This window comes from Gymnodraco acuticeps, unplaced genomic scaffold, assembly GCF_902827175.1.
Source record: "Gymnodraco acuticeps unplaced genomic scaffold, fGymAcu1.1, whole genome shotgun sequence".
NCBI lineage: Eukaryota > Metazoa > Chordata > Actinopteri > Perciformes > Bathydraconidae > Gymnodraco > Gymnodraco acuticeps.
In genome coordinates this window covers 876,747-1,020,925 of record NW_022991340.1, presented here as the reverse complement: position 1 = coordinate 1,020,925, position 144,179 = coordinate 876,747, and the positions used below count along the sequence as shown (strand labels likewise).

Sequence of the window (144,179 nt, the reverse complement as noted above, 5' to 3'; positions counted from 1 at the left end):
TCCTCTCTGTGGGACGAATAAAGGTATTCTGATTCTGATTTCAATTCAGGCTTTTTAATTGGAATAAAGTATGTTCACAGTATGGTATTTACACTTTTACTAAAGTAAGGGATCTAAATACTTCCTCCATCCACTTGCCTTCTATCTAAACAAGTGCACAGGTAAATATCACGCTAATGCAAAAACTATTGATACCCTAGCTTTCCTTTCATATTTCAGAACATGCATTTACTTTCTGTTTCTAAAATAACCAGATCCTCAAGAATAATTGTGCATATACACAATGTGATAATGGCGTCACCTGATGAGTGCATGAACTCACAGTGCTGCACTCTCTGTTCTCCAATTAGACAATAGGTTGGTGGGGAAATGCATCAATTGCACAATTGTGAATGTAGTCAGAAGATCACAGTCATTCTGGTAAACTGGAAATGAACCTCCAGCCACAACTCCCCTCGGGCTCATCATGTGACGCATTTCAAGTAAAAGAGCCCGTATTGAAGTTATAGTTTAGCTATGTTGAATGAGGTCAAACAATAACTAAAACAGGACCAATATCTGAGCCTCGCTCACCCTCTCTCTTATCCACACAAATGAACTAAATGGCTTTATCATCAGAATCTGACATCGCCAATTTGGACAGTGTGGCACGTAAAAAAAATGAAATGTTTTACCGCTGAATAATTGTTATTAAAAGCTCGGTCTAGCCAGTCACTTTTCACAGTATTATTACATGTCACTTGTTAGACGCTTTTATCCAAAGCGACTTACTCAATACTGAGGACAATCCCCACAGGAGCAATTTGGGGTGAAGTGTCTTCAGGGACACAACGACATGCTGACTGCAGTGGGGTTTGAACCTGTGCTCCCCTGATCCAAACACCAGTGCACTAATCCACTGCGCCACAGCCGCATGGTTTCTAATCTGCTTTTAGTTTTATAAAGTCATCAGATTCTCGGTGTGAAGTAAACAAACGTTAGTACGTCTGAAAGGAATCATTTATGTGTTGAAGCTGTCTTTAATGTCTCCTCTTCATCGTCTAGTAATGCGTCATGGGAGAGACTATACTCCAGCTGATACTTGTTTATCCTGTTCTATATTACACTAGAACACTCAAAACAAACACGTGTTCACGGTACAAGTGGGCATTTTTAAATTGATTAAAAACCTGGTTGTTTGGAAAGTAAAAAAACAGCAATATCAGGAAATCTTCATAATTCAAAATAAGGTTAGGAGTTATTTAACGGGAGTTAAAACAGAACAATATGTGTTATTAAAGCTACAGTAAACTTATCATAATGTATTATTAAAGCCTTGGCACTTTGTGGAGTATTGTGCATGTTATGAAGAAAGCACAAAATATGTAAATATTTACGGTTGAATTTGTTTATTTCATGTTAAATGTGATTCACTCACAATACCAAAGATATTTTCAAACTGTGAGGAAACGAACTGTATTCATCATGTAACCTGTCTTCACTTTGGCTATACGCTTATTTAATTTAGGAACACTGGTGTACACTTTTGCTGACCTGGAGAGGGTCAAATTAAAATATGTACAGGATGTATTTGTATTTGTCCAGCCCATAAAGAGTGGACATCCTCTATACTCTAACTTTAATGACCTGATACTTTAAGGAATTTGACGGTACTTTTTGGAGGCCTGAAAAAACTGAGAAATGCTGAAAAATGGATTGAAGTTACATAAATAAAAATTATACAAATGAAATGTTTTAGAAACTAAATATTATTAATAACAATAAAAGCAAGTTTTTAAAAACCCATACTGTAACAGCATAATGATGTATTTATATGTAAAGTTTGAATAGTTGTAAAACAAAAACAGACTTTTTTGCAGTAAGTACATTTACCACCACGTACATATAAAATACACATATACTGTAGGTAGTTTAAAGTTCGTGAATTTTGACAATTTGTTACTCAAAGTGCATTTCTTAAGGAGTCGTTTGGCAATAACTTCTTCCTCCATCAACTCTTACTGTACTTCATGAGCATTATTTTGGTTTTATTGTGTATTTGTATTGCACTGTATATCTATTCTTTAAAAAAAAGTGCATTAGCAGATAAGCTAAATCTACAGTGAAATGCTCAATGGCGTTATCTATTCATTAACAATTAATTTGTTATGTATCTGACCCTTTCAAAATAAACAAACACAACGCATAAAGGTTTAAAATATATTAAATAGTATTGTAAAGTACATTCAGGTAACCTTAATCATGGACAATTGTTAAACAAGTATGTTTTATGTCATCAATAACTAATAAAAATGTACTAAAAAATGTACATGTTTTGCTATTTCTATTAATTAAACGAAGAAAGTGTCTTTTTTTACAAGTAAGACACTTGATATGTTATAATTGTAAGGCTTGGTTTGTAAAATATCCCAGCACACACATTGTATAAGCACTCAACACTCCTCAAAACGTTGCCTTGTTTTAACAATTTCACAGTAAAATCTGAACGCTCCGTTTCACCCTGACATCATACATTGTGTTTCCCTTTGACTCTGCTGCTGTGTGTGTTGGCACAATCCCTTCATTTCCTCAAACTGTGGCCACATGTTGTGCTTTCTCCAGAAGCTACTCTCGTGTGTCCAGTGCATGCTATACACCAGAGGACTTTCATTGCTACAAAAGAGCCCTAGTGTTTGACACAGAGCCAACTGTACATGAGGTCTAACGCGTTTCTCTCTGAGTCCCTATGCAGGTTGTCATAGTTTGACAGTACTTATTTGTTTTCATCTTGGAGTGTAAAAATGTAACCTTTGCTTCTTCTCTTCCACACCAAGAAAAGAGCTCCTGGTTTTCCTTTAACCTCATTAAATGCAGAGCTTAATGAGTTACCCATTGTCCAGCTTCCTTGTCCCTTGTGTTATCTGAGCTGCTGGCGCTGGTACATTTTGCGCAGTTCGTCCCAGAAGAACAAGGACAAAATGGTGTGTGGGCCGATCCTGAAATAAGAGGCTCCCAAGCCTTTATAGAGTCCCATCAGGCCCTCCTTCTTCAGCGTCCTGGAGAAGCAGTCCGTGAAGCCTTTATAAAGCTGCCCCTGAAATATGACAAAGAAAAGTCGTCAGAGTGTGATCAGTGTTTGAGATCTAAAAATCCATGCAGCAGAACCAGAGATCTGTCAAAATATGGCAGGTATATATTACCCACAATGCAAGCGACAGTTTAGTTGGAGTTGGTTTTTCTCCTTTTCCGAACCACTATTCCTTGACCTCCGTGTGAAACGTCACAGGGTTAAGGAATAGTGGATAGGAGAATTCAAAAGGACTTAGGAAAAGACGACGGTCTTCAAGAGAATCCGACTGCACTGACACTATCCGACATGTTTATGACCCGCCAGCGGATGTTTTTAATGTGTGTCTGCTGTGGGGAAACAGTTTTCTGTTGTGTCATGGTAAATGTTGCGGCTGCAAGGCATTGTGGGACAGCATTTTTCCTTTCCTTTCAAGGTTCAAGGTTCTTTATTGTCAAACTAACATAGCTACAGAGTAATTATGTCGTTGAAAATCTTAGGTCACAGGCTTCTCCAACAATGCAACACAATAATACAGATAAGCAGACTATATTAAAACAATATTAAAGTATATTATATTAAAAGTAATACAAAAAGAAAAATAGTTTTTAAAAAAGTGAGAAAAAAATAAAGTGGAATAGTGCAATACGAGTCTATATACAAGTTATTGGAATGATATATTAGATAATAGATACATAATTACTAAGTAGCAGATGAATGTTATGAAATTGTTTCAGCAAAGGAAGGTCCAGTGTTTTCTAAAATAAAGGAGATTATAAAAGGAGTTTCTCAGCGGCCACTGAGGTACATCCGGGTCATTTCACTTCATTAGGAACCTTCCTAAGCTAAACTGACAAATCAAACGCATCCTCTGGTTAGGAGTGGCTAATGTAGCTTGAGCCGTTAGCCTCAGCGCTACAGAGAGCGGGTAAGCTTTTTTCTAAAGCCAACACCCATATTTCAAACTTGAAGTTTTAAGACTCAACCAAAGCTGACTCGACTGACATCACTTGAGGCAAAAGACTTCACTTGAACCCCTCTAGAGCCACAAATACCTTTTTATACAACTCTTTTTTACACCTGCATTAGTTCTCTTGTAAATAGACTTTATATTGACTTAACTTCATTAAAAATGAAATGTTATGGCATAAGTTGAAAGATGCTTTATAAGCAGGGGTGCACATAACTTTTTTGCCCTGGTTCTCAAAGGAGCACCTGGAGATGTTGCTTGGTGCTCATCCTTAAAATGAAATAAATAAACCGGTCTTTATTTGCCAGACACACGGCACAGAACACACAGAGGTGAACACAGAACACACATGCAGAGGCGAACACAGAACACACATGCAGAGGCGAACACAGAACACACATGCAGAGGCGAACACAGAACACACATGCAGAGGCGAACACAGAACACACATGCAGAGGCGAACACTGAACACACATGCAGAGGTGAACACAGAACACACATGCAGAGGTGACACAGAACACACATGCAGAGGCGAACACAGAACACACATGCAGAGGCGAACACAGAACACACATGCAGAGGCGAACACAGAACACACATGCAGAGGCGAACACAGAACACACATGCAGAGGCGAACACAGAACACACATGCAGAGGCGAACACAGAACACACATGCAGAGGCGAACACAGAACACACATGCAGAGGCGAACACAAGACAACATTAGCACGACCAGTAATCCTACAAGCTGTCATCACTACCCTCCTGACTGTTCCCCTCACTGTCTTCCTCACTGTCAGACATGGTAGCTGATGATGTAGGCCTACTTCTTTCTCTCTGGTTGAGTCTGCGATTAGCTGCTTGCATCCACAAGTCAACAGCTGGTTTTGGGTCGAAAGTCCAGTTTTAAAAGGATATGTTTGGTTACTGTCCTATAGTATACATTGGAATGATTTCAAACCTGTTTATCCCAATAATTATAAAGGAGTGCCTTGAAAATATGTGTTTACATAAATTGTGACCAAACCGTTTGAACTTAGACTATGAACTATCTAAACACTCAGAGTCCTTACCTCACTGAGCTGCAGTTATCAGTCTCTCGGTCTGACTGGAGAGGACTCTCCCTCCACATCATTGTAGAAACATCTTCTTCTTATATCCGCAGCTAGCACCAGATTCTAATAACAACAGCGCCGGTACCGGTGTACCCTCCCTCTCTCCCTCGCTCACTCGCACTTTGGCTGTGAGCTGCGGGCGCCAGATAAGCCAACATCCCCCATTTTCATCACTTACAGCGGCCATCGTACAGGGCAAATGAAACGTGTAACCGGGGTGAAAAGGGTGTTACATTTACTTAATTATGAATGTTGTTACATCAAGGCCGAAAATTAGGATGAGCACCAACGGTCAAAAATGTTTTTTTCCCTCCCAGAATACCAGCGCAGCGCCTCCACAGATCTGGCGCCCTAGGCGAAAATCAACGCCAGTGCGACGGGCCGGCCCTGAGTTCATATGCAACTCACAAATATCTTTCTCTCTCTTCTCTCTTCTCTCTCCTCTCTTCTCTCTTTTCTCTTCTCCCTTCCTCTCTGTCTCAATGTTGGTACGCAAATGCGCCTTTTTTCAAATGACCCGGTGCTCTTTTTTTGGCCGAGGTGCGCATGCGCACCTGCGCACCAGTTATGTGCAGCCCTGTTTATAAGCACTGTTAACTTACAATATCTTTCCTATCGCAAAAAGGATGGTCCAGTGTATCCTAAGCTAAAGGGTATATAATAAAGGAAAACTGAAGCTCCTTTCCTATCATCTAGACCAGGGGTTCCCAAACTTTTCGGCCCGCGACCCCCAAGATAACAGTGACTGGCGACCCCTGTCAACGTGGCGTGCTAGTGAATACATTTATTTATTTAAGTTTTTCGCACTCTCGCGGGAATATCTGCAATAACCGCAATGGAGCGAGCTTAAGTTTGACTTTCGATTGCATGATATATCCCAGCGCAAAACCTTCATCACACATGTTGCCACTTTGAATCTGTTCTAGAAAAACTATGTGTTTTTTAGGATTTCAAGAAGCATATAAAACAAACAATGGATGTATCTTATGGACATTTATCCATGCTGAAAGTGGATTTAGATGTTAGGAGTGAGATAGAGATGATCTAATATATGCATCCAATGAAGCATTGCATGAAGTCTGTTGAAGATCAGAGGCTGTTGTTGGGGCTGCAAAAACGTTTTTTTATTTTAGTTTTGTAGGCAGACCTCAGAGAGTTAAACTTGGGCCTGCGACCATAGTTTTACCATTTTGTTTTGAAAATCCACAGCGGAGGTTTGTGTCGTACTACATGCGGTGTATTTTGCATATCTCTCTTAGTAGCCAACGTTATGTGAGTCTGTTGGCTCGGACATAAACTCCGTAATAAATGTAGTCTACATTTCATAAGAGGTGTAAAACCTGTGAGCATTTTAAATCGCATTTGAACTAAATGCTTATATAATCTGTAGTTGTATTTGTATTGTTGATTTATTGTGTGAACGAGGTGATATAGAGAAGGTTAAGCTGTCATTATTAGGCTGTTATATACTGTTGGAGTGGTAAGCAGGCCTATTGTTTTTGGATATTTGTGTGAATGCAATGTAATGAGTCAGGTGGTCTGTGAGTGTTTTTTTATTGGTTAAGTGGTCCTTGGTATGAACAAGTTTGAGGAACACTGCGCTAGTGGATTGTCAACGGGGGGAGCCTCACTGCAGGGAAATTATACAGATGGCCAGTCCGCACCTGAAAAATGTCTATGCACATGTTATAATTAATAATATTTACACAGGGTCACTTTGGGAACCCCTGATCTAGAGATTCCAAACAAATCTTATCATGGCTGTGTAATAGAAACATATTATATACTCACTTACTTACTTTAATAATATCATTATGTGATTCGTATTTATCTATATTTACTACTTCTCACACATCTTAGGAAAATTCCTTATTAAGAAGAAGTGCTGCAATGTTGTTAGTTCCACTCCATGTGCACCGACAGTATGACCTTCAACTCAGTGAACTGAGAACTTCCTGATACGGCCTCCCTAGCTTCCAGAATGCTCCTTTCATTATCACCAAGCTTCACCCCTCCCTTTCTCCTCTCTCTGTATTTCAATATGCAACCCAAACTCTATTCTTCGTCTTTCACTCTGCAGACAGTATGCTCTCTGTATGACTGACTGAACTTTCTTGCAATAAATAAAATACGACAAAAACAGCTGAATGGTTTGATTCTCTATCCACATTTGATAAATACATTCCCACCACAGCTGCCACGCAGGTACTTTCGGGTCAGTTCCCTCAGTTAGAAACTTTCCTCAGCAAAAGGGTGACAATTGGACCGCAACCATGGTAGAAAAGGTGGGGTTCTACGTGATAAAAACAGAGCTAAAGGAGTGTAACTTTCTCATATCCTCACCTTGCCCAAATGATCCACAGGCTGGTTGTAGAGCCGCGTGCTCACGACATCAAAAGGCGTCATAGCTATCACCACCACCACGCTGCTGATCATTCCGGCAGTGAGGGCCACGAACCAGCTGTCCTTAGGGAACACCTTGGGAAGAAGGGAACAACACAATGTGAGGCTCAGTAATGTAGACGTGAGAAGTGACAGAATGTAGCACACCTCTTGCACCTGTGCATCGATGCTAGACCAGTTTATCACCACCACTTCTAATTTCAACTGGTGATCTCATACATGCAGAGAAACAGAGGAATGACTATTATTAGTGCCACACACACACACACACACACACACACACACACACACACACACACACACACACACACACACACACACACCACACACACACCACACACCACACACACACACACACACACACACACAACACACACACACACACACACACACACACACACACACACACACACACACACACACACACACACACACACACACACACACACACTCCTATAGTTACTGTCAACTACTACTACTACTACGTACAGGACAGTACATCGCTTCATACGACAATAAAACAGACAACACAGCAGCAGCTCAACAGTCGTTACCACTTACAAACAAACACACAACGGCTCAAAGTCTGGTAGTAATAGAAAACCAGGATGTCGGAATTGTTTTCTGAACATTTGGAAAGATGTAAGGCTTTTTACTATGGGTGTAACTTACACCCAGTAAACTGGTGCCCTGGTTATATAAGCTACATTTTTTCGGAGTGAGGGGGGGCAATGAAAGGTATCGAATTTCTATTCCAGAAGAGAGCAATGCTTTGTCGGGACACAATGACTGCTTTTGTAATCTGTACGCGGCTACTGACTACAAATGATCTCGTCCAAATCATGTGACTACTGATTTTTTAATAATCAAAAGTTAAATGTCCAATCATATAAGTCTTAGAAAAGCAGCACGTTTTTAACAACAAAACAAGCTATTGTATGATTGATATTCAGAGTGATTTCCAGTCCCTAAACTAATCAGAACAGCTCAATGTGAGTTGTGCAATAATATCCCCGACAACAGACTGAACAGTGTGGAAAGCTGAGGAACCAACATCCCCCTGGTCAGCCTTTAACCCATGCTGAGATGAAACCTCAGCGGAGAAGTAGTAAACTATTCCAACCTGTAAGTCAAGCACTAGTTCCTTGGCGGAGGAGAAAGTGGAGAGTTGAGCAGCTGACCCCACGCTGACCCTCGGGATAGCAGCACTGGAGCCCCTCCACAGTCCCAGAATGCCATGCTGCCTGTAGATGGCTGCCAGAGCGTGGATCATCCCCTGACAGGAAGAGGAAGAACACGTGAGGAGACAGAATCAGAATACCTGAGGGGAAATGTACATGTTACAGCAGAAAAGAGCCAAAGACAGCTTAATGTTAACTAAGAAGCATGCATAACATTAATATTACACAATTTACAAAATACACATCCTGTAACAGTTCTGAAGATGTAGCAGCCAGGTATATATTGCACAGTTATTAACTGCATATATATATATATATATTGCACATAGTTGGTATTTAACAAAAAGGGGTGTTATAGTCTATGTTGTTGTGTGTGTGGGTTTACTAGGGGTAAATTGTTGACAGCTGTCATTCATATGAAACACCATCAGTGTGTGTTACCTGGTGTTTGTGCTGATGTCCAACTGCAATAGAGGAGGTAGACTGACTCTGCAGGTGAGTCTTTACCTGTCAAAGGAGACAATGTGTGTCCACAGTTACAAAAGGGACAGCTCACCTTGAAATGTCACACACCTGCAATAAAAGGGAAATAAAGCCAGATACAGACCAGGTACACGGGGCTTCCCATCACGGCTCCCACCACTCCGGCCACAGCCCCTGCTAGCGTGGTTTTAACCGCACTGACCCTGCCCTCTGTGTGGATGTGGCCCGAGGACTCAATGATGGCGAACGAGCCGAGTCTGACTCCATTCATTAAAAACTGATACACGAGCCCCGGCGCGAGACCTTTCTGCAGGCCGGCAAGTCCGTCCACTTTACCGATAGTGTAAAAAGCGTGAAACACATTGCGGTAGTAAACCTGGTAGGAGCCCCGGGTCTTGAGCTCTCCTTGGAGTTGCATCCGAGTTTTGACCACCTCCAGCGGGTTGGTGAACAGGCAGGCTCCGCACGCGGCCGCCCCGCTCAGCATGAAGTCCATCGCGGCTGTCCGGCGGTCACAGGCCTACTAGTGAACCGTCCTTCATGACACAGGAGTTGTGCTCAGGGGGCTTTTCCCCCTCCCACATAACTACTCACACACACACACACCTCACAGTGGTATCAGCGCGCAGCCATTAGAGCACTTCAAGAGCGCCTCGTAAAGTCGATAATCCAAAACGAAGAAGAGGCTACTTGTTGTTGAGTCAAAATATTTAAAGGTAGGCTACATGACATGAGACAGTAATCGTTTTTTCCCGTATGTGAACACGTGTTTACAAGTTAATTTAATAAAGAAATATTGGTATATTGGTATAACGCTAACCCAGGATAAATGTTTGTTTTGTGTGGAGGAGCCAGCTACCCGCTATTCAAAATTGGCGACAAATAACCCACCGACATATTTAGCTATTTTTATATAATGTTTTATTAAATTCCCTATTTTGTAGCGATGTACTGTGTATACAAAAAGGAAAGGAAACAACATACGGACGGTAGGACTATATTCACACTCTAATTTAATCAATAACACTTGGTATCACCATTTCAACATATTTTATTCCAAATCTGTTTTGGACAAGAGAAAAACAATTACATAATTACACACAATCACACAATCTTGTGTGATTTAAAAAAAGCGAGTTATTTCACAAAGAGGATAACAAACAATGCATGTCACATACAATTAAAACAAATATTTATAATAATTTACAGGGGGAATCTGGAGACATGTGTATTGAACCTACACTCCTTTCGCCCCCTGAACGTCTCATCTTGGAGACTGGAATCACAGTTTACATAGATCTCATGCTTCTTGACATGAGAGCAGTTTCCCAGCGGAGTGAAGAAAATACATGAACCTCACGGGACTCACTCCTCAGTTTATACAGTGTTTTGTTTCAATTCATGTATCATTTAGTTACAAATATGTGATATATCTGAACAACAAAGTGGTCAAAAATAATTTTCTTCATTTATTGGAAACATTTTCATGATCGCTTTTTTCGTTTTATATTTTAAGAATGACGTTTATCTTTTTTGAGAATGAGTTCTTATTTTATTTTATTTATTGGAGTCTACAACAGATGATACAAATGTTTGTGTCAGTAAATGTGTACTAACAGAGGCGGGGGTGTGTGTGGAAATAACGGGGACAGAACTGGCTGCTGTCAGACGATCAGCTGTGCAGCGTCATCACAAACGGACGTCGCTTCACGTGACGCTCCGGAGGAAAGGACGTCCCATTGCTCTTAAAACTCATTTCCCTGCTTCTCGTGGTTTCCTTGCGTCCCTCCATGCTTCCCTGGTGGGAGGGACTAAACGCAGGGAAACGACGCAAGTGAGGGAAGCAAGGATTTCATTTAATCGACCTGAGAAGCAGCCCTTGCCTCTCTCCATGCTTCCCTGGTGGGAGGGACTAGTCACAGGGAAACGACACAAGTGAGGGACGCAAGGAATCCATTTAACCGAAGTGAGATGCAGCCATAGCTCGTCTTCTTAGCCAATCAGAAGCCCCTTACGGCCCAGGATGACTGACTGAGGTGGTTTATAAAAGGCCCTCAGGCCCAGTGACCTATTTCTCTGTCGGATTATCATTGCACACACATTGTTGGGACCAGTTCATGCATCTTCATGTCACTTTTATTTTTAAAAACAGCGACAAACTCAAGTGATCACATTTCAACACTTTAAATAATTGTAAAATATTTAATAAAATAAATATTTGAGCATTAAATAACAAAGACAGTGTAATGAAGTGATCTCAGGTAAATACTGGGTCACTAGGGCAGCACACTCACTCTTAATCAGAGATAACCGTCTGAGGGAGAACGGTGTCGTAAGGATTGGATTTGAACAACATTTATTTTTAATCAGCTAACACACACTGACAGTTAAGCTGCCGACGGATCACAGGCATTTGGACAACTCCCAATGCGTGTGCAAATGTTATGGGTGTTTTGTTTTGAACTGAATGAATTAGATGATGTTTGATATTGAAGACACTCTCTGTGCTCCCACCTGTGACTTCATGGTCTTCCCCCCACTGAACTCCATGTCTGGACGGGTGGGTTTGTTTCCCGTCACTGAGCTGGATTAGGCGTGAAAGTAAAATCTGTTTCACCCCTAACCCTAATGCACCGGAAGAAGCGTGGTCCAGTTAGGATGTATGTTTTGAGGTCAAAGGTTTCTACTAAAAGTAATAAGTAATTACTTTTGAAATAGTGACAAAATAAATATATACTGACTAAAAAGGTGTAGATTAAAGTCTCAGTTTATTACACTTGCCTTTGTTACATTAATTAAGTTGTACAATTCTAAATAAAACATGTAAACACGTGCTGCTATTTAAGGGGGTTTTATGATTGCTTTGCCTACGTGCCAAACTCTAATTGCAAAGGTACAGAGTGACCAGCCAATTCTCCCCGTTATGTTGCAGTGCAGATTGTGGGATTTGCTGTTTGTGCTTTGCAAATTGAACCGGAGGCTTCTCATTATGTGTTCTCTGCCTCTGAAAGCACAGTGTGACAGAGCAGGGGCTAACCAGCAGGAAAATACAAGTCAAGTACATTTACTCGAGTACAGTACTTAAGTAAACATTTAAAGGGGCCCTATGCTGCTCATTTTCAGGTTCAGGTAGTTGTGCATCTACTGTGACTTATTACATTTACATGCATTTCAGGCAGGGGGGGGGGGGGGGGGGGGGGGTGGGGTGTAAGAGTTTAACTTTGAGATTTAAACCTCTGCAGACCATTTACAGTACATGCACTAAAACCTACATAGCTAACCGAGGTGTAAAGTAACTGAGTATATTTACTCAAGTACTGTACTTAAGTACAATTTTGAGTTTGATGTTACTTTACTTGAGTATTTCCATTGTATGCTACTTTGTACTTCTACTCCACTACAATTCAGAGGTAAATAGTGTACTTTTACTCCACTACTTTTATTTAATACCTTTAGTTACTTCACAGATGTGGATGAATGATGTGAAATATAATCAAGTGTTGAATCAGACTTTAGTTCCACCTGGAGTAAATTCACAAGCTACCCTGCAGTATACAAAGTCATTCAAACTAGCTGCACCTTTACCAGCTTTGAGAACACTTTAATGATCAATCATTATAAAACATATCATATATTATTCTGAAATGGACCAATCTGCACAATGAATACTTTTACTTTTTTTTCTTTACTATATTTTGTTGCTAATACTTTTCTGTTTTTACTTGAGTAACATTTTGAATGCAGGTCTTTTGTAACTAAGTATTTGTATGCCGTAGTATTGCTACTTTTCCTTCAGTAAAATATGTGAGTACTTATTCCAGCAGTTTGTGTTTGTGATTATGAGGAATGTTTTCATCTTAAACAGCAGCTCAGCCGCAGTTGATCCGCTGTCTGACGTTGTTTCTGTCCTCTTCATTAGCAGTTGATCCAAATCCCTTCTGTTTCCTCAGCCAAACTCTAAATCTTCTCACCTGAAACCTACACATATAATGTTTTTCTCACCTGCTAGACACATGCAGGAAAGCCTTTCTAAGCCTTTTGATTCACGTGCAGGATCTGCAGTGAATTTAAAAAGTGTTTTCTTATACAGCGATGCTCATACACACAGGTTTGGGGAGAAACCGATTACATGTAATGGTATAACGTTATCCAACACATAGTAGCTGTTTCCCTTGCATTTAAAAAGACATGATCAGATTACTGTTACATTTCTAAATATTGGGTTTACTAGCAGGGTTACAATGTTACTAAATAACAAAAAAGAGCACATTGTGTTTGTTTTAAAAGGAGAAGATTGAATTTCTTCTCTGTTAACTGTACTGTTCTGTGGGCTAATACTTTAAGTGTGAATCTAAACGCCGACTCCCTGAATCTGCTTCATGGTTTTCTTTTTCTTTGGTTCATTTGTTCTGTTTTTAATTCAGCAGGTGAACCCCTGTTCATAAAATAGTGTGTGTGAGCTTAACTGTGTGTATTCAAATAAAACGGAGCATTTTCTGTTCCTGCTTTTTTAAATGTAGTAGGCCTATACTGTGTTTCATTGTTGGTGTAGGCTACTCCCTGAATATGCTCATCAATACATCTCAATGTTCGAATAACAAATCAAAACTCACCTTTTCAGAACTGCTTTCAGTCTGTAATTAATGTTGTGTTTTTTACCTTTTAAAGGTGGGGTAGGTAATTTTGGAGAAACCGGCTCGAGTGCACTAGAATTTGAAAATACACAGCCGGAAGAAATCTGCCACTTCCTTACAGAGCCCCTCCTCCAACACACACGACATAAGATCCACATGACCAATGAGGGCACGAGATAAGTTTGTGCACAGATGGAAGGCTGACAGGCAGGTAGGCCATCCAGTTATTTTAGCCGGGCCGGCTAAAATGATTGGTCGTGCTTTTTACAGCGCCATGGTTTCCACAGATGACATTTGTTTATGTATTTTTTGTCAAAGCATTTAATATATTCATTGCTATCAGGATGTTAAGAGCATTCCATGGAATATAACAAAAAGTGTATCTGGAGCCGGTTTCTCAAACATCACTGCACAATGTATAACCAACTGAAATGGCCTTCATTAAATGTAAGAAGACACGCATTGGCTTCAGCTGATATTTAAATGAATTTATCTTAACTATCCCCCTTATTTAAAGCAGTATTTTGTACCCTACTCACCAATTCATCAAGTTAGACATTCTGTTCAGATTTATTTCTCTGTCCCCTCTGCAAAAAAATTGATTGGCAGAAGAGCGTTCATGTTCAAAGCCCCAACTGACTGGAATACTTTACCTGCTGCTATTAGATCTCTTGCATCATTGGGTTTATTTAAACATGCATTGTTATCTCACTTTCAACTGGTCTGTACTTGTTATTAAATGAAAGCTTTAGCGCAAGTTCAATAAGGAAGACCTAACTCGAGTCACTCACACGTCACTCTATGGCTCCCTTCCCCCCTCATTAAATATGAGGGCGTCATGCCTCAGCAGCCAATCGCTGCACATGCTAAATGCCTTAAATACCTGCTCTTCCTCCCTGTCAGTTGTCATTGCAGATGATCACACGCAATGGTAGTTGCAATACAATACTGCTTCTCGTGAGAAAAACCGTAAGAAACAACTAGCTCAAGATGTCCAACTCGGACAATTCGGAACACGAACCTTCTCTGGAAGTCTCCGATCCCGGTTCGGCTCCCCACAGCGGCTTATCAACAGAGGAAGACTTCCTCATCGCCCGGCTCCTGCAGCAGGGCTTTCCCACAGCCCCAGGCCTCACTCTCTCTCAGCGGCGATAGCTCTCGGACCAGGTCTCCAGCGTAGCTCCCCAGTCCGGGGCAGCAGCTCCAGCCAGCTTCCCAGAGAGCAGGACGAGGCCGCAGCCGCGGAGGTAAAAAAAGGGCAGGAAGTCGAGCCCTCCAGGATCCCGTCCCCCTCCAAAAAAAATCCACCCCTTCTCAGGCTCGCCAGTCCGGGAGCGTCACACACCCCTATGGAGAGTAGCGCGGCCGGCTCCCTGCAATCCCTGGCTAGCTCCATGATAGCTATCGATGCTCGCCTCCAGGCTCTGGAAGACTCCGCCACAGGAGCTTCAACTTCCGTTGCACTCAGGTACTAGTTTTTAACGAAAACGTTTGCACTCGACCCTTACACAGGGTTGGGTCGTAACGGAATACATGTAACGGTGTTACGTAATCGGAAGAAAAAGAAAGAAAAAAAAAAAAATCAGTACATTCAGCTGGCGTTACATTTGAAAAAACGAGTAAACTGAGTGCAGTTACTTTCGTAAACCTGAAGTGAATACTTATTGGAATTATTGGTGGAAAGTTTCCTCACAATGTAATATTCATTACCGGCAGAACCGTGTGCACAGCGATGCAGCGTATCTGCGAGCGAGAGATGTAGCGTGTCCGTGAGGCCCCGCCCCGCACGCAGATGAGAGAGAGAGAGAGAGTTCTCTTTCAAAACATATTGGAAGGTAGAAACGGAGATGTTTAGATAAAACGTGGAAGATAACGTTTATGTAGCATTTATGTATTGTCGAAATTATGACATTCATAACGGGATCAAATCTAACTGAATGGCCTGCTGCTGCCGAATGCATGGGGCAAGTAACTGGGAAAAGTTTTAAAAAGTGATTACATCGTTTCAGATAATAAATAACGATAATGTATTCTATTTAGGGGCGCCTTTCAAAGCACCCAAGGACACCTTACAATGCATACACTTTTCCAAGGAAAGGTTTTAAGACAGTACAAAGAATGCAGTCTGGGTGAGTTTTTCTTTTTATGTACGGTGCAGATGAGAGAGCTGTCAAGAATGACACTAAAATGTCGTGTTCGTGCTCTTCATAAGCCATTAAAACAGTAAAATACGTGTCTCCCGTTCACCAAAACATACCCATCTGTTATGGAAAAGAAAGTATTCTAAAGAGAAAGAAGAAAGGAAAAGATAGAAAGAAGAGGAAAAGGAGAAAAGATAAAAAGAAGAGGAGGAAAGAAGAAAAAGAAGAGGAAAGGAAGTATTCTAAAAGTAATCTGCCACCGGTACCGGCGGGATCGTGGTTAGTTTCCGATGCGCAGAAGAAAATCTGGCCCACCCTATATTTTTACAGGCTCACCCTAAAGTAAATTTCTGCCTACGCTACGGTCCGCACAGCAGCAACAACCAATCACATGAATCTCTTGCCCCCGACACACAAAGCAATAGCAATGTTAAAACTAAGTAAACTGGAAAGGAAAAAAAAATCCCCAACAGGCGAAAACCTACCAGTTTCACCCACTGTCCCTGCCTCCTCCCTCCATGCCTCGCTCCTCTGGTTTGTATCCCGGTAGATGAACAGAGACTGATCATACAGCACCGGGTGATTCACTACCGCTATAATGAATTTTCCCTCACATTTTTGGAATATGAGGAATTACCTGCGTAGTCTCTCCCAACATACACGCGGTCTGATTGGCTAGCGCTTGTACCGGCAGATTTGCATAAACGGGACTTCATTGGCTGACGCTTCTGCCGAGGCGCCAAAAGTTGAACATTGCTCAACTTTTTGAAGCGAGCAACGCCAGCAAACGCTCCACGTCGCTTCCCAAAATACAGTTCTACTAAAAGTGACGTCACCCCATTCAAAGTGAATGGGCAGAAGCGTCGGAATCTGTAACGCACGCCACCGTGTGGACGGGCCGTCACAGTGGCTCTGCGCCAGAAACATAAAAAAAAAAAAAAAAAAAAAAAACATTCTGGAATATCACCCCTCCACTCCCATTAACATCCCTCAGCTAGCAGCTGCGCTATCTACAGATTCCGTGTTCGTTGACTATCTCCCGTCAGGGCTCTCCCAAGGCTTCAGGGTAGGAGCCCTCCCATCTCCCACAGTGACTTTCGTAGCAAGAAACTTACAGCCGCTAAAGAACCCAACATAGTTTCCCAGCTCATCGACAAAGAACTTCTCAAAGGATATATAATCGGTCCTTTTAGCTCCTCCCCCTTCTCAGTGTTCCGTTCAAATCCCATCGGAATAGCCACACGTAAATAAAAGGCTGATTTTCGATCTGTCCGCTCCCTGCTCCGGCCCATTCTGCAGCGTCAATAGCATCATCCCTCCAGATCAGTTCTCCCTTCACCATGCCTCAGTGGATAATGCAATAAAGATGATCAAGTTCACAGGGCACGGAGCTCGGCTCTCCAAAGCGGACATTACCGATGCCTTCAAATCATCCCCATTCATCCGTCTCAGTGGAACTTGTTCGGTATTAAGTGGGAGTCCAAACTCTATCTTCGCGTTCGCACGACCTTCGGGTGCAGAAGCAGCCCCTGCATCTTCAATTCCTTCTCGGAAGCGCTCCATTGGATCCTGCTGAACATCGTCAGAATCCCCTCCGTCCTTCACCTACCGGACGACTTCCTCCCCATAAACCCGCCACAGGACAGCTCAGGGATCTCACTGGCCAAGCTTAAACACTGCTTCAGGAGTGAGGTGTCCCTCTCTCCAAAGAGAAAACGTTAGGTCCCGTCACACGCTTAGAGTTCTTAGGCATCATCCTCGACTCCATAGACATGAAGGCGTCTCTCCCCCTCCGACAAATCGCAGCGCATCCAGGACATCACCAAGTCATACTGCGAGCAACAAGTTATCACAAAACAACAGTTGCTCTCCCTTCTCGGACACCTCAACTTCGCCATGCACGTCATCCCCCAGGGGCGCTCGTTCATCTCCCGCCTCCTGGACGCAGCATCAGCGGTCGACAACCTCCATGACTGCGTTTTCTTAGACGAAGGCTGCCGTTCAGACCTTCGGTTCTGGTCCCTCCTGCTCGCCCACTGGAACGGAATTACTTTATTTACGATGGCCTCGTGCGTTCCTCTGACTCAATGAGGTCTTCACGGATGCCGCCCATCCATGGGTTTTGGGGGGTTTCTTCCAGGGAGAGTGGTTCGCAGGGTCATGGCCCCGTCAATTTCTACCCAAGCAAGTTCTCACTAAATCCAGCCTATCACCCATATCATACCCGGGCATTCCTTCAGGATAGGTGCAGCCACCTCTGCTGCTAATCAAGGTCTCTCTACCTCATCCCTACAACAACTAGGACGGTGGTCCTCCTCCGCCTTCACAACCTTCATTCGTCCGGACATCAGCGCCGTACGGGCTTCCCAAAGATCTCTCAGACCCTAACAACTATGGTAGTTATACATATAACTGGTGGTGGCTCAAACACATTCACAAGTATACATGTCTCACTAAGGTTCCCGATATTCAAAACTGCATTCCTGTCCTAATTCCGCGGGCCCCGCCCACAGGGAATAATGTCTCGTCTCACGCCGCAACTACAGGTAATGGGCTTCATCTCCGGCACACAGGTATTTCATTCCCAGGCCTTGCTCAAACGCATCAGTGTAAAATGTATTTCCTGCAGTCCGCGTGGACTCGGGCCACCGTACACTCTGGTGTCAGTTACAAAACAAAGGAAATAAAGAAAGAGTAAAGATATATATATATATATATATATATATAGCCTGCGAAGTCAGGCGTGGCGGAAGGCCACCGTACACTTCGGTGCCAGTTACAAAACAAAGGAAAAGAAATGAAGAGTAAAGAAAAAATATATATATAGCCTGCGAAGTCAGGCGTGGCGGAAGGCCACCGTACACTTCGGTGTCGTAGCGGAAGGCTACCGTACACTTCGGTGTCAGTTACAAAACAAAGAGTAAAGAAAAAAAGATACATATATATATATATATATATATATATATATATATAACCTGCGAAGTCAGGCGTGGCGGAAGGCCACCGTACACTTCGGTGTCAGTTACAAAACAAAGGAAAAAGAAATAAAGAAAAATATATATATATATATAGCCTGCGAAGTCAGGCGTGGCGGAAGGCCACCGTACACTTCGGTGTCGTAGCGGAAGGCTACCGTACACTTCGGTGTCAGTTACAAAACAAAGGAAAAAGAATAAAGAGAAATATATATATATATATAGCCTGCGAAGTCAGGCGTGGCGGAAGGCCACCGTACACTTCGGTGTCAGTTACAAAACAAAGGAAAAAGAATAAAGAGAAATATATATATATATATATATATATATATATATATATATATATATATAGCCTGCGAAGTCAGGCGTGGCGGAAGGCCACCGTACACTTCGGTGTCGTAGCGGAAGGCTACCGTACACTTCGGTGTCGTGGACGTTGGGCCACCGTTACAAAACGAAACCGCTCGCTCCTCGGCGTAGTCAAGCCCTGCTGGCCAGGCATGCGACCCGCAGGTCGTTTTCAGATAAGACCGGCACTGATTTCGGCAGTCAGAGTCTCAGCATGACCAGTAAGCTCCGGCAGTGATTCCGGCACAGTGTCGCTCATATACGTGTTAATCTATTATCTCTCCTCCCCAGATCACCAGTCACCCCACAAGGTAAGCAACTCAGTTCATCTCAGTATTCATACTTCACTGGTTTTGGGGATTTCATCGGAGCGGTGCTTTCCCTCCTGAATGATTATCCTGCAAACCGGGGGCCTAATCGCCAAACACCATTACATTCTCCTGTTGTACTATCATGGCAATCATTTCATTCATATGACGTGTAAACAATAAATATGTAATTCTTACATCACGTCTCTCCGGGTTGAAATGAAAGCTTTAGCGCAAGTTCAATAAGGAAGACCTAACTCGAGTCACTCACACGTCACTCTATGGCTCCCTTCCCCCCTCATTAAATATGAGGGCGTCATGCCTCAGCAGCCAATCGCTGCACATGCTAAATGCCTTAAATACCTGCTCTTCCTCCCTGTCAGTTGTCATTGCAGATGATCACACGCAACCCGCCTCCACCCCTCTCGCCTCCCGTCTCCTTCAGGACAAAGCTAAACCTTCCTCCTTCAGACTGGTCTCACCTACTCATCACCACCACCAGTGTCTAGACCCCGGGGATTTCATCGGAGCGGTGCTTTCCCTCCTGAATGATTATCCTGCAAACCGGGGGCCTAATCGCCAAACACCATTACATTCTCCTGTTGTACTATCATGGCAATCATTTCATTCATATGACGTGTAAACAATAAATATGTAATTCTTACATCACGTCTCTCCGGGTTGAACTGATATTGATGAAACTGATTTGCTTGACTGTCTCAAAGTCAAATTGTAATGATTGTGTGCATTGCTTGCATTTTATTTAACAGACTGTACGTGGTTTGTCTTGTGTGTCATGTTTTGCATTTTGTCATTTTGTTTATGTATGTCTGTACGTTGTTGCTATTGTCGGGACCCCCTTGAAAACGAGATGGTGCATCTCAAGGGGTTTATCCCAATGAATAAAAAAAAAATTCTATATAAACTTAATACCCCACCTTTAAGTGTGTTGTTTTAACTTTGTTTTTATGAATTTTTACTCTTTAAAGTGTCTTTGAGTTTCAAGAAAAGCGATAATGTATTATTATTATTATTATTATTATTATCATGGGCAGGTTTTCATATAAATAAAATCTCTGAGTGGAGGACACATTTTTGATACTCAGATTAGGTTACTGATTACTTCTTTTTTTTAACAGTAACTAGCAATTGTAACGGATAACATTGTAATATAACCCTCCCAACCTTGCATAGAGACACAGAATAGTTCTGAGCTTTTTGTAAAAGCTTGCAGCCGTGATGTTCTCTCACACCTACAGAAGACAATCCACATCTATCTGCAGTCTGTCTGAGCTGGACTATCCCTCTGCAGACTGCATCGCAAAAAAAGAGTCAGCTTTGTGGTGATTTTACTTTACAATGTAAAACCAAGCATGAAATGTGTGTTGAGTTGCCCATCATCTGTAATCACTCCTGCTGCTGGGTTACTCTAATCGTTGTGCCGAGTTTCTCCCGCTAATAATGTCAGGGTGTAATCCTTACTAGCTAATGAACAACCAAGTAGGATTTCAGATGTGAGTACACCTCGACTTGATCCCTCAACCTTTTCAACTCATTGGAGAAACTACGGACAAGGTGGCAAGAGTCGGGGAAGAAAGGATATAAAGGATTTTTGTCAGGACTTCAACAAGATGATTTAAATTACTTTAAGTTAATGGAAGAAATATAAGAAAGTAAAATATATGTTGGATTCGCCCCAGTTGGATTTCATTTATAAACCTCAATACCTCATTTGACGCCCGGCTTCAACAAGAGTACGGTGAGTGCTGCTTTATCAATGTTAATTGTTGTCAAATGCTGCTTACCTTAATAAAACAACAATGTATTAATATGGCATGATTATTGTTTTTTGCTGTAGAATATAACACATAAAAGATGTTGTCATTTGTTTGTTTTGTCTTGATTAATTTAGCTTCATAACCTAATTCAAACTTAAAAATCTATATCCAGACACCAGTTTTATTTTGGAAGAAAAATGTGTTTTCTAGATTCTGATTCTGATTCTGTTTGGAGAAAATAGTCCTACTTCTTAAGATAAATAAAGTCTTTACTCCCCTGACTCAGCTTGAAAATGCATCGGAAAACCTGAATCTTTGTTCTGTGCTCTTCTTTATAATATATAAAGAAGTACAAACTAGCACAAACTTAAATATCTAAAGCAGTAAAAAGTGAACAAACACTTAAAGGTTAATATGGATGCTCAAGAGGACTTTTCTACACAATGTGTAGGCTACATTTAACTTTTGATACTTTAACTAAAGTTTGCTTATACTGCTGACATACTTTTACCGACAGCAGTTTTTGATCTGTAATAAGAGCCTCTCTGACCCTGTTTTAAACACATTTAGAAAGTCTTAAAATGAAGTTAATTAACAATGAGGTCAATTATCTGTATTGTTAATCCCTGGTATCAACAATCAGTGTAAATTGGATTATGTGGAGTCAGGAAAATGCTTCGTCAGCCAACTGTATCACTTTTGGCAACAAGACTACTGGGCCAGGTGGAGACAAAACAGCTTACATGAAATATACCCACATAGAGACTGATAAAGGTGGTATTAGCAGAGATAAAACGTGATTCAAATGCAACACATCCATCGTTATCAAGCAAAAACTCCTTGCTTGCCTTTTTGCAACAATGTTCAATGGGGCGAAGCCTGCGAGCTAGTTCAGGCAGTCAACTCGAGCACCAATGATACATTAACACGTGACGCACCTCGTCCCTCTTACAACCAACCAAACACATTCTCCTAAACATGCCGCTCTATTTAAGCTGCCAGGTCTTCCTTCCTCTGCCTCGCTAATGCTGCTGCCAGGGGCGGACTGGGACTAAAATTCAGCCCTGGAAACTGACCCAGTCCGGCCACATGAAATGTTAGAAATCCGCTGTTTATTATTTAAAGTTTTACGTCCGATTCGCTCATTTTTTCCTCTCTGTACACAGCTCGTTTGGGCATTGGCCTGTCATCAGATTTCATTTTTAGTTCCTGCTGTAGCGGAAGTTTAGTAATATTATTTTTGATGAAATACTCCAAATCTCCACCCTCCATAATTGCACTTGCTTCAGTTGCTTGCTACTTTTTAAGGGCGGTGATGACAGTTACAGTACGAACTGAAGTTGATGCGATTTGATTGGATTGTGAGGCATGACGTGAGCCTCATCTGATTGGTCAATTCCTCCATTTTTTTCACCAAGGGAAGCCAATTTCTGCTGGCCTCCTCTCGCAACAGAGAGTGCAATCTACTGTTTCACCATAACATCTAGAGGGGCGCTGTTTCACTCTTTGTAAAATACTCAATGAGAATGGGGGAGAGACGGGCCGGCAGAATAATTACCGAAACTAAACGAAGGGTTTTTATTTATTAAAATTATATAACTACAATCCATAAAAAACAGGGGAAGCCTGGCTTCCCTTGGCCTCCAGGAGAAAACGCCACTGAGTTAAAGGGATAATTCTCTTGCCCTGCACGTGTGCCAGTTGAGCTGGTTCTTCCAGCAGCTCAACTCTGTCCCTCATCATGAACGCAGGAGGCTGGCTGCATATCTGAACTCGCGCCCTCATCATTCTCTTCATCATCTTGAACTTGTTCTAAGCTGCTGCTGATAGTGCTCGTAGCAGCGCTGCTGCCAAAAAGGTCTGTCAATTTGCGACATTTATATGCTCCACCTGCGAGTGACTTCACCTTTTTTTCTCTTGCCTTCTCGGCACCACTTTTTTCTTTTCGTTTTCTTAGATTTGTATCCATGTTTTTTCATTCTCCCTGTCTGCCGCGGCGTCTAATCCCTTCTCTTCGTGTGGCCGGTCTTTTTTCTTCTTCGTGTGTGATTATTTGACATAAGAACCACACAACTGCATTAGCGGCCGCAGTCGCCCTCTGTCGGCCGTCAGCGCAACTTAAATGATGACGTTAAACTATTATTTTTTTTAAAGGGCCGGCCGTCAACGGCCCTTGACGACAGGCCGTTCTGTGGTTCTCCAGATTCTACAGATGGCCAGTCCGCCCCTGGCTGCTGCTGCCACTGCTGTGTTCACGTGCTATTGCTGCGTTCATGTTCCTGCTGCTGTGTTTCATGTTGCTGCTGCTCGCTTGATTTGGTACACAGTGTATTTCAGCATGGGATATGCTCGTTTTAGTTCAAATTAAATCATTAGGAGGGTAATCTGCATAATGTGCTCGCAGCCTGAGCTGATGCTCTGCTTCCCTAGCCGCTCCGTAAATCCCTGGCGTGATTGTGTTCACAAGCAAGTAGGTTAATTTCACTGCCCTTTGAAACTGAAATAAAGACCTCTTCAGTGCCGTTTGTCTTATGAACAGCAGGGAGCAGCACGTCACAACAAAATCCATCTGTGGGAAAGATTCTCATAACTTTACTATTCTGTATATGAGGCAGACCCCTGACTCAATGTCGATGTCATATATTCAAATGTCAGTATAATGTTATATTCAACTGTAAAAAGGAAATAACTCTGCATCTTTACTTATATATCATTTTGTCCAAATGTGTGTTTTAGTGAATAATTAAAAATATGAACAAGATGGAAACATTGTGCTGTTGCTATGGTTGAATTTATACTATACATATGAATGTAATGAGGAGGAAAAAGCGTTTAACTGTAAAACCCAGATCAATGAAAAGCAGAGTAGAAATATCAAGAATAGAATGTAAATATGCAGATCGTTTTATCAACATTAACCATCATTTTTTTTACATTATAAATGTCAGGCCTGTGCTAGGTACCCGGAGTCATAATGGTTGAGAAGGCCTATTATGCTTTTGGATTTTCTGTAGTGTTTTATATAGGGTTTTTGTCCAGTTCCCCCCCTCCCCTGCCTGAAAAGCCTCAATTGGACTCCTTTGTTTACCTCCGTAACATAGTGACACCATTATGTCACACTCGTGTTTTTATTGGCTAGTGCTCCAATATATTGTATGTGTTAGGGTAAGGGGCGGGACATCTCTAACCAATCAGAGCAGACTGGGATCCCGTTTAAGACAGAGGCTAAAAAGCGTAATTGAGCCCCTTTGAATAGACATTTTTCTCTCATTAACTTCCCTTCTTGTTTTGTGTCGGCCAAAGGTGCAGCTATGGACCTCGGTGACTTGGAGACGGTTGTGGCAAACTCTGCCTACGTTTCAGCGCGTGGCAGTATTGATGGAGCGACAGCAGCATCCATGCGTGACAAGAAGATGCGTGCCAAGCTGAAGCTCCCACACATCAGAGATTGTGAACACATGAAAACATCTGTAGACACAGCTTTTGACAGCATGTGTGTCAATCAGCCCATTGGCAAGCGCCTGTTCCTGCAGTTTCTGGAGAGTGAGGCGACCCATACAAATGCTGGAGAGCTGTGGAAGGACATCGAAGACTACACCGTATGCCAAGAAGCAGACAGAGCGCAGAAGGCCCAGAAAATGGTCAATAAATACTATAAGTCAGCTTCAAAGATGTTTTGCAGCTTCCTGGAGGAGAAGGCCGTTGCTCGGGTCGTTGAAGACTTTAAGAACGCCCGCGGGGACCTTTTCAAAGAGAGTGAGCAGCAGATGCTCAAACACCTGGAGAAGATGGTTGCTGGTTTCAAGGACAGCATGTACTTCCTGCGTTATGTCCAGTTCAAATGGTTGGAGAGCCAGCCTTTTGATGAGAACTGGTTCTATGACTTCAGGGTCCTGGGTAAAGGAGGTTTCGGAGAAGTGTTTGCTTGTCAGGCTAAGGCAACGGGCAAAATGTACGCCAACAAGAAGTTGGAGAAGAAGAGGTTGAAGAAACGTGGGGGCTACCAGGTAAAGCACACATGTGGCAGCAAATAACCATTAGTGGCAATCACAAGAGTAACAACACAAAGTGAGATCAAACAAGAGGTTAGAGGGGATTTAACCCAGACATTTATTTTACCACAATGGTTCAATGAAAAGAAAATTGTGACTCTCTAAAATACCTAACAGATCCGCTCAGGGATACTGAACTAAGCCCCACTGCTTCTAAAAGCAAGAATGGTAAAGCTGGTAGGCGTTACCAAAAGAGGAAAAACTACAGACATCCTGTATGGATAAAAGAAAAGCTTCAGTGTAGCATTAGTACATTCCCCTGTCCTGTATACGGTACCAGCAGGGAGGGTCTCATGTGTTATGGAAAGTCTTCAGTCTTTTAAACTACCCGGCAGACTAAATTGTTATTATGGCACATGGTTTGCCACACCGTGAGTAAATCATGCATGAGAGCCAGGATTAGAAAAACCAGGCCCCAAGATAGTTAAGCTAAATGTTCAGTGACTTCAAATATCAGCCAGTAGTATAAGACCGCATTTTTTTACAATCAACAAATTGAGTTACGCAGCGTCGTGCATTGAAGCTTGCCGGTGGGCGTGTCTGAAACTTGACCAACAACCAATCACATGAATCTCCCGCCCCGGACACACAAGCACGCGGTTTGATTGGCTAGAGCTTGTACTGGCATATGATTCGATTGGCTGCCGCTTCCGTCGAAGCTTCAAAAGTTGAACATTGCTCAACTTTTGAAGCGAGCAACGCGAGCAAAGCGAAGCAACGCTCCCACAATGCAGTTCGGCAAAGCGTGACGTCACCGCATTCAAAGTGAATGGGCAGAAGCGTTGAAGCTTCAACGCACGCCGCCGTGTGGACGGGCCGTTAATGATAAGATAACTATTAAGAACTTCAGGGTGCTAATTATGTTTTAAATGATGTCAGACTGAGCAGGTAGGCTCGTAGAAACTGTAGCAGCATGTCGTCAGTGGCGCATTAGCAAACGTTACTCACAAAAAACAAACAAACTCACCAACGTGTGCTTGTCTCTCGAGCTGCATCTAATATGTTATTAAGTGCCGTGAGCACAACGTATATTTCTGAAGTTCTGTCGCCTCGGGCTGCAGCTAGCAGGATGTATGAGCAGGACGTTCATATGTACATTGCACAGTAACCGTGGTGTCTCTGCATTACGATCGCTTTAGCTCACAGCAACAGTCTTTAGACTAAATCCACAGACTACGATTTAGATTGCGGCTGTGTTTGCGCTTTTGTAATAAACTTTGTCTATGCATTTGTTCACGTAATTTGTTGTACAACAGTCAACAATCCAACCTGCATTTTAAAGGTAGAATATTAGCCCGACGTTGTTGAATCTCATCTTTCTGTAGTAGTTATAAGTATTGATGATTGTTGCGTCAAAATGCAATAGCACCTACAAACATCCAGTCCCCTGTAGCTTCTGTGCTGTGTGTAATTGTCAGTAGCTGCATACAGTTGCTGTTTTATACATACGTCTGCTGTGGTGTTGATAACAAGTGATAGTTTGTCAAATATACTGTAAGCTTTCCCTCTCTTGAGCCTCATGCCTGTGGGTACTGGGTTTCATTCCTTCTAAAAGTTGGCATTCTTGCTTCTGTTGGACATAAATTATTTCCTGATTTTTAAACGTGTGTTTTTAGGGAGCAATCGTGGAGAAGCGCATCCTCGCTAAAGTTCACAGCCGCTTCATCGTGTCGCTGGCTTACGCCTTCCAGACCAAGTCTGACCTCTGTCTAGTGATGACCATCATGAACGGTGGAGACCTCAGGTGAGCTTTACAAATACCAAGTACAGCCAGTGGTGGAAAGTTACTCAGTTGATTTACTCAAGTATTTTACTTAAGTACTTTTTTGACACATTGTACTTAAGTATTCTCCTACTCCTAATACACAACATTTCAGAGATAAATGTATTGTACGTTTTATTCCACTACATTTATTTTAACACTCACTAGTTACTTTGTACACATATAAACACATATGTGCTGATATGGCATATTGCATCGTACTAGTAATTTAACAGTATTTCAAGTATCTCAATTTGGTCCAAACCAACCGCATTACCTAAATGCTCTTACATGTATATAAACAGGATAATATAACAACCATGGTAATACAATACTGTGAAAAGATCCATTCTGCATAACAAGTACTTTCACTGATGATACTTGAATTACATTTTGCTGATAATACTTAGGATTAAGTACTTCTTTCAACACTGAGTACAGCCTCAGTCGGTCACTGATCCGATACCTTGAACACTCAGGACATTATGATATAACACATTAGAAACACAGACACACATTATACAGTATCTCTTTCAGCCTATGTCGCACCGCACATTTGAACCATTAACAATCCCGTTATTCTTTAACACTATTCAGCACTGATAGCATATAGAAAGACAATCATGGTACAAAGGTTTTCCGTTATGAGCTAATTATTAAGGCTTCCATACATTGATTATTTTATCAATTTGAAGATTACTTCTGCACTTCTTGATCTCAAACTCTTCAGAACACACTTTAAACACCCGCCCTCTCTTGCAGGTTTCACATGTACAATGTGGATGAAAAGAATCCTGGTTTTAATGAGACGAGAGCTTGTTTCTATACAGCTCAGATCATCTGCGGGGTGGAGCACCTTCACCAACACAGGATCATCTACAGAGACCTGAAGCCAGAGAACGTTCTGCTGGATGATGCAGGTGAAAGATTTCCTCGGCAGGATGTACTGAAATAACAGCTGTGACGACACTATGTCTTAACCTATCCATTATTGACTCTTCAACCATGTTTCTTTACTCCTATGGAAACACTGATTTGTATTATCTTGGTGCTAGAATCACCATAACCATCCATAAGCCAAAGCATTGATCTAGTCTTAAGTATCATATTCAAATGTATCGTACTCTGTTCATTTGCACTATTTTTATTTTTGTATTATTGTTATTTTGTTGTCTTATGTCCGTTCGTTCTATGTTGCACTGTTGGAGGAGCTCGGTAACTAAGATTTCCATTGCCATAACTACACTGTAGTTACTGTGCACATGATAATAAAACTCTTGAAGCTTGAACCAAGTAAATATAATCTTTTTAAAGAGACCTTATTATGCTTTTTTGGGGTTCTCCCTTTCCTGTAGTGGGTTAAGAGGTGCCTTCAAAAAGAGTAAACACCAGGCTGTCTAACACACCCTAATAGGGCAGTAAAAGTGAAAATAATGTATCATATTTGATTGTCTATTCAAGTAATGATGTTTAAAATCCATGCCTTTTCATTCAGGACACGTCCGCCTGTCAGATTTGGGTCTCGCTGTTGAGCTTCCACCAGGACAAGACAAAACCAGTGGATATGCAGGAACTCCAGGTAAATGAGCTAATCCAGTATTCTTGGATTCATTTAACAAAACTGCTTAAAGGTCACCTATTATGCAAAATCCACTTTTTCATGTCTCTTCTTCATCAACATCAAAGAGATTCTGAAAGTTTCAGGAAAAAAGATTCTCTCTCTTTTTGTCCTGATCCATTTCTATAAAAACCTGTCTGAAAATGAGCTGATCAGATTTTGGCCACTTTATGATGTCATAACGATGTTTTGGCTTGTGTAACTACCCAGTCTCACGGCATTTCGCGTTATAGTCACGAAATTAATTTAATCTATTGATTCGTGTTCACCAACACGATTTCCGCATTTTCTTTGTGTCACACAGAACGATTTTAAAAGCAATGTATTTCTATTGGTAGTATGTTTCGTGCCTGCACCACGTATTTTTGTCCGGTCGGGTCTTGGAATACCAGAAGCTGTGTGGTTCATAGAAACATTTTCTTACTCAATATCTTACCCTAAGCCTAACCCTATCCCTTTTATTTTAAATAGTATAATGTCGGAGTTTTTTTGCCGTCCGCGAGGAAAATAAATGGGGCTCAGAGCCTCAGAATACTGACATCTGTATTTTTTTAAATCTTTTTTTCCTTCTAATTTGTTATTATTTGGTGCAGGCACAAAACATACCAATAGAAATACTTTGCTTCTAAAATCGTTCTGTGTCAGAATACTGAAATCTGTATTTTTTAAAATCTGTTTTTCCTTGTAATTTGTTATTATTTACGTTGCTTTTAAAATCGTTCTGTGTGACACGAAAAAAATTGGGAAATCGTGTTGGTGAACACGAATCAATAGATTCAATTCGTGACTATAACACGAAATGCCGTGAGACTTTGTTGTGTGTAACCATTAGCCAATCACCAACCAAGGTAACCCCCCCCCACCTTATCACCTGAATCTCCTCCTAGAGCACCATTGTGTTCTTTTTAACCAAATATCTCTCAGAGGGGAGTGGCTCCTTATTTTCATCTAAAGTAACAGACAGAGAATCAGCACTTTTGAAACAGGGCTGAAACAGAGGGGATTATGGGATGCTGCAATGATCTGTTTGGTGTTTGGAGCCAAACACTTCAGAGACATGTTTTGTATCAGAGACCTATAATATATTGATGGAAAATAGTATAATAGGGGACCTTTAAGTGTAGATAAAATGCTCTAATCCAGGTTATTGTTACGGTGAAACCACACTCATGTTGTCTATGAATACAGGTTTCATGGCTCCAGAGCTGCTCCAGAAGAAGGAGTATGACTACACAGTGGATTATTTCACGCTGGGAGTCACCCTGTATGAGATGATTGCCGCCAAAGGGCCCTTTAGAGTACGAGGAGAGAAGGTACCTAACATGTAACAAAAATATCCCCCAATTGCTCTTGTCCAATGCCAAACCATACAAATGTCCTCTTTCTTTAGGTTGAGAATACGGAGGTTGCTCGCAGAATCTTGAATGATCCAGTTTCATACACACCGGTCTTCAGCAAAGACTGCAAGGATATCTGTGAAGGCCTGATGCACAAGGACCCAGAAAAACGTCTCGGGTTCAAAAACAACGACTGTGAGGAGCTGAAAAAACAGCCTTTCTTCAAAGATATTAACTGGGGTTGCCTGGAAGGAGGTGGGTGATGTCTAACAAATACAATCGAAGAAGGCTTATCTGCATAATAAGGTAGAAATAAAGAAATATATAGATTTTTCTTATGTCATATTTTATTATGCTTTTTGGGGTTTTCCCTTTGCTGTAGTGTGTTATTTATGTGATTGTGTGCATGTAAATGGTCTGCAAAGGCTGAAATCCCAAAGTTTCTGTTTCACATCTGCCCCACAATGTAACCTTCGCACTTCTATTAGCTAGTGCTCCAACACATTGTACATGACTAAGGGGCGGGACATCTCTACGCAGTTGACTAATCACAACAAAGCCGGACAGCAAACCAATCACAGCCATGAATGTATAAAGAGAACTGGATACAGCGTTGGAGGCGAGACCCCGTTTATTCCTTTTAAAGTTGCTCAGTGGCGCATAACGCCAAAATGGTCTGATTCTCAAGAGCAAATGTACCCGTATCTGGCCCCATAGAGAGTGCAGACTTGAATTTTCTTAAGCCCCGCCTCCGATCTCCCACTCTCGGTTCTAACTATATATATAAAAGTGTTCGTACTGGGTAGTTGATTTAGTTAAATTATCAGCTGATTTACAGACATCTCTTTCCCAATGTAAATCAATAGGAAAAAGTATTTTTGGGCCCAATGACGTCATAGTTGCAGTACCGCCTTTCGCCACAACGAAAATTAGCATCAACGGGAGCTTATACAGAGCAGACAGGGCTCTGGTTTCAGACCGGGGGTGAAAAGAGGTGCTGCAGCACAGGCAGTATGAGAAAAATAAAGAGCTTTTTGAACACTAACGCATGGAGACATGTCCCTGTAGAGACACTACATACAAATATGAACCTGAAAACGAGCATAATATATATTCTTTAATTTGTTCTTCGTCTGTGTTCCATCTAAAGGAATGCTACCGCCACCATTTGTCCCTGATCCTAAAGCGGTCTATGCCAAAGATATTGACGATGTGGGCGCCTTCAGCTCGATCAAAGGTGTGGTCCTGGATAAGGAAGACACCGATTTCTACAACGACTTTTCTTCCGGCAACGTCCCGATCCCCTGGCAGGAGGAGATGATCGAGACGGGTGTGTTTGGGGAGATGAACATCTGGGGAGAGAACGGCAAGCTGCCAAATGACCTTGACTCAAGCTTTGTAGAAGCCAAAGGAGGAGGATGTGTTCTGCTTTGAGTTGCAACAGATGGAAATAGAGCAAAGAATATATATTATATACCAATTATTATTAAAGTTATTACTATGGTAGACATTGTAGATAGAAGAGCAATCAATAAAAGCTTGAAAAGCAGCATGTGTTTTGGGTCTTTTTTTTAATTTTACTATCCACATCAACGTGTTTATTTGATGCTTTTCAACAAATTAGCTGAAGTTAACGAATAGATTGGGCTCTGGTTTCAGACAGAGGGTGAAAAGAGGTACTCGTGAACAGGTTGTGTTAAAGATTATCTTCATTATCATATAAATATTGTCAATAAGACACCTTTGGCCCATTACAGATATTCTTGTGTGAATTTGAAACTGCAGTATACAATATATCAGACTGTATTTCCAGCTTGTACATTAAACCACAACTTTTTATATCATACTGTTTATGGAAGTGGTTCAGTCTAAGATGCTCTATTTTTCATAAGGATACTAAAAAGTGTTTAATTTGGTCAAACAATAACTGGAATAATCAGTGCTTGGTTATTTGGATTGGCTCAGTCTCTTGGGTTACTGTTAGGGTAAATATTAAACCAGGGAGCACCTCAGGTCTAGTTAATCTTAAATTAACACGGAGAGCAATTCAGCAGTAAAAGTGATTATATTTATTACATACCAATCTCATGAATACTGTATGTCTCACTGGCAGGGCCCTCTCTTGCCAACTTGGGGCCCCAAGCGACATTGTGAGATGAGGCCCCCCCCCCCCCCCCCATCATCACAGTTACTTTTTTATATAGTGAGGTAAATGTGCATGTATGTCGTTCAGTATGCGTTTACAGGTGAATACGTCTGCATTTCCTGCCAAATACTAGCCTCAAAAAGATTAAAATATAATTAATGCAAATAAACAACTTCTACAAATAATAATAACAATCATAATCAATTACATAATATAAATACTATATTATTTTTATTATAATATAGTTGTAATATAGTATAAGACAAAACATGCTTATGACATGCTCAAAAACTGATATTTCTTAAATCTGTATTCACATGTAGTTCCCTCTGTCAGCAATGTATCAACAACTACACACACATTTCTATCAGTATTTCTCTGTGTTGTGGTTGACATGATGATGACTGTTAGGAGTTAAGGGCTGAGCATCACCATGAAATGTGCAAATTGACATAAAAATGAATATAAGGGGAACAAAATGCTCCATGTTTTTTAGGCTGTAAACTTTAACTGTTATATAAGCCAACTAGACAGACAGTGTATCACTCTTCCTCCTGTACATTAGCAGATAAAAGGCATAAAATACTTCAATGAATGGTAAATAAAGAATGCTGGAAATAACTGCATCTCCATTAGCCTATATGCTCTGCAGAGACTGCCTTCTTCATGTGCGGAGAACTGCACTGAGAACTGCTCATAAGCCGAGGCCCCCTGTGCGAGGCCCCCTGTGCAATGTGAGGCCCCATGCAGCCTGCATGATCAGCCTGTAGGGAGGGACGGCCCTGCTCACTGGAAAAGGAAGATGTGAGTCTATCTAACCCCCTAATCCCACCAGGAGCGTCTGCGTTGCGTTGCGCTGCGTTGCGCTGCGTTGCGCTGCGCTGCGTTGCGCTGCGGCTGCGGCGTTTTTAGCGATCGCGGCCACTCTAGTCAATGGGTGCTATTCCACCAGACACGCTGCGCCGCGCTGCGCCGCGGCTCGAAGCGTCCCAGAAGCTCCTCACCGCAAGGAATTTCTAAAATATAGGATGAATCCTATTTTTGACGCGGCGCAGCGCGGCGCAGGCAGGAAGTGGAATGTTCATCCAACAACTGCGAGGCTGCACACACACGACGCTCCGCTTCCGCAACGTTTTGAAACGCGCCTGGTGGGTTAGGACACAGGAGGAGGTCGCAGCGCGGCGCAGCCGCAGCGCAGACGCTCCTGGTGCGATTAGGGGGTAAGAATGGCCGTTTTATTTTAACACAATTTTAACTAATTTTTCTGAATGGTTTTGTTATTTTCAACTGTGAACAAATTATTACATTACATTACATTGCATTTAGCTGACGCTTTTATCCAAAGCGACTTACAATAAGTGCGTTCGACCAACAAAATACAAACTTGAAGAAAACAGAATCATATAAGTACATCAGGCTTCAAGCTTCGAGCAAAAACATTTCAAGTGCTACTCAACTGGCTTTAGGTAAGTCAGTCCTTTATTAGTATATAAGTGCTTTGTTAATAGTTCTATCGCTCGAAGTGGAGTCGAAAGAGATGAGTTTTCAGTCTGCGCCGGAAGGTGTGTAAGCTATCTGCTGTCCTGATGTCAATGGGGAGCTCATTCCACCATTTTGGAGCCAGGATAGCAAACCCACGTGTTTTTGCTGATGGGAACTTGGGTCCCCTTCGCAGCGAGGGTGCAGCGAGCCGTTTGGTTGATGCAGAGCGGAGTGCACTTGCTGGGGTGTACGGTTTAACCATGTCCTGGATGTAGGAAGGGCCAGATCCATTCGCAGCATGGTACGCAAGTACCATTGTCTTGAAGTGGATTCTAGCAGTTACCGGAAGCCAGTGAAGGGAGCGGAGGAGCGGCGTGGTGTGGGAACATTTAGGAAGGTTGAAGACCAGACGAGCCGCTGCATTCTGTATGAGCTGCAGAGGTCGGATGGCACATGCAGGTAGACCAGCCAGGAGGGAGTTGCAGTAGTCTAGGCGTGAGATGACGAGAGCCTGGACCAGAACCTGCGTCGCTTTCTGGGTCAGCTGGGGACGTATCTTCCTGATGTTGTAAAGCGTGTATCTGCAGCAGCGGGTTGTAGCAGCGATGTTTGCAGTGAAGGACAGGTTGTTATCTAGGATCACACCCAGATTCCTTGCAGTCTGAGTCGGGGAAAAATCTTGTTGTTTAACAAGATTAAGAGGGTGGAAACATGTAAACTAACCTGTTCACATAACAACGCTAACATAGTTTACCATGTGTCACAATCCCAGCATACACGATCGACAGAGGCTGGGTCTACCGAAGACTCCCATTTAGCAACCGGCTAGAACCTGTACAGCTCAAATTAGTTAAAAATAATCCAGAAACGTTGCTTTTCCTTTTTTTCGTTGAACAATTCATGAAAGATCACCACCAGCATATTCCTCCGCCTGCTTAACACCCATACTGCTGCTGAGTCCGGGAGATGTCATTTACAAAAACAAAACGTATACTTGTGACCAGAGCGCATTGAATCCTGGGATACATTTGACCGCGAAGGGTCAGACTCAGATGTATAAACAAAATCTGGGAAAAGAAAGCCGCCTTGGGATATCCACCTCTTGGCGGATATCAGTCAACAAATGCACATTAGTTTAGCATGCTAACACTTGCTAATTAGCAGCACTTAATTCAGAGTGAAGCCGAGGGTGATAAGTATATCTATAGTTTTGCAGGATTTAGTTCTTAAACACGTATAGAAACAAATGTTAACCTGATGGTGGCGCTCGAGAATAAGTCAGGGGATCACTAAAATCATGTGGGTGCACCATGAATGTCTGTACACAATTTCATGATAAGCGAGAAATTATGTAAATAATTTGTGGGGACCCATGGTGATGCTGTGTGTGTGTGTGTGTGTGTGTGTGTGTGTGTGTGTGTGTGTGTGTGTGTGTGTGTGTGTGTGTGTGTGTGTGTGTGTGTGTGTGTGTGTGTGTGTGTGTGTGTGTGTGTGTGTGTGTGTGAAACCAGGTAATGACACTGACTTCACCGAAACTTGACCACACGGAGTACACAACTGTTCAAAGTCAGGCAAAAGTCTCATTATTTATACAGCTTTAAGCGCTTATTACTGAATCCACACATGAATCATAATCTACAGTTAGCTCAGTGGAGAAGTGCAGGTTTGTTCAGTGACATAATATTCTGAACTATAAAAGTCATCTTGACTCTTGAAAATTATGAATTTCCTGATTAATATCCTCAGTCAATCACTAGTGTCTGCTGAACACTCACTATTACAAATAAAATCAAGGACTCCAAATGTTGAAGCTGTCACTACCCGTCCCTGAAACCCCTAGTTAGTGTGTGTGTGTGTGTGTGTGTGTGTATGTGTTTGTTTTCCTGCCTGTGTGTCCCTCTCTCTATCTTTGCCCTGCCACCTGCTCATCAGCAAGTTTTTGACAATTTCAAAACGACCAGCCAGAACTCTCTTGCCTCCTTTATTAAAAAAAAGCCACCACAAAACAACCTCCACTCCTAGCTCAGACACTCAGGGGCTCAGGGAAATACCAGCAGATAAAGATTTTTTTAAAAGCTACACATGTAAACACGTTAATGACATTTGTTCCTCTGAAGAAGATATAAGATTTACTTTACTGATCCAAATGTTGAGGTTTTCATTTCACATAATGAAAATAATAATAATTTCTGTACAAACTGTGAAAACCACTGAGACAAATGTAACATTTGTGATATTGGGCTATATAAATAAACATTGATTGATTGATTGACATAATGTTAAAAAAGACTAGAAAGTAAAGAATGAAATACAAACATCTCACCATTTGAAAATAAAACAAAACAAAAAAGCAAAATGTATACGGGAGCTGTGGCTCAGTGAATAGTGTGCTGGACTTCGAATCAGGGGAGCACAGGTTCAAACCCCACTGCAGTCAGCATGTCGTTGTGTCCCTGAGACACTTCACCCCAAATTGCTCCTGTGGGGGTTGTCCACAGTATTGAGTATGTAAGTCGCTTTGGATAAAAGCGTCTAACAAGTGACATGTAATAATAATAATAATAATAATAATGTATAAATAATGACAGTGAAAGATATGTTGACTACTGTATGTGTTGAATATACACAATAAAGGGGGCCAATTTACAGCAAACAACATTTAAAATTAGCAAATAATGTACATTAAACAGTCAGTGTCAACTACAGTCATGTACTAACTTAATGTGAGAAATCAAATCACTGAAAGATTAAAAAACACCCAATAAAAGTGTGCATTTCATTTTGGATTTTAACACAAATTTGAGTGAACTTTCCCTTTAGAGCGAGGAGGTCAACGGGGACACAACTAAATAAATCGTTCGACAGACTGAGGCAAGGGCAAGGAAATAAAATATTAACAGACAAAAGATTATGATTTAAAGCCTGAATGTCTATTCAATATGCTTTAAGTATATGACGGTACTTTGACCTGTGTGTCTGATTACTGGTCGGCAAAACAGAATTCACATTTGATAAGATATAGACTGTAAATGGTGAAGTTTCGCATATCTAAATAGCTTGACACAAACAAAGGATAAACAAGGGTGGACTCACTTTTTATAGTCATCTTAGAGAAATGTACACATATCAGTACTTATATATATATAGTATAGATTTGTGCATGCTTCCATGTACTTAATGTATAGGGTGGAGTAATTCGTTATTAGGGTGTGTTCAAACAGCCTATCTTTTTGAAGGCAGCACTGTACTATTTCAACACAGAATTTCATCAGGGTTAAATGTATGCGCTCCAGAGCAAATAATGTATTCACAAAGAGCAATGCATCTTTTGTCCCGCTGCAGATTCGTTAATGCTTAACCAGTACTGAAATATAAGTTTTCTGCCTTCAATAAATCACCCACCATACCCCAGCTTTCATGTTTGCTCTGCCCTCATATTCAGTATTTTAACAATGGTATTTACTGATAGAACCTCAAATGACCTCCCTAAAAACACAAGCTACCTTTTTTTTTAAAGAGGGGGATCCAAGCGAGAGGACAAGATGATGGGAGCAACCCAAAAAAATGACTCCCATAAACCTACAATATCATCACTTACTGAGATCATATCATTTCAAATGTCTTATTGGGTATATTGAAATGTATTATAATGTATTTAAAACTACAGTTCCTCTTAAAACAATGTCAAATAGTGAATTGCAATGTTTACTGCCTCACATGAAAGCAATCAGTGCCAAATGATCCGCAAATTCAAAGCCGTGATAAACGTCTTACAAGATTGTATCTTACCTCCACCGCCAATCAAAAGAGAGGGAGAAAAAAACCTCAATGTATATCTACATCTCTATAGTAATATTCCAAACATGTGAAATGTCATCCATTTTGGGCGGGAATAGCAAACTTATAATGAAGCTTCAACCAAATCAATGTTCAAATTAGCCCAGGTTTGAGTACATGACGAGGGGGGGGGGGGGGGGGTGAAACCCTGAGTCAGTTCTCACACTTCCAAAATGTATATCAGATACAGAAGTTGCGAATAGAGCTCCTCGCACAGGCATTATTTATTAGGTTTGCTAATTATTAATAGACAATCACTTTCAAGATGCAAGAGATCATCGAGGTTATAGCACTTTTCCTAGGTTTTGCAGGTTGGATAATGATTTTCATATCACTGGAAGATCAGTATTGGAAAGAATCCTCAACAGAGGGCAGCGTAATTACAACCTCCACAATCTATGAGAACCTCTGGATGTCTTGTGCAAGTGATTCGACGGGAATCTATAACTGCCGGGACTTTCCATCTCTTTTCGCTCTTCCAGGTAAGTGAGAAAATGTTACATTCAATCAGCTGCATCACAATGTTTTACAAGTCACTTTTGTTGTAACTGTTGTAACTAATAATAATGTACTTTAGATTCTATAGATATTTTTCACATTATCACTTATGCTTTCAGTTTTTGATGAATCAGCTTTATGTAATAGCTGACTGTGCATTCTCAAATCTACGTCATACTTAGAGACAAATTGCTTTATATACATGATTTTACAATCGTAGCACAACTTTCCTTTGTTAAAAAATGTATATAAACTAAACATACAGAATCACAAAGCCCTACTTCAGAGAAATGTAGATTATTAACATGTATAATGCTATACTGGAGGTGTTATCTACAACAGCAGCTGCATAATACTAATACATAATTAGCTCTGTAAAGTTTGTGGAGCTTGAATTGTATTTTTTTTTAGGTTGAATAAGAGGAATTGACATCCACTTAGCAATATGGATTTTACTTGATTACATGTATATTATTGCATGAATACATTTTCAATTATACAAAATAACCTCATAAACAGTTAGGATATCCTTACATTGTACAAGAGCGTACCAATGAGTATTACCATATTAAGTGGTAATTGCATATTTTATTTAGTTTATTTAGCAGTTTAGTCAAGCTGTTCTAATTTCTTGTGCAATACTTCATTCTTTTTGGGACTGAGTACTGCTATAAATATAATGTCATCTTGTACAAAACCACCTAAAATATGTCTTTAGAAATGTCCATGAAGTCGACTTTGACTTAAAACAGTAAAAATGCAGTAAAGTCAACTTGTTTTTGCTTGTGTGGCCTAAAGACTGCAGAGGTACTTCATCACTATGATGATAAAGGCCTGATAGCGGACAAACAACGCTTCATTTGTTAACTAATAACTCACGTCTCCTGGGCTCAGTTGTCAGAGAAGCAAACAGGTTTATCAGCTGGGGAACATCTGGGCCTGGGTGTGTGGTGAGCAGAGGTGGGAAGTAGTGGAGTACAAATAAATCAGTACTTTACTCCACTACTTGTTTTTTCTGACGACTCTTTACTTTCTACTTCTTACATTTTCCAAACAGCTGGTTCCTTTAGTTTGAATGTGTGTTTGGTGGCGTGATCATTATTATTTAGAGTCATTGCGTGCCTATTGATTTGAACACGATCCGTGTATCCATCATTTCCTGGGGCCTCATTTATAAAGGGATATACGCTCAAAAAATGGCGTACGCCAGTTTCTACGCAATGTTTGCGATTTATAAAATACTAACTTGACGGGAAAACGTGCGGTCCTCCACGCAAACTCTAACCCATGCGTACGCACTAAGCACAAAAACGGGAGAGACGAGAAACTGCGACACCGCGTTGGCAGAAGGAAGAATGGAGAGAAATATGTGGAAATAATACCATAAACAAAATGTTACCTCTCATTTATCATATGAAGAATTCATTTTCAAACATTGATTAAAGCCAATCTTAAAATGATTAAACAAACGCCTGTTTGCGACTCCTCAGTGCACACAAAAACATAACTTGGAGAAATAAATAAATACGGATATGTTATTTAAAACCACCTCGAATATGTCGTGTTAATGTTATGAAATGTTTTCTCATAAATGATGCGGTTTTGCATTTCCATAGGTTGTACGAGCATGGTTTTATATTCTTTCACACACACATACGGGTTTTGGGCCGAGGGCGACACCGTACTTCCGGTATCAACCATTTCACACGAGGTGCATACAGAATATCATAGTCGATTGCCTTAATCAATATAGTCAACTCTAAAATACATCATATATGCATTGGCATGATAATATTATTGTGACAAGTGGGGTATTCACCTGGTGTTTCCAGAAGATAGACGTAGATGCCAAAATCGACCGAAGGCCACTTTTGAGGGTCGTAATTCCATACATTGTACATCCAACAACCCACACAGCTCTAGTTTACGCTGGTAACGACCTAGAGCACACCCCTCAAGTCCAGAGATGTAATCCGAAGACATGCAGCGATTTCTTCGGTCGTTAATTCAGAAAAAAAACCTAGTGCGCTCTGCCTGGCTACATTAGCTAGCTGTTTATATTAGCATCGCCAGGATTTTTGCACCTCCAGAAAAATGGCATCTTTATAAAAAAATATATGGCGCGCGTTGCATTGTGGGTAGCTGTGACGTCACTGTGTGTGAAAGAATACTACCATGTTTAATCATGTTTTATGCCGTTTGCTAAGACTTGATAAGTCGCTCATAAAACACAGGAGGTATGGAAGCTAAGAACACCATATGTGGTAAATTGTACAGCTAATATAACACAACACATTAGTTGTATTTCCTTTAACTGGTGGATATAGAGTTGCTGCAGTGGAGACACTGCGCACAGCTGATCGACAGCTGGGACACAAACCACCAAATACAAAAACATAATTCAGATCCAGTCGTCATGACTCCACTTCGGAGGGATTCCCCGATCATTTCTTACAGTCTCTCATCAAGGGGGGTCTCCTGTCCCCGGTACAAACACACTGCCTGAGGAAGGCTATGTGTCTTTTTTTTGTCATGAACCTTTTTCGGACCACTTATTTATTTATTTTGGTGACGGTCCGACCTCCATGCTGCTACTCTGGTTCAAACTGCATCCACCAAACAATATGATTTATCTTGATGTCCCCAAAATAACCAAAATCTGACGCGGTGTGAGATGTCTTTTTTAGCTGTTCTGTTGTCATTTCCTGCGATCTTCTTCATAAAGTCAGTCAGAATGAATGAATGAATGGGCGTTTCTTTGACTATTTATAGGCAAATATGGGCGTTACGTGAAGCCCGCAAAAGCTGCACCGCATTTCGAGTCGATTGTGATTTATAAAGGGAAACCGGCGTAGGAAGTGCTGTACGCACTTTCCTCGCCGGTACGCAATGTTTGGTGAATTGGAAAATTTCGGAAAATTTCTGTACCTATTTTTTGGATTTCTACTACGTAAGCAACCTTCCCACGTGAATCCTACGCACGGCGTTATAAATGAGGCCCCTGGTCTTCTCTAAAGAAGAGGGACCAATGGAAACGTTGTCATGTTGATGTTGTTCAGCATGGAAACATTCATTAGCTAACAATGACATTATTGTTCTATTAATATAAAGGGAGGTCAGGTACTCTTTAAAATAGCTGCTAGTTATGGGTACTTTTTACTGAAGTACATTTCAAAGCCCATAGTTCTTTACTTTTACTTGAGTAAAGAAGTTTAGTCAGTACTTCTACTTTTACCAGAGTATTTTTAAACATGAGTATCTGTACTTCTACTTGAGTAAAGGATGTGTGTACTTTTTCCATCTCTGGGTGTGATGCACCTTCACTCTCCAACACCACTCACCTACCCATCATCCCTCGGACACTGGGTAACATGAGGAGCCAAAATGTGACTCGAATCCCATCAATAACATTTTGAAATTGTTGACAGAGTGTTCAAAGGAAACGTCAAAAGGTGACAAATAGCTGAGAGTCTACAGACGTTATTAAGCGCAGGTTTAAAGGTTGGTGAAACTTGACTTGGGTAAACATTTGGAGTTTTTGAATAGCTTCAATAGAGCTGAGAATAAAAGGGGAAATCATAAGTGGTCTATTTGGGATGAATCATTAATTTGTGGCTTTCTGTATCATCTGGGTTGGTGGGAATGGGTCTGGCACTTTGGGACTTTGGGGTCGACAAATCCACACGTTTGCGGAGGAAGATATCTGGAAGTCAACGTTTGTATTATTTTCTCTTATTTGAGATAACTCTACATTGGTCGGATAAAGGAAACTAGCGAGTATGAATGCCATAGTTGAAGCTTTGGCCTTCCTCCTGGGGTTTCTGGCCTGGCTGATGGTTGGGATCGCACTTCCAAACCGATACTGGAAGGTTTCTTCAGTGGATGGTAATGTTATCACTACATCAACCATCTATGAAAACCTATGGATGTCCTGTGCAACTGACTCTACGGGAGTTCACAACTGCAGGGATTTTCCATCTCTGCTCGCACTAAATGGTACGTGGCCAACATATAAATAGCTTTATTAGCGTCTATTAATACTTATCTGGCTTTAATGCTAATCCACCCACTCAAGGAGTCAGGATTCTGAATCAGGATTGCCACGTAGCCAATGAGCAAGACCTTACTCATAACGCAGTATTCAAGTTGTGTGGGGAGAAGTGGCTTTTGTAACAGGTTATGATGAACAGATTAAAAACAGAGTTGCTCTTGACATGTTGAATCTTATACCACTGGATCAAACTCACCAGTAGAGAAACGGCTGTCCTTACTTTCCTTTGTTTTCATAGACAGGATTGTAGTGTACCTTTAGGAGAGTTCTACTGTACTGGCCATAATCTGTAGTAAAAACGGGTAATATAAGATATAATAAAATGAGAGGGAAGATAAGCAAGCACAGCCACGTGAACCCGCACTAATAGACTCGTAAATTAATAAAAGCTTTGTGAATCTGTTGGACACTGTTAACGAAAACCACCAGTAAAGGCATTTAGCAAAGTGATACAAGAGACCAGGGATGTTTAGCACATGAAACATGAAACTGGATGCCTACTCCTATATGAGCCCTGGAGTAAACATCTTGTTCATCCCAGTACATGCTTTTCCAATCACACATACTTCTGTTTGTTGGAATTAAGTTTTCAAAAAGTTGCTGTCATGACTCAGACCTGCGTGGCTCCCCTTCAAGGAAGCAAGAATCAACTCACTGAAACTACAGAGGCATTAACATCTACAAACATATTCCATCATTTGGAATACGATGGATGTTTGGATGGATTGAAGAACATGTGTTTGTTGAGATGTATTTTGTGTATTCTTAGCCCTCTCATTATGTTTGTTAGAGGGTTCTGCATGTGCTCAAAGGACCAGGGTAACCATTAGTGAGCCACTAGGGGGCTCGCGACAAGTATTGTTGTATCAATAAAGTCATTACTGTGTTACTTGAGTTTTTAACACAATAGGAAACAATTGTGATGTTGATACAAGTCCACATTATAGTATTTTCTTTATGTTTGCACACAGGGTACATTCAGGCCTCCCGGGCGCTCATGATCGCTGCCATCGTGTTCGGGACATTTGGCCTCGTGGCCACTCTCGTAGGAATGAAGTGCTCAAAGATAGGAGGAGAAAACTACGTCCTGAAGGGGAGGATCGCAGCCATTGGAGGAGTCTTCTTTTTATTACAGGGTAAAGACTTATGGATGGATGTAATGGCGATGCAACCAATGAAAATGTTTGGTTTCTTGAAATGTATTTGGGTAATGAAGAAAGGTCCCCGCGTAGTACTTTGAATTGACTGAGGAAAATAAATAGCCCACTGGAGGACACATAGACACAAAAACACCCAGAAAGATCAATCACTTCTGGTACCCAACTCTCTGTGTACAGAAGACAAGCTATCAGTAAGTGGCTCACCAGTTGAAAAGGTTATCCAAACCTGCACAAAAGGCTGCCAGTAAGGTATTTGGATTGTGAGAATAAGTCCCGCGATGTTAAGTACACAAATGAATGCAGTGAGCGGACACTGGTGATCTCAGAGTACTTTGTGTCCCAAGCAAAAAATTATTGCAATTAGTCAAGTTCAAGTATTTTGTATAGTGGATATAAAGCTGACGTCTACCAATGCAGGTTTCTTAATAATTGTATTATTTTGGATGGAATGGGTTAATGCTTTTTAAGATAAGATGGGAAATAGTCCTCACATCCTGACCGCAATCAATTAATAAAGTACCCAAAGACAAAATACATTTTAACATTTCATTATGATCATTTTGAGTGGCTTCAGAGGGAGGTGCTGACAGTGGGGCCAACTTAGCAACTTTCTTGTGAGATAACGCTGACTATTGCAGGTGGTGCTGCTACCTATTTCATCTGAAGGACTTGGAAAGATTGAGCTTTGTTTTTCAGTTTCATACTTTAAAAAATCTAGCTTACATTTGCTGGCTCTCCAATTGTATCCACCATTGCATGAATTGGGACTGATATTCCCAACATGGCTTTCATTTTTTACTCAAATCAAATCTTAAAATGACTCTAAAAAAGGTTGTTCATTTTATCGTATCTGTGTGCTTTGTTTTCATCAAGAATACACCCCGCTTGCCTAAAGTAAACCATGTTTTGTGTTTTGTTTTGTGAAGGGATTTGCACCATGATTGCCATTTCTTGGTACGCAGCCAACATCACGCAGCAGTTCTTTGATCAGTTTTATCCAGGGATAAAGTGAGTAAATACATTCTGCATCACTATGTTGTGAACAGTGGCTCAATATCTGCTGTTTTCTAATGTTTTCACTCTTATTGTGTCACAGGTATGAGATTGGAGAGGGCCTGTATATCGGCTGGTCTTCAGGCACACTTGCCATTTGTGGAGGAGCATGCCTGTTGTGTGCTTGCAAAGTCAACAATCCCAACGAAAAAACGTGAGTATGTGTTGAGCAAACTTTTGGCATTGAGTGTGTATAGTAGTGTTCGAAAAATATCACTCGTCACCAGCTTGAGCTTCAATAATCAAGATACATGTATTTATGATCCTCTCAAGAATGGAAGTAGTCATCACAAACAGAGCATCAACTAGTTCCTGAACAGTGTCCTTCACATGCTGATATCCAAGAGAGGGAGTTACACAGTCACAAGATGGAGGAATAGAAAGCAGTCTTCAATGTTTAGTTCAGATTAGCTCCACGTCAGAAATGAGCATGCTTGTCATATGTCTATCTCCATAGAGGCTGAATCATCATGTTAATCACATAGCTATCATATGCCTAAAACAGTCCTGATGCTCTTCTAGGTAATCAGACATCCTGTCATGTACACAGCTACAGTTGGGATACCTTTGTTATCATGTTACTCTCAGATTGGAAGAGGACATTCAGTATTTTTAAGTAGAAATGGTGCATAGTACTGCAACTTGTCTTGTGTTTCAGACAATATCCATACCAACCATCCTCCAGAGGACACGTGCTGTCGGCTGGGGCGGTGACTCAGTCTGCCCCCATTAACTATGAAAGAAATGCTTATGTCTGAGAGTTGACTTGACCAATTCACCAGACCATGACAGTTGAAAACACTTTTGATAAGACTCAAGATTTCATATAACTGTAAAAGGTTAGTTGAAAGCAATAATATTAAGTTTAAATGAAAAAATATTAGATTAAACTTAATATTATTCCTTTCAACTAACCTAATACAGTTGTGTGAAATGTGTTGATGTAATACATTTAATTCAAGTCAACATTTAAGTCTTGTCAGTGATCATAATCAATGTTTAGGAGTTGAAGATACGTTTTCTTGATTTGATTTTGTTTTATGCAAACCTTTCAAAGCTACATTTTGCTGTACCTGAATTGTACTATCCAGCTTTATTATAATGATTGCTGGATCAATTGGTCATATGCTGATAAATATACCATGACAAATCTGATTATCTGACATTAGGGCATGTATACTACGTCATTTTACTCAGGTTTACAGGTTCTATTGTTTTTAATTTCTTTTTTATCACTTTTTAGTAGGACTATGGATAAACTCAAGTTAGATATATGTAATCAATGGACCACCTTTAACTGTTTTACAATTGTGTAGTCAGTTAGTGTATAAAGAATTATCCTTTGTAATGTATCCTCAAATCTGTCTCAGGTTTTCTGGTCTATCATTTGTCTCTAAAAACACAGAGCTCAAAAAGCTCTCCCCTCAGGTAAACTCTGGTGGATGTTTCCAGTCACACAGTGTGATTTTATTTTGAATCCCACCTCTGAACCAGAACATTTGAGAAACACAAATGTAAATTACTTTTTGTAAAAAACAATTAGGACGTGTATGTTTTTAAAATGTAATGTCATACATTGGGTAATTCTGCATTTGTTACTGTGGATTTTAAGTATGTTTTATAGTTTTATAGTATAATATTTTTAGTAACTGATTGCATAAAACCATATAAAATGTTCCTTGGAGATCATGATTTCCAACATATTTCATGAAAAGATAGTTGTAGTAATACAACAATTAAACTAGTTAATGTGTTTTGGATCACAAAGCTTGTTTGCAATCGTCTCCTTTGTACGGAGCCCTGGAGGGTTCATAGAGAGAAAAATAAATAAAACGTGGCCACGCTTTAAATACAACGAGGCCAAGCTTTATTAACTCGTTAAAAGCGTTACGTGGCCTGTACTACGAAGCAGGATTTGCTATTTACACTATTCATTCATGAAGTATGACGCTGCGCTGTCAGCACGCGTATCCATGTTTGTGGTTGGTCAAATGTTGCTAACCCCGTCCCTTTCACGTGAACGCGCTCAGCCGGACAGAGAAACCCTGGTTGATTTACTGAGTTGATAACCAGCTTCGTAGGACCGCTTAGCGACATCGCGTTTGTTAGGGTTAGTTAAGCCGGGTAAATCAAACATATCCAGGGTCTGTTGAACTGGCTTCGTCGTACAGGGCACTGGGCTCCGTACCTTTGACTAAAAAAAGAATACAGCTAATATTGTAGTCATGACACATATTAAGCCTTGAAATGATACAGTAAATAATACATATTTTTCCATATTCAGTCTTAAGCCCCATGGACCCGAGCTCGGGTCCGAAAATGCTATATATGTAGCAACAGTGCTATATCTGAAGTGTCATTCATGAAACTGTTAATATTCCATACCAATCTGACCGGAGGAAACTTGGCTAACTGACGATACGGAAAAAAATAAGTTTTTCGAAAAATAAGTCTCACAAGAAGCCTCTAAATGAGCCCATGGCAAAAACGGGCAATTGCTATTTCTGCTCATAACTCACAAAAACGATCATTTATAATTCATACTTTCTGCACAAACAACACATATTCTGAAAGCTGAGATTCCACAGATTCCATGGGTATACACCCCATCACTACAGGCACAACATTAACCGAGCTAGCAGCCAGAACATAGCAAGTAAACAATATCAGTTTTCAAATCCATGACAATAATTAGGTCTTACCTTGGCTGTTTTGTGATCAAAAGTTGTGTTCAAAGGAATAAAAACGCTGCTAATGTCTCTTGTCACTTTAAAATGATTACTGATAATCAATCCTTTCATTCACGGCAGAAGAGTAGGTCCAACGATTAACAGTCCGTGGCTTCAGCTGCGGGAGATGCAGTTTACGCATAGCTCCCCCCTCCGCAGGCGTAACGTATTTACGATATTTTACGATTCGATTGGCTCTAACGATTCAAAAAAGGTGTCAATCACCCAAATCGACCAATGGGTTCCAGAGATAGGATCTTGCGTAAGTATAAGTAAAGGCAGTATAGATGGTTTACACGGTTTACGCACACACCCACTCTTTTTACGCAGCATAGTATAGCATAGCATAGCATAACATAGCATAGCATGTCCCGCGGCGACAGGAGAGCAGAGAACGGCAGATCGATCAGCAGGATTTGTTTTCTTTGTCTTCATTGTAACAATGGCAGCCAGAAAGAAGACTTTTTTGTCCGTCGAGGAGGCATTGGACATCGTATTTCAGGACTCTCCGTCGGAAGATAGTGATCTCGTTACGCATAAAGGGGACAGTAATGACTCTGATTATGAACCTCCGTCACCGGAAAGGTATGTAATCTCTCTGTTTGTATCTATTACTTGTTTATTTGGTGTAAGAGTATTCATCTGTTTTTATCTTTTTGTTATTTATTTGGTGTAAGAGTGTATTCATCCATAGTAATTTCCCACACGTGACAATAACACGACGGCATCCATCTTGTGATATAATGTTCTTTCACACACTCAACAACAAACAAAGAAGATGGATGCCGTTTCTTGTTCTTGTTGTTGAAATAAACAAGACATATACATGTTGAATTTAACACGGTATTACATTTCATTTAACTGACGCTTTTATCCAAAGCGACTTACAATTATTACAATTATTACTTATATTATATATATATATACACACATGCATATATATAAAATATAAATATATGACAGACGGAATATTATTAAATATTGAAAAGATTATATGAACCCTGTCTCACATAATTTACACAGTATACATTTTGAGTGTTATAATGTTATTTCACACACTCAAAATTGATGTTCTGCTGTTGTGGTAGAGAAATTATTTCTGATTTGAGTTACATTTTTGAAAGTACAAGTCAGAGAATTAATCTATTTGTTTTTTCCACATTTGTTTTCACAGTGAGGAAGGCGATGATATGGCTTCTGGATGCCCGAGTATTATGGGGAAGATGCCACCAAGGTCAGGAGGTACTGCAGGAGGTGCTCTGATGCTGGCAACAGAAGGGTGAAGCAGTGGCGGTTCTAGACCAACTTGACTGGGGGGGCCACTGGGGGGCCAGTTATTTTCTGAGGGGGGCACAATAAATGCAGGACGAAAAAGAGAACTAGACAGTATGAAGTAATTGCGCATAAGAAAACAATGCAATACAGTTATTGGTATTTGTTTCAGTACACTTATTTATTTCAGATAGATCTTATAGTTATTACTGTTAGCTTCAGCTTAAGTTATAGTGCAATGTTTGCACTAACACCATATTTATATAAAAATAAAGGCAATGAACAGTTACATCTCTACTTTACATAAGGATGTCTGCACAATCTCACATTACAGCAACAAAATCCTGCGGTTTTTGGCAAACCGAGTACCAGAAAATATACATTTAAAATAAAAAACAAAAATTGTTAGGGGGGCCACAGGGGGGTCAGAGGTCAGTGTTAGGGGGGCACTGGCCCCCCCTAGAACCGCCCCTAGGGGTGAAGACACCCGGGTTGCGTTCCGATAATCCAAAATTAGCTCCTAAATTCTAACCCTATCTCCTATTCCTTGACCTCTGAGTGAAACGTCACAGGGTTAAGGGATAGTGGATAGGAGAATTCAAAAGGACTTAGGAGAAGAGACCGCGGTACTTTAGAGAATCCGAATGCACTTTCACTATCCGACGTGTTTATGATGCGCCAGCGGACGTCATGAATGTGCGTCTGCTGCTGTGGGGAAACTATGGAAACTACAGTTTTCTACAGCGGACTACAACATGGATGTTCAATAAGAACGAGGGACTACTGTAAACTCATCGAGAGACTCTGCACCGTGCTCTGATGCTGTTGTTTTATGAACGTGGACAACAGAGAAACATATTCTTCATGACCAAAGTTGGAATTGAAATAAAAAAGGAAAGTGAAACTTATGCTCGTCACCCTCTCCCTCCGGTCCACATTAATACAAATGATCCCAATACGTATGATTGTATGAACTATGAAAATATCTTAAAATCAATACAAATGTATTTATTATAAACGTTAGTCCTTAACATCTATCACTGTGTATATCACCATTCAAACATCTTTTACAAGTTGAACAAACCCCACACAGCTCAGTAAAGACTGTGAAATGTTGACTTTATTTGATCATTTCAGTAAAAACTAACGTTCATATTTATCTTTTTGATTATAATACTGATGAACGTTCAGAAAAAAGCACTTTGGCAACTTACCACATACGTTTTAAAATGCTTAATAAGCACCGTAACTTTCATGATATCATTTCTCGGTCATAATCGGTTGTTTCCGTGAACGGCCGACTGTTGAGTGACGGCAAATTCTGCGGCTGCATGCAATGCATTGTGGGGCAGCATTTCTCCTCTCCTTTCGGTTAGGGAGGTCCAGTGGTTCCTAAGCTAAAGGAGGGTATAAAGGAAGTTTGAAACCTCCTTTCCTTTCATTTGGAGAATTGGAACGGCACTTATCATGGCTGCCAGTGACGTACTTCCGGGTCATTTCACTCCGTTAGGAAGGTTCCTAAGCTAAATGGACTATTGGACTTCAGCCCTGTGTACTGCAGGAAGTGTCAGGTCGCTCTGTGCTTCACTACCAAAAATAACTGTTACAGGCATGACTTACTGGAGTAAGACTGTAACATTCAGGGTTTGTATAAAGTTTATATTTTTTACCCAAAAAATGCTCGTCGTGTGTTGCTAATTTTTTTTAAATAAATCTGCTCCAGTTGGAGTCAAATGTTTCCTAAGTTTCCTCATTTTTATTGTGCAAGTAACATGCATCTCATGCAAAGAGGGAACTTCCCACACACACACACTTAATTTTTTTTTTACAATAATTATTATTATTTTTTTATGGAATGAATACCAATAGTGATAATTAAATGTTATACAATGATTTTTACAGTCTGGTACCTGAAAAAGGTTAAATGGCACTAATGAAACCAAATGTGCCCAAAGCTTAGTCCGCTTGGACTTTTTTTTGGTGCTAAATCTCTCTAAAAAGGTCAATTCTCACTTGTTTTGCCTCAATCTTGATACAGGGTACTTATTATATGTTATACTTTGGATTTCTAAAGCTTTGAGGCTACTAACCCATCATTCAAGGGTGGTTTTTACTATAAGTAATAGGTTTTATTTGGGCGGAGACAAGAATTTACACTTTTTGACTATGTTCCATCTGGATTTACTCTGACACTGAAACATCTTTATTGATTCTGACACTTCTACATCCAACTCACAGATGTGACCTTGCTTTGATAAAATAAATTATTCATATAACCCTTTTAGAAGTTAAGTTATAGTCCTTTGTTTTGGGCATGTAATTTTCGAGCCTGAAACCTGAAAAACAGGCTTGGGAGGTTAAATATGCCACCTACTGGAGTGACTTGGTGTTACATCTAGGATTGACTAGGTGAAATACCAGTGTTGTTGGGAAACTGATCACAATCTTTAACCAACATCACCGACACTAAATAGAGTAGGAAATAATCTCAGGACTAGATCACTATGTCTAATTTCTTGATTAAGGCAATATTTATTTTTTTCCACTCATTCACAAATATTGATATGAAAGTTGCAAATAGGTTTTTAGCACTCTGCACTGAATGGTGGTAGTTTAATTATGTGCAGGTTTTTGTAAATATGAAAAATGAGTGTTTGTTTTTAAGGTTGCAAACATATTTAGGGTACATATGGACATTTTATTTATTGGGATAAACCCCTTGAGATGCACCATCTCGTTTTCAAGGGGGTCCCGAAATATATATATATAGTACAGGGTTCATACACTTTTTCACCAATGATTTTCAATGACTTCACCATGACCTTTACCTAATTTTCCATGACCAAAAAAATTACTCTCTGTCAGCAGTACCACTGAAAATTGTTTATTTTAACATGGAACAGGAAAATAAGGTCTGCATATGAATCATGTTGTGCCTATCTAAAACCAATCAAATAGGCTTACTAGCTTCTACACGCTAAAGCAACTAAAATCTCTCACCAGCCAAATACAGTCAGTTAAATGCCATTTTACGTTTCATTATACGATACAGTATTTAATATCATTATAGTATTACTATTTCGGCAATTAGATACAATATAAATTGTAATTGATGCAACTTTAGTTACATTTCCACGACTTTTCCAAAACGTTGGGAAAAATATTGTTTTCCATAACTTTTCCAGGGCCTGGAATTAGCATTTTGAATTTCCATGACTTTTCCAGGTTTTTAAATGACCGTAAGAACCCTGATAGTATAATGTAAATGCACACAAAATTAGCATTCTTCACTGAAAGGAGACAAAGATAATCCATGAATGCAAAGGTACTTTAATAAAATAATGAGTTTTACAATTATATAGATCTCATGTAGGTTGTGTAAATAAGAAACAAGATTTGTTTTCATGATTGTTAAACCAGGAGAAAACAAGGTGGTGGGGTTCCAGGTTTAGTGAAGCTTAATTTGGCACTGTTTGAAAACCAGTGAAATGTTTTCAGAACAAGATCAATTTTTTCCTCGGCAGACATTTAATCTTTTGGAGCCTCATTGGCTAAATTGTCCAGGTTTTGTCCGTCAAAGCGTATCAGGTGCCATCCTTCGCTGTCTGTGAGGTCCTGAGCGCATTTAGCAGCGTAGAAGTCTCTGGATGGGGTATTCCAGTCCAGCACTGATAACTGCAGCCGCACACACTGCTTCTCCTTCCCCACCTGAGAAACAGAACAGCCGTCTTCTTCTTCATCACACTGGACAATTTTTCTTTAAATGTGCTTTAGAGGCCAACAAACATCCTTGGTGTGCCCTATTAGCTCAACTTACAGAACGTGTGTCAAATGTGTGGGAGTCTTTACCGCATGTCGTCCCCTCACTCTCTCCCTTTCCTGTCAATGTTAAGCTGTACTAGTCAAAAATAATCTTTAAAGAAAACACATTATTACCTTAGCGACTTTGCAAAGTAAACCCTTTCCAAATCCATTTCCTGTAAAGGAAATCAATACAAAACATTTACCAAATCAATTAAACAGAAATTGCAAGACGAAGACAGTACATAAAACGTATTTGTGAGAAGTACTTAACACATAGTTTACCTCTGAATTCTGGCATCACGTATAGATCCTCCAAAAACAATGTCGGCCCCTTCCATGTACTGTAAGTGTAAAAGTAAAAGGCGTATCCAACTACTGTGAATCCTACATGAACAAAAAGGAACAAGCACTTCAAAGACAAGCAGAAAGAGTTACAGAAACATTGAAATGGCAACAAATAAAGAGGATTGTTTTCTTGTTTTGCATTTTAAAAAATCATTATTGACTTTTTATTATCTGTGCAAGATGCCGATAAGTTTGGAGCATGCTGACATGGGGGAGATAACCATGGCTTTGATCAACACTTTACCATCTTTAGATTTATTCTCCTCAGGCACTTCTGCAACGAGGCATTCAAAGAAAGGATTCTGGCAGAAACCGTCCCGCTCCAGTTCTAAAGTAAACAAACAAACAAACAGATTAAGCACCTAAAAGCAACATTTTACATTATAAATAATATGAAATATCTGCAACCAAGTGACACATCATAAACAAGACTTGAAACATTTAAAAATTAATTCTCAACCTTTTTTTTTGTTGCATCTCTGCTCTTATTAAGCTAAGATAATAACACTGCTACAAAATATTAAATTACACAAGAAACTAAGAAATGATTTGACTTTAGCACAACCAACTACTGCACATCTTTTAATTGGAAGGTTTAATGCAGACTAAGTTGTTAACTCATAAACATATTGAATGCATTTCCTACTTCAGTATGTGTACTTTTACTTAAGTAAACTATAGTACTTCTTCCAACACCGGTAGAAATCTATGTACAACTACACTAGTGTTCAAAAAGTCAACCCTGGTACCTCTGTATTGTACATAGTCACCTCGCGGGAGCGTGCACAGCGTAAAGCCAAAACTCACAGACATTTCAATGATTTGTACGGCACAGTTAGGTTTGGAAACGGTATGACTTCCTTTTTGGAGGGCATGCATAACACGGCATAACACCGGAGCCTCGCTGCGGGGAAACTTTGGCGCTGTTCCGAGTTTGTTCTAATCTGTCAAAATGACGGACTGCTTTCAGATTTGTCCGTCATTGTTCAAAAAAATCCGTCATAGACGGAAAATATTCGGTTAACGCGACCTCTGACTAGGAGTAAACGGTCTTGCAGGAAAAACTCTTAATTATTTCAAAGCAAAATTGCTGCCAATAATTTTCTGGTACCACTTGTGGTTTTTGTGAACTTAAATATAATGTTTGATTCTTTCACACACACATACGGGTATTGGGCCGAGGGCGACACCGTACTTCCGGTATCCGCCGTTTTACGCGAGGTGCAAGCAGGCCAAGGGTTTAGCCGTACACCGTCTAGGTGTTGCTAAGCTTCCTGTACTGAATATCATAGTCTATTGCCTTAATCAATATCTAGTCAACTCTAAAATACCACATATATGCAATGGCATGATAATATTATTGTGACAAGTGGGGTATTCCAGAAATTAGACGTAGATGCAGACGTAGATGCAGCCAAAATCGACACAGTCTGTAAGGGCAATCCGACAACCCACACAGCTCTAGTTTACGCTGGTAACGACCTAAAGCACACCCCTCAAGTCCAGAGATGTAATCCGAAGACATGCAGCGATTTCTTCGGTCGTTAATTCAGAAAAAAAAACTAGTGCGCCCCGCCCTGCTACGTTAGCTAGCTGTTTATATTTGCACTTCCAGGATAGTTGCACCTCCATAAAAATGGGGTATTTATATATATATATATATATATATATATATATATGGCGCGTGTTGCATTGTGGGTAGCTCGTGACGTCACTGTGTGTGAAAGAATGGTTTAATCTATACCAAAAAAAATTATAAAGTTACTAGTAAATACATCTGTAAAATAAAATAATTGTAGTGGCCAAAATGTAGTACAGTAGAAGTATCAAGAAGTACAAAATAAAAATACTACAGTTAAGTACAAGTACCCTCAAATGTGTACTTAAGTGCAGTACTTGAGTAAATGTACGTAGTTACTTTCCACCACTGCACTTTAGACAATGTCACACTTCAACATGCAAACCCAGTAGCACTCATAATAACTGATATGCTGGTAGTACTATAGAGCTCTTTCACAGACATTGATATTCAGAGTAGGAAAAACACAGCATTTGTTTTAATTATCGATGCCATCACTTGCCGTGTTTGTCCAATACATTATGAGGAGCATTACCTACCTTCATGGGATATCTTCACTTGGTCGGGCATTTTTTCATAAACCGCCAATTCCTGAGAAAAAGGGGGTTTAAAACCACACTTTATGTGTAAATATGTATACAATAAATGGCGTGAGGCTCTTTCATTTAACAAATAACCTTAAAAGACGTTCAACCTAAAGTTATGGTTTCAACACACAGTGAAGTCAGGTCGGCACAGTAAAGTGAAGTCAGTCACATGTCAGCTTAACAACCCAAACCTCACCACTATCATTCTCGATATTTCTTTGCAGTCTTCTTTTGTTGCAGCTCGTACTTTGAAATGCATCTTTGGTTATAATTCTCTACAGTCCACTCTTTATCCTGACTTCTCCACTACCTTTTTGTTCCTCAGAGACAGACGTCAAGTGAGAAGTGACTACAAACAGTAACCGCGTTGATGTTGTCACTACCCGATCCGTCCCCCTGCCCGATCGGTACTGCGCATGTGCGAGATGGTCCGCCATATTGGACAACTCCGGACAGCAGCCCAAGATAGACAGTTGACACAGTGGCTTTTAGCAAAGCTGAAAAAGAAAACTCGAGAGAGATGAGTTATTGTTATTACAACGTGACTTCACTATTATTTAACAACTCTTTTTATTCGGTTCTTTTATTTGGGGTTAAGTACATTGTCAGAATAAGTGAGAAATGGATTTAACTTCTGTTAGACAGCTATCATACTGAATACATATTTACTGTGAATGTATGCAAACATGTATGGCATATAGCTGTCTAACAGAAGTTAAATATATCACTAGATCCTGTTACAGCGTAATATAAGTACATAACGATTAATGTTACATTAGCATAATTACTAGCTAGCCGCTAGCTGCTAACTGCCGCCTCGTTAATATTATCAAATCCATCATAATAACAATCCATTACCGTCCATGCTGTCATGAACGCGCGGTGCTGTTACGTGTACGCAAATTGACGTGCTCGATTTTTTTTTATTTAAAAAAAAAAAAATGTTTTATTGAACATTTTTAAAACATACAAAAGCTCGGTGAGGATATCATCAACTTAACAACATAAGTGCAAGACATTCATTCACAATAAGACAAAAATAATACATCCAATAAGAGCCAGGGGGAGAGAAAAAAAGCATAAAGGCACAAAAACATTTGAGAGGCATTAAGCTTACTTAAAATAATAACCATTTGGAAATGTCATTACAAATCTTTATAGACATGTTACAAGATTGTATTTTCCTAAGGGACAGAAAAAAGGACTTGAACTCATTTATGAAACAGGGAAAGGAGGGCTTGCCTCCTCTCCATTTACTACAATGTAAATGATATTTACCCAAAATAATAATTATATTTACCAAATCAGATATGGGAGAATCCAAATGATCAATATAATATAAAATGTGATATATTTTGAAGGCCGGAATGTTTGTTAATTTAAGTAACAACCAATCTCTCACATTCGACCAAAACAATTTAGAAAAAGGGCATGAGAAAAATAAATGTTCCAACGATTCATCAGATAAATTACAAAAGGAACATGGTTCCACTTCAAATTTAAATCTTGAATTTAAAAAAGTAGAAACCGGGTAGATTTTATGAACAATTTTAAAATGAGTTTCTTTTGCTTTAGGAGAAATAGGCCATTTTATAAAATGAGATAGAGCTTTTTCCATTACAGATAAAGTGTCTAAATCGGTCCCTTGTGGAAATAAGTCTCTGTTCAAATTGTGAAAAATGTGGGATTTCAAAGAAGCATTAATAGATTTGTTATTCTTAAGAGTATTGTTTGTAGATGTATGTGCATTAATAAACAAGGCAAGTCAGGCTGTGTCTCAACGCCGTGTATTCACACTGAGCAGACAATCATACAACGGAGGTATATTACGTGAGGCAGATATATATATAACACAGGCACAATACGTCCACAGGGTGGAGCTGCAACCTAGCCTAAACCACCCTGTAACAAGTATCGCCAATAAAATCCAAACTAGGTAAAACTGATACAACATTTGAGTACAGTAAAGTATTATGAATCATTTCAATAAGTGGTACAGGAATTGCTTTACATATTTTGTTATAATCTTTAGCAGTGCACGTTATATTGTATTTCGTTGAAAAAGCCAAAACATCTAGCAGTTTACCATTGCAATCGAGTAAATCACTAACAAACAAAATACCCCTCTCATGCCAATCACTCCTAAACAAGGATTTTCTGTTTATAATAATCACTCTATTGTTCCATAAAGTAGATCCATGAGGAGAAAAATTGTGGGTAAATATCATTTTCCAATAATGAAGTATCTGCTTATGAAAATTTGATAATTTGGTCGGAGTCTTATTAACCTCAAAATCACATTTTAAAAGAAAATCAAACCCTCCTAGACGTTTAAATATGGCCTTTGGAATATGGAACCACATGGATTCTGGCTGGGACAAAAAAGATTTCAACCATTTTATTTTAATTGTTCCAATTAAAACACACTTTTTAATGTAGTGAGTTTTATTTCTCCACAAGAATTGGAAAATAATTGAGTTTTTTTTTTTAATATTGGCCGAAGAGACAAAACATGAGTGGCATGGATAAATACGTTTAGATATACCTTCTGCTTTAGTAAGAAGAACTCTGCCAAAAATAGTAAGATCTCAGATATGAAGAAATCTCTCAGTCGTTGGTTAACTACAACGACTGAGAGATTTCTTCATATCTGTGATACGGTTACAAATATTAAGATCTTCTCTCCTGATATAATTTTTGGATAATGTTATTCCTAAATATTTCACTTCAGGTACCACTCTAATAGAGTCAATAATGGAATCATCACATGAATGGATCCCAGATAGCAATTACCTTTGGGCCGGATCCGCACGAAAGCCTTTAGATCCGTTTGTAGCTCACACACGTTTTTTGACTGTGGGCCAGATCCGCACCAGATAGAGCTTTCAGCCTAAACATTCCATTTGCAAGCAGTGCAGTATTTTTGCTGGTTTACAGATTTGGCCCAGATCCGTAATACGTATTTGAGCCGCAAGCGCCAGAAATCATTGGAATGGAACAAATCAAAAATAATATGGGGGTGTAACGTCTTCATATATTTCTTTGATTATTGAATTGAAACATTAAAATAAAATAAAATATAACATTGAAAACTAAAAACTTAACACAAAAATAGTCTCCTAAAGTAACGTGGCATTGTACGATTGAATTAAATATTAAACGATAGATTAATATTTTTTCATTACGCTAATGCCCACTATCCATAATCCAAGTAGCCTACTCTGAGTTTTCACAGCCAACGTTCGCCGGCGGCAAATTCACTCAAGAATGATCAACTCAAGTAAGTATAGCCAACATTTTTGTTCTAATTTTGTATTTGTGGTTGGTATATATATGTATTATATGTGTATGTATGCGTCGATTGATACGCAAGTGACTCAAAATGCTGAAGTTTTTTGTCAAAACTCTGTTAGTTGATCATAGTTTAGATAAGCTAACGTTAGCGTTAGCCAGTGGATAGGATAGCCGAGCAAGTTACAGCCTTGAAGAGTTCATATTAATTTAAAGGTGGAACAGTATGTCAAGTAAAAAGCAGGATTAACGTATAACTTTAATATTGAACTTTTATTCGAATAGTGACGTTAATGTGAGTGGAGGCATTGTGCTTTTAAAGGCGGGCTCAGATGGCAGGAGAGTGGTTTGCTGAAGACTCAATTCGGCATTAAACTTGGTAACACACAAACATAAGTTTAACTTGTAGTAAACTTAGACGTCGATATAAATGACTTATGCGAGTATGTTTCCATCCCCACATGCGTATTAAATCTTACGTTTCAATTTGTATATTTTATATTTCAAGTATTTGCTGTTTACTGATCTTGTTGGGCATAAGTTAGCCTGAATGATTCACAACATTACGTTAGTAAATCTTGCTTAAAATGTATTTAATTAATTATGATAAATGAAATGAAATGTTAAGCCACTTATAGCGCTTCTTGATTCGTGTGTTGCTTGTTCACCAAAGTTAAATCTGTCCTGCCCTGTGAAGCCGCCTTTTCTGTGTCATGGAGTCATCGATTTACTTCAGCTTTAAGATTCGCTGTCATGTGTGTCCTTGTAATGTGCTATATGAATAAAAGACTGAACATTTGGAGGGTGTGCTTGTGCATGTGGGGGTTGGGTAATCGAGAAAGGTAAAACATTGGGTACAAAATTAAAGAAAGGAGTATTTGAATAATGGCACTGCTGCGCTCCAGTCTGAAGCGGAGGACCAGCCCCGAAAACGAAAACGGAGGGGAACAAAGTATGCACACAATAGTTACAGTTATTGGTTATAATAGAACTATTGTTTCTTGTCACTCAAATACATGTGTTTTGACTAGATACCCAACCTACGAATCAGACACTGACTTTGAGCCGGTGGCCCAAAAAACGAGGGGTGTTATTCTGCAAAATGCTGCGACGTTACCCTTCATCCCACCACCGTGCTTCAGTAAGTCTAACAATGATGAGTCCACTATTGGTGGCACTCCAGTGCACTCCGTTTCGTTTCTATATGTTGATATGTTTCTATATGTTCCATTAGCTGCCAATTCTCAGGACCACCAACGACCACCACCACAACAACCCTGCATCTGTAAGTTTATCTTTCATGGCTCCTTTAATGGTGGCCGCTCATGGCTCCACACACCCTCACGTTTCGTTTCTATATGTTGATATGTTTCTATATGTTCCATTAGCTGCCAATTCTCATGACCAACACCACCTAAACGACATCAGCTGGAACACAAGGCGTCTCGGGTCTGTTGGTGAGACATTAACTGGTAAGAAGTTTCAGCCTAATGTAACAGGTTCATAAATGTATGTATAAAATATATATAAAGATGTGTGTGTGTGTATGCACCCACACACACACTTATATGCCAGTTTATTAGGTACATCTAGGGAAAGCTAATGCAGTCTATTACAACAGTCCTGCAATAAATACCCCTTCCTGATTTTTGTTTGAAAGAGTTTAAGAGAGATGGCGATTCAACTGTATGTTATTGCTGTTGATGTATTTATCTTATACACTTATATGTGTTGATTACTTTGTGCTGTGCCACTGCAAGTCCTGTTCCTGCCTATTGCCAACACTGCCTCTCTTTTTCACACTTTCTGTTGCTGTCCACCATCTATTAGGCAATGGCATTTTCACAGTTACTCCACCTGAAAGACATCCACCATTTATGAGTCCAGATTTCAGTTACCCTGAATTGTCCACATTAAATGGTGAGTTTTTAGTGCAAATACATATCCTGAAGTGTACATAGAACTATTCTAATACATAATTCTCCATTTTAGGCCCACACACTACCAAAATCAATGGCATCATGAAGTATGTCGACCAGTAGGGAAAAAAAGTATTTAATGCATAATTTTGATTCAGTAAACATAGATCCAATGCGGTTATTCATAGGAAATTTTGACAAGACATTGGTATTTACTCAGGATTTCTTGAGTTAATACCAAAGTCTGGTCAACATTTTCTGTGAATAGCCATATTGGAAATACGTTTACTGACAAAAATGTTGATGCGTTGAATACATATTTTCCCCACTGTATGTGCATATGCAAAGCTATACTGTAAGAATATTTTTTTTGTTGAACCTATAAATCCTTTAATTCAATGCTAGACAAATGATGTCAAATACCAAAACATATAAATACTGTATATTTTTTAAACCAGTCTTATAAGTATTACAGTCTTTTAGTTTATATGTTTGTGTTGCCAATTTATTTTCTTATTTATTTATAATCTGCTAATCACTATTGATTTTCCTTTTGCCAAATAGCCAGCGACGGTCGGGACCAAGGAGGCAGGGGTCATTTCACACAATTAATGAGGCCCACAACACCCAGAAATGAGCATGTCTTCAGGCCCACATTTAGGGTTGGGGGTGATAGTGGCCCGATTCCCTGCACAGGTAAGACAAATCGTGATAGTATTGTATCTTGAGTTACTCTGCGAATCCAACCCACACACATTTCCCCTATACTAGTATATTTTGAATGGTTAGGCTAAGTTTTTAATTTAGGAGTGATATCAAAATTCTATTAACTGACTAAGCATTATATGGTCTTGCCCTATCAAATATCTTTATTTTTCCACATTATTTCAGCTGCAGAGCTGCATGGCCTGTTGCTGCTAGAAAATATTAAGCAGCAGGTCAACCAGTTAGCAGGGACTTTAGACATTTTGATGGCGAAAGTAGGATCAGGCCTGCATGCCCCAACCTACGAGATGCCCGAAGAGTTCCAATTCCCCCTCCACAGCGATGGGGAATTGGAGCGTTTCGAAGAGTGGCCCCGCAACACTCTAAAAGAAAGAATGAAGACAAATCTTGTAAGTATTTTTATGGGACATGTTTTCATATGCTCAATACAAAATGTTAGCCTTGTTTGTCTTTGAGTTTGTTGCAGTAATGTTGACATGTATATTCAGTTCAGTTTCCATTCTCCACCTAGGCGACTTCGCTCTCCTTTGTTGGAGGGGTGGACACTAAGAGGGTTGTGTGGAATATTCTGGCAAGAATGATTACTGCACCGTGGCACGCAGGATCAATTGGAAGGGAGTAAACGGCAAAAGGGCCTTCAATAAAATGGCCATGAAAATCGTTATATTCCGTAAGTGTCTTTCCAAATGTTTATTTCATCATAATGGTGTAAAAAGAATTAGATTGGCCTAGTTGAATTAGATTGCATTCACTCAATTTCCATCTTCTCATTTAACAGACACTTCTATCCTACAGGTAAAGTTTAAGCAACAGTTTGTTCTCTTGGAACTGAATCTATTACCTTAATCTTGTAAGCACTTTGTTTCACAACACTCCCTTAGCCTGTCAATCACTACCTTGTAAGTCTTTCACTTTCCATCTATGTGTTTGCATGTGCTGCAAAGTTTTTCTATTTGTTTTTACACTATGCCCATCATTGGCGGGCCAGGTGTTTTATGGTTAGGCCTTCAATGCCGATTTATGTTTTATAGGACTAAAAAACAATTGTATCGTTTTAGCATTTAAACGCACACTTTTCAAGCATTTTGACACAACATTTAAAACTCGGTAGCCCTACCAAGTTTAATCAAACACAAACCAAGTTTTACATTTTGCAACATGTTGCACATACAAATGTACGGAAGCCTGTTGCTGCCTAGCCAGAAAGAAACCCTGATCAGGATCACAATATTACATGAAAAGTGTATTGTTATAACAAGATGTTTATCATGTGATAACAATATATTTTTCACGTTATAAAGTTAAAATGTTAAAACGTGAAAAACATCACTTTGTATGTTATAACGTGATACTGATCTTTTTTTTTCCTGGCGTGGCAGCCATAAGCTTTAGTACAAATGCGCTGCTCGACAGAACGCTGCATGTATTCTTGTTTAATTTCGCCATCGGGTGTTACTCAAATGATTGGCAGGTGCTAATATGAATAATAATGTTGAATGTTCGTGTCGTAAATTATTTTGTAAGACATATCCTTTACCCATCCTGTAGCCTTCCTCCAGTTACGCTTCGATGCTAACTCTGCCTTGCAGGCCCTGGTCGTATTCTCCATGTGTGCGTGACAGTATCAAGGTAGCCAAGCCTTTCTGTTGTACAATTCGCGGTTGCTTGTGATTGACTGATTAACTGCTTGTGCCTTTTTGGCATCACATTAGATGATTAATTAATTTGTGCGTGTCATGTGTTGCAACGGTCAGCAATTGTCTGCTCTACTGCACTGACTGGGAAATGTTCTATCGCCCCAGAAGAGAGGGGATGAACAGGAAGCTAATTTATTTCAATAACTATTTGTTTATTTTAAAACTATTCATACATTTTTATTTATTTTTAAAACACTGATGGAAAGTGTTTGTTTTTTTAACAAACAAAGCGAGAAGGAAAACGAGGAAGGAAGGATAATGAGAAGGAAAACAGACATTTACAGTAAACTAACATATTATGTATGAATGCAATATTTGGCTTAATTTTGGCTTAGCAGGGCCCTGACTGTCCGCCACTGACGCCTACTCTGAATGCCACCTCTATGGTCTCTGTCCCCATTGCATGTGCAGCATGTCTTAACGTTACATTCACCCACTGGCTGTCACTGGTCTCTGTTGGCCATTGCTAAATCACCTTTCTTTGTAGATGGCACTACAGTCTAGCATATTAGAACAGTGTAAGAACTTATTTTGTGTGTTTGTTTTACAATAGGTGCAGTGCGCAAATGCGCTATAACGAGTGCAGCGATGGATGCAGACATATCCCAGCATACCATTCGCTGGTTTAACCTGGCAAGCGACAGGGAAGGGGGCCGCCAGGAGAGACAGGAGAGGAGACGTCAAAGCCAGGATACACTGCCCGTCCCCGATCGACAATATTAATTATTTTATCATTTTTGTTTCGTTTTGTTTTAAGTTTACAGTTCATGTTTTAATAAAGTTTCATGTTCACGTATACAGCAAACATCTCGACGTGTATATTGTTATTTTATGTTTCTGATACCTTGAGTAAAGTAAGTGTCTGAAGTAAATACCACCACCATAGTTAGTTTGTTTGCTATGGTCACAGCACATTACCTAATGCCAAACATAATCTGAGGATTTACTTGGTAAACTGCAGACGTGTTAAACACCATCACATGTTATTCATCATTTACACAGTTCCTCCTTAATTTCGCTTGCCTAGCTCTAAGCTATTGAAAAGTACTTAACGTTTATGAATGTACCTCCTTCATTTGACTGGTCCAATAACTTTAGATGAAAAGTGAAATGGCGACACTTCCATGAAGACTTAAATATAGCCAATATTAGCAAGGTTTAATGTGTTTAAATGCCGAAGATAAGGCAAAAATTGAAGTTGGCAGTAGTCTGGTAAGCGGATCCGTATCACATCTGGAACGTGGGTCCGTACCGGATCTGGAACGCGGAGTACCATATTGAAACGGAGCTGGACCAGTGCTGGCCCATATCTGCCGCAGATCCGTTTTGCGGATCCGATCCAGTTTCGGGCCGATGTGCGTTTGGACAACGGACCGAGTCCGTTTGGCGGATCCGGGCCAGATCGTCTGCTAGGTGCGGCCCAGTTCCGGCCCAGTGTCTCTTTGTTATCTGGGTAGGGAGTAATTGACGTGCTTGATGTGAACGAGCATTTTGGTTAAAGTTGCGCATGCTCTATGAGTGCACATACGGGTACTTCTCAGGCATGCCGGGTAATCTGTGACGTTTCACTCTCTCAAAAGTTGGGCCATTTTATCATCATGCGCTAATGAGCAGCTCTCATAGGAATGAATGAGGCCCCGCCTCCCACACTGTATCCAGTTCTTATTATACATCCATGGTAGTGACAGCATGGATGTATAATAAGAACTGGATACAGCGTGGGAGGCGGTAGAAATACATTGCTTTTAAAATCGTGCTGTGCAACACGAAAAAAAATCGTGCTGTGCAACACGAAAAAAAAAAAGGGGCAAATCGTGTTGGGGAACACGAATCAATAGATTAAAAATCGTGTTGGTGAACACGAAATGCCGTGAGACTGGGTTGGGCATAGATCAGTGGTCCCCAAACTAAGGCCCGCGGGCCGGGTACGGCCCGCCTCCACATTTGGCCCGGCCCCCTGAACAATACCAGAGACGCATTATGATTTTTTTTTTTTTTTTTTTTTTTCAGTCTGGCCACGCGAATCCTAGACTAGCCCCTGTCAAAATGTTGTGACCTGCTCTATCGAAATCAGTCGCATTGACCCGAAGACACCTTTTGAGTTGTATACACAGTTGGAAAGAGGATATTCCTAGCTTTCTAATGATATCCGGATTGTTTTTGTACTTAAAATATTAAGCGAAATATGTCACATTATATAATGACTGTCACCGAGTCATCATTTTGAGAAAAAGGCCTTCAAAGTTGTCTCTTCTCTGGAATCCATCGATCTGATTGATTATTAGCGGAGCAAATGATCAAAATACTACCAAGGGAAGATATTTTCATTTGGAGGGGAAGCTCGCGAGTGTGTGTGTATACGTGTGAGTGTGTGTGCTTGTGCAATTTTGCATTTGTGTGTATTGTGTTTGTTTCCCGGGGAAAACACTCACGAGAAACACCGGCTGTTGTTATGCCTGCCGTTCTCCGCTTGTAATTATGCCGAAGCTTCAAAGTTGTATTTATCATCTGAATTTGCCGAAACAAGTTTAATATTCTGAAAGCCAAGACTTTGTTTAATTGAAATCAGATGAAAACAAACTGTAACGGACCCTGCAGTGTTATCTATGATTACTATACTCTTACATTCATAATTTCAGCGGAGTGAGGGGGGGGGGGGGCGGCGCTGCGGAAGAGCAGATTGCGAGTGAGAAATAAATAAATTGGAAATAAAAGTTTCATATTCTGAAAGCCAAGACTTTGTTTGTTTAAAATCAAACAAAACACCCGAACCCCAAAAAAATAGTTTTTTTTACGTAAATCCACGTTTATTTTTGAGAGATTCTGCTCTGACAACTAAGCTAAACTTTTACCTGTTAAGATTGTGCACGGCACAACAGAAAGTTACAGTAATTTTCAATGGACTTTTTTTCTGTGAAGAACCCAGAGAGGGTTATTTGGTTATTATTTATTTCATTAATAGTTATTATTTATTTCCTGCCTTTTTTTCTGTGAAGATCCCGGAAAGGGTTATTAATATTTGGTTATGTGTGGCTTTCTAGAAAACAATAAATGTTTACGTTTAGACACCCATGCGATCGTCACACTTTTTCTGTTACAAACTGACCCGGCCCCCATCAGAGAAGGGAAAAGTTATGTGGCCCTCACAGGAAAAAATTTGGGGACCCCTGGCATAGATGCTTCTCTGCCGCTGTCCAGCTGACGTGGCGCAAACAGCCTGGGGATGTAGACAGGACTCATGGGGTTGTCATTTTTTCTTCCTAAGCAGACAGAGGCAAACATGGTAGAATATTAATGTGTGTATAAGGCCTCCTAATAAGATAATGACAAGTATTACGATCCTTAACTTAAGTAAAAGTAGCAATAATAGCCTACATGTAATATAAATACACAAGTAATTTAAGGCATGCATTCAATAATATTGAGAACGGCAATTTCTTTCTCAATTTTCTCCCAGAAATGTGTCTTTTATTCAAATGCAGTCGGTTTCAAGCGTAGAGGAACACAGAGCAAAACTAATGCAATCCTTTCAAAACTGGGAATATTTTACTCGTGCTATGTTACCATTACACTGCTAATGGTAATTATTATTCGGCAACTGAATTATCTATGTTGAAGTATTTAGAAAACTTATTTCTGACAAAAGAAGCTAAAAGATAACAATAAGTGAAGAGCTTACCGGAAACAAAGTGTTGACTACACAATCTGGAGTTAGATGTCGGCTGCCAGTGATCCCTTCTGATGGCAGCCAGCCATTTATTACGACGGTCTAAGTCTTTGGGGATCGATACAAACTGTAGTCCGGGGTTCCTCTGGCGACTATTGTCACAGCCCACAGCACAACAAATCCCAGGCATATCCACAAACTTTATTATTCACGACGCGTCTTTCTCTGTTGCTTCCTCCGTGTTCTCTGTTGTTGTAATGACTTGCTGTGACCGGACACCAAAATGGCGGCGCTAGAATACAGTGACGTCATGTGGTACCCATGAATATGTGTGTCTGTAATTTATACTGAATGTAAAGTAACTGGAAATACCTGTGTGTGTGTGAGAGAGAGAGAGAGAGAGATCGACTCCTTCTCCAACCTCCCAAACTTTCTTTTTATGTGTGCATTGTTATTTGTGCTTGAGCAACATTTTACTTGAACTTTATTTCAATGAAATTAGTTGTAATTATTGTCCTACATTTTAATTTGTTTTACAGAGATGTTTCACAGCTGTCTGGGCCTAGTGGCCCACAAGCGGCGTTTATCCAGCAGCCACAACATCCATCTGTGCCGGCCCCCAGGTCAAGATCTACTGTGGCTCAAGGGCCTTCACCAGAGCCATCACCACCAAGGACCAGCAGACCAGCATCACTACAGCTGCCTCCATCTGCGGCTGCCACCAGGTCAAAATACACCTCAGCACAAAGGCTCCACGACAGCCATCACCTTCAACCCAGCCAGCAAGGAGGTCTCGTGGAGGTCTCGTATAGCACTTGTTCACCCCACCTACACAGCAGCCCATGCACCATCACCCCCATCTTCACAGCAGCCAGACCCACTGTCTTGGAAGACAGACAAAGACCTTGACACTGTCTTGACATTTATAATGAATAGTTGGTTGAAAGTTATGATGTTCAATATTGTAAATAGTTAGATTTTCCAGTTTCTTATATGAATAGTTGGTTGAAAAAAACATATTTATAATAAATTGTTGGTTGAAATAAAAAGGTTGAATGCTCAATTTGTATTTTTCACATGAACCTTGGTATGTAATATGAAGTCATTATTCAGTCCTAATGTATCTCAGTCCCTGCTGTGGTGAAAGTAGAGTGATAAACACCTATTTTACTAAAAATTCGAATTTAATTTTTTTAATTTTAGACATGAATAACACATTTATATACAGTGTAATTCAAATATTTCACTGCTTTTGTGATTCTAGGACTTTGGTAACCAAATCTAAAACACCAAAACAATTCGATCACATGAGTAAATTTGTGTTTTCACAAGAGTTTTGAAGATTTTCCGAAAATCGGATGTCAAATCAAACAGTGCTCTAAGGTGAGTAATATGCATATATAGCAAGTAGGGCTGTCAAGTTAACGCGTTAATAACGCGTTAACGCAAAAAAAGATTAACGCCACTAATTATTTTAACGTGATTAACGCATGTGTATTTTTTGTCCTCGGCCGCCTATGGAGTCAGATTTGGGTCAATATTGTAGTGCGCAAAACAAGCTACTCACGAGTGGAAAATGTGCTTTTACACGCGCATGAAATGACCCCCGCGCGCAGATTAAACCCCCGAGAGAGACAGCCCTCTTCTCGCTCGCGGGAGTGTCAGCCTCACTTGCTCGCGGAGTCTGTCTACGCGCGCGTGAAAAGTTTCTAACACTTTGGGGCGGAGCCACTGGACTTTGATTGACAGCTGCAAGGAAGCCCGGAGTTGCCAGGTTTGATAAATGCCTGAACTACCAAGAGCCGAGGAGTGACAGCTGCAAGATCAGTTGGACGAGACTGAATGGTAAAGTTGTCCATAAAAAACTATTATATTCGTAAAGTGTAAAGCTAATATATATATATATATAAATATATATATATATAAATTAATTTGAGATAAAAAAAATTACACATTAATTCTAGGAGTGCAATACTTTTACAAACACTAAAGTAATAATATGCATTCATTATGACAACATCATACTATTACTATAGGAGTGTTCTTGTGTTCAAAAAACAACTACAGAAACACTATATATTATACTATAGTTATACTATTTAAAATAATATAGGAATACTACAAAGATCTAGATACATAGTATTACTATTGAAATATTATAGGGCTACTATAGCTAATGGCACTACAGAAAAAACTATAGTAATACAATAGCTGGTGAAAAATACAAACTTACTAAAGGACACTATACAACTCTTATAGTATACTATAGTAATACTATAATTCATTTATAGTTCATTTCGTAAGGGAGGTGCATACAGCAGACAGCAGTTTTCGACATATACAGCCCACTCAAAAATATATTGTTTTATATAAAATTCATTAAGATATATATATATATTAGCTGTACACTTTACAAATATAATAGTTTTTTATGGACAACTTTACCATTCAATCTCGTCCAACTGCCGTCACTCCTCGGCTCTTGGTAGTTCAGGCATTTATCAAACCTGGCAACTCCGGGTTTCCTGGCAGCTGTCAATCAAAGTCCAGTGGCTCCGCCCCAAAGTGCCAGAAACTTTTCACGCGCGCGTAGACAGACTCCACGAGGCTGATACTCCCGCGAGCGAGCAAGAGGGCTGTCTCTCTCGCGAGCGAGCGCAGAGCCGCTCGCGGGCGCAGAGCTGCTCGCGGGGGTTTAATCTGCGCGCGAGGGTCATTTTATGCGCGTATAAAAGCACATTTTCCGCTCGTGAGTAGCTTGTTTTACGCGCTAGAATATTGACCCAAATCTGACTCCAGAGCCGCCCCGTAGTTTCAGAGCGCATCGAGTTTAAAATACCATCTACAAGCTGATGCTGACAGCCCCGCTCCTGCCGCCCGCTTGTGGCAGACCACACTCCCACGCTCACCGGCAGGCACCGACTGGCTGTTGGGAGGACCGGGAGGGTGTGTGTATGTGTGGCCCGAGCGAGCGAGAGAGACCTTACGTGCATTGTTGTTGTTAGCATCTGGTGCTAGCTAGCTGCGCTAACGGATATGGAGCTGTTTAAATGAAAACAGAGGAGCGACATTTCGCCACAACTGCGCCGAGCACTTGACTTTATGCAGGAAGCCAGACAGTGGGACATTGTACGAAAAGTCAGCACACTCAGCACGGATAGTGCGCAACATGATTGCAGCGTCCAGGCAGCTCCCGTTCGAGCATATGCCTTGAGTTGCACATAGCTCCAACGATCCATCACACACACACACACACACACACACACACACACACACACACACACACACACACACACACACACACACACACACACACACACACACACACACACACACACACACACACACACACACACCATTTGTATTGTATTATTGTATGAGAGAGGTTCCAGGTTGAATTGAGGCAAATATTTGTAATGTTCAGAGGTTGTTGTGTTTAATATTCATGAGAATATTTGTCAATGTTCAAATGATAATAAACATTAGCATAAAGCATATTTGTCCACTCATATGTTGATAAGAGTATTAAAAACTTGAAAAATATTCCTCTAAGGTACATTTAGAACAGATACAAAATGTGCGATTAACTTGCGATTAATCGCGATTAACTATGGACAATCATGCGATTAATCGCGATTAAATATTTTAATCGACTGACAGCCCTAATAGCAAGACCAGAGATTGTCCTGAACATTTTGATATGTAACACATGGGGTGCCATGTTAGAAGAAATACATTTAAAAAGGTGATTTAAGAAAACATCTAAAAATCGAGAAAATACCTTTAGACTCCAGAGGGTTCATTAAAAGCATATAGATTACACACACGTTTTTGTAAATATGTAACATGATACATAATGATGATGAACCACAAGAAAAAAAGGTAGTGAGGTCCCAGGTTGTGAAGTTTAAATTGGTAATGTTTTATAACCAAACACATTGTTTGTACCGAGATACATTTCTTTCCTTGGCTGACTTCTAATCTTGTGGAGCTTCATTGGCCAAGTTGTCCAGGTGTTGTTTATAAAAACATGTGAAGTGCCAGCCTTGGCTGTCTGTGATATCCTGAGCGCCTTTAGCTGCGTAGAAGTCTTTGGACGGGGTATTCCAGTCTGAGACAATAAACTCCATCAGCACACACTGCTTCTTCTTCCCCATCTGAGGAAACAGAACAGTCTCCTTCATCAAACAGGACAATTTGAAAAGAAGACTATACTTTAGAGGCCAAGAAACACATCCTTATAGAGCAGGGGTGTCAAACTCAAATACACAGTGGGCCAAAATAAAAAAAACTAGTCGAGGGCCGGACTGGTTCAATGTTTATTGCAAAACGTATTGAAATGAACTTATTGCACATATTAAACCTGGAACTAACAAAGCTTAAATGATTGCCTATAAAAACAACATTAAACATGAAATAATCAGTTGCATTCATTTCTTATGGCTCTATCTGCAGCTTTTCCGGAGTCATTTCTTATGATTACATTTTTCCACAGGCCAACAACAGCTTCAACAAAACTATTTCCCTCAAAGAAAAAACCAAACATGCCCTGTTGTCGTGAGAGAAAGTGCAGAAGGAAACATCCATTAAACTCAGGGTGCTGCTCTGTGATGCTAGTTCAAGCAGATACTTGGCATCTCATCTTGGGTGCAAGGTCATCAATGTTTGTGCTCAGGCTCTGAGCTGAGGAGACCCTCAGGATTGAGTAAAGGTGTGCGTGCAATATACCGGCGGGCCAGATCTAATAGTAATTAGAAATTATCCTGCGGGCCGAAATTAAATCCACCAAGGTCCTGATTTGGCCCCCGGGCCTTGAGTTTGACACATGTGTTATAGAGCAATCGCCCGTGTACAGAGGCTGATTCGTCCTGCATGATTTCTCACTTTATCCCCTTTCCAGTCTATCTTCAGCTGTACTAATAACGACAAAAATAATCTTTGAAAAACAGAAAGACATTCTTACCTCAGCGACTTTGCACAGTAAAACCTTGCCAATGCCCGTTCCTAGAAAACATTTATAGATTAAGGTGAAACAGAGTCATAAATACATTTGAATGCATACAAAAATTGCAGCGCATAGAAGACATTTTATTGTTTGAAGATTACATATTATGCTTATTTTCAGGTTCACATTTGTATTTTGTTGCTTAAAGGTAGGTAGTTTCACTTCAGAAACACTTGTTAAATTCCATGGAATGCTCTTAACATCCGGATAGCAATGAATATATGAAATGCTTTGACAATAAATACATTAAAAAAAGTCATCTGTGGAAGCCGTGGCGCTGTAAAAAGCACGACCAATCATCTGAGCCGGCCCGGCTAAAGTAACTGGATGGCCTACCTGCCTGTCAGCCTTCCATCTGGGCACAAACTTATCTCGTGCCCTCATTGGTTATGTGCGCGTTCGTGTGTGTTGGAGGAGGGGCTCTGTAAGGAAGTCTGAAGGAAGGGGCAGATTTGTTTCGGTTGTGTACTTTCAACACTCGAGCTGGTTTCTCCATTCTTACCTACCCTACCTTTAACTGTGACATGTTAACATGCTAGTTAAAAAGAATAAACAAACAAACAAACAACAAACAGTGCTAGCCAATAGAAGCCACCTGTTACATAGTGATGTCACTATGTAACATAAGTAAACAATGGAGGCCAATGGGGGCGTTTCAGAGTGTGTGGGAGAGAAACTTGAGGGAACTTTGAGATGTTAGCCTTTGCAGACAATGTACATGCACAAAAACCTATATAACACTATGGGAAAGGGAAAACCCCAAAAAGCATAAAAGGGCCTCTTCGTATCTTTCAAGGCTTTCTTGACATCTACGCAACACATAATTTACCTCTGAATTCTGCCATCACAAACAGGTTGTCCAAAAATACTGACCGCCCCTTCCATGAACTGTAACTGTAAAGGTAAACAGCATATCCGACTACTGTGAATCTAGGGACAAAAAGAAACAAGCAATTAAAAGAGAAGTTCCAGAAACATTTAAATGGAAACAAATAACGGGGATGGGAGTGATATTTACAGTGGCGACTGGTCATTAGGGGCAGGTGGGGCACAGCCCCACCTAGTGTCAGCAGAAAGTATTAAAAGTAATGATTACAAAAAAATGCAAAAAATAAATTAAAAAATATATAAAATATATTTTAAGATCATATTTATTCATCTGATTCGTCTGTACATTGCTGTTTTAGTCTGTGTTCTTCTAATTAGTGTTTACAGTGTGTGCCTATTGAGCTGTTTTGAGCCATGTGGGACAAAACCCGATCCTGCCCCTCCCTCTCCCTGTTTAAGTCAATGGTGACTGTAAAAACTACACTGCGCATGCTCAGAGTATTGTCCTATTTAATGTGTGTGGCAAAAAAATAATGACCATAGGGGCATAGTGCTGCCATCCCCACCATACGTCATCTCACATAATTCAGAGCTGATTGGCTGTAAGTACGTGTGCCGCGAAAAGTGTGGTGTGTGAAGAGGAGGAGAGAGAGCTGCAGTGAGGCGTCCTAAAACCCGGAAATAAACTGCGCATGGCTTCCCTCCACAAAAAAGCAATGATATTTCTCCATAGAATTTTAGAAAATAGCTCAAAATAAGATCTGTGGGAAACAAACCTGTTAGATAAATGCACGTTTTGTTCAGCCGGATAATATCCACATGTCTACCCTACTTTTATAATTTTCTAATCATAAATCTATTGATTAGATCAGATTTATGATAGACTTTTGAAACTACAAGAACATAAGGAGGACTTTTACAAAAAAGTAATAGAGATTTTTGTCCAGAAGGATAGGCAAATGGACTTCATCTTCATGTCAAGGTAAGACTGCAATTTGATTGAAAATGGGATCTTACTAAGAGAGAACAATTCAATATTTAAATGATACAATTACATTTTTTGGGTATCCTTTTGTTGAACTGTCTGTTTAAAATTAATTGAAGCATCAGACAAAAAAAGCTTTTGAAAATAATATGATATTTTGATTTAGGTCAAAATATAATATTTGTAAACCTGAAGAGTCAGAGCCTCACCAGCCATGAACCTCACTGCAGAAGCTTATATATAGACATCTAAGTTTTTTGTGCCTCACCACTTTTGTACATATAAAAACGCCACTGGATATTTAGCACATCACAACCCTAGTGAAACTGGAATTACAACTTTAAATGTATTACAAACAAGCCACAGTTGAGTTTTAAACAGTATAAAACAGAAAAAGCTTATAAAGAGGGAATATACTCCTCAATATACCTAGATGTCCAGAAGTCTGAATTCTCTACTGCACACTACACGTTTAAGTTTGGAGCATGCTGACAGGGAAAGATAACTGTGCATGCGTTAATGAACACTTTACCTTCTTTAGATCTATTCTCCTCAGGCACTTCTGCAACGAGGCATTCAAAGAAAGGATCCGTGCAGAAACCGTCACGCTCAAGATCTAAAGTAAAAAAACAGAAATGTACCCAAATAGCAACATTTCCTATTTACAGAGAAGGTAATAGTAGTCCTCTGCATCCAAGTGAGACAACAACAATTCAAACACATCAATACTTGAAACATGTATGCTGCATTTACGTTGTACTAATAAACAAACGGCGACACTTGTCAAAACACTGCTCTACTGCGCCATTAGTGGGCAGAAACTCAACCAGGTACCTTTAAAAGTATAGTTTCTACACATTACATTACATGTTACTTGTTAGACACTTTTATCCAAAGCGACTTACATACTCAATACTGTGGACAATCCCCACAGGAGCAATCTGGGGTGAAGTGTCTTGCCCAGGGACACAACGACATGCTGACTGCAGTGGGGTTTGAACCCGTGCCCCCCCTGATCCAAACACAAACGCACTAGTCCACTGCGCCACATACCCACTTGTCAAAAGACTGCTCTATTTCGCCATTAGTGGGCAGAAACTCAACAAGGTACCATAATATGGAATGCCATTTAAGCCAACATTAAATAAATAAATACATAAATAAATAATTAAATAAATACATATATATATATAAATATGCCTATGAAATAAATTCTGAAATAAATAAATGAGGCAATAAATATGTATACATGTACATTTAAATACACATTTATTTATTTCATGGGACTTTTATTTCATAATGACACATTTATTTATTTCAAGAGACTTTTATTTCATAATGACACATTTATTTATTTCAAGAGACTTGTATTTCATAATGACACATTTATTTATTTCAAGAGACTTGTATTTCATAATGACACATTTATTTATTTCAAGAGACTCGTATTTCATGATGACGCATTTATTTATTTCAGGTGACTTGTATTTCATGATGAGACATTTCCATTCCTTATATGCAAATGAACAGGGCGTGGTTAGCTCACAGATCCAGACCATGATCCAGACCAAAGCAACAGCACCACAACACTGACTCAATAGCTTTTGTTTCACATTCCAGTACTCTTAAGTGGTTTGCAAACTGCCAATAAACCAAACCGGTTCAAGAACCATTCTTGTGCTTTTCTGGTGCTTAACTGGTCTTATCTGATCCGCCCAATGCTGCTCTTCTGAGAGCAACTGCTCTGACAGCTCTCTCTAGTCTCTACTGGGAAACAGCTAAAAGTCCTTCTGGAGGTAAGCAACGCTACACAATTACACCCAGTCTGAGAGTAAAAGATTAGCAGCTAACGTTTTCTGCAGTTTGTGTTGCCCCTGAAAAACGTGATGTAGTTATTTAAGGGTATGTTAAATTAACGTTATTTTACAAGTTGAGAGAGTTAAGTTGTGTTTAAAATCGTCAATGTAATGCACGTTTAGGGTTGCCAACTTCCAGAAGTGGAAAAACGGGACACAGGCATGTGTCTCCCACCGTAATGTCGTGTCAGGTGGGCGTGTCGTGTACCGTCGTGTTCTGTCCGCGGCCGCAGCTAGACCCTTCTCCAAAAGTTGGGCCATTTTGTCATCATGCGCCATTGAGCAACTCTCATAGGAATGAATGAGGCCCCGCCTCCCACACTGTATCCAGTTCTTATTATACATCCATGCTGTCACTACCAAGCCCCCAGGAAGTGCGCCGGAGTCTGATGAGAATATTCGTGCTGGTCAAACGGCGGTACTACACTTCCTTTAGGTTGCTGGGCCCGGAAACACTTTTTCCCATTGACTTACATTGGGAAAGAGTGGTCTGTAACTGGTTGGATAATTTTTTTTAAACTAAATAAACTACCCAGTATGAACGTTTGTATAGCCCTTATTAAAAACATTCGTTCTTCAAGTTGTAAAAATGTGCTAATCACGTTATTCTGAGAGTTATTTCCCTCGGCATTATGAACGCGCATCTAACCCACGGGACCGTGCCGCCCGGCACGTTCATGTTACGTGTTCAGTACTACGAGTTTCTCTTTACCCATGGATGCACAATAACAACGGACCATATCGCCTTACTGCAAGCCCACGGAGCTGTAATAATGGATATATTGCACATGTTTGCTGTAATTCATCATTTGTAAAATATTATACTACATGGGCTGTATGATGTAAATCTTGTACCGTAAATGTTGTATTAAATAAAGTTAATATTACCGACGTAGATTAACGTTCCTGTAGCTTCTTATTGCACTTGCAATTGTTTTAGTTACTTGTGGGCTACTTAACATGAATAATCACAGTTCAGTCAGACAACTCACGTGCTCCTTTAATATGTTTATTAGAAGCAGCATATAGTTGAGTTTGGCGACTAGGTTCGGGCATCATCGCTCCATAGATATACATAGCACGATGAGTGATGATTAAATAACTAACCCCCGAGCCTACAGGTGGAAGCTGGGGTGGAAGGTGGTGGTGGGGCAGGCAAGCAGCAGCGACGTAGAGGTAGCTGCAGCAATAGCAGCAGCAAGCAATGCATGGAGAGAGATCTGGCAGGTTAAATAGAGCGGCATATTAAGGAGACTCTGTTTGGTTGGTTGTAGAGTGGCAAGGGGCGTTATGTATGAATGCAGCATAAGTGCTTGAGTTGACTGCCTGAACTAGCTCGCAGGCTTCGCCTCATTTCAGTCAGACAACTCACGTGTTCCTTTAACATGTTTATTAGAAGCAGCATATAGTTGAGTTTGGCGACTAGGTTCGGGCATCATCACTCCATAGATATATATAGCACGATGAGTGATGATTAAATAACTAACCCCCAAAACTGCATGGAGATTAGATACTATCCCCCAACACTGCATAGCCCGAGCCTGACGCTGGTGATGTAAGACTGATAAGTAGAGGGCCTGGCGAGCTGCGATGTGGCCATTCCCCCTAAGCACAGCGGCTTTAAGGGGAATATACTACTAGGTGAGACTGCTATGTGTAGGCCTGAGGAATAGCCCAGAGCCGATTCTTCCCTGAGCACAGTGGCTTGGAGAGGAATATACTACCTATATACACTACCTAGTGAAACTGCTATGTGAAGGCCCGGGAACAGCCCGAAAAGCCATCCCCCTTAAGCACCGCAGCTTTGAGGGGAATATACTACCTATCAAGACTGCTGTATCTAGGTCTTTGAGGCAGCGACAATGAGCTTTCCCCCCCAAGCATGCAGCTATGAGGGGAATATACTATAATGAAATAAATATAATCTAACCCAGCAACCACCTGGTATGCAATAACAGATATACAGATATACATATTTGAACGTTTACTCATCATCGAGTAGTGCAAGAGCTCATGGTTGTTTGTGCTGAAAGGATCTCATTCATGTGAGGCATGATATAGCGCTGGTGGGCAGAAGATGACCGACGGCCCAGGATATTCAGGGTTGAGGTAGGCGGATATAGAGCTGCGGTTGTGGCTGTGTAGATTCTTAAACAGTGGGAATAGCGATCTGGGGCAGATCGCAGCTTAGGCAGAGATCGCGCAGCTTGGAGGAGAACCCTCGTCGTTGGGTTTGCAGCCATCGAATAAACATGGGTGCCGACCCATGTGTCAGAGGGCAATGATGCGAGAAGTTCAGCATGGAAGATAAAGGACAAAGAAAACAGTGTTAGTTTTAGCAATGATTATTCGGGGTTCCTTGACTCCCCAGACAGAACTGTCAGACATTGAATGTTTCAAAACTGTGTATATTTGATCTCCAACGTTAATTCAGTAAGGGTGAGATTATGCTGAGGATTAAAAGGTGAGAGGTCTGTGTATATTCGCCACCTGAGAAACCAATAGAAAGCTGTAACAACTGCATCTGACGTTTATCAATGTATAGTGAAACCCCTTTGCCAGTCTTTATCATTGCGTGGAGGACGTGCCTTCTTAAGGCCCTTGAGGAGCAAATTAATTAACTCTAGCGTGGCTTAATACTTAGCACTTGAAGATTGCAGGATTCGAATGAAAATACAATTATATATAATGCATGAACGACTATTATATCTATTGCACAAGTACACAGAGGAGGGACAGAAGAAGATAAAGTACCAAGCTGAATTGTATGCTTTGAATCATGCTCTTGGTTGGAGGCAGAATATGGGAAATCCTTGAGGGGCTTGACATGTAGATCCAGAGTCATTTGGTTGAACGAAGGGCATGGCAAGCTGGTGGGGCAAACCACTCATTGTGAAATCTCCCGAACCAGCCGAAGGTGCAGCATCTGTAAGTAACTAGAGAGGATCTGAGGACACCGCAAGGTCATTATAAAAGAATGAACATAACATTCCACTCGTCGCAGAGGGGCTAAGGACCAAAGATCTGAGCAATAACCATCTCTAAGATTGCATTCATGCCGAATAGTCCGCGTCTTTACACCAGACACAAGTGTATTACATTGTTTCATTTGCAGAAGGTTGGGTTTGCGTTCACCCAGGCAACTTCAAATAGACTATGAACTGTAAACTAAAGTCATTGTACGGAGATGCTTTTTCAACAATTGGCGGGACATCAAGCGGATAAAATGCAGATCCCAGCAATTTCTACAGTAGCCTGCATGGAGCATTGGCAGGTTATTTTCATACTGCTGTTAATCTGGAGAGTACATCAACAGACTCTGCGGCCGGCGCATAGGATTATAAATCAGACAACGTGCATTAAAAACATTATAACACAAAATGCGACGTTATGCAGTGAGGAGGTTTCACCGATGACAGGTGGCTCTGATGAGATTGTACCACTGCCCTTTCTCTGTACATAGGGGACCAGTGAGGTAAGCAGTCACCAGAATGAATGCATGATCCTATAGGTTACTGGATGTTGCACACAGCATAGATAGCAAAACAAGCGATGACGCACAAATAGTTGTTTCCCATGTTTTGATGCGGACTACGTCACACCAGCAATGAACCTCTCTGGAGTTTACTAGCGAGCGACCCGAGACCACCTCTTTTAGCGGAGCAGAGGTATCGGACTGCTTCCACACCAATCCAACGAACCGCATCAAGGGGTTAACGCTACAGGGACCGATTCAATAGTACTAACCAAGCAGGTGTGAACGTGACCTAAGACTATGGTGCCTTAAGGTTTGGACAGAAAGGCTAACGCTTGTTCCTTATAAATATAAAACATCTCTTTTAGAGAGACTACCCGTGGGAGACCATAATTGAAGGCAGTAATCAGTATTGAATGTATTACAAGTCTAATATGTAGTATAACGTAGAGCACTTTGAACATTTGGAAAGGCGCTAAATAAATAACATGAATTGTAATTATGGCTGTTCTGATGCGGGACAGCTTGTCTGGTGGCAGTAAAGCTTACATCAGCACACTATCGAGAATGATACCGATAATTCTAGACGTGTGGAAGGGCTTCCAGTTCCTGTTCTGAAAGAGGTAGGCCTAGCTGTTGAAAAGTTTTATCTGGGAAAGTTAACTAGGAAATGGTTAAAAGATGGACACCAAGGGGTGCTTGCAGGTGTTGCAGAGAATCCAGCATACTGCTTCTGATGAGGTGTCAAAGAAACGTGGGCTACTATGGATACCAAATGCACATTTGATTGTAAAACCTTAAAATATATATGCCACAGAAGGCATATGGGATGTCTGCTTTCCCTGCCATGTCATCTACAGAGCAAAGAAACGGGAAAATCTTTAGTAGTTATTAATACTCTTAACAGAATAATCGTGAGGAACTAACGGCTCAAGAAACGTTGCTAGAATAATTCCTCCTAGCACTAGGCTAGGGGCCTGTCGTGTTTTTAAACGTTTAAATAGCAGCACGTGTAATACTCCTGGCTCCTTCAGTGCAAACTTCAGTCTTGAGTGCAGGTTTCAACAGACATGGGTCCCTGGGCAACACATCCTCACTCCCAGATCGGCCTATGTTGACGTTATGTCAAGTCCCCTGTCGGCTTTTTCCAACGCAAGGGGGGGGGCCTTAGCGTCCATTTTCAACGCAAGGGGGGGGCCCTTAGCGTCCATTTTCAGCTTTCCGGGATGTCCATATGCTTCTATGGACGCTCATGGAAGCACGGCATTCGTTTGTGTCGGCTGCCCTTAAAGGCAATGTGAGCGTCCATTCTCATTGGATAACGGAGAATTGTACACCCGGAAGTAAGTATTCCCCTTACTGTCGATTGATTTTACAGTGATATCTGCACTACTCATCGACTAAAAAACACCAGATTATCCTTGTTAATTACACAACATTGATTGGTTTAAATTGTGTGCAATGCTTTTGTATTTTTCCCCTTCGATTCGGAGAAACAAATGTTTTTTCGGAGTAAAGGATGGCAGAAGACACTACACTACCCAGAATCCCCACCTATCGTTTGGACTACACCATGTGCTCTGTTTGACAAACCCCGTGATAGTCCTCAAGCTCTGTGATTGGAGAGTGTGCTCCGAGGGTTACGCCGATTCTCGAACAGCACTCGAAATGGGATGGAATCACGGCAGACTGTCCAAAACTGGATTTGAACGGGTCCACCGCGTCCCCCCCTCCCCCACCCTGTCCCCAGAACTACAAATGCTGGCTATTCTGTTTCGCAACATGTTCTGTATCTATGGCACGTCTCTACTGGGAGTTGTAGTTTTAAAAGACGTTTTCGTATTTCCCATAATAAGAAGTTGCCAGTATTAAACTGTGTACATCCCTGGAGGTTTAGGGGATAGGAAACACTCACATTTAAAACATATAATTAATAAATGGGTGAAAATTGCTTGTGCCCATAATGGGCAGCATTAATATATATACACACATGCCAGCTAAGGTCAGAAGAGCTTTATTTAACAGCTGGTCTTATGTTTGTGACCCCTGTTGTTAATTGATAACATTACATTACATTAATTGATAAGCCTGAAACATGCACTTGTTAAGGTTCAGAGGCACATTTTGCAAATATGGCAGTAGCCATCGATCAGCTTAAGATAAGATATACTTTATTGATCTCAAGTTGGAACATTTGCGTTACATCAGCATGTGTAACAGTTAAAATGCAGTGGTGTTTATTTGTAAATCATTTAGTATAATCACACAAATTCTGTGTTTTATATTCAACAATTCTGTGTTCTTTATTTATTGATTGTTCAATACCTGACAAGGTCGGAGATGAAATATCTACATACATCTTATAAGAGTATAATACATTATGTATAATATCAGTTAAAATAATTGCTTCAACATAGTTAACATTGCTGGAGGTATGCACAAATATTGATAGATGTCTTGTAATGCACTATTGAGAAACCTGCGACCCAAGTTTTTCATTCAATTTATAACTACACCATAGTTGTGTAGGCCTATATGATATGTCAATAAACCTTAGAAAATCTTGAAATCTTGAAAGGGATGTGCAAAATAGTCATTATATACAGTCTTTAATTAACTATTAGTAGAGAATAACGAGTAATTAATATACTTTATAGGGATCCTATTAATATCTAATAATACAAATAATGAAATTCAATAACATGCTTTAACCCCTAGGTGTCCCTTTATATCAGCTGTGCACGTTTATGGTGTAAATACAGCCTACCAATTGGATCAAATATAAAAGTCAGCCGAATTAGTGTTGATACTGGAAGGAGACGTATTGTGTTAAAAGAAATGTAAGATGTTGTTTAATGGCTGATATATGTATGATCCACGTCACGTTTTCAGTTCCTCATGTTTGTCTAGAAGTCTTCTCATCAGGGCTCTATAAATACAGAACTACGGCAGATATGTAATATTTAATGCAGCCGAACCGTGTATTACAATGCCGTTATGTGATGACTTCCAAAGAGAAAAGCAAGCACACTCGGAATAAAGTATTATTGTATTTTTTTTAAATGTTTTCGGTCTGTTTCCGTTATTTGTTAATGACGATGTGCTGTGAGATGTGAGACTGGAATTGCACAGGGGAAAATAACGTAGGCTATCTTTAGATGCGGATTTTGTTAAACTAATATGTTTGCGCTGTGGACCAACACTATACATTGACGGGGAAGGGGGTAGCAATAAAGATAACACCATTAAACAGTTACACAACATAACAGAAATAATATCGATAGCAGCGTCCCTAGCAACCACCTTGGTAACAATGAAAACGTTATGGACGCAATTTCCTGAAGTAATCTTCGTAATAACTAGCAAACTAAAGATCATGTACATCCACTGCACACATAATCTGAAATAACAACTCATATTTCTCGCATCAAATGACATCAAAACGCATTTTAATGGCCAAACTAACTTTAAAATAGGCATTTTCCATCGAGAATAAAACGAAGTTCGGCCATGTTTTTTTTTTCTGCAGGGAGAAATTTGAAGATCACGTGACGTTAAACAGAGCACATGCTGTAGTCCAAACGATAGCTGGGGATTCTGGGTAGTGTAGTGTCTTCTGCCATCCTTTACTCCGAAAACACATTTGTTTCTCCGAATCGAAGGGGAAAAATACAAAAGCATTGCACACAATTTAAACCAATCAATGTTGTGTAATTAACAAGGATAATCTGATGTTTTTTAGTCGATGAGTAGTGCAGATATCACTGTAAAATCAATCGACAGTAAGGGGAATACTTACTTCCGGGTGTACAATTCTCCGTTATCCAATGAGAATGGACGCTCACATTGCCTTTAAGGGCAGCCGACACAAACGAATGCCGTGCTTCCATGAGCGTCCATAGAAGCATATGGACATCCCGGAAAGCTGAAAATGGACGCTAAGGGCCCCCCCCCTTGCGTTTAAAATGGACGCTAAGGCCCCCCCTTGCGTTGGAAAAAGCCGACAGGGGACTTGACATAACGTCAACATAGGCCGACCTGGGAGTGAGGATGTGTTGCCCTGGGAGCCAGCCTAACCTGCTAAGAAACCTTGATTTAAGCCTGTGATAAGGTCATTTGACGAACATCTGTGATTAGAAAGAGCTTGGAAACGATTTGCAGCATGTGGCCTCCTGAGGCACACCCAGCGAGGGGCAGAATATTGCAGGTAGAGCTTAATTCCTGTAAGGAAAAACTCTTCTTTGGTAGGTGATTAAATGTACATAGCCGCTTGGCAGAGAATGATTCATGGTATTCATAGAAAAGACACTGTAGGAGAGATTGAAGTCTAAAATGATGGTCAAAAATGTATTGAGCTTCCCTTCATATTCCCGTGATGGAAATTATTAATTTATTTCCATTTTTAATTTCATTAATTTATAGTAGTATAAATACTTATACACATACAACTTCTGTATAATTGCCTCAAATATGACTTACTGCAGGCCAAATATTTCCATAATAAAACATTGCTTATGCAGAATAGTATTATATACCTGCCAAGATGCGATTCCTAAGGAATTGCTGCTGCAGGGGCAGGAAGCTAGAACTCGTGGCTGGATCTGGGACTCCAATTCCCAGAATCCTCGGGAGTGTGACGTCAGTGGCACAAGTGGTTGAACGCGGAAGTAGAAACATTTGTTTACATGCAGGCAGAGGAAATCGAGTTTGTTCACGGGAATATATCGTGCAATTAAAGGCTTCAAGCGCTGATTTTACTTCGAGAAGTTGGGACAGGGAGGCAGGTACTTTGGGAATGCCGGGGTCAGCTTGCTCCTGCCTTTTTTGGTGTTTAATTACCCGCCGACCGACTCTTAGCTGACACACAAGAAAGGGGTTGTTACCGGAGCTGGCGTAGAACTCGGGACTTCCTCTGGCCCAAAGGATATTAAAAGCTACTCCAGATGAGTACGGAAGGGACACCTGAATGTGTGTCGTGCGGGAGCTGTGGCTCGTTCCAGCGGCGTCTGAATCATGCTCTGAGCTAGCCTGTGTTTCGGGAATGAGGCATTTCTTACGGCTTCTTGCGTATCATGATTCGGTTCCAGAGTCGGAGATTGCAATAGACATTTGCAAGGACAGCACCGGCAGCAAGCAGCAGCAACATGAAACACAGCAGCAGGAACATGAACGCAGCAATAGCAAGTGAACACAGCAGTGGCAGCAGGCAAGCAGCAGCGAGGTAGCTGCAGCAATAGCAGCAAGCAATGCATGGAGAGAGATCTGCAGGTTAAATAGAGCGGCATATTAAGGAGACTCTGTTTGGTTGGTTGTAGAGTGGCAAGGGGCGTTATGTATGAATGCAGCATAAGTGCTCGAGTTGACTGCCTGAACTAGCTCGCAGGCTTCGCCTCATTTACTATCCTTTTACTCCATCACATTTCAAAAATAAATACGCTATTGTTATTTTAACTCCACCACAGCAATCCATCATCAGCTTTACTTTTTAGATAAAGTTTTAACTCACAATTGATCATAACAGGCTTCAACATATACATTTGTATATATTACTAAGTGGTTTCATGTACAACCCACACAAGTATCATGCTAAATGAAGCTCTGTTGCTTGGATATCACTAGATCCTGATGTCAGCGTAATATAAAAGTACAAAATGATTGATGTGTAATTTAGCATAATTTACTAGCTAGCCGCTAGCTGCTAACTGCCGCCTCGTTAATATAAATCCAGTACCATGCTGTCGTGAACGTGCGGTGATGTTACGTGTACGCAAATTCACGTGCTTAATGTGAACGAGCCTTTTGGGCGGCGTGGTTAAAGTTGTGGCCAGTCCTCCAGACCTCTTTTTGTTTCCCGTTTCGCTTGTGTGAGCAAACAGCTGATTATCAATAAATGCTCGTTACCAAGTACCGGTTATTGTGTGTATTCTTTCATGTTGCGGGTCGCAGCACGAGCCACTACTGCGGAGTAGAGGTTGGGGCCGTAACAACATGTCCAAGACACTGTGAAATGTACTTTGCACTTCAATGGAGTAATAAAAAGTTAAAATGGGCATTTTCTTTGTTTTTCTTTGTTGATTGAGCTGATTGAATTATGTAGTTATGGTAAAATCCCAGTGAACTAGTCAGATTTACAATATATTATTGTATTATTTACATTTTTATATTTACAGTAAATTTCTGGCTACTGTGTTGCATTACTTCTACAGTAATAGTGTGAAAATAGAGGTAATTACTGTAATTGATATACATCAAGGTACCATAATACCACAGCTCTGTACTGCTATATCACAGTAATGCCATGGGCGAGGCAACTGTAAAGTCACAGTATTTAATTGTATTTTTATTCTAATTTACTGTAAAATATCTACAGTAAATTACTGTGAAATATTCACAGTCAATTACTGTGAAATCCATGCAACTAGTAGCCAGTAATTTACTGTAATTTTACAGTTAAACATTTTACAGTGAAGGTAAACACAGCGAAGGCGGTGCGTAAAAAGACACAGCTCTCGGCGCGCTGGTGCTGCACTTCTCAGAGGCGGAGTTACACGTCCCGCTGCCTCCTGATGCTGCCTGCAGCCATTTCATGAAGTGAAGGAGGTTTTCCTTCTATAAAACAGCTGCGGGCAGCAGATACCGTGAGAGTCCCGGACATGAATTCATAGATCAAATCAAATCAAATCAAATCAAGTTTTATTTATATAGCACATTTATAAACGATTTTTGGTCGAGCCAAAGTGCTGGACATATAATAAAAATAGCCTACAGTAGAGACACAAAAAGTGCTTTACAAAAAAATGAAAGACATTAAGAAAATGGCATTTAAAATCAGTCATTAAAAAGAAAAGCTAATAAAATAAACATATAGCTCTACACCCCTGGTCGACATGTCCTTAAAATGAAGTCCGAGTTTGAAATATATCTCAAATAATGTATGCACTGCCATTTCCCCACATAAACATAACAGTCTGCAATCAAACGGTTGTCTCCTGTGCGCTCCTCTTCCTACTTGGCGCACCGGTAACTTTCTCGTGCGCACAAGAGGCTGAGACCAGGCTGAGCCGCCGAATCCCTCGGAACATCATAAAAGCCATTTTCAACGGTTTTCTGATGAAAGATTAACTAGGCTACTGGATGAAATAATATGACTGATATAGGTGCGAACATTAAACACTTTTTGAAAAAAATATTATGATGAAATATTTTTATATATTTATAATTCTGCAAATATTACGATAAACTGACAGCTATTTCGCGGCCCTGCAGTAACACCTCCGCGGCCCGGTACCGGTCTGCAGACTGGGGGTTGGGAACCCCTGCTTTACACAGAGGGGACACATGTTGATGTATACAAGACGTGAACAAGTGGATTTTACATAATAGGTGACCTTTAAAAAAAAAAAACATGTCTACATAACCCTGTTATTCATTTTAATTGACTATTCAAATTAATATTAGGCATAGACGTTTTGAATATGCAAAGAAAGTGTCATCTCATATAGCGCTCCTCTCTGGGAAATGGCACTATTTATCTACTTGATAAATAACAGGCTGGTATTCAAGTAATGATTCTATGTCATGTGGTAATGTTCTAAAACAGAGATACATTATTTCCTTGGCTGACTTCTAACCTTTTGGAGCTTCATTTTCGAGATAGGGTATTCCTGTCTGAGTTGAACATATAGGTAAGGACTTTTCAGTGTTATTGTTACTTTTACTGAGGAAAAAGCTATTGGTATTTGCTGACAAAAAGCTACAGAATAATGCATTTCTTAAATTTATAATAGAAATATAAAAAACACACCAAGATAAGAGAATTTCATACAAAATCTGATTTATTTTAGAGTAAAAAAAGAACATGAAATCAATTTGAATATAAGCTGAAACATCTCACAGCTGGACCTTAGTTTTCATTGGGCATTAACATATTTACAATGTCTAGTCACATTTGCTCTTCATCTGTCAAGAGTTCAGATATTCCCCTTCATACCACTCCAGAGTTTACCCCTTTAAGTTCAACCCAAACAAACCTCCTCGTGTGTTCAGCGGCATCAACACGATAAAAACTAACTATGAGAGTCTCAGTGAGGCGACTGCGTGCTCGCTCCAGGAGACTCCGACCGGTCGAGCTTCATCACTGCTTCTAGAGGGTTTGAGGAAATTGACGTTGGTAGCACCGAGCTCTTAGCCTCCAAAGAGGAAGAGGCAGACGAGGGCAGAGATACAACGATGTACTTCTGCATGGGTCGTGTCCCCGTCAGTCCGGAGCCACCGCCAGGCTCCAGTTTGACCAGAGGCTGCAAGGTGGACATGGCGCTGGGAACAGTGCTGGTGACTGGGGAGGGGGACTGGGAAGAGTTGAGGGTGATGACCTGGAGGGAAGACAGAAGGACAGATTTGTGAAGAGTTTTATAACAGGGTATATGCAGGAATCCTAAAGTCAAATGTAAGACATTTTTTAAGACCCTTTCCATACATTTTAAGACCTCACCGCCACTTGGAGTTTTAACCGGTTACATTGGCGACACACTTTACCTCACATTGACTATATACAGTATGGATTGTCCTTCCTCCTTATCTTCCAACCATTTGGCCGCAAACTTGCATTTCCCCATAACGATGTTGTTTAACAACCGGCGTAAACGGACCTTCGCGCTATCAAGCAGTGAGCGTGAGATGTCCTGTTCAGATGACGTCAAACCCAACGGGATGCCATCAATAAACTACACAGAATCACACTACACACCTACGCAATGATTACATTCAGGCACACTGTAGAACACAACCTCTTTGGACAATTTATATACTTATTGAAAACAAGCTACACAATGTAATACCTTGGAAAATGCCGTTTAATAGCCTTCATTTTCCTTAAATTGATTGATCAACTTTTAATACTTTTTAAGACCCCGCAGACACCCTGGAAGAGTTTTATAGAAAAGGGTTTGAGTAAATCTCATAAGATTGAACTGAAGACATTTTAAAGAGGCCCTGTTGTGCTTTTTGGGGATTCCCCTTTCCTTTAGTGTGTTCTATAGGTTTTAGTGCATGTAAATGGTCTGCAAACTTTTTTTTGATTTTCTGTTTGACACATCATCTTTAAAGTCAAAGTCAACTTTATTATCAATCTTTCAGTTTGTGTGTACAGACAGAGAGATTGAAATACCGTTTCCCACAATCCCGAATACAAAAAATAAAAATATATAAAAATATGGGTACCACTTTACAATAAGACTACCCTTATAAAAGGGTTCACAAATAGTTTGTAATTCATGTATTAATTAGGTTGTGAACACTTTATAAATCATTAATAAGCTTTTATAAGACATGAGATAAACAGGGCAACTGTGACCGGTTGCTTGCCAAATAGTGAGCCCACATTTATCTGTACTGCTAAGCCTTATATTGGCTACCTAGCTTACTTCGTCTTCTTCATCAGCCAGCATCCTTGGTATCTGTTGCTCACTGAGTTGATTCTCGCTAAGTAGCCAATGTAAAGTGGTACCGAAATATACTTATATACACACTCAGACACATTTGTACATATGCACCCTATCTCTGTTTCTTATCCTATATCTAATAGAACTGCTCGGGTCTTGATAGATTGAGTGGGGAAGTTCATGAGATCTTTCTAGAGGGTTATCAAGAATAACTTTTATCCAATGACCTTTTCCCTCTCTGTCTGTGTCTGTGTATTCTCTTGTTCCGATTAACCCAGCCAAATCTTTTTTCTTTTTTTGTATCTACGCCGGGATCCGGAGTCGAGGCTGATCCTCTTGCTGTAGTCCTGTGTCTTGGATCCTCTATCCTGAGTTCTGGATTAAGTCGTGGACGTTCGGGTCGTGGCTGAACCTGTCTCTGCGGTCCTGCCTTGGGTCTCGTCATGCTGCTTCCCTGATGGCTTCCACAGGATTGTAGCTGACATCCTCGTGGATTCATCTTCTTATTACAGACACATGCATTTCCTAACATTCGGTCTATATGCTGTAAAATGTATTATCTCTTCGATTTACACACGGCATCTATTGCACGTCTGTCCGTCCTGGGAGAGGGATCCCTCCTCTGTTGCTCTCCCTGAGGTTTCTCCCATTTTTTCCCCTTAAACTGTGAGTTTTCTCTGGATGTTTTTCCTTGTACGATGTGAGGGTCTAAGGATAGAGGGTGTCGTTTTTATCATACTGATATTCTGAACAATCTGTGCTGTTGTATTTGCTGTAAAGTGTCTCTACTGTAGGCTATTTTTATTATATGTACAGCACTTTGGCTTTATAAATGTGCTATATAAATAAAACTTGATTTGATTTGATTAAAACATACATAAAAGCACAACAATTAATATATACAAAATAACAGTCACTCAATATCTTTGTGATTTTAGAATAGGCTAGAGAAGGTGCCCTGGGAAGATTACCAGAGAAATGCTGAGATGATTGGAAAACACAATCACAATGAATGTACCTGCTGGCTTGAGGAGGAACCTGCACTGGTCGTCATCACGATGTACTTTGTTGCCGGGGGAGACGGCTGTGAAGGGGTCCCCGGTCGAGGGGACATCAGGGTGAGAGAGCTAGGGACCTTGATGATGCTGGGAGTGCGTGGCCCACTTTGTGAGACAGTGAGGGTCGGCCGAGGCTGCGGGCAAAGGATTCATCATTCATAAATGAACAGCCATCAATGAAACGCTTCGCTTCAACACCTTCAACTTTAAAGGTCTCCGATTGCAGGGGTTCCCAACCCCCGGTCCGCGGACTGGTACCAGGCCGCGGAGGTGTTACTGCAGGGCCGCGAAATAGCTGTGAGTTTATCGTAATATTTGCAGAATTATAAATATATACAAATATTTTATCATAATATTTTTTTCAAAAAGTGTTTAATGTTCGCACCTATATCAGTCATATTATTTCATCCAGTAGCCTAGTTAATCTTTCATCAGAAAACCGTTGAAAATGGCTTTTATGATGTTCCGAGAGATTCGGCGGCTCAGCATATAAGGTCTCAGCCTCTTGTGCACACGAGAAAGTTACCGGTGCGCCAAGTAGGAAGAGGAGCGCACAGGAGACAACCGTTTGATTGCAGACTGTTATGTTTATGTGGGGAAATGGCAGTGCATACATTATTTGAGATATATTTCAAACTCGGACTTCATTTTAAGGACATGTCGGCCAGGGGTGTAGAGCTATGTTTTTGTAAAGCACTTTGAATTGCCTTGTGTTGAAAAGTGCTATATAAATAAACTTGCCTTGCTTTTGTTTAAGCACACACACTTCATAATGCGCCTTCTCCTCGTTTTCCCATCACTGGATTATCCGTAAATCATACAAACAAAACCAAAACGTTGATTTATCTGTTTTCCCGTTTTGGTTTAAAAACTGAATAACGTCGGTTTTTTGGTTTTCCGAAAAACTACACTGGTTCTTTTTTAAACGTTAATATGTTTTGGATGCATATTATTCTAGTATTTGTTCAGGCTGTTACATACAATTAGCCTCTGTTGCTACCTGCTGGTGGTGAGTAAATATTAAAATCAGTTAAAATTGACAACCAGTCCGCGATTTCTTTTTAATGTATCTGCCGGTCCTTGGCACAATAAAGGTTGGGAACCCCTCTCCTATTGTACTGTTTTTCATCAATATATTATAGGTCTCAGATATATACAAAACATGTCTCTGAAGTGTTTGGTGCCAAACACCAAACAGATCATTGCAGCATTACCCATAATCCCCTCTGTTTCAGCCCTGTTTTCAAAAGTGCTGATTCTCTGTCTGTTACTTTAGATGAAAATAAGGAGCCCCTCCCCACGCCCCTCTGAGAGAGATTTGGTTACAAAGAACACAATGGTGCTCTAGGAGGAGATTCAGGTGATAAGGTGTGGGGGGGGTTACCTTGGTTGCTGATTGGCTAATGGTTACACAAGCCAACACATCGTTATGACATCATAAAGTGGCCAAAATCTGATCAGCTCATTTTCAGACAGGTTTTTATAGAAATGGATCAGGACAAAAAGAGAGAATCTTTGTTCCTGAAACTTTCAGAATCTCTTTCCACATATTGATGTATCAATGTTTGTATGACATTGAAGATACCTGTGTGATTGTTAATGTTGTTCTGTTGACTTGTTGAGCTTGCAGTGCTGCTTGAGTCCTGGCCTTCATGACATGGGAGCAGAGCATCGGTCCGAGGTACCCGTAGTCCGTCCGATACTGCTCCACGCTGTCGGGCTGAGGTCGAATCTTGGCAATAACACTTGCACAGTGTTTCTTTGAAAACAAAGCATATTTTGTACAAATGAAACAGAAACCCGGTCTGATAGAAGAAACAATTGCTGCTGAATGTCATGTTGTTAAAGTGAAACACTGTGACTTATAGTATACATATTTTATTACCAGTAAGAGGCTTTGAACGTGGTCAGCTCCTATCTTATCAATATTAGAGACCACCGGTCCTTCCATCACAGATTTGATGCGAGCACCCTCTACAGTAAGCCGAGGAAGGATCAACGTCTTGATGACCTGCGGGGGACAAAATCAGGAGGTTGGTGCGGATCGAATAAAAAGTCACAATGATAAAGACCAGAGGAAAACAGAATGAGACTCACATCGGGTCCGAGTTCAGCCAGTCCAGCGATGCAGCCGTAACGTGTCGTCCACTGGGTTTTGTCATCCAGCCAACTCTGAGGAAACATGTCAGCATCGTTCAGTATGTGAAGTATTATATAATATTTATCTAAATGATCCCCCAAAATGTAATGCACCTGTGACTGGAATTGTTGTCCTAAAACTATCACTGGGTATTTGGCAATTTAAAAATACACGTTATCAATTATTACAATTTCATAAAGAATAGAAAAGCAGGGTTCATACACTTTTTCACCAATGATTTTCAATGACTTCTCCATGACCTTTACCTAATTTTCCATGACCAAAAACATTACTCTTTCTCAGCGGTACCACTGAAAATGGTTTATTTAAACATGGAACAGGAAAATAAGGTCTGCATATGAATCATGTTGTGCCTATCTAAAACAAATCAAATAGTAGGCTTACTAGCTTCTACACGCTAAAGCAACTAAAATCTCTCACCAGCTAAATACCTCAAAGCCATTTTACGTTTCATTATACGATACAGTATTTATTATCATTATAGTATTACTATTTCGGCGATTAGATAAAATATAAATTATATTTGATGCAACTTTAGTTACATTTCCATGAGTTTTCCAAAACGTTGGGAAAAATATTGTTTTCCATAACTTTTCCAGGACCTGGAATTAGCATTTTGAATTTCCATGACTTTTCCAGGTTTTTAAATGACCGTAAGAACCCTGAGAAAGCCTTTTTTCGTCATTGTGCATAATACATCAAAATTAGAAGTGATATTCCTGATCAGTGCAGTTAAAAGACACAGAATATAAACAGGGAACACACTGCAAAAACAACAGCTTCTAAAAAAGCATGTCAAATAAATACAATGTAATTATTGTGTAGCATAAGAGTAGAATCAGAGTAAATCTTATTATTGAATTATTATGATCAAAAGACATTTCACGGCCCAAGTGACCGATTATCTAGAACCTGACCGTATTAACTCAACTTGTCTGAAAGTCAATATTTTGTGAGGAAACAATACAACACAATAACCCACCTTAGTAAAAGTCTTGGTGATTCGGGACTGGATGTTGTTGGTTGTTGTGCTGAAGGTTTTACAACTCTGGGCCATGAGGCGAGCGGCGAAGTCTCGTAGAGCCCAGTGGTTGTCCACATCTGGTCGCAAACACAGCTGCTTACTCACAATACACGTCACCACAGCTGGGATGAGCTCATGCAGCTGCAAATACAGATAGAAATATGTAACGTTAGAATAATATACTGAGATTATACTCCACGACCCGACCACGGATGAGCGGGAAAAGATGGATCGATATACTTCTTTAAAAAATATTATAACAGTTTTCTGCACTTACGTATTTCTCCAAATACAGCGTGGGGTTGTCCATGAGAGCTTTGACCATCCGCATGAGATAGATGAGCAGAGCCAGGTTGTTTTGCACCACATTGACACGGACCTTTAATGAGAGCATACAGTCAGTATATTCAGCAGAGATACACTTGGTTCTTTGATACGAGGGGAAAGATGTTTGGGAAAAGAGGCTTACTCCTTCAGAGATAAATGTGCTGAATCTTGGAAGCATCTGATACAGTCCAGGATCTGTAGCAATGCTCTGTAAAGCCTCCTGAAAGAGACAAGAGGAAACATGCCAAACGAGGTTAAAACTACCTGTAGATCATGTGGAAAATCAATTATGTTATTGCACATTTCTCTTATGTACATTGCCTTGTTTCTTATGCTGCTGCAACGCAAACATTTCCCAAATTGGGATCAATAAAGTACCTCTCTATCCATCCCTCCATCCATCCATCTATCCATCCATCCATCTATCTATCTATCCATCTATCTATCCATCCATCTATCTATCCATCCATCTATCCATCCATCCATCCATCCATCCATCCATCTATCCATCTATCTATCTATCCATCTATCTATCCATCCATCTATCCATCCATCCATCCCTCCATCTATCTATCCATCCATCTATCTATCCATCCATCTATCCATCCATCTATCCATCCCTCCATCCATCCATCTATCCATCCCTCCATCTATCTATCTATCCATCTATCTATCCATCTATCCATCCCTCCATCCATCCATCCCTCCATCCATCTATCTATCCATCCCTCCATCCATCTATCTATCCCTCCATCTATCTATATATCCATCCATCTATCCATCCATCTATCCATCTATCCATCTATCCATCCCTCCATCCATCCATCTATCCATCCATCTATCCATCTATCCATCCCTCCATCTATCTATCTATCTATCTATCCATCCATCTATTCATCTATCCATCCCTCCATCCATCCATCTATCTATCCATCCATCTATCCATCTATCCATCCCTCCATCCATCCCTCCATCTATCTATCTATCCATCCCTCCATCCATCTATCCATCCATCTATCCATCTATCCATCCATCTATCCATCCCTCCATCCATCCATCCATCTATCCATCCATCCATCTATCTATCCATCCATCCATCTATCTATCCATCCATCTATCCATCCATCTATCCATCTATCCATCCATCCCTCCATCCATCTATCCATCCATCCATCCCTCCATCCATCTATCCATCCATCCATCCCTCCATCCATCCATCTATCTATCCATCCCTCCATCTATCTATCTATCTATCCATCCATCCATCCATCTATCTATCCATCCCTCCATCCATCCCTCCATCTATCTATCTATCCATCCCTCCATCCATCTATCTATCCATCCCTCCATCCATCTATCTATCCCTCCATCTATCTATCTATCCATCCCTCCATCTATCTATCCATCCCTCCATCTATCCATCCATCTATATATCCATCCCTCCATCTATCCATCCATCTATCTATCCATCCCTCCATCTATCTATCCATCTATCTATCCATCTATCTATATATCTATATATCCATCCCTCCATCTATCCATCCATCCATCTATCTATCCATCCCTCCATCCATCTATCTATCCATCCCTCCATCCATCTATATATCCATCCCTCCATCCATCTATATATCTATATATCCATCCATCCATCTATCTATCTATCCATATATCTATCCATCTATCTATCCATCCATCCCTCCATCCATCCCTCCATCCATCTATCTATCCATCTATCCATCCATCTATCCATCCATCCATCTATCCATCTATCTATCCATCCATCCATCTATCCATCTATATATCTATATATCCATCCATCCATCTATCTATCCATCCATCTATCCATCCATCCATCTATCCATCTATCTATCCATCTATCCATCCATCCATCTATCCATCTATATATCCATCCATCCATCCATCTATCTATCCATCTATATATCTATATATCCATCCCTCCATCTATCTATCCATCTATCCATCCATCCATCTATCTATCCATCTATATATCTATATATCCATCCCTCCATCTATCTATCCATCCATCCATCTATATATATATCTATCTATCCATCCATCCATCTATATATATATATCTATCTATCCATCTATCTATATATATATATCTATCTATCCATCCCTCCATCTATCCATCTATATATCTATATATCCATCCCTCCATCCATCTATCCATCCATCCATCTATATATATATCTATCTATCCATCCATCCATCCATCCATCTATATATATATCTATCCATCCATTTTACTGAAAAAGTGTTCCCATTTTTTACATCGGATTAATAAAAACGAACGATCTCTTAACAAAACAAGAAAAAGCTAATAGCTTCGTTACTCAGCATGTATGTAATAACACATGTATACAGAAAGGCCGGACTTACAGCTCTCTTGGCTTCACAGGAGCCAACACAAGCTTCTGTGATTTCCTTGTAGTAGAGCTGCTGTTCCACAGAGAGCTCATGGGTGCTGCGAGGCTTCAACCTTATTAGACCCTTATCCTTTCCTGAAAGAGAACGAGCATAATGGGGACGAATTAGGGTGGGAAGAAGGAAGCAGTTTGTCAGAAGAACATATAGGAAAGTGGAAAAAATACAATATAACATAAGCGTCTGACCTTTGCCATCAGCAGCTGTCATCCCCTTGCCATGAATCGTACCCTCCTCCTCCTGGCCAGGTTTGACCACTTTGAGCGGCTCTGTCGATTCAACCTTTTGTTGCTCTTTTGGTGCTGAAATGCAACAACAAAAAAACCCACTTTTAAAATCTTTCATCCAAGGTTTTTAGCGTCTTTTATAGGAAAGATTCTAAACAAGGCTTACCTGGTGGTGGATTTTCTGGAATAGAAGGTTGCACCCCCTCGATGCTTAACCAGTGGGCTGTGAATAAGTAAACAAGTATGGTTATACAAGGTTTAAGTAAAAAAACGAAACATTTATGATTCGGGAGTTTAAGGGCATGTAATAGGGATTATATGGATACCTTTGAGCGACACATCTAGGGGAACTCTGGGCAGCGGCGTGTTAATAATGTCACTGAGGTCGACTTCCTTTTCCTCATAGAAATGAAGCTCTCTCCCACCACCACTTGCAAAGCGAAAAGGGATAAACTCTTGGGTCTGGAACCCATACAGCGGCTACAACGAGAGGAATTTAGTCGCAGTTAGTTAAGACATTTAAAAAAATAAAAAAGGCACCTAGAAAAAAAAGATCCAGCATCCATTCAGTGGTGCTTAATCAAGTGATAAAAGTTCTCCCTTACCTCCACGTTTTTTAGTTTGAGAGCATTATCTATGTCACTGGTGGTTAATTTACGTCTCTTTCCATGATGCATGAATTTGAGCGCATCCTATGTAGAAGAAACAAAGTAAAGAAATCAAACAAAATGTAAGACATTGAAGAATGTGGTTTCAGAGCAGTTGGCAGAACCACAAGAAAAGTGTCTGCTTTAATCATCTGGGACTTACCTGTGCAATTTCCTTGATTCTATAGCTGACTTCTTCACTCAGGGCCGCGCAGCTTTCCTCCTGCAGCTGCCCCACTCCCACAGACTCTGCCATGGCCTTCATGGACTCTGTGGGCACCGTGACCGTGCACTGCTTCGGCCGACGTTCCTCCGCCATGGCTACAAAAAGTTCACAAGTTTGTAAATATCACTCTTCACAAAAATACAAAAAAACAATCGAACTATTCCACTTATTCAGGAGACAACCATATCATCCAGGTACAACATTAGAATAGATCACTGCCATTAATGAACACTCAATGGGTCTGAAGCCACAAACAGCATTCATGACGTTACAGTGAAAGTCTTGATGTAGTTGTGAGACAAACATTAAATATAACCTTTAGTCTACTTCTATAAGCACCATTGTAAGGAAGGGGCTGCAGGTTTTTATGGCAGGGATTAGCATAATATGGAGTGGGTGTTTGAAGTGTATGGAAGGTTTACCAAAAGAAACGTAATGTTGCGTTGTATAACATCTCTGTTAATGTTTGTCAGAGAACATGTGGGAAACCCAATACAGGAAGAAGTATCTAAGGTCTTATGAGATCATAATTACAAATCAAACACGTTATATTTGTCGTAAACCAAGCAGCTCTTTAAGATCGATTGATAGATACTTTAATGATCCAAAATTGGGAAATTATTTTTGTTAGAGCAGCAATGTGTTCATTACAGCAGCAATGTGTTCAGGCATTACACTATTTAAACAACAGTAACACATATGACAGTATATAAATGACAGTTATGTAAAGTAGCTGTTATGGAGAGGGAGAAACTCAAACTATGGGGCAATAACGCATGTTTCATACATGGTGACATAAATGAAAGAGGAAAAGAGTAATTCGTTTTGATAACGCAAAACGTGTTGGTTTCAAAACTCAATATTGCAGTTAATGGAACTTTCTGGAAAATAGTGAAGTGTCAATATGTTGCACAGACGGAAGGCGGAAAGCTGCCTCAAAGGATTTTCGCTCATCAGTGCCCCAAATTATGATAAATATCCACTTTGATCCAATAGTGTATCTTGTTTATAACTCAACATGCAAAGGTCCAGGGGACAAATGCATTTTAACAATGGTTCTATATACTTTAAGTGTGTAAACAAACACTGAGCTACACAGAAAGCGGGTAACCACTTTGACGGATAACAACTAGCTTCATACACCACTCAAGCTACATACAAAGTATATTCAATCAAACCCAACAAAGTTATGCAAAAAATAAAAACAGCGTTCGTTTTAAATTCATTCAAACCAATGCATGGTTCTTTAATATTAACTTTCAGTGAGATGGATTTGATAAACGTTAGCTTGCATGCTAACAACTTAGCTTCCGTTGACATTTTACCTGTGTGAAGTTGTCCTCTCCCTTCTGAATTTAAGCAGGAATGTACACGAATAAAACCAGGCAATGTTAAGATTTGAAATAATATTTTCTTCGCAAAGCTAATTTTTCTCGATGAATATCCATCTCTTGATATAAATAACTAACTCATTTACGAATTGGAGCTGGGACCACCGCTCGTGAATTAGCGCTTATGTTCCATCGCCATTTTGAGTCACGTTCAGGGTTTGATCTCGCGAGACTATAATTGAGGAAATCACAGACAGAGCATCCGTTTGTTTGAAAAGTAATTTATTACAACTCGATTAAGTCACCGTTTTTTTAAAATCTTGAATTCACGAATAGTACACTTGAATAGTAATACTTATATTACAACTTAATTAAATGCCAGTTAGACCTACGGGACTCCCCTCCCTTTATACAACAGTCCTCCCCGGTGTCCGGAACCAATGTTATCCTCGAGATTACAGGGGTGACTTTATGGTGTAGCACTGGAGACAAATTTCAGGAGCGTGGAAGGGCATTGCAAGAAGCAATCATGTACAGATTTTTATTCCGGACTGTTTACACGGCTCGAAAGTCTTCTGTCCGTATCTATGAGGCGTGTGTGTTGCCAGCTAAATGTGACAAAGCTGCAGTTTTTAGGTGAGTGAACAGTACATATGATAACATACTACAGCGTGACTGACGAACGTCCGCAACTACATAACAGGTCGTTAAGGAGTGTGTTCAGTGTTATAACTAGATTATAATGTGCATTTCCAAATAGCTAGAAAATGTGTTCTTCTTTCCATAAAAGCTAATGTGTAAACTATTAGCTTACGGGATATTTTGTGTGACATTTCTGTGAGCATAGGTAGGTGTATAGGAACTATATTGCATTTAAAGGTCATCATAACATTGTATTGCACCCCATGTCCCATTTAAAGCATCATATAATTAACAAGAGTACACTAGATTTAGCACATAATACATTGTGACATTCTCATACATGGTTTTATAGAATCACAATGTTTTCACCCCATTACAATCGTTTAATGTACATCATGTGTGTATGTAACCTAATTCATGGCAATATATGTGCATATATTCTAATGGTGTGTGTCTCCATGTCCCTATGTATGTATTCATGTTAATCTCTGTGTATCTGTTCCTGTATATGTGTGCATGATCAGAGATCAGTTATTTTAGGTTTGACTCGTTTCAGCCAGTATTTCACCGATTTCAGATCAGTTTGGGTTTCTATTTCCATTGGTAGGTCATTTCATGTGTATTCCTTTCACAAAAACGGAATCTAAGAAATAGTTCAAGTGACCCTCTTGTGACAGCCTGGATAACCCAACATCTCACTCACTTTGCTCAGTATTTCACTGGGTGAGAACAGGAAGTGTAATTGTAGCCTAAGAGCTGATTTTCTACTTTTTGTATTGAATTTTGTAGTATTATTATTACTCACACTTGTTTGCTTCCTTACGATTCACACACGTATGATGATTAACTGAGTTTTCTTCTCTTTAATATAGGTTTGCAAATGGAGGGGGAGTCAAAGCCCTCAGCACATGTTCTGTCAGGCTCTGTGAAAAGAAAGACAATGTTGCCTCATCTATTGAAGAGGAGAAAACCCTTGCAGAAAAACCAGTCGACCCGACAGAAACACCAACTTTGGTGACACAGAAAGCTGAAGATGACAGCAAAGTCATCCAAAGGGAGGAGGAGCCGGTGGTGTTGAAGACGGAAGATGAAGGTACGACGCAGCAGCAGGTGGATGTTAAAACTGAACAGGTTGAGGCAACACCAGCAGAAGTGAAAACTGTGGCAGCTAAGAGTGGGAAAGACAGTCTCCTTGATATTCTTGGAGGCATGACGGTGCTTGTAACCAGTAAGAGGAAGCTCAGAAACTTGAAGGCGTGGCAAAGCGAGGATTTTACAACCAAATCAAAGCCAGCAGCTATGGAGAGCACCATCAGTATGTTTCAGAAGGCCACCGAGGAGGCTTCATCCCAGAGGTGAGAGGGGGGTTGAAATGTATGGCATCACAGCAGCAAAGGCAGAGTGCAGATTAAAGGGGACCTATCATGCAAAATGCACTTTGTGATGTCTTTTTATTCGTAAATATGTGTCCCCGGTGCGTCGGGGAACTCACGCAGCGTCAGGAAATTAAAAAAAGAACTCACCTCGTGATAAACCTGCAAAAGAAAAAGCATTTGAGCTCCATACTATTTCAGAAATAATCCTTGACGTGGTTTAAACAGGATGGTGTTTTATCACAACCGAATTTAACTTTATCTCTGGTAGAATTCTGATCAGGCATTAGCTCCGCCTCCTCTTCTTTATTTATTTCAAGCTAAGGACCCAAAATCTGCGTATCTCTAACAGGGCTGCAAAAGAGGGGTTTGAGCAGTATGAGGCATGTCTACAATGGGGGATCTGTTTGGTATTTTGAAAAAAAACCTTCACAGACATGTTTTATATAGGTATGGCCCTACAATATATTTTTCAAATATAGCATGATAGGTCCACTTTAAAGTAGAAAGCGTAGACTTACATAGAAAAAAAGTAGCAGTTTTCTTAAAAAAAGTCACTATATATCAGAGGTGGGACCAAGTCATTGTTTTAGCAAGTCCGAGTCAAGTCTCAAGTCTTTGCGCTCAAGTCCGAGTTACGTCTCAAGTCTTTGCGCTCAAGTCCAAGTCGAGTCTCAAGTCAGGTTGGGCAAGTTCAAGTCAAGTCCAAGTCCTAAACTTTGACAAAACGAGTCATAAACAAGTCATTATGTGTTTTTCACCAAATGTAATGACATCAATCAACAGAATAATACTTAATAATCAAATTGCTCTTTATTAGTCACATTAATAATTTAATAATCAATGTTCTCTCTGCTGGTAAAGTAACGTGTTTTTTTCTATTTTAAGAGGGATCAGTAAGGTAAGGCTACCGTGACGGTTTGATTCAGAAGGAGTTTAATGTATAAGATCCCTGATGTTGAGGTGACCAGAATGTTTATTTCCACTGTGTACAACATGTTATAAGGGACCCACAATCTATCTTTATGCAAGGGATAATGTGCAGCGAGGCGGTCTCTATGGGGAAAAGAACACCTGCATCTACATCCCTCTGCAGGTGGTACTTTAAGTATATTTTGATGCTAATACTTTTCTACTTTTACTTGTAACATTTTGAATGCAGGACTTTTTATTGTAACCGAGTATTCCTACACTCTGGTACTTTTGTACTCAAGTACAAGATCTGAACTTCTCCCACCTCTGACAGTAAATCCTGAGTGGTTACCAAAATAAAGGTAACCAAAAAAGGTTATTTTCATTTTACAAATCCTTCACTCAGCTTTGCTTTCTCCAATATCATTGAAAAGCAGCCAGATGCTGGTTCTTTTTTCGGTTTTCGCTCATTTCTTGACTTTTTCCGACACACTTGCATTTAAATCCGTCTCCCCGTCGCTCTGTGCAGCTAGCCTGTACCACTACACCTGCTGTGCCCCCCACCCTTCTTTCACATAATGGTATGATCCTAGTGTGTCCTCGCATATGATTGGCCGCATGGTGGCCCAGCTAAATAAAGTCCCGCCCCTGCCTGCATGGATTCTCAGCAAGAGTAGGAGCGGCTGAAGATTCTGCTCTCCCCGACGGGAGTCTTCTCTTCTAGCGGCAGCTCGCGATCGGCGTGTTGGAGACCCCTGAATTAAATGATCAAGTCACCTCAAGTCAGAAGGCTCAAGTCCAAGTCAAGTCCTGAGTCATTGGTGTTCAAGTCGAAGTCGAGTCGCAAGTGTTTTGTGATTTTGTCAAGTCGAGTCTCAAGTCATCAAATTGGTGACTCGAGTCCAAGTCATGTGACTCGAGTCCACACCTCTGCTATATATACATGTCAGGTTGCATTGCCTTGCTGGAGCGCATGTTTCTTTAATTCATTTGGTCTTTTTACAACCAAAGTTCGATTGTTTGACCTTTGTGCCTTCACACTTTGAACTTACTTTACACCCTGATCTTGATGACATCTGGTGTGTCTTTCACCATCTTCTTTTAATGAAGTACGCCGCCTTCTTCCTCTTCTTAGTGAGACTCTGGATCCTCAGCTGGTTGCCGCTGTGTCTGCTGCCGCCTCCACCCTCCCCGACAGCAGCCAGGCCACGTCAGAGCTGCTCCGCCAGTTGAGGCAGCAACAGACCGTCACTGAGGCTCAGAAGAAAGGGGACATGAACATCCTCGGGTATGTATCCAGTATTTTAATGTTAATGGATAATTATTTGGCTTGTGGTATTGTTTTCTATATTTGTACGCAGCAGCAGCTTTTATATTTTATGCTCCACAAATCTGTAGTAAACTTCCTGAACAGCTGACGTCTGCCCCAACAACGAGATTGTTTTAAATCAAGCCTAGACACCTTTCTTTTTATTGCTGCATTTTCCAAGGTCAATTCAATATATGTTGTTATTATATTTCTGCACTTCTTGCAGCATCATCTGTATTTACAGTATCGATTTTAAACAACCTTCTATCCTCAATAAACAAATATTTAACATTGACCTTAAATAAGTTTGGGGTAAATTGTTTTATATGAATATTGGTGTGAAAATCAAGCAGTTTCATTATTAAAAAGTCTCAAATGTGATATTGTTTTTTGTGTTTTCATTCTGTATAATGGAAAACAAAAGGCATCGGTCTAAATGAATCCAACAATGTTTTTCTCAGAGACATCATCACTGACATGAAAGTACGAAAGAATCCCAACAGGAGGCAGACCACCCGGCCGGCCAATCAGATCCAGTTTGATGACGACGGTCCAGGATACACTTACATAAAGGGAATCGACAGAGAGCCGTACAATTCTCGGAATAGGTAAATATCTCTCATCACATCTTTACTCGGTAGCTTTTAAAATGGAACATGTGCTTGAGATCTGTTTGTTTTTGTTTCTTTAGGAAGACCTATATCTCAAGGAAAAGGCTCAACATCTTCCCTGGCACTACTGATACTGATAAAGATGGAGTTGAATCGGCAGTTGGTAATAAGCCATTTTTATGTTGTATTAAGACTGTTATTATGTATTAACTGCTTGCTTACAGTGGCTAAATCAATTGTGTATATCAGAGGTTTTCATAGGAGGGCTCTATACGTTTTTAGGGGAGGCTCAGTGTAAGTAACACCACGTAGAAAGAGATAGTTAATAGAGAAAAATACGTTTGAGGGAAATTATTTTTTTCCAGATTCAGAAACAAAAGGAAGTCATAGGAAATACCTTTTTTGTATTTGTCCGTTATGACAAACATCAATATTAGGGTATCTTGGCTTAATTGTCGAGTGTCTATGGCATCAAAAAACAATGATGATCCCATAGGCATCTATTACATTACATTGCATTTAGCTGACGCTTTTATCCAAAGCGACTTACAATAAGTGCGTTCGACCAACAAAATACAACTTGAAGAAAACAGAATCATATAAGTACATCAGGCTTCATAGAGCAAAAACATTTCAAGTGCTACTCAACTGGCTTTAGGTAAGCCAGCCCTTTATTAGTATATAAGTGCTTCGTTAATAGTTCTATCACTCGAAGTGGAGTCGAAAGAGATGAGTTTTCAGTCTGCGCCGGAAGGTGTGTAAGCTATCTGCTGTCCTGATGTCAATGGGGAGCTCATTCCACCATCTTGGAGCCAGGACAGCAAACCCACGTGTTTTTGCTGATGGGAACTTGGGTCCCCCTCGCAGCGAGGGTGCAGCGAGCCGTTTGGTTGATGCAGAGCGGAGTGCACTTGCTGGGGTGTACGGTTTAACCATGTCCTGGATGTAGGAAGGGCCAGATCCATTCGCAGCATGGTACGCAAGTACCATTGTCTTGAAGTGGATTCTAGCAGTTACCGGAAGCCAGTGAAGGGAGCGGAGGAGCGGAGTGGTGTGGGAACATTTAGGAAGGTTGAAGACCAGGCGAGCCGCTGCATTCTGGATGAGCTGCAGAGGTCGGATGGCACATGCAGGTAGACCAGCATGGAGGGAGTTGCAGTAGTCTAGGCGTGAGATGACGAGAGCCTGGACCAGAACCTGAGTCGCTTTCTGGGTCAGCTGGGGACGCATCCTCCAATCTATGAATTGGGCAAAACTAAATAAGTAAACTAAGATGGGAGTCGAGGGGCTTCTTTTTACCATGCTTTGTATGAGGGGAGGTCCTTTAGAAATAACTGTTGTACTGAAAATAAGGCTTAAATTGTGCTTATTGTCACTGGACACCATGGGTCTTGGTCTCTCCTAAACCATTTTAATGTCCCAATGAAAGAGCTGTTGAAATGATCTTCATAAGGACTTCTGCCCATAACGCTGATGTGACTCTTCCACAGTCCGGCCAACTCTATGGGACATTGTTTTGGCTAATGATCTGTCTCTGAGCACCGAACAAACACACCGCAACGGGCTGGAGGAGATGATCCAGTGGACCAAAGAGGGGAGAATGTGGCAGTACCCAATCAACAACGAAGCTGGTGAGTAACACGTTTCTAAAAATAAAAGGCAAATGTACAGAATGAATGATGTAGCCAGCACAAAATGATACTCTCACGCAGGTTCACTCTGGTGCTACACATTTTCTTTGTTTCAAGATTTCTGAACCAAACAGAAGATCACCTTCATGTCTACACTCGCCATTCGGCACGAATCACACTTTCTTTCCTGAAACTCTCCTTCTCCTCCGTGCTCTCGCGAGACTTGACGTCACACTCATACACACATCATAAATGCACTTTGTGTGTTACGATACTGACACCTGCTGGTAATCTCCCAAAACATGTTAGCAATATTGTCTATGAACATAATCATTTTAACACAACAAGTTATGTTCCTAACCACAAGCAATACGCAACAGCAGCATATCATCTTCTACTGCTAACGTTTAACTACTGAATAAACCTGAATGATACGACTGTATGCCACAATGAAGGAATGACACTGACTGTTTCTTCTTACTCTCTGTTAGGACTTGAAGAGGAAGCCAGCGTCCCGTTCCATGAGCACATCTTTTTAGAGGAACACTTGCAGGAGGGTTTCCCCCGACAGGGACCGGTGCGTCACTTCATGGAGCTGGTGGTGGCCGGTCTGTCCAAAAACCCTTACCTCACAGTCCAACAGAAGAGGGACCACATTTCCTGGTTCAGAGACTACTTCCACCAGAAAGAGGACGTCCTGAAAGAGGCTGAAGTTTACCTCAACTGAGACAATTGCGTCTGTTTTCAACATTTGTTGAATGGAGACATAAAAGTAAGACCTGTTCACTCAGCGGGGCTTTGCAACTACGATCATCTTTAGCATTTCAGTTTGATTTTATCACTTGCAGGAGGCCTGTTGAAGTGGCATCAAGTCTGTGTCCTGGTGGCAAACATTGTACATTATCTACTGTTTCTAAAATGTTGATCAGAGTTCTATAGAACCGCTGTGTTTATAGATTGATTGTACAAAGTATACAGAAAGTGTAAAAGAGCAAAAAACCCACGGCTTATTTAATTTTATTCCAGTTAGTGACGTACATTTACTGCATCACTGGTGATTTATTTAACCTTTACTTTCATAATCCAATGCTGATGCAGGCGATTTACTGGCTATGATGTTTCAATAGTGTGGTGACACAATAAAATAAAAATGATTTGGATTTTTTGTATCTTGAATACCGTAATGCTTATATCTATCTAGTTGTTGTTGTTGTGATACCCACAAGTAGCAAGTGATTAACTAGCTTAAAATATTGTTTTAAAGAATTTATCAAAGCCCGTTCGTTTGTAGATTTAGGCTTCATTAAAAAAAGCACTGGACTCTTAAGTTGAATTGAGGTTTAAGTCATTCAATTTCAAAGGAAACTGGTGGATGAAAATATTGTTGTACTCTTTTTGTGTGACGGGTCAAACAAACACCTTTGATGGTGTTTTTGCTGACAGGCTGTAACACAAGTGTAACTCATGTGCACAACCTAGGACCTCAGATCGGGTTTACAGTAGGAGCGTAATAAGACCTTGAACCTCGTGCCCTCTGCAGGGGAAGTGCTTTTAAAGTTTAAAAACATGTTAACAATGTACGGCACAGATTCCATCTGGTCTAAAAACACCCTTGGTAATCTATTGTCTGAGAACGTGTGGAAAACGAGAGCTTGACAGTTGAGAGTGCCTCGTTTCCACATTTTGTTCACTTTTCCTTAAACACATGATTGGCATGATAAGATTTTGGCAACACTTCTCTTTTATGTGTATGAAGTTAAAAAAATAAGTGTTTTTGAGTGTAAGGAAAAGTCTTACGCACAAATAACCCACTAGATGGCGCTGCTGACAGCTTTGGGACAAAAATGGGATATTTCAAAAGAAAAAGTCAACCCTGTGCAGTAACTTGTCCGTACTTTATCAAAACCTTTTGTCAATTGAAGGGACTGTTTCTGATGTCAAAATCATTAAAAAGTGAATTGCCAAACACATTATTTAAGGTTTAATAAAACAATATATGTGTTGGAAATAATCAAATATCCAGTTTATACATAAATCTCTCCCAGTAATGTCACATCTGTAGATAGATCCCTATTTAAAAACCACAAGGGACAAGGTGTGATATTTATCAATCTTGGATGTTTTGGTGTGTCTTGAATATAACAGAACTACATGGCACTTGGCTTGTGGTGCTCAAAAGGGAACAACTGCATATAATGTTTTTTTTAAGTATTGTCTTTCACACAGCAACTCAAACCAAAGTAATCTAGATTGAAAAAAAACGCGTGAAAAGAAAAATATATAGTTTTGATTTGAAGGCAGAACTATTTCTTTAACTTAGGATAAAGACTTTATTTGTGTATATTTGCAGGACATCATGAGTGTTTGTAGTCTACAGCTCCTCATTACTCTAAAAAACCATGAAGAGTATAATGTGGTGTAATTCATAATTTCTTTAGGAAATTATTCAAGCTCAATTTCCCCTTGTAAAAAAACCATTGTGCATTTATTTAACACGGCTTCTATTTGCCACCAGAGCATTTGAACGCACCTTCAAGTTTTATGAGCAGGATGACGGAGCCTGTGTGTGGTCCTTGAAGGCAGCATCACACTCACTGACAGTTGAGGGTAGAGACCAGTCGGTGCAGGATGGTGTGACTTCAGTAAAGACTTTGAACCAAACATTTATCCAACTTTTAAATTGCAAACCTCTTGTCTTGTCTGGTGTGTGTGTGTGGACGCAAAACCACTTTTACCTGTTGATTCCCCCCCCCCCATTATTTATTTTTGTATGCGAGTGTCTGTGACAGTGAGTTTGACACAGGCATGGCTGAGGTACCGCAGCCGGTCGAAATAGACCCGGAATTCGAACCTCTCTCCCGGCCGCGGTCCTGCACCTGGCCGCTGCCCCGCCCGGAGCTCAGCGATCCGGCCGGCTCCAACACCTCCTCCCCGGCCCCCTCAGTGCAGCAGGAGCCCGGAGGAAACACCGACTTCATCAGCAGCCTCGGCTTGTTAGAGGAGGACTATGAAGAGTATGCGGAGCAGAGGGACTTTCAGTGTCGAGAGGGGAATTGTGTCCCTCCACAGCAGCAGCACCACCTCCATCCCCTCCAGCAGCAGCCGCTCCCCGCTCAGCAGGTCCCCTCTCCGGGCGTCGCTCCTCCGGGAAGCAGCACCTCCGGACCGAGGAAAGGCAGCTCGTCCCGCCGCAACGCCTGGGGGAACATGTCGTACGCCGACCTGATCACCAAGGCCATAGACAGCTCACCTGAGAAGAGGCTGACTCTGTCTCAGATTTACGACTGGATGGTGAAGAACGTGCCTTACTTCAAGGATAAGGGAGACAGCAACAGCTCCGCGGGCTGGAAGGTGAGTGAGTGTTTAAGGTAAAGAAGCTGAGGTGCGTTCATGGTTGAGATGTAACCATTTAACGCCAAACCAGAAGTATAAACATAACATTAACACACGTGTCATTCAATGCTGTAATTTAGCAGCACACCTGCACAATACTTTCCAAAATACTTAAGTTGCTGAACACTTTGGCAAACTTTCTGATGCAGTTTTTCAAAAATGATTTTACTTTCTTTAAATACATGCTATTTAAAATTAAATAGCATGTAGATTAGTTTATTCTGCAGTAACTTAACTCTAGCTAACACTCAACAGAAGTTGGCTAAAATAAGATTGACTTTATTGATCCCAATTTGGGAATGTTTTCGTCACAGCAGCGGTACTGTAAACAAGGCATTGAACATAATATGAAGATGAGAAAGGGTATACATAAACAAACACTAGATATAAACAAATCAAAATAAAACAAAACAAAAAAGTAAAATTCATAATGACAGTGAAACATATAAATCTGTAGACTATCTGTCGAATACATGCATTAACATTAAGTGTGCAAAACATTGCATTTTAAATCAAATATGAATGTACAATGCTCAGTGTGAAGACAATACAGATATGTAAATGATGGTTGTTAAAGGGGAAAGTGTTGGAGCAGTTAGAAACAGGTTTCTATAATATTCTGTTCAATATTCTCCATTATGGGGATTTAAGAAAGCATTCTGAAATGTCGCAGTAAATAACAAAAATGAATGATGGCTGAAGTCCATGTGTTTTGTACCTGTTTTTTCCTACTCGCCAGTCAGTGTTGTCACAGCAACTGTTTCCCAAAGCAGCAAAATACCTTGTGTGACCTCACTCAATGTAATGTGGTCACTCAGTCTGTCATGATGATGAACCAGACAGAGCACTTTTATAACTTTGCATGTGGATTTTATGCTCTGTACTTTTATTTCAAGCCAATACTTGTTTGTCATTCAGTGCTTTAGGTGATCATTCATTGGAAATATCTTGGCTTACTCATATTTTTATTAACACAGGTTTAAAAAACCGTCAATAGTGTATAATAATAATCATATTTATTCTTTCTTAGTGTCTATAAACTACTGTCTATACTTAGGGTATTACATTTCTATACTTCGGGGTATAGTGTTTATACCCATTTCTACTGCCAAACTGTATATCCTCAGTACTCTGAGCCATGCATCTAATTGAATCTAAAACGAATGAATACATGAAAAATAATACTTGTTTCTTTATCTATCATTTAAAAACTGCTCAGTGATTGCTCTTGAGTTTGGCTTCTGAACTTTGGCTTGTTAGTAACCTTTGAAGTGTTGGAGTGGTTTCCTCTGTCAGCTATAGCACACGCCTCTCTGCTGTGTCAGTGAGGAAACATAAAGCTCTGAAGCAGCCAGTCAATCTTGCTGTAAACATCCCAAACATCCAGAATAGTTCTCTCTGTGTGGGAACAATCTATCCATTACAAGCACAAAACATACTGACCCATGGTCTATGCAGCATTTCCACAGTCATGGAAAATGTGGTACAGTCCTGGAATTTTACAAAGCTGTGCTTTCTGGCCCTGGAAATATCTAGCAGGGAAAAGCAGGAGCCTAATGCCTGTGCAAACATGCTAATCTGGGTCTTAGTAACGTCTCGCCGGGGTAAGGAAGTTACTCAGCCATGATGGATAGAAAGTGTGGACAGAAAAAGTGAAGTAAACGTTAATGAAACAAGCACACTAAAATAATTTCTGATTTCAGATGTGTAGCCCTTCCTGTAACCCTTGCATTCTCACGAGACGTAATTTTGAAGTTATGTCAGGAAATGCCTTTGTGAACCTCAATCAATTATAGTTTCAATTGTTCAACAGCCCTTTGTGACTTATGGCTCTGGTTAGCCTCCTTTTCCTTCTTTTCTTCATCTCTCTGCGGTTCATTATTGGCTACATGTACAATCGGTGCAGTTGCTGGTGGGAGTGCAATGGGGTTTTGGCCAAGGGAGCAGCATGGAGTCAACTGTTTCGGTGCTCTCCCCCTGACAATAACAGGAGGCGACACAAACAGCTCAATCAGTGTTGGGGAGTGTGTCGGAGGGGAAGGGGCTTAGGAGAAGGGAATGCTGGGAACAACGTCAAACATCCTCCATTCCTGAGCTGTGCGCTCATATCTTTGTGTCCCTGTCTTCTAGAGTTTCCTCAGCGGATGCTGCAGCCTGGAGAAAGGGATTGCTGCTCTTTATCCTGTCACTTCCTCCTCTGCCCTCTCTCAAGCTTTCTGTTGGAGGTGTTTGTTCGAATTGAGCACTGAGAGTTACACTTTTCAAAGGGCCAACTGCACCTTTATGCACCAAGATATTTAAATATGCGAATATATATCGACACAACTAACTTCAGCTTCAGCAATCAATGAAATCTAACCAGACATTCAAACTACCTCAGCAGACATCTTGCTCGAATCCTCCGCTGTACTCCACTCTACTGCTACTTAAGTTTGGACACAAATTGGATATCTGAAATAGAAATCATTTTGTTAATACTTTAGCATTTAACTCCACATAACAGTCTTTTTTGCTGTAGCCACTCTTTGCATCGTGTGCCATTCAATAAAGCAGCAAATCCCTCTTTGACAATAGCACAAAGCTGTTTATCTTTATATTAAATCAACCTCTGCGTTCCTGAATGTTGGCATGCTTCGTTGGGCTTCGGAACCACCGACTGATAGTTATTTTTACACTTTCCTGTTCAGAAAACACGACAGTCCCCCCCCCACAATGAACTATGATGCATTTCCTGCAGAGTGGATGGAAAAGAGTGCCATGTGTTAACATCCCCGCCCTGCAAAACACGAGGGTCAGGGCTGGAAAAAGAGGAGGGCCCGACAGGAGAGGCCAGACATCGATAAATCGTGTTTGTGTCTAATTCTATGTAAAGTCATTTTATTCCATTCCCCGCCATATGCTAAAAGAAATCATCGACCTGGTTGTTATGATCTTTTGTATCATCATGTGTTGACTTTACTATCCGCATACATGATTGTAATGAAGGATAGAGATAAGCCAGAGACCTCATGGTGGGTGGAGGGCGTTGAGTTTGAACCTCAGTGATTATACAGCTCCACCTAAATAACTGAAGGTGGGTGGAGGGCAGGGCGAGGGCAACGCTGCTGCAGCTATACTGTAGCTTCCTGTCTCCCTCGTGTCATGGAAATAATGTTTTGTTTCCCTCCAAAACTATTGCGGTGATAATGACGCCTCTACCACAAGAGAGGGCCCCTGCCAACTGGGAGGACTGGTTCCCATGGGGTGTTGGTGGGACTAAGAGTGGCAGTGTGCAACATGCAAGGGTACTTTACCATCTTACTGGTAATGCCACTGTTTTTCTCAGTGAACTGTGACCTTAAATAACGGAACAGGAAGCAGCACTGCTGAGTAGTTAACCTGGCGCAGAAGAACTGAGGTGTTATTCGCCAACGTCTAAGACCGTTTTTTAACAACGGCACTTTTCAAAGGTCATGAAGCGCGTAAAGGTCATATCGTGCTGAAGCAGAGTCCTAAAATCCGGATATCAGTTCGCATTTTTGCAGTTCTGGGTTCCTTGATTTAAAGATATTGATGTTTTTTTGTTAGTATTGTTAAATGACTGAACCAAGGGGGGTTAACACAAGCTTAAGATACTTTAACATTTGGTTCTACAACATCAAGTATGTCAGTAAATACCCAACTTGTACGTTTTTTTGTGTCTTAACAAAAGACGTCTGCTTACAAGTGTCCCTATTCTGCTCACTTTCAGGATCATATTTGTATTTTGTGACTCAACTGGGACATGTCTCCATGCTTTAATGTTCAAAAAGCTCTTTATTTTTCTCATACTGCCTGTGTTACAGCACCTCTTTTCACCCTCTGTCTGAAACCAGAGCCCAGTCTGCTCTGATTAGTTAGCTAGCCGGCTCTGTTGTGATTGGTCAACCGCTTAGGCTAAAGGGCGGGACATCTCTATCACGTACAATGTGTACAATGTTGCCAATAGAAGCTAGAGTGTTACATAGTGATATCACTATGTTGCAGAAGTAAACAAAGGAGTCCAAAGGAGGCATTTTAGGCAGGGGGGAGAGAAACTCCCTCTGGAGGGAACTTTTTCCTTTAGCCATTGCAGACCATTTACATGCACAACAAACCTGTATAACACTCTATAGGAGAGAGAAAACCCCAAAAAGCATAATAGGGCCTCTTTAATGAGACTGCAGATGTTGTTGTGGACATTAAACGCCATTAGGCCAAACACTCTGCCTTAGCTTAATGGTGTTGACGTTGAAGTCATGTGGCTGAAGTGTAGTTTGTTTGTAGCCGGGGTTTTTTGGCCTGGTTATTGCACAAACCCTTTCCAAATCATAAACAGTGTAAACGTGGTTTATCTTGCTCAACAAAATATGTAAGTATCATAAACTTCTGTTTGAAATCAAGTTTATTTCTGCAATAACCCGAAATCCAGTAGAAATATCCCATTGACCTTTTGACCAGGGAGCCAGAGTGATTTCAAAAATACTTAATCTCTGAATCTCTCCATTGGATTGTAGTCCATTTAGGTATTTACATGTATGCAACAGCACTTTACAGATAATTACACAGTTCTGTGACCGCCTGCAGTTGTTTGTACTCACTGTGAAGTGGTTTTATAATAAGTACATTATTCAACGCAGATGTCCAAAGGGCCCCTACACTACAAATCTGGCGCCTGATGTCTGCGTACGACCAGAACAAGTCACAGACAACACTAACACTATTTATTCAAGATAAGCTGAGCTGCTAACTGAAACAAACTCACTCCATTGGAACAAAAATCTCCCAGTTCAAATGACAGCTGATGGAAGTTAGATATAATTGACCTATACTCTGACTTTCATCCAAATTAAGTTTTGTGATTGATGGCCAATGAAAAGTAACTAAAACATAAATAAAGGATATACATTATTCATAAATCAGACCAGAAAGGGACGTTTATTCAGATAACCACAGGTAACATGTGGTGAGGCTCTCGGGATAGCAGTGTTGTTCTATCGGCTTAATCCCGACAGACATTTTGATTCAACCACTGCACGGTTTGCCACACAATTTTACAAATTAATGTTGCCCTGCGGATGAGTGACTTTGTTGATCCCATGCCTTTTTTCATGAGTCACTGTGAGATCTGTTTTCTGTGGTTATAAGTTTAAAGACTCGCCAACCATTGGATTGCCATGAATTTTGGGACACACCTTTCGTTTGCTGTCGGTGTGAATTCTAGGTGATTTCACGTCAAAGTTGTTAGTTTGTCAAACACTGATATAATGACTAAAGTAGGGCTGCACGATTTTGGAAAAAAATCTAATTGCGATTTTTCTGACAAATATTGCGATTCGAATTGCGATATTTGTTTTTAAGCGACCCAACGGAAGTTTATTGTAAAATGCGGCCATAACTCCGGCTAGGAAGGTCGTATCAACGTACTCCCGTCTCTAGCACCCCCGCAGCCCGAGCTACGAGTGAAATAACTAAACTTACATGAAACTTCCGTTGGGTTGCTTTAAAGTCAAGCTTCAGTTTAAGATTCACCCTGTAATAGAAACATGTGATGGAGCATTACTAACCTGACTCAGAGGGTTTGTTTCACCAAACCATCTAAAGCTCCATTCGAAGCCATTTGGAAAGGGCAGGCACTTTCAGAAGCACTTGGCAGGTGATTGGATCAATCTGTATATCACCTTCTATCATGGGCTACTTCTGATTGATTAACAATGGCTGGTACATGTAGAGCACAGCACTTCGGATTGGTGTGGATGACTGAGACACACACACAAAAAAAAATTGTAAAAAAATCGCAGGCTTTGCGATTTGATAATCGCATCATTTAAAATCGCGATTTCGATTTAAAATCGATTAATCGTTCAGCCCTAGACTAAATACTTGCAAAGTTATGACATACAGTATATTGCGGTGGTGGCGAAGTGGATAGGGACTTGGCTTGGCAACTGGAAGGTCACCAGTTCAAGTGCTACCGAGGTGTCCCTGAGCAAGGCACCGTTCCCTACACACTGCTCCCCGGGCGCCGTTCATAATGGCAGCCCACTGCTCCTAACACTAGGAAAACAAATATATTGTTAAGTTTCCTAATGCTGTAGCAAATGATATTGGTAATCTACTGTAAGATGTTGAACATAGTTAACATTATACTATACAACTTTGTCATCAATGGCAACAGTATAAGAAAAGCGTCACAGAGCTGCTAACATTTATAAACAAAATAACTTCTATTGTTTAATTACAATTGTTTGCTTCTTTATGAGCAACTTTTAAACAAATCAGGGGTTCGACTGAGGGTTTGTGAACTCGGTTTGAGGACACAGACCTGAAAAGAGGCCACTAAAAGAGGCAAGAAAAAGTCTGCTATTTGTCTTGGGATCACAAGGTTAAAAAAGGGAGGCCTACCCTTAACTTAAGAGGCCCACTGAAAGCTTCAAGTAACCCCATGAAGAAAAGGAGGCTTGGGGCAGGGGCTTTTCAATGAGGAGCGCGTATAGCTTCAGGGAGGGAGGGGAGCCGTCAGCTGACTGGCTTTCTGTGGGCCGATGCCTGTGTACAGTCTGCTGTCTACACATGTGTGAGTCTGTGGAATCTACGGCATGTGGCTTTCTGCATTGTCCTCCAGTCCCACACAATAATAACCCCCCCCCCCCCTCTATATTCTGTTCACAAAAATAACCTGGCCTCAAATACATTATGCAAAAATATAATGGACATGGGTGCAGAGGCAAGTGGAGAATTATTGTGTGAAGACAAAGGAAAGGAATCAGAAGTAATTTAGATTAGTGTCCAAGCCTGTACAAAAACAGTTGGCCTTTTTAACCTTTAAAGTGTGCAAATAATCTCAGGATTAGGCTGTAGAAGCTTATAGATCAAGTTTGTAATCGGCTTAGTTTTTCTTAATATTAAGTTTTCTTTTTATCAGTTACACATCAAGTGAGGATGTGTTCATCATGCTCATTTCCCTCCTGGTTGTATATTCAAGCCTGAGCTCCCAACACAAAGCTCCCCATTCCTTTTCATAGCCCCACTTTGAAGCCATTGCAGAAGTAGGTCACTCGGTTTGATGCTCAGTGTTAATGAAGTAACCTGTATTGTGCCGGGAGCCACAACGAGGCGACGTGGTCTGCACACTGAGCTCAAGGGCTCTTCTTCTACAGCGCTCGCCTTTTTTTGTTACCGCCCTATAACACTAAACTCAGGGCCCACACTCATTTTCATCTTCCTGGGTCAGAGGAGAAAGGGGGAGGGGTGCACAGGAAGACACTGTCAGGAAGTGGCTTGTCCTTTTACTGTAATCTCTGCAAGTTCTGTGCGCTCTAATTCTCTTATTCACCCTGCATATCGTTCTGCTCTGTGGTGATATAGTAAAGTGATAACAGATATTAAAGATAACAGCTCTGATTTACTGTCAGACATCTTCAATGGTATTTTTGCACCCAGCAAGAGTCTTCATAAAGTGCAAGATAAAGAAGCAGTGTGAACACTTGTCTCACAAGATCAAAAATACATTTGCTATTTAAAAATAAGATGGTTTCCCCTTTTTTTCATTTAGCAGCTCAATACATTGCTGTCTTTGTGTCTTGCATTTTAATTAGACAGGAATACAAAATATGGCTGCAGTATTATCTTTTAGCAGAATAATTTTTGCAATTATTAGACATTTTAATAATTTTACAATCAATTTAAAATAAGTAAGTATGTCAAGAGATGTAATGTGTCCCAATAAGACACACTAACAACAAGCTTTATCCTTATTTTATACATGATTTTTTTGTTGTTGCATTAAACCACAGAAGTAATAGAAAGCCAATATTTGTAATGACATTCTGAACAACACAATGTCTTAAGGCACTGGCCAACAAACTGGTCAAGAATAATAGTCTGCCTAAGAGATTAGCACGCTTCCTTATTTGACTCTTAATGTGATTTTTGGACAAATATTCCAACTAGCAAGCCATGAAGCTTGATTAGAAAATATAAACATTATGCAACATTAGCTTAAAGCAAGATGGATACAATCTGGGAGGGGTACTGATTCAAGTGAGACTTTACAGAAGACATTATATATTCTTACTTTTACAAAACTGCCACAACCTCACGTGGTTTGGTATTACCAATGGCTAATGGTTGCTAAAATGAGCTAATATTAGCTAACTTTAAGTAACTGATATTACTGAATACGTTTGCTTATTTCTGAACATTTCAATTAACTTGGTGTTTTCTATTATGGGATAAAATCAAAGAAAATTCTCTGGTGACATGCTGAAACTTAGCGTAGCAGTAGCATAAATATAGAAAACGTTAGCAAAATGCTACAATAGCCTAATGTCAGCACAGCCATACCTAGAGTCTGCTAACAATATGCTACTGGTAATACGAGACCGTGGATCGTTTTGGCAGCAGCTTAACCTCTGAGTTTTACTGCTAAACTTATAGGCCAAGACATGTCTGCAAATTTAAAGTGACTCTCTTTTTCCCTCCATTATTTTCGTCACTCGCTAAGTATCACGCCTCATTGATTTAAAGCGGAGTTACAGATATGAGTAGCAGATGGTCTCCCCAGTGGTTCTCCTGTGGGGATCCTCTCCAGTCTGTGGTTGCGTCTGGATCTATATGTAAAACGTTTGGATCAGTTGCACGTGAGGCCACTTTCACTGTGTGGCTGCAGCACCTGTCCCTGCAACTGGGCCTTGCTTGTTTACTCACCCTGCGACCGTTACTGCAACCTCACGCTTCACTACACAAGAGACAGCAGCTGTGTTGATTGTTTTGAAGTCCAGTAGGAGGAGTCGCTTCATGCATCAGCAGTTTGTCACATACAAATATTGAACACAGATGATTTTGAGATCATTGAGTGCATTTGAAGAGTTGTAAGCTGTTGGATAATTAGCTAACAATCTACCATAGAGCAGTTAGACTTGGACAGCAGAGAGACAAATGCTTTCTGCTGAAGATTGACATTGTTCAACATGTTGCATTTCTGAGGGCAAACTGTAAATAGATTTAGTCAGAAGCAATAAGACCTTTCCCATGTCAGGCATCCTTGCACCCACTGACCTAGAAACAGAGCAATGTTAAAACTCTCATTCTTCAGTGTAAAGCCAGTTTGTGTCCGTTTAAGTCTTTCACAGAGACATATAAGCTAATAGATGAATTCTTAGCATATTATAATTATTAAAGGCAATATCAAGAATGGAAATAGATGTTCGGTAGCTACAAAGCTTACATTTTAAGCACACAAAAGTCAATTGACATGACTACGAACACAAAGCAAGACGCAAACAGCATCATATTAAAATATTTTCTAATGACATATTTGTATCTAATGCATCCTATTTCTTCTACAAGCTTGTGTTTGATCACTGCTCAACGTGCTTAATAGATCCTTTACGTCACTTGCAGTCTGTAATCTGTGCCTGGGAACTCCCCTAGTAGCTGTGAAAGGTCAATGAGGAGCACACAGACTTCTTAATGCCCCACATTCATATGCAGCTACAGGTGCACATATTTAACTTCAAAGCCGGTTAAAACATGAGGACCGTGACAATATGTTTTATAAAAAAGTTTAGCAGCATATAGGCCACCTTGGGTCAGGCTTTCAGGGGCATGATGTGTGAATGGAGCACCTCCTGAATTAGTGAGGCAGGGGATGTCTTTTGTTCTCTTTGGGCTGAGGTGAGGTCTGTCTCAGACAAGGATTATCCCTGGCAGAGTAGAGAAATTCCTCTTCCCAGGGCCCAGTCATGCAGCCCATGATCCATTGTAGGCAGTCAGCATTTGCATATCACTAGTGATCTCAGCTGTCTGCGAGCGAGACATGTCGTCTTGGTTTTAGTGAAGTTAGTTCACAGACTGAAGCTGTGCAACACATCGCTCAGATCTCTCGTCCTCGACTCATTTCCTGTCTTCTGGTTACAGATTGAGATCAAGTTAAAGGGAGAGAAGGTCATGATACAATCACGTCAAATCACAACTATGTTAAAGGAACAGTTTGACATTTCAGAAAATATTTGCTCATGTTTTGCACAAAGACAGAAAATGAGAACACAATCATCTTGCAATTCAAATAATGCACAGAGTGGATTTATTTAATCTTGCATTTTGTGGAGTAACAATTATATTTATTGAAACACAGACAGGTCACCTTTTTTATCGTCTTTAGTAAAAAACAATCAGACAAAATTAAAGATTTCCCTTTTTAAACTAATCACGAATAGTAAGCCCCCGGCCGCATAAATGATGGATCCACAAAGTAAAATAAACTAACATTGAGGGAATCTGTTCTTAATACATACATAATCATCCATCACTTTACTTCTGTATGTTTAAAACACAGTATTTTTTACATGTCTACCATAATAGACAGCTTATATGAGGATATTCACAGTTATTCTGCAAATAGAAATGACCAAATTCAACCAATTGGAAGTTTTTTTTATCACGTTCCACGATAAAATCATCTACTTTCTGTCCTATCCTTAACCTGAGTCAGATTTGTATTGCATTGTGAGGACATGGAGTGAGCGTTAACTCCCCTTCACGTCTCTTCAGCATGTGCAGGATGTCCTCCGACACAGGAAGCTTTATTTAAAAGTCAGTGGAAGAGAAGGGAGGAGACCGGGTGGGGGGGTTTGTTGTGGTGAGTCAGAAAGTACAGCCAGCAGCATGTCTGTGAATCTTCTCCTCTCTCTGCTCCTACTCCATTACATTTCACTTGTTAGACGCTTTTATCCAAAGCGACTTACATACATTCAGTACTGTGGGCAATCCCCACAGCAGCCATTTGGGGTGAAGTGTCTTGTCCAGGGACACAACGACATGCTGACTGCAGTGGGACTCGAACTTGCTACCCCCTGATTCGAAGTTCAGCACACTATCCACTGAGCTCCATTCAACCTGTTTGCATGTCTTTGTGAGCGCAGGCTGAGTAGCTCGTGTTCAGCACACAGTGAAGAGTGAACCCATTGACCTCAGCTCTGCCGGCAAAAACATCTCACTCTGACGTCCCTCCCCATCCTCCCCATGAACTCTGTAACCTCCCCCCGTCTTCTTTTCCAGTAAAACATTTCTCATTCATGCACAGCTCGCTGCCTCCACAAAGCCACTGTGGATGTATGGTTTGAGCTGAAGCTTGCCGTGGTTCAGTGCCTTGTATGGGGACAGTCATCCAAAACAATGCGCACAATATCCTTAGTATGTTCTATTCCTACAATTATTTGAAGTGTCATTCAGGTTCTAGATAGATAGATGGATGGATAGATAGATGGATAGATAGATGGATGGATAGATGGATGGATGGATAGATGGATAGATAGATAGATGGATGGATAGATGGATAGATAGATGGATGGATGGATAGATGGATAGATAGAGAGATGGATAGATAGAGAGATGGATAGATAGATAGATGGATAGATAGATGGATAGATGGATAGATAGATGGATAGATGGAGAGATAGATAGATAGATAGATGGATAGATAGGTACTACATTTGGAATTGTTTGCGTTGCAGCAACATAAAAAAACACAAGGCAATGTACATAAGAGAAACTAAGACACAGAAATAAACAGTCCAATATATTTCAGAAATAGAAATAAAATAGCATTAAAAAGATGAAAAATATATATATACATGTGGAAATACAAATTTTCAGTAACAAATATAATTCAGGATATTATTGTGCAAGAATGGATTATTCAATATTAAATAGAATATGAATGTAAAATGTCCAGTGGGATTTTAAGTCCAGTTATTAAGAGAAGCTATGGAGCAGACATAGTTATAACTTTGAACAAAATGATTACAAATGTATTTATTTCTCAATCTTCGGATATACACTGAATGCTCCCAACCCACGACCAACATTTAATATCCATTGAGAGCAGTCTATAGTGCCTGTGTCCTGTGTGACCATGTCTGTGTTCCTTAACCATCGCTGTTTTTCTTCCTGAGAGAGTTACCGCAGGAGGCGCCTCTGCATTCTTTATAGAGTTCATAACATAGCATTAGAGAGAGAGGACTGAGTGAGGCTTTAGGTGTATACATGTTAGCATAAGGACAAATGTGACCACACTTTAAAAAAAAAAAAAGGGAGCAAGTTGGGTAAACCCCAAAGCAATGCAGTCTCATTTTCTGAAGAATCTGCTCTTTCAGAAAATAAACTGCTGCTGGTGGAAGGGTGGGAAAAGCATGTGCTGATCAAACATTGTGTAAATCACAGGAAACATGATTATGGCTTACAGTGAGGAGAGAGAAGGATGACCACCCTAATAAACTCTAATGTAGGACTTTTCTAAGCAAGCACTGGCTGTTCTAACATGGTCCGTATATTTATATAGTGTACAATTAATGACATGACATATCCCTTTCTTGCTTCCTCAAGCCAAAGTAACTTATATATGTTGCTGGAGAGTGTGGAGTGGAAAAGGCTCAGTCGACATAATATTGTTGACGGAGGATATGGACATATGCATACTTCCTGTTCATCTGCTGGCTTTGACGTCACACTCACCCTCAACAGCTCCTTCTCCACTCGGTATGAGAAATGGCAAATAGTTCCTCTGCGGAAATGCACCTTCTCATCTCATTCCCTGTAAGAAGCGATTAGGGATAACTTGTGCCACGTCACCAGAGGGTCAGTGTTGTTTATCTTAAGATAAAATAACATTTGGAAAGAAATCCTGTTATTTAGACTCCACATTGTAGCTTCCTCAAAGTCCAAAGAGGTCTTGCAACCAGGCTTGGGGAGTAACAGATTACATGTAATGGATTCAATCAGTATACCAAAAAATTACTAGCAGGATTCCAATGTTACTAAAAAGCTAAAAAAAAGCATGTTGTATTTGTTTTAAAAGAAGCAGATGTTATTTCTCCTTTGTTAGCTGTGCTGTTCTGTAAGCTAATACTTTAAGTGTGAATATATACACCTACTGCCTGAATCTGCTTTATGGTTTTCACTTTCTTTGTTCTTTTTCTAATTCAGCAGGTGAACCTATATGTTCATAAAATAGTGTGTGTGAGCTTAATTGTGTGTATTAAACTAACATTTTCTGTCAGTTCAGATTTTATTTCTGCTTTTTAACTGTAGTATGGTCTCATGTGTTAAAATGTTGGTGTGTAGGCTACTGCCTGAATATACTTCATGAAAGGTTTTCCTTTAAATAAAATCTATGAGCAGAGGACACATTTCTTATCCGAAAATATCTTATTTTCTAAGGTGATTTTGTTCTGTTGTCTTGCATAATACACCTATGGGAAAAACATCTTATTTCTTTCTCTTGTTTTTATTTAGAATGCATTTGATATCTAAAGAATCAGAAATCAACAGAAACTAATGAGGATACATTACCTTAATATTGTGACACTCAGATTAGCTTACTGATTAATTTGTTTTGTATAAACATAACTAGTAATTCTATATTTTAAGTCTTCCCGCCTTTCCTGTTTACAAATGTTCAAATCTTTTCTCCACGCAGAACTCCATCAGACACAACCTGTCGCTGCACAGCCGCTTTGTGCGCATACAGAACGAGGGGACGGGCAAAAGCTCCTGGTGGATGTTGAACCCCGATGGGGGTAAGAGCGGGAAGTCGCCGCGCCGCAGAGCCGCCTCCATGGACAACAACAGTAAGTTTGCCAAGAGCCGAGGAAGGGCCACAAAGAAAAAGGTACAGTCCCCCTTTTTATTAACATTATACTCACTCATACAATCAGTTTGTTCTGTATGTGTGTATTTTTCTCACAGCTCTGCTTAATCTCTGTTAATAGAAGTTAGGTTCTTTGAAAATACAGTCATCTGCTCTCTTAGAAAATGTGCTCTAAGTCACGATTGTCCTGTGGAAAATAATCACAATTCAAGATCGATTTAATCATAAAAATGTGTTTAAAATGGCACTAAAACATACTGAATGTACCTAAAATGACCGTAAAGCAATAATTATATTTATTGCTACAAATATAAGACACGCTTTTTTTTAGGAAACATCATCTTTAGTAAAAAACTATATTTATTGAAGTAATCCTAAAGAAATATGTCACGCGGCAAAAATGTATCAATCAATAAAGTAAAAAAATAAAATAGTAATAGTGTTGTTTATTAATGGTAGCCTGGTTCATGTTTTCCTATCTTTAGATGGCTCTACAGGAGGGGGTTGAGGGGGGGGACGGCAGCCCTGGTTCCCAGTACTCCAACTGGCTGGGGAGCCCAAACTCTCACAGCAACGAGGACTTTGAAGCCTGGAGCTCCTTCAGGACGCGCACCAGCTCTGACGCCAGCACCCTGAGCGGCTGCCACTCGCCTTTCCCTCCTGACCCGGACGACCTGGGGGAGTCTGAGGGCCACATGATGTACCCCGGAGCGTCGGGAACCAAGATCACCTCCTCTCTGCCCAGCCTGTCCGAGGTGGCCGGGTCCATACACGGCTCAGAGATGGTCATGGAGGGTCTGCTGGATAACCTGAACCTGCTGCCCCCTAAAACCCCACAGCTGGTGTCTGACTCCACACATTCATCAAATGCTGCCATGCTTCAGAGCGGCCCCTACAGCTCCCCCGGCTTGACCCCGCTCCCACAGAAAGACTACCGTAAATGCATGTACAGCCAGGTCAGGATGAGCAACCTGCCCCCCGCCCCCATGCAGGTGCTCCCACAGACCAAGCCGGGCTTTGGGGCTTATGAGAACCAGTACATCTGCCCTGCTGGCCTCCTCAAAGAGCTGCTGACCTCAGAAGCAGAAGCCAATAGGGAGGTGGGGAGGGGAGGTTGCCAACTGCCCCCTTACAGCCGCCAGAGCCACATGGGAGGTCACAACGGGGCGAAAATGATGAATCCTCCTCAGAGTCACCCTCATGTAAATCCACAAGCTATACATAGACAGGGTCCTCCGAGCTCACACGATTTGAATAGCTGTAACATGATCCCCCTGACTAGTCTGACTAGTCCTTCAGGGGCCCCTCATCGAATGACCAGCCTGAGGACATTCATGCAGCTGCCTCACACACACCCCACACACACTTACTCCGTTTCCACGGGCTACGGCAGCACCAGCGGCTACAGGGCGCTCGGCTCGGTTCACCCTCACCTTCATCACCAGGAGCGGCTGCCCAGCGACCTGGACAACGTGTCCATCGAGAGGCTTGAATGTGACATGGAGACGGTGCTCCATGACACCCTGATGGATGGCGGAGCCCTCGACTTTAACTTTGACCCCTCAGCTGGGTTCCCCCAAAGGGTGAAGACCACCACACACAGCTGGGTGTCAGGGTAGCAGCCATGGTGGGGGACAAAAAGGTGAGACTGACATAAACGCCTGGAAGGAAGTTAATGATAATGGTGTTACCTTGGTTGGTGATTGGCTAATGGTTACACAAGACAAAAAATCGTTATGACATCATAAAGTGGCCAAAATCTGATCAGCTCATTTTCAGACAGGTTTTTATCAGAATCAGAATAACTTTATTAGTCCCACAGAGGGGACATTTACATAGTTAGAGCAGAAAAAAGAGCCACAGACAGCTTAATGTTACATATGTTACATATGTTACATGCATTAAAAAGTACTAAGTTATGATATAATAAAAAATGTAAAAAATATAATAACAAAAAAAAAGGTTACATAGTAACAGTTTTTAGGATTTAGCAGCCAGGTGGGGGGGGGGGGGGGTTCTACTAGGGGCTGTGCTGGTTGTATAGTCTGACGGCTGCAGGAAGGAAGGACTTGCGGTATCTCTCCGTGAGACAGCGGGGGTGCAGCAGCCTGTGTAAATGGATCAGGACAAAAAGAGAGAGAATCTTTTTTCCTGAAACTTTCAGAATCTCTTTCCACAGAGTTGATGTTAGTTGATGTTACATGTTGATGTAGAAGAGACATGAAGAAGTGGATTTTGCATAATAGGTGACCTTTAAAACAATTTGACTGTTTTTCATCTCTGAACATTTTCTATTCCCCCTCACAGGTTTTCTCAGTTGCTGTTCACCTTCATTCAGAGGCTGGACACTGTAAATGGACCACCCGCCATCCTTTTCCATCCTAACAAAAAGTTATTTTAAAATCTGCCAGCATTAGCAAACTAGCCTTTCATAACTGGAAACACATATTTGTTTATTTCTGCTGGTTTATTTTTTATATAAATATGTACAATACCATATATTACATATACAGAAGACAGCGTCAAAATGCCGAACAAGAAAAGCCTTAGTCATTTGGTTGGACTTCAAATTTAAATAGAGATTTACCAACTCACTTAAATGCACTTATAAGTTTAGTTTGACCACACACTGTTCTGTTGGTGGTGGTAGAAGTTTTTTATTTGCCAACACCCAGTGAAAGTAGTGTCGGTTCGGCACAACAGCTTATCTTCAATGAGGTAACATTATCAACGATTATTCCCACAATATAACTCATTAAATAGTTGTTGTTTTTTTGTCCAGGGCTTAAAATGTCAAGAGTGATATAAAAACTGCTCCCAGATCTTTAAAAGAGATCATGATATTATATTCTAGTGGACCATAAACCCTGCTAAATATAAATAAATAACAGGAATTTCCTAATTCAGACTATCCTTATGCTCACACAAGTGGAAACCTATTGAGCTCATTCAACTCGATGCAAGATAAAACGATATATCACTTGCATATTGATACACATTTACTGTATTAAAAAAGCGAATTAAAAGGACCCAGAGGAAATGTATGGAGAACAGGATGTGTTTAGCGGAATAGACTCTTAAGAACCATAAAGCAGGTAATAAAACCAACTCAACACACCCTTAATATGTCCCGATCGGCATAGATTCAATGTTTATGAACAGACAACTTCTGCACTCAAATTGAAAACCAGCCATGTCTCCTCGCCTTAAGATGTCCTTAAAGCTTGTCTGTATATACGACTGAAATCAATAATCATCCATATAGTGTATTGAGGTATTTATTTCAGTTTTAATTTTTATTATAGCTTTTCTTGTAAAGTAAAATGTGTGCCTACGCTGTTCAAATGTACAGTATATACTGCATATGAGACGTGCCTTTTTTCTCTCTTGTTGCATCAAACATATATTGAAGAAGGAAATGACGGATACATTATGAGGTGGCTTTCTCATAATCATCATATCTTCAATCTAAATTGTATTTATACAGCCCAACAGCACACAACACATTTGTCTCAGGGGGCTTTACACATCAACACACATTAATGGCTTTGTAAACTCTAAGTCCATATCAATCTCAAAGAATATAGAGACTGTGTCCTCCTAGTTATGTTGGTGCAATAATTAAGAGTATTTTCAGAAAAGCAGGTGTTTGGGACACCTAAAATGCCCCTATGAATAATGCTTGTTTTTTAGGGCTAAATGTTGCTTTCAGGAGTAACCTACATGAACCTCTGTGACATTAAGATATTTAAACACACTTTAGTCAATACAAAAAACCTTTCAAAACTTCATTCGGATGAACTGAAAAAAAGGAAATTCTTTAAAAAGGGACATTTTTGAGAATTTTGAGATTTTCACCTGACTTAAAATGCATGAAGCAGTGGGAGAAGCAGTAGATTAGGGACATGATGCCTTCACGAGAAACCTACATGAACTTCTGTGACATTAGAGACTTCTACCACAGTTTTAGTTCAGAACAACTTTTTTCAAAACTGTATTTGGATTAACTGGAAATCAATTTTCTCAGTATTTGGGGATTTTCACCTGAAAATGCCTGACGCAGTAGGCGGAGAGGCTGAGGATGGAAACGGATGATCACATTTAGTTGACTCATAAATCATTTTTTACCTCCCAGTTTGTATACACCAAAGCCATCTTACTCTCACATTTCAAAGAAAGTGTGCCAATGATCTGTGCCCACACTGTCTCACAGACGCTTAAAGTGGACCTATCATGCTATTTTTAGGCAATAGCATAGATCTCAGATATATAAAAAACATGTCTATGAAGTGTTTTGCTCAAAATACCAAACAGATCACCCATTCTAGCCATGCCTCATATCCCTCTATTTCACTTCCTGTTTCAAAAGTGCTGATTTTATGTATAAAGCTTTAAAAAAATAATTAATTGATAAAAAAATAAAAAAGGAGGGGGCTGAGCTCATACGGGACCCGGCAGCTACTGTCTAAACTAAATACTGCCGTGATGAAACGCCATATCATGGATTATCAAGGATCTGAAACAGTATGGAGCTCAAAGGCTTTCTCTCTTGCCGGTTATACCACAAGGTGAGTTCCTTTTTATTTCCTGCTTCTTCACACACATGCTCTCCAGTACAGGTTAGCTCTGAGTGTTAGCGATGCTAATGTAAACACCGACCATATTACGTCCAAAACAGTCGGGAATTGTTTCTGATTGGGCCGTGGGTGTAAAGCCAGCCCACATTTCCGATATTACGTCATATCGGACGCAAATCTGAATCAGCTCCGTTGTATCCCCGTTTTTAGAGATTTGGGTACGGAGGAAAAGAGAGAGGGTTTTATTTTCTGACGCTGCGTGAGTTCCCTGACACACCGGGGACACATCTTTATGTATAAAAGACATCAAAAAAGTGCATTTTGCATGATACGTCCCCTTTAATGCTGTACAAATAATTTCTTTAGCAGTACCTTTTTGTATATGAAAGGTTTAAATGACTTTTTATGATTGAACTGGAGTATTATACTATATGTATGGTTGTGTTAGAAATGGTTGTTTACATATCTCAGTCCAGATCATATCAATAAATATACAAACACTCATACCTCAAAAATATTTTACCTCTGAAGTGTTGAAGGAATTTCTCCTGACATTTTCCTCAGTGAGTAATGTATTGCATTTTTGACTCACATATTTTTGTACATATTTTTTTTTGTATGTATTTGATTAAGGCTGATTGGACCTGTGACGCACCGTTTGCCTTTTTATTTCTAGTATTTTCTTGTGCTTGAGGATTATAGCCATTAGTTTCTAGTAAATGTATTGTGCCATAGACGTGTATTTGTGTGAAAAAAAAACTATTTTGAAAGATTAAATGTAAGAAAAAATAAAGTGGATTCATGTGTTTAGACAAAACTCAAGGAAAATGATTCCCTAAAGAGAATTAATTTATTTCATGAAATAAAACTTCTACTTTTGTAATTATTATTCAAGCTTATCAAAATGAATGTGTGATGGGAGCATTTATATTATGGGTTACATTGCTACCTTGAACAAGAGAGATTTTGTTAGGTGCTTTAGTCAGTTATCTTTTGTTTTTTAAAAGAGTATAATGCATTTTTATAATCTTTGACATTAAAGAAATTATGAAACCTACTCATGTGCGCAATTTATTTCAGGAATAGTGGAACACAATTCTGTTTTAGCATGCACAGGTATTTTATAAAAATGCTGTTTTCCATCTATTCAGTGCATCCAATCACCATGTGCACTGACAACAATCTCTGTGTCTTTATCATAGGAGAACATTAAGGATGTTAGCACAACAGCAGCTATTGAAACAATCTGTATTTAAGGTATCTTTTAAGTTGAATTTAATCAGTCAGCTGCTTTGTTGCCATTAACACATTATTTTCAGGGTTTTTAATGAACACCTGGAACATTTTAAGAGGCCCCTTTATGCTATCCAGGTTTCCCTTTTCCTGTAGTGTGTTTTGTTTGTGCATGTCAATGGTCTGCAAAGGCTAAAATCCCAAAGTTCCCAAACAGCGCTCCAACACATTGTACGTGATAGGCTAAGGGGGGGGCATCTCTAAGTGGTTGACCAATTACAACAGAGCCGGACAGCTAACCAATCAGAGCAGACTGGACTCTGGTTTCAGACGGAGGGTGAAAAGAGGTGCTGCAGCACAGGGAGTATGAGAAAAATAAAGAGCTTTTTGAACTTTAAAGCATGGAGACATGTCATAGGACAGACACATTTGCATATGTCCTCTTTAAGATCCTTTTTTTCAGCCTCACTGTTTCAGAATCTGAATCAGAATCAGAAACGGGTTTATTACCAGGCACACGTACGAGGAATTTGACTTGGTGTCGTGGTGCATACATAAAAGTAAAACAAAACAAAAATGAAAAAACACAGATAGCGAACTATTTAACATTAAAAAATATATATAGTAAAATAAAAAATAAAATAAAGCAGTATATGCATTCAAATATACATTTTTAATGGAATAAAATGTAAAATATGTGCAGTAAAAAAAAACAGATATTGTCAACATTCAACATTGTGTGCATTAATGTAACTTGTAGGGTGCAACGCTTTATCTTGCACTATGAAAGCCATTACCACATTTACATGTTATCTTTTGCTGCTATCCACAAACATTCAGTCTTCACTCCATTCATCACTGGATTTGGGGATCACCAAGACTGACTTTTAGAAACAGCTTGACCTAGCGTGACTTGAGGTTATTATCACTCCAGTACAGGGTCGGCTCTAGAACAAATCGAATGGGGGGGCAATCATTTACAAAGGGGGGGGCACACACTGCCGTCAACAACCAACACACAAACACCAACGCAACTTCAAAAAACATGCTGTAAAGTCTGTTGTCTTTCACACACATTGCAGGGTGTAGTGCTATTGTATAGCGCACCTATGACTTGTGCATACATGCACGGTTGTGGCACAACCACCAAAACAGAAACATATAAGGACATAGGCCACCATATAAAAAAGGGTGCAAATGTATTTAGTATCCTATCCATGTGAACATGTTTTAGGTGGGGGTGGACCTAACCTCCTCTAGGAGGGTCTGGGGGCATGCTCCCCGGGGAAGATTATTTTAAAAATATTGAAGTTAAATGCATCAACCTGGTGCACTTTGAGAGCAAAATGAAGAGATCTATGGATAGCCTACATCTCTCAGCAGCATCCATATGAAACAGAACTGTACACAGATTTACTTTTTCTTTATGGATATTTTACTAATCACTCCCCTTTTAAACTGTATTCTTGTGTTACTGTCCTATAGTATTTCATACCCGTTTTTTATTTATTCTCTTATTCTTTAATAACTATAATGATCATATAAAGGTATTCCTCGCAAATACTTGTTTACATAAATGGTGACCAAACCGTTTGAGACCCACTGAGATAACCTACACTAAAGTGAACTATCTAAACACTGAGAGAGTCCTTACCTCACTGAGCTGAGGTTATACGATCCTCTCAGTCTGACAGGAGGACTCTCCTCCACCTTGGTGTAGAAACAGCTCTTTATATCCGTTAGCATAGCTAGCTAACCAGATGCTAACATCAACATTCCACGTTACCGCTCGCGCACTCACAAAATGCGCTCGTGCCACACACACACAGAGCCGAGCTTGAATGAAACGCAGAGACCCAGAAGTAGGCTACTTGTACTGTACTGTATATCATATTATTTTCGATGGCTTTACTGTATAATCAGTGTAACAGATGAACAGATCGCCACCGGCTTTCATCTAAACACACAGCCACGTAATGATAACAAAACAAAGGTCGGGGGTCATTGGTCAAGCAACACACCAATCAGAGAGCAGCAGTGAGCACAGCTCAGGCTGTGTTTTATATTTGTATTCTTTATTTCTGACGTATTTCACACAAAAAAACCTTTAGTGGAAACGTTTTCACTTATATGATTTTTTTTTTTAAACGGCAAAGTGGCAAGGCTTGCCCATCCTGCGTTGGGGGGGGCACAGTGACTCATTTGGGGGGGGGGGGCATGGCCCGCGAATGAGCCCCCATGACGCCGACCCTGCTCCAGTACATCTTAAACCGTGATGCTGCCTGTGAGGAATGAGGTTCGTGCAGAAAGGACACCCGCCATTAAACACACATGCAGCCCAGATGCTCTCATCCCGACCCTCAGAGGTCACACAGGTCACTGAGGTCAGTCAACCCTGAGAGTCAAGGGTCTTTGGGGATTTTTCGGATGTGACATAACACAAATGATACAGCCAAGTCAAATGAATCATATACAACAAACATATCTAGAATATGATCGTCCATTGTTAGTGGTGGTCAATAACTTATTACATTTACCTAAGTACCGTGTAAGGACAATTCTTAGGTACTTTTACTTGACTTGGGTATTTCCATTTCCATGCACTTCATACTTCTACTCCACAAACATTTGAATGTAAATATTGTACTTTTTATTAATGATATAAATATAATCAACAAATGAATAAGTCTTAAGTTGTACATTTAGCAACTACAAAAAAATCGTTAAAGGTTATTAGATTAGCTCCATGTTCACCAGCTGCATCACACACAATAACACATGAAGAAATATAAACTACTCTGAAAATAGCCTTTTTGCATTATGAATACTTTTGTACTTCTAATTACATTTTAAAAGCAAGACTTACAACAGAGTATTTATACATTTACTTCAGTATAGGAACCGAATACTTATTCTACCTCTGTCTGTTATTCAGCTGTCCTCAAACACCCTTTTGAAAATGAAAAGCCTTCCTTCGATGAGTGAGACAGTTATGAGTCACCATGCACTGCAGATACGGCAGCCTTCTCTAAGTGTGTCCTGCAGCTCATTAACGCTGCTGATTTGAGTCCTTAAATTGGCAAACATCATTTACTTCCACTGCTGGTAAGAAAAGTGTGTGTGCGCAAGTCTTTCTGCAATAAAAGCACAACATTGAGTCATGCGGGTGTTATCCTAAAGGACATCTAGGCATTTGAAGTAGGAAGTGCAATAAATGAATGAAACAAGTTGTTGTTCATTCAAATTATACTAGCTATAGCTCCAACACACTGCGTACAAACAGTTCCCAGGGCAGGCCCCCAAATTAAAAGCTACTTTGGTTTCTCCACGAAACGCTGATCACTATCGGAGCACTTTTACAATCATTCAAACTGAGGCTCATTCAGCTTACACTGTTTATTCACTAACTGGCATTGAATGGGCTGTGAGATTAAGGTTTAGGGTCTCCTATGTTGCAGTAAATATACATTATTTTGCAGTGGATAAACATTAAAACCATAACTTCAAACAGATTGGGGTTTCTATTTAGTCCTCATTGTGCTTTAAAGCAGATGTTTTCGTCTTCTGGATGCACTGAATCATACAGCTATAATTGCGGAAGGTTTCTCATTCTTCCCAAAAGACATGTACAGCTTCGTACTTAAAGGTAGGGTAGGTAAGAATGGAGAAACCAGCTCGAGTGCGCTAGAATTTGAAAGTACGAAGCCGAATAAAATCTGCCCCTTCCTTCAGACTTCCTTACAGAGCCCCTCCTCCAACACACACGAACGCGCACATGACCAATGAGGGCACGAGATAAGTTTGTGCACGAGATGGAAGGCTGACAGGCAGGTAGGCCATCGAGTTACTTTAGCCGGGCCGGCTCAGATGATTGGTCGTGCTTTTTACAGCGCCACGGCTTCCACAGATGATATTTTTATGTATTAATTGTCAAAGCATTTAATGTATTCATTGCTATCAGGATGTTAAGAGCATTCCATGGAATATAACAACAAGTGTTTCTGAAGTGAATTACCTACCCTACCTTTAATGTAGGCTAAGTTAACTAAAGTGATGGGTAGTTGTGTGGAGAAAAAAAACGTGTTCTTGAAACAGACAGTTATGGTGTTTACAGTCACTGCCTGTGTCACAGTTATTATCAATTACGACAATTAATAACCTAACTGTGACATTTACTCCGTTACATTAACGTAATGAACATACTGGGGGAGGGGGACAAAAAGCATATTTGTATCATGTAAATATAGAGTTTTCAGTCTGTATAAAGAAAACCTTGAGGCAAAGAAAATAATCACGAGACGTTAAAGGTACAATCCTAAAACTGGGGTAGGTGAGCAGAATAATCTGTAATTTCTTAATATATCAAAACACTTCGAATAAAATCCAGTTTTCACTTAACATCTTTGAGACTTAGCTGCTGGCTTATATGATTATTCATTGCAAACACCCATGACAACCCACTACGGCAGTAATACTTCCAGGAAACAGATACGATTTTAGATGTCTTCCATGTGGACACCTGATGCTGTTTCTCTACTGTAATAAAAGATCAAGGCTGTTTTGTGTGTGATGTTATGTTAATAAAAGAACAGGAAGCAGGTCATCACAGTATCTCAACATCTATTCACACTTTGGTTGGTAGCAAACGTGACATAACAGGTTTGCTTCCTGTATGAAATGAGTTCATGTTACAGCTACACAGTGGTGTGAAGTAGATAAGGAGATTTACTTTAGTACATCTGGATGAATGATGTGAAATATAATCAAGTGTTAAATCAGACTTTAGTTCCACCTGGAGTAAATTCACAAGCTACCCTGCAGTATACAAAGTCATTCAAACTAGCTGCACCTTTACCAGCTTTGATAACACTTTAATGATCAATCATTATAAAACATATCATATATTATTCTCAAATGTACGGAGCTCCTAAAGGGACATGGAAAAAAAAAAAAAGAGAGAGAGAGAAAAAAAATAAAGTCAGGAAAAAAAAATAAAGTCAGGATAACGGATTTGTTTCTCGTGCACGAGAAACAAATCCGTTATCCTGACTTATTTTTTTTTTAGAAAGTTACCGATGCACCAAGGAGGAAGTGGAACACGAGACAACCATTTCATTGCAGACTGTTATGTTTACGTGGGGAAATGACAGTGCATACATTATTTGAGATATATTTTGAAGTCAGACTTAATTTTATGGACATTTCGGCCAGGGGTGTAGAGCTATTGGTTTAAGCACCGGATTGGCAAAACACTGGCGAGTCTGTAAACCAGTCTGCTTTGATCTATGAATTAATGTCCGTGACTCTCAGAGTACCTGCTGTTTTATAGGGAAACAAACACTCAGAACACACTCACACACACACACACACCCCCACACACACACACACACACACACCACACACACACACACACACCACACACACACACACACACACACACACACACACACACACACACACACACACACACACGAACACGAACACACACACACACACACACACACACACACACACACACACACACACACACACACACACACACACACACACACACACACACAGAGCCAGTGGCGGAGTGGGCCGCCCGTCACTAGCCGTCTAAGTACGATATATATCTCAAATAATGTATGCACTGTCATTTCCCCACGTAAACATAACAGTCTGCAATGAAATGGTTGTCTCGTGTTCCACTTCCTCCTTGGCGCATCGGTAACTTTCTCAACAAAAAAAAGTGTACGAGAACGTTTCTCGTGCGCACGAGATACTAACTCGTTATCCTGACTTTTTTTTCTCTCTCTCTGTTTTTTTTTTTTTTTTTTCATCTCCCTTTAGGGGCTCCGTACAAATGGACCAATCTACACGATGACTACTTTTACTTTTGGTACTTTAAGTATATTTTGATGCTAATACTTTTGTACTTTTACTTGAGTAACATTTTGAATGCAGGACTTTTACTTGTAACAGAGTATTCCTACACTCTGTACTTCTACTTTGACTCAAGTTCAAGATCTGGGGACTTCTTCCATCTCTGCAGCTACAATACGAGGCAGTGTTTCTGACTTTGTTAATTCCTTTAGTATTGGATATTTTATAAACTTTTCGTTGTCGATATAAGATAATTTCTTAGTAAACACAAAAAAACGTAGGCTAATTTCTCTCTTCCTCTATCACTCTATACCTCCAACATCTTCCCTTAATAGTCTGTCTAACACACACAGCCTGCTTCACACACAATTAATCACACAATCAGAACCATTCAACAGCATGGAGGCGGATCACAAAGCCCATATCCCTTAAGTGGTTGTTGTTTCCAGAGCCGCTGGGTCACCTCTGCTGCCTGACTGCTCAATAAAGTGTATTAGTAACAGCGAGGTGAGTGGCTGAGTGGGGTTAAAGGGACGCTCGCTGTCATTTATTTGTTTGACACTGGGTCACGTCTTTTCAGCCTCAATGGTTACAAAACATGCTCTCTGACATACATATGACCCACCTGCCATCTCAACGTACACTCAAGATCAAATATGAGAGACTTGCAGAAAAGGTTTTAGGCATTTGCACACAAAGTCAATGGAAAGATGCAAACTAGAGCAGATGATTAGCTTAGCAGGCGTTAGCATGCAGAAAACAGCAAAACCTGGCTTTGTCCAACAGTATATACATGTCCCTGTAAAACAGCAACTCTGTATACATTTCAATTTGTTTACGAACTCATACTTTATTTTTTATTTAACTTTTGGACAACACCATGCTAGCTTTTATCCTCTGATGTCAGTCTTTGCGCTTAGCTAAGCACCTTCTTATTAGCGTAATGACACTGGAATCAGACCACTAACAAGGTTTTAGTTCTTAAAAATACAGTTTTTTGTTTTGTTCTTAAAAATAGTCTTTTAAAGTCATTGTTAGACCCATATTTGACAGACTTGCAGAATAAGATTGAGGCATTTACACACAAAGACAATGGAAAGACGCATACTAGAGAAAGGAGATGATTAGCTAAGCCTAGCATGAAGACTGGTAGCAGGTATTAGCATGAAGTAAACAGCTTAACCCTTAATCCAACAGTTAATACATTTCTCTTTGAACACAGCTACTTTGTAATTATGTAAATACTGTATAGCCTATTTTTTTACTCACTGGTAGGCAGTATTTGTTTTACTTTTGGAAAAGTCTTTACACTGCTGCCCTCTGTTCATCCAGTGTTTTTTTTCTCCAGAATCATATTCTTTAAACAAGCACTTCTAAACATAACATGCATATGTATTCATAAATATGTGATATGCATGTATGTAAGATTAAATTGAAAGTTAATACTCTTGCATTCATTTAATGTTGGTTTGTTATAACCTGTATCTGTAATTCATCGTGCATTTATCACTAATGATGTATATGAGTCTGAATGTAGAGATTAACACACTCATTACCTCAAGACACAGATGTGATTTAAATGTGTCCTCCTGTGCTCCCACTCCTGGTTGATGCTCCTAATTGACTCTATTAAGATCTGCTCACATCGGAAGACGAATATGTGTTTAATGCTCAGAGCTGACAAAGATTATTCCTGCCATGTGTGTGTGGCCTGAAGATAATTTATCTTTGAGGCCCAGGCACAGAGCCAGGACATTAGGGGGTCTGGGCCATCGGAGCTTTGCTAATATTAAACACAATATGCACATGCACACCCGGCGTTAAATCTGCACTGCATCTCTGTATCTCTCAGAGGGAGGCCAGGATACAGATTAGTTCATGATGATATCAACCTGGTGGCGGCCAATCAAATCCCATCGCACGATTGTTGAGCAGGAAACAGAGGAAATCAGAGGTCTGTACTACGAAGCAGGATTTGGAGTTAGCGAGATAACTTCAGGACTTGCTGCCAGGAGGCCTGCCATGACTGCCCTTAAATTAATACATTGTTAAATTGCCAATATGTCTCGTTTCCTCAGACGTCAATCATCCAATCCACCAAACAACAAGAGTCAACAGCAGAAATAAGCTGTTTGGCGTTGGAAAAGAAGATTTGGCGCATTTTTCATGGGCGAAACCCACATACTCAGCTCTGCTACTCATCACACAAATGCATGTTCCTCACAAATGTGGCACCATTTAAAGGGAAATTAACAGGCTTTAATAATAATACATTTTATTTGTAAAGCACCTTTCATTGCTAAAAGTAATCCCAAGGTGTTACAAGAGGCTTTCCAACGGTCTAAGATTTATTGACAAGAAGCATTGTTAGAACAAATAAATAATCCACCAAACACAAACGTCCGTACTTTTTGTGCTCTGTTTATAATATAGTGACTTAGACTTAGACATACTTTATTGTCATTTCAACAAGACACAGAGTACTATTAAAACGACATTTCGTTGTACTGGCTTACAGGAACAGGACAATATAAAAACTTGCTAAAATTGTACATATAAACAAATAATAGTGACGTGGTGCTGATAAAATTAAAGATAAAGTGTGTGTTTAAAATATAAAGACTTACTATACATATAAATAAAATATACATACTATATAGAAAATATGTGCGCTTTACACAGCGTAATGTAATCTCTGTGTTACTGGTCTACTTAATATTCAGCAGTCTGATGGCATGGGGGAAAAAGCTATTACAGAATCCGACTGTTTTGCTCTTAATGCTGCAGAACCTCTTGCCGGAGGGCAGCAGGGAGAACAGAGCATGGTGAGGATGAGTGGGGTCTTTAAATGAGATGTATTGCAAACAATAAGGTAAATAAGCTCATCTTGAGGGATCGGCCTTTAAAGATATGTATAGTGCACGTCAATACACTACAGGTGAACAGGGTAAAATAAATAAATGCTTAGATATATAAGCCAAATTCATACCACCACTGTACCATCCTTGAAAAACACAATTTATTGAGCTTTGACCATTTTAAGTCTTTTAAAAGTATGTGCTTTTTTTTATAAATGTTTACATGGACTGCCCCCCCCCCCCCCCAATTCATCCACAAAAAACACACTGGACGCTGCACTAGCTCAGAAACCAGAGGAGAGTGTGAAGTCCACCGCGGACTAAATGTACTTTCCATTAAAGGCAGCTCAACGGGATTGTCCCACTCAAAGGTCAACTCAAAGAATGGTTGAGAAACAAACAGACTATATGCTCTATATGCACTTTAATACAGGGGTTTCTCCACTGTTACGCTTGACACATTTGAATGTTTTAAATGTTCCTTACTGTGCATTGTCCCTGCCAAATAAACGATGAATAATAAATAATAATATCACTAATAAACTTCCCCAGTTGATTACTTGCATTAAGAAACTCTTACATGTTTCGTATAAAGATGTCGCATTATCTAAATCAGCTTTTGATGAATGTATTGTCAAATCTACAAAAGCAGATAGAAAAAGTTAGTACAAAATGCTGCTGATCTATTTCAGAAAATTAGGGTTATTTCAGGGTTATCATTAAGGTTATTATCTGGGTCTGACTGTGTTAAAGTGTAGTCGAAGGTTATTTATGAAAACAGGAAGCCATGCACGGTATTTGTTCCTTTGTTTTAGGAGAGATTGTAATTCCCATACAAAGCACATTTCCACTGGTTTTTCTGATCTGCACTACGCTTATTATCGCAGGAAGTGACTTGTGAGCAGCTGCTTTTGCTATTCTTTCATATCTCTTTACAGTCAGTGACACTGTTTTGGTTATGGTGTTTTTAGAACAGCTCAAAAAGCCATAATTCCGTTTTGTCCTATTACTTCAGATGGTTGGTTGAACTATTACAATTAAAAAAAGAACTACAATGCTTCTCCATAGTCCATAGTTCCCTTATTGTTCAATTATTAATAAAACCGTGGACATTTATTAACCACTGCCTGGAGTTGATTAAAACAGTGCTTGAAACTGACATTACATATTTTTATGAATACTCTGGAGGCATGTGGGTTGAAGACACTTTCTTTTTTGTACAAATGCTGTACCACGTGATGCTGCTTGAGGCTGCAACTAACCAAAGAATGAGCGTTCCTCACCAGATCCGGTCTTCTGATAAAAACATCAGAGGTTTTAGTTCTTCTTTTATTTAAGAGACATCCTCCCTTTGTCCTCAAATGTATCCAAGAATAATGTCACACTGTCTTTCAGGAATGGGCCTTCTATAGATATTGACTTTGTTCTGTGTGTGTGTGTGTGTGTGTGTGTGTGTGTGTGTGTGTGTGTGTGTGTCAGTTTGTAAAAAGGGGGTTGTTGTTGTTGTTGTTGGTTTTGCAAGTACGAGTGGGGATACAATAGTATGTGATGTGCTTTTTGTTCCTATATTTTTTTCGTGTTTCTTTAATGTTAATATATTATTTAAACTTGGTTTTAAACTGCAGCGCACATTGAACAAAACGACTAGTGGATCCTGATGGTTTTTGGGACTCAATTGTTTGATCTCAACACCATGAATATAGCCTGTGATTTAGGAAGCTGTCAAATGGTAGAACAGCAAAACAAGAGCTCCATCTGCAGGACAAAAAGTGGAAACACCTCAAACACTGACAAATACAGCAACTTGCTTCCAAGTGGCTCCATAATGCTCATTTTCAGGTGTATATCAGTATGTAGTGTCTGTCTCTGCTGGGACATGTCTCCATGCTTTAATGTTCAAAAAGCTCTTTATTGTTCTCATACTGTCTGTGCTGCAGCACCTCTTTTCACCCTCTGTCTGAAACCAGAGCCCAGTCTGCTCTGATTGATTAGCTGGCCGGCTCCGTTGTGATTGGTCAACAGCTTAGAGATGTCCCGCCCCTTAGCCTGTCATGTACAATGTGTTGGAGCGCTAGCCAATAGAAGTGCAAGTGTTGAACATCGATGTCAGGCGTTGCATGCAGGGTGGGAGAGAAACTCCCTCTGGAGGGAACACAGGGATTTTAGTCTTGCAGACCAGTGCACAAAAACCTTTCTAACACACTACAGGAGAGACAAAATAACATCTTGTATAAGAGGAAGGTGTGAGGCACGTTTGATTCACAATCAGAGCTTCCAACCCTGCATTTAAATCCAGAGATGTATTTGTAGTTTTTAGAGAATACTTCAATTGTCTTGAGCAAAAACAAATATGAATTGGCATCAAGCATGTCTTCTACACAATAACCGTCTCGGGCAGAGAAAACACACAGGAACCTTTTACTTTGCATAACCTTTATTTGTTACTATAGTTTTGCTATAGCATTTAGAACAGCTTTGGAGGCAGAATAAAATAAACAAAATAAGCTGACCTATTATAAATATAAAGACATCTTTATTACAATAACTACTTTGCAAATATAACTGAGCAGTGTAGCATTACAAAAAAGATGACAACAACGTAAAACAGAAGTGCAGAGCGGACACAAGTATTGTCTTTATAAGTCAACAACATAAATAAGCAGCACAGAGATCTTGAAATGCCCCTAATGTGTGTGTGTGCAAGGTTCTGTCTCTTTTGTACTACACATATACATTAGCATGTGCGTACTTGTAGAAAGAGAGTGATGGTTAACAATGAACCTGTGCAAAACATGACATTTGATTTCACCATATACTCGCTATGCAATGTCTGTCCATCAGTTATTACTTGTAAACAGCTACTCATTCAGCTGCAGCGTCCCTCCCTCTGAAGGCTGCAGAGATCAACCCTCAAACCTCTTCTGCACACGTCTTTTTGTGTTTTCGGGCAGACTAGCATCAAAGCTCTGACTGCACTGACATGTGAGTATTACTATTTTCATGTCATCCCAATCAAGTATGTGTCTTATTGGAAGTAGATAAGAGACTAAACTTGAACCATTTTGCTAACGCCTCAAATCTATTGAAATCTATTGGTACTGCAGGAATCACAGATTAGCATTGCTTGCAGGAAAGGCAGTGTTTAAACAGTTATTCATTACTATTACTCAATAGCCATGTCAGCCACTTGAATATCTATACTTGAGCAAACTGGTGAGACTGTAATGTAATCTAAATTAAATTAAGGGGGTGTGTTGAGTCTGTAACTTAAAGGGAGCATACTATGCAGGTTTTCAAGTTCATACTTCGGGTTTATACTAAAACATTGTGACATGCTTTAAAGCTAAAAAAACCACATTGCTCTCATACGATCTTAATACACTTGTGAACCCTCTGAAATGACCCGTTTTAGCACCTGTCACCTAAACAAGCCAGTATGCTTTTAATGGCTTGAGAGACAAATATTATGCAGCTTCACAAATGAGGGAGACACAATTCTGAATGTCTTGTTGAACACCGTCTATCTGACCGATATGCCGTCTTTAAAAAATATGATTGCACAGTTTGTGGGTTGGAAGGCCCCTAGTGTGAGTGCCCAAGCACTGAAAAGGTGATTTTGCTTTTATATTGTGTCCCTTTTTATAAATCCAATCCAAAATCTCTATTTATGTTGTGTATTGATGGAAGATATTTACGTTATTTTGGTGTATTTAATCAAGCCCATTTGTGTTCAGAACAGGGTTACCATGTTATATAAATCTATAGCAAGCATCTGATTTTCTTCAACATAACACTTACAAAATTAATATTTACCCAGCCATTAACATATGATTGTTTATATATATATATATATATATATATAGGTCACGATTAATCTTATTTACAAGGGAGACCTGATCAACGGATTAAATCTGTCATTTTAATAAATAAATAAAACAAACACTGTTGCATTTGTTCGTCTTTCATTTGATGCTGTCATGATTTATTTCCTCTTTTGATAGCATTGTGAAATATCAAGGTACAGTGGTGAGAATGAGGTCTATGACATAGAATATTTCACACCTCAAAGGTACGTTTTCTAGCCCAATGCCCAAAGAAAGGTTCATTTTATCCAGTCTAATTTATTCAATGGCATCTACTCTGTTTAAAAAATTAAATAATTAAAATAAAATCATCTCACATAGAAGGCTTCTCAATACTCTAATTTCCCCTCCTCGACTCCTCGACTCCTCGGTCCTCCGGTAGTGACCCGGAAATGGATTTCAGCGCGCCATGTTGAAGGATATCTAATTTCTCTAAATGCGAGAAATTCGGTTCTCTAAAAATGCAAAAATCGAGGACCGAGCACCGAGCATCGAGCAGGCTCTCTGGAGGAGCTATAATCGAGGATACACTGATGGGTCCTCCACGGATGCATTTCCGGGAACGGTGGAGGCGTGACGCACGGCCGGACTTATCTCAGCCAATGACAGCTCAGCACGCAGCTAGGAGCTATAGGTGTGTGTTGTACAGTGTGTAGGTGTGTGTGGTCCAGTGTGTAGGTGCGTGTTGTACAGTGTGTAGGTGCGTGTGGTACAGTGTGTAGGTGTGTGTTGTACAGTGCATAGATGCGGCGGACAGACGGGTCTCAGTTGGTTTGGTGTCCTATGCTTACTTTTAAAACTTGTAAATACAACTTTTGGCCCATAATTTAAATTGCCCATTTCAGCGACCAGAGAGAGGGGGGGGGGGGGATATATCCAGTCTCTGATTGTGTTACATTATTATGAGAGTGCTCTCATACTTGTTTGATTTTGAAATTGTATATATTCATATAAATATGTATGTGTGTGTATATGTCCGCATCTGTAGCCTGTTATTGTCTCATTATACCGCACTGTGAATGAATTAAAAGTAAATATATAAGTCATCATGAACACATCTGTCCATCAGACAGAGGGCTGCTGTGCCTCCTGTCATCATTAATGGACGTCTCTTTAAAATGACCGCTCAGAGGAGAGGAGTTCTCATTTCTCTAACTGCCTGCTGCTTCCCCTCCTCTCTCCTCGGTTCCCCTCCTCGACTCCTCCGCTCGCATCTCCTGTGGGCGGGACTAAGACACAAGGATAGGAGTCGAGGAGGGGAGTCGAGGATAGGAGTCGAGGAGGGGAGTCGAGGAGGGGAAATTAGAGTATTGAGAAGTCTTCATAGAGTCAACCAGAAAACCAGTGAGTCACAAATCATGTAGGAAGCGGCCATTGAGGCGTTACCATGTGAAAGTTCATGGACTCAGAAGACCCAGAGCGACAGGAAGTGTCATCAGCAGGGACAAATACCATGGCGAGGACTTGAACATCACGCTGATCGCAGAGCAGATTGGAAGAATCCCTGAAACAGAGCAGACATTTAGATTAGACATTGTTTCAAGTGAGGTTTGACCTAACAATCAACATCGGCACCTCAGTTGTTTCCCCGACTCAGACTGCAAGGAATCTGGGTGTGACCCTAGATAACAACCTGTCCTTCACTGCAAACATCGCTGCTACAACCCGTTGCTGCAGATACACGCTTTACAACATCAGGAGGATACGTCCCCAGCTGACACAGAAAGCGACTCAGGTTCTGGTCCAGGCTCTCGTCATCTCACGCCTAGACTACTGCAACTCCCTCCTGGCTGGTCTACCTGCATGTGCCATCCGACCTCTGCAGCTCATCCAGAATGCAGCGGCTCGTCTGGTCTTCAACCTTCCTAAATGTTCCCACACCACTCCGCTCCTCCGCTCCCTTCACTGGCTTCCGGTAACTGCTAGAATCCACTTCAAGACACTGGTACTTGCTTACCATGCTGCGAATGGTTCTGGCCCTTCGTACATCCAGGACATGGTTAAACCGTACACCCCAGCACGTGCACTCCGCTCTGCATCAGCCAAACGACTCGCTGCACCCTCGCTGCGAGGGGGACCCAAGTTCCCATCAGCAAAAACACGTGGGTTTGCTGTCCTGGCTCCAAGATGGTGGAATGAGCTCCCCATTGACATCAGGACAGCAGATAGCTTGCACATCTTCCGGCGCAAACTGAAAACTCATCTCTTTCGACTCCACTTCGAGCGATAGAACTATTAACGAAGCACTTTTATACTAATAAAGGACTGGCTTACCTAAAGCCAGTTGAGTAGCACTTGAAATGTTTGGCTCTATGAAGCCTGATGTACTTATATGATTCTGTTTTCTTCAAGGTTGTGTCTTCCTGGTCGAATGTACTTATTGTAAGTCACTTTGGATAAAAGCGTCAGCTAAATGTAATGTAATGTTTGGGAACAGAGATCCCACTACATCAGGGGTGTCCAAACTACGGCCCATTTTTTATCGGCCCTCAGCTAATTCAAAAAGTTATTATGAAATATGGCCAACAAATTAAACATCTGCTATTGTACTTCTTAAATATATATGTTCAAATATATAACACAGTATCAACCGACACATTTACACATATGCACACATTAAGAAGAAAAAAACACAACAATCAATAAGCCCAATTTTATAATAAATTCAGTCAATTCAAGTTGAGAACATCTTCTAACAAATCTTAGTATATAAGAAAAAAGCCCAATAACACATTTACATCACAACCTTGAAATCTACCCTTCATATTTCCACTTATTATAAGCAATCTGAGCCTCCTGTTTTAAGGAATGAGCTGCCAACACAATAATTGAAACCCTACGGAGAGCTGTGTTTTTTTCATCAATATCAACCATCATTTACCTAAATTTGATAGATTTTTCTAATTTATGAGGCAAAATACCTCTAGTGAGCGGCCCAGCCCTTCGTATATTTTTTTGTATGTGGCCCTCTGTGAAAAAAGTTTGGACACCCCTGCACTATACCCACACTACACCCACGCTACACCACCTTCACTGGCTGCAAGTAGCTTCAAAACACTGGTACGGGCCTATCGTTCTGTGAAGGGATCCGGTCCTTCTTATACATCAAGGACATGGTTAAACGGATGTATAAGACAACTGGAAACAGCGTCCGAGGCGGGACCCCTTTGATTCCTGAGAGTTGTGATGCGTGAATCCGAAATGACCTGACTGAGAGAGAATAGTGCCAGTATCTGAGCCCATAGAGCGTGTGTTCTTGCGTTTTGTTAACATGCATGTTTCCTATCCTTGCTCCAAAATGGTGGAACGAGCTCCCAATTGATATCAAGATAGCAGAAAGTCAACAGATGTTCTGTAGCAAACTGAAAGTTCATCTATTTCGCCTGTACTTTGGCCATTAAACCCCCCAATTTGGCCCATTTGAAGCAAACATATCTGCATTTTTCTTGTTTTCTTCATGGTTTATTGTACTTATTGTAAATAGAGTCGGATAAAATCTTCAGCTAAATTAAATGAAATGTAGATCCAGAGTTGAATGACCATTTTAGTTTTCATTTCATATAGCATTGTAAATTGCATGAAATGGCGAGCTTGTTTTGTTTTTGTTTTTGTTTTGTCATTCTACAGAAAAGGTGGAAGTGCTGTCACTTGCTTTTACAAACACCAAAATACATGACGTTGATCTAATACTCACATTCATTATATATGTTTAATAAATAGAGATTGTCTTTGCAATGGTAATACATTTAAAAATTAAAAAAATTGTTTTATACATAAATTGCTATTTATTTAAAATGCCAAGTTCAAGGAACTGCCTTGTCACTTTGATCATACATGGAAGTGGAGCCTATAGTTTTCATTTAAAATATTTTTTTTTCAATAAATAAATCTCATTCATATTTACATAACATTACAAGCATTAAATATAACACTGAAATGGTAACAAAAAACGCAAATGATTATTAATAATATCCAATAAATGTCAGTCACCCAAAATTACGTCATTGGTGTTACTGCTACACAAAACGCTTTTATTTTGAAGTAATGTACTGTCTCTGAAGTGCCTCCTGCAACAAGAGATCATTTGAGGCAGTGCAGTGCACAAAGACATAAGGAAAGTCAGATACTTCTTACTTTGTTTGTTAAAGGTGTCATTTTATCTTCAAATTGTACATGCGTCTTTCAAGTCTGTCATTAGTGTTATTCATTGCATAGCCCTAGGGGTGAACATTTGAATGGGAAAATGTATTGTATTGAAGAGTTAAACGATTTTGATATTGACTGAAGCCATTTGGTCTGACACATTGCAGCCATTTTGTTAAAATGGTAGTGTTTTCTCCAAATTGTCACTGGTGTTACTCTTCTTACTGGTAACACGTAACACCAGTGACGTTCCTATGTAAATAAGCTTTGTATAATGTATACAAATAATACAAATACTTTAAGCTCTACTTGTTGTGGATTAATCAAGTTAAGAGTTAGTTATTGCTATTCAACAGGTTTTTAGATGTGTTTAGAAGTCCTCACTAACACTAAGAAAGTGGATCACATCACTCCTGTTCTGAAGTCTTTACACTGGCTTCCTGTGTGTCAAAGAATAGATTTCAAAATACTGCTGCTGGTTTATAAAGCACTGAATGGTTTAGGCCCAAAATACATTTCTGACCTCCTGCTAAATTATGAACCATCCAGATCTCTCAGGTCTTCAGGGACTGGTCAGCTTTCTCTCCCCAGAGTCAGAACTAAACATGGAGAAGCAGCGTTCAGTTATTATGCTCCAAATATCTGGAACAAACTCCCAGAAACCTGCAGGTCCGCTGCAACTCTGACTACTTTTAAATCCAGGCTGAAGACTTTTCTTTTTGTCGCTGCTTTAATTGAACTATTCATATCTTAGACTGCACTGTAACTTTTATCCATGTACTTTTTCTTTTAATGTTTATTTTATTAGCTTTTCTTTTTAATGACTGATTTTAAATGCCATTTTCTTAATCTCTTTCATTTTTTGTAAAGCACTTTGAATTGCCTTGTGTTGAAAAGTGCTATATAAATAAACTTGCCTTGCCTTAGAAGGAATACATTTCAGCAGATTTGTGTATCACCCAGATTCCACCTTTTCTGTAGAATGACCAAATTAGTTTTATTTTATGTATGTTTTGTGTGTGTGAGGACCCCAGGAAGAAAAGCCAATGCTCATGCTAGTGCTAATGGGGATCCTAATAAAGAATTAGA

The 144,179-nt window shown here is 40.2% G+C and overlaps 9 protein-coding genes and 1 long non-coding RNA gene across 12 annotated transcripts in view; 5 read left to right on the top strand and 5 right to left on the bottom strand.

The window, feature by feature from the left end:
- Positions 1-1,365: 1,365 nt before the first annotated feature.
- Positions 1,366-9,857, bottom strand: slc25a35 (solute carrier family 25 member 35). The gene is made up of 5 exons (XM_034240557.1): positions 9,323-9,857; positions 9,157-9,222; positions 8,658-8,810; positions 7,475-7,609; positions 1,366-3,073 (listed from the first exon to the last, which is right to left on the bottom strand). The coding sequence occupies exons 1-5, from the start codon at positions 9,692-9,694 to the stop codon at positions 2,897-2,899; spliced, it is 903 nt and encodes a 300-aa protein (XP_034096448.1). The 5' UTR covers positions 9,695-9,857; the 3' UTR covers positions 1,366-2,896.
- Positions 9,858-21,348: 11,491 nt separating this feature from the next.
- On the top strand, positions 21,349-31,585 carry grk1b (G protein-coupled receptor kinase 1 b). Its single transcript, XM_034240550.1, has 8 exons — positions 21,349-21,363; positions 24,686-25,389; positions 27,051-27,178; positions 27,959-28,116; positions 28,692-28,775; positions 30,003-30,127; positions 30,205-30,406; positions 31,302-31,585. The coding sequence occupies exons 2-8, from the start codon at positions 24,694-24,696 to the stop codon at positions 31,583-31,585; spliced, it is 1,677 nt and encodes a 558-aa protein (XP_034096441.1). The 5' UTR covers positions 21,349-21,363; positions 24,686-24,693.
- Positions 31,586-41,792: 10,207 nt separating this feature from the next.
- Positions 41,793-46,074, top strand: LOC117562693 (claudin-15-like). Its single transcript, XM_034240567.1, has 5 exons — positions 41,793-42,110; positions 43,137-43,301; positions 44,252-44,333; positions 44,422-44,532; positions 45,037-46,074. Exons 1-5 carry the CDS (start codon positions 41,894-41,896, stop codon positions 45,134-45,136), a joined length of 675 nt encoding a protein of 224 aa, XP_034096458.1. The 5' UTR covers positions 41,793-41,893; the 3' UTR covers positions 45,137-46,074.
- Positions 46,075-51,688: 5,614 nt separating this feature from the next.
- Positions 51,689-55,092, bottom strand: LOC117562679 (diamine acetyltransferase 2-like). Its single transcript, XM_034240545.1, has 6 exons — positions 54,891-55,092; positions 54,647-54,698; positions 52,773-52,856; positions 52,466-52,567; positions 52,316-52,356; positions 51,689-52,087 (listed from the first exon to the last, which is right to left on the bottom strand). Exons 1-6 carry the CDS (start codon positions 54,951-54,953, stop codon positions 51,908-51,910), a joined length of 522 nt encoding a protein of 173 aa, XP_034096436.1. The 5' UTR covers positions 54,954-55,092; the 3' UTR covers positions 51,689-51,907.
- A 4,350-nt stretch (positions 55,093-59,442) lies between these two features.
- On the top strand, positions 59,443-60,518 carry LOC117562659. Its single transcript, XR_004571603.1, has 3 exons — positions 59,443-59,457; positions 59,816-59,905; positions 60,469-60,518. It is a non-coding gene; the product is annotated as an uncharacterized LOC117562659 (long non-coding RNA).
- Positions 60,519-69,971: 9,453 nt separating this feature from the next.
- LOC117562660 (diamine acetyltransferase 2-like) lies at positions 69,972-74,321 on the bottom strand. The gene is made up of 5 exons (XM_034240492.1): positions 74,295-74,321; positions 73,338-73,420; positions 71,829-71,929; positions 70,958-70,998; positions 69,972-70,151 (listed from the first exon to the last, which is right to left on the bottom strand). The coding sequence occupies exons 1-5, from the start codon at positions 74,319-74,321 to the stop codon at positions 69,972-69,974; spliced, it is 432 nt and encodes a 143-aa protein (XP_034096383.1).
- An 11,636-nt stretch (positions 74,322-85,957) lies between these two features.
- Positions 85,958-97,251, bottom strand: taf6 (TAF6 RNA polymerase II, TATA box binding protein (TBP)-associated factor). Its single transcript, XM_034240546.1, has 15 exons — positions 97,027-97,251; positions 95,639-95,796; positions 95,434-95,520; positions 95,155-95,308; positions 94,995-95,051; positions 94,790-94,903; positions 94,557-94,678; positions 92,296-92,373; positions 92,104-92,205; positions 91,785-91,967; positions 90,739-90,813; positions 90,527-90,652; positions 90,227-90,400; positions 88,602-88,775; positions 85,958-86,515 (listed from the first exon to the last, which is right to left on the bottom strand). The coding sequence occupies exons 2-15, from the start codon at positions 95,792-95,794 to the stop codon at positions 86,225-86,227; spliced, it is 1,893 nt and encodes a 630-aa protein (XP_034096437.1). The 5' UTR covers positions 95,795-95,796; positions 97,027-97,251; the 3' UTR covers positions 85,958-86,224.
- mrps31 (mitochondrial ribosomal protein S31) lies at positions 95,793-104,686 on the top strand. The gene is made up of 8 exons (XM_034240555.1): positions 95,793-95,813; positions 97,415-97,668; positions 98,547-99,029; positions 101,095-101,247; positions 101,730-101,876; positions 101,960-102,042; positions 103,370-103,510; positions 104,002-104,686. The coding sequence occupies exons 1-8, from the start codon at positions 95,793-95,795 to the stop codon at positions 104,235-104,237; spliced, it is 1,518 nt and encodes a 505-aa protein (XP_034096446.1). The 3' UTR covers positions 104,238-104,686.
- Positions 104,687-106,126: 1,440 nt separating this feature from the next.
- Positions 106,127-124,989, top strand: LOC117562657 (forkhead box protein O1-A-like). The gene is made up of 4 exons (XM_034240489.1): positions 106,127-106,861; positions 120,381-120,572; positions 121,037-122,193; positions 122,859-124,989. Exons 1-3 carry the CDS (start codon positions 106,316-106,318, stop codon positions 122,168-122,170), a joined length of 1,872 nt encoding a protein of 623 aa, XP_034096380.1. The 5' UTR covers positions 106,127-106,315; the 3' UTR covers positions 122,171-122,193; positions 122,859-124,989.
- A 15,135-nt stretch (positions 124,990-140,124) lies between these two features.
- The window catches only part of si:ch211-215c18.3, a 7,975-nt gene continuing 3,920 nt past the window's right edge, over positions 140,125-144,179 (bottom strand). For all 3 annotated transcript variants that reach the window (XM_034240572.1, XM_034240570.1, XM_034240571.1), the window contains exon 4: positions 140,125-140,451. In XM_034240572.1, coding sequence (XP_034096463.1) covers positions 140,345-140,451 — 107 coding nt within the window. In that variant the 3' untranslated portion in view covers positions 140,125-140,344. The remainder of the gene's footprint in view (positions 140,452-144,179) is intronic.

Excerpts from the sequence above, each read along its gene's own strand:
- slc25a35 (XM_034240557.1), bottom strand. The coding sequence starts at position 9,694 with ATGGACTTCATGCTGAGCGGGGCGGCCGCGTGCGGAGCCTGCCTGTTC. Across the intron at positions 8,811-9,156 it reads GACATCAGCACAAACACCAG|GGGATGATCCACGCTCTGGC; the intron begins GTAACACACACT and ends TCTTCCTGTCAG. Across the intron at positions 7,610-8,657 it reads AACTAGTGCTTGACTTACAG|GTGTTCCCTAAGGACAGCTG; the intron begins GTTGGAATAGTT and ends CTTCTTCCCAAG.
- grk1b (XM_034240550.1), top strand. The coding sequence starts at position 24,694 with ATGGACCTCGGTGACTTGGAGACGGTTGTGGCAAACTCTGCCTACGTT. Across the intron at positions 28,117-28,691 it reads CGTTCTGCTGGATGATGCAG|GACACGTCCGCCTGTCAGAT; the intron begins GTGAAAGATTTC and ends CTTTTCATTCAG. Across the intron at positions 28,776-30,002 it reads TGGATATGCAGGAACTCCAG|GTTTCATGGCTCCAGAGCTG; the intron begins GTAAATGAGCTA and ends CTATGAATACAG.
- LOC117562693 (XM_034240567.1), top strand. The coding sequence starts at position 41,894 with ATGAATGCCATAGTTGAAGCTTTGGCCTTCCTCCTGGGGTTTCTGGCC. Across the intron at positions 43,302-44,251 it reads AGTCTTCTTTTTATTACAGG|GGATTTGCACCATGATTGCC; the intron begins GTAAAGACTTAT and ends TGTTTTGTGAAG. Across the intron at positions 44,533-45,036 it reads AACAATCCCAACGAAAAAAC|ACAATATCCATACCAACCAT; the intron begins GTGAGTATGTGT and ends CTTGTGTTTCAG.
- LOC117562679 (XM_034240545.1), bottom strand. The coding sequence starts at position 54,953 with ATGCATTTCAAAGTACGAGCTGCAACAAAAGAAGACTGCAAAGAAATA. Across the intron at positions 54,699-54,890 it reads AAATATCGAGAATGATAGTG|GAATTGGCGGTTTATGAAAA; the intron begins GTGAGGTTTGGG and ends CCTTTTTCTCAG. Across the intron at positions 52,568-52,772 it reads GGAGAATAAATCTAAAGATG|GATTCACAGTAGTTGGATAC; the intron begins GTAAAGTGTTGA and ends TTGTTCATGTAG.
- LOC117562660 (XM_034240492.1), bottom strand. The coding sequence starts at position 74,321 with ATGGAAATGTCTCATCATGAAATACAA. Across the intron at positions 71,930-73,337 it reads AGATCTAAAGAAGGTAAAGT|ATTCACAGTAGTCGGATATG; the intron begins GTTCATTAACGC and ends TTTTGTCCCTAG. Across the intron at positions 70,152-70,957 it reads TACTGTGCAAAGTCGCTGAG|ATGGGGAAGAAGAAGCAGTG; the intron begins GTAAGAATGTCT and ends CTGTTTCCTCAG.
- mrps31 (XM_034240555.1), top strand. The coding sequence starts at position 95,793 with ATGGCTACAAAAAGTTCACAA. Across the intron at positions 95,814-97,414 it reads TGGCTACAAAAAGTTCACAA|TTAGACCTACGGGACTCCCC; the intron begins GTTTGTAAATAT and ends ATTAAATGCCAG. Across the intron at positions 102,043-103,369 it reads TGGAGTTGAATCGGCAGTTG|TCCGGCCAACTCTATGGGAC; the intron begins GTAATAAGCCAT and ends ACTCTTCCACAG.
- taf6 (XM_034240546.1), bottom strand. The coding sequence starts at position 95,794 with ATGGCGGAGGAACGTCGGCCGAAGCAGTGCACGGTCACGGTGCCCACA. Across the intron at positions 92,206-92,295 it reads GCACATTTATCTCTGAAGGA|GTCCGTGTCAATGTGGTGCA; the intron begins GTAAGCCTCTTT and ends CTCTCATTAAAG. Across the intron at positions 90,653-90,738 it reads TGGCTGAACTCGGACCCGAT|GTCATCAAGACGTTGATCCT; the intron begins GTGAGTCTCATT and ends TGTCCCCCGCAG.
- LOC117562657 (XM_034240489.1), top strand. The coding sequence starts at position 106,316 with ATGGCTGAGGTACCGCAGCCGGTCGAAATAGACCCGGAATTCGAACCT. Across the intron at positions 106,862-120,380 it reads ACAGCTCCGCGGGCTGGAAG|AACTCCATCAGACACAACCT; the intron begins GTGAGTGAGTGT and ends TTCTCCACGCAG. Across the intron at positions 120,573-121,036 it reads GAAGGGCCACAAAGAAAAAG|ATGGCTCTACAGGAGGGGGT; the intron begins GTACAGTCCCCC and ends TCCTATCTTTAG.